Source organism: Neodiprion pinetum, chromosome 1 (assembly GCF_021155775.2).
Source record: "Neodiprion pinetum isolate iyNeoPine1 chromosome 1, iyNeoPine1.2, whole genome shotgun sequence".
Classification (NCBI taxonomy): domain Eukaryota; kingdom Metazoa; phylum Arthropoda; class Insecta; order Hymenoptera; family Diprionidae; genus Neodiprion; species Neodiprion pinetum.
The window spans coordinates 10,692,322-10,810,851 of record NC_060232.1 but is presented as its reverse complement, the minus strand read 5'-3'; the positions used below and the strand labels follow the sequence as shown (position 1 = coordinate 10,810,851).

Genomic DNA, 118,530 nt, shown 5'->3' with positions numbered 1-118,530 from the left:
TTGTTCCTGCGCTACAGGTCCACTACCTGGTGTAACTCGACTTCCAGGACACGCGCTCCGTGGTTCCTGCGCTCCTAGTCCGCTATCTGGTGCAACTCGACTTCAGGGACAAGCGCTCAGTAGTTTTCGCGCGCCGGGTCCACTACCTGGTGAAACTCGATTTCTAGAACAAGCGCTCCGTAGTTCTGACTGTCCAGGTCCTTGACCTGGTGACTACTGACCTTCAGGACTGATTTTCAAGTTTACAAGTTTGATTATTGCAAACGTCATGTTTTGTACCATCAAACCAATATGCATGCTTCGGATAACATTTTGAATCGGGATAATAACCGTACGACCACGATAAACAAATTGCAATTGCAATTTGGCATTCATCCTTACACAATATTTTTGATCTGTTTTAATACTGGAAATATTGATTAGTATTCGAGGATAACCCGAGGTGGGTAGCGGTGGTCGTTGGATGTGTTTGGAAATGGTCGGAGGTGGTGGGAGGGGGTTGGGGCTGGTTGCGGGTGATCGAGATAGATGAGGAGGAGACCGAGGAGCAGGACGGGGAAGATGAGAAGAACAAGGTGGACGAGGATGACGAGGATTTGTGCACTGTGAGTATAACATTTTTATAATATTTAACGGAGTGGGAGTAGGATCAGGAGTAGAAGTAGAAGTAGGAGTGGGATCAGGATCGAGAGTAAGAGTGGAAGTAGGATCACGAGTAGTACCAGGATTAGGACCAGGAGTAGGATCAGGAGTAGGATCAGAAGTGGGAGTGGGATCAAGAAGATAAGTAGGATCAGGATCTGAAGTGGAACCAGGAGTAGGACCAGGAGTAGGAGTAGGATCAGATGTAGGATCAGGAGAGGGATCAGAAGTGGGACCAGAAGTGGGGTCAGGAGTCAAATCAGGAGTAGGATCTGAAGTAGGATCAGAAGTAGTAAGTACCAGGAGTAGGACCAGGAGTAGGATCAAAGTGGAAGTGGGACCAGGAGTAGGAGTAGGATCAACTATTTTCATGTAAACCAGTAACAAAAAGCTATGTTTCTATTTCTGCACGGTGAGTATAACGTTTTTCTAATATTTAATACCAATTGTAACTATACTTTATCTGAAATTTTTTAAACTTGTCACGTTTACAATAAATTATTTCAATTTAGTTTTCGCGCAAGCGCATATTCAGTAGCTTCAAATGCGCTGATAAAATTTATTACATATTAATCAATTATATTGATCCTTACAGAATATTTTCGATGTGTTCTTATACTGAAAATATTTATTACTATTCAAGGTATAACTCGAGGTGGTTAGCGGTGGTCGTTGGAGGTGAATTGGTAGTGGTCGGACGTGGGCGAAGATTTGTGCTCGGTGAGTTTAACATTTTGATAATATTTAATGGCAAGTTTAATTATGTTGTATCTAAAATTTTTCAAACCTGTCATGTTTAAAATTTATTTTAATTCATTTTTCGCGCAAGCACATTAGTAGCTATAAATGCGCTGATAAAATTTATTATATGATTGAATAATCAATTAATTATATCAATCCTTACACAATATTTTTGATGTATTCTCATACTAAAACTTTCTGTAAGAGAGGTTGAAGATTTTTAATATAATTATGTTTCAGTTCTGTGCCCCACCTACTGATCCACTAGTACATATCCTCCGACGTGACATCGCTCTGCTACGTATAAAGAAGAAAAGATTTATTAAGATGCAAATTGCTCCTCTCTTCTCGCCATTGTGCTTTCAGCCATTGTTGTGCTGTGTGTTTAAAATTTAGGACAGTATATAATATAGAATAACAGGTACAGCTACGAATATAGCACTACAATAAATCTTATAGAAATGAGCTCTCATTGAGATTTCTCTGTATTTATAACTCGACGCGAGAAGGCAAAAATCAATGTAATGCCATCTGTAAGGTAATTTGACTCGCGCTTGCACAACGAGAACTCGTTGGGCATTTTGCGGTGAAATTTGAAAAATCGTTGTACAAGAAATTAAATAACTATAAAAATGGATAAAAAATATTATTTCTAATTGTGAATGTAGCTAATACAGCTTTAACCGTATATTGATTATGTGAATGATCTATTGTGACAAGATCGGAATTAGATAAGCTCTCTAAATACTATTTTCTAGTCTATTAATTTATATCATGTATGTGTAAATGTATATTTCTTTAGTTTATACAATCACTGCACTAGGATTACCCTTGCCACGTTTTATGGTGCGCTTGTGTAATTTGTATATTATTAACCTTACGTTTTACTCTATTTGCGACAAGTTGTGAGTGTTTCTAATTTCTTGGCAATTATTTATGTACATGTTGACATAAAAACAGCTATTTGATAGAAATTATAGTTTATAGTTTACACAGCCCATTGCATGATATTTCATTATAAATACGTATGTTTCAATGTATTTGGGAATAATTTATCAAATGTACACAGGTCATGTGCAAATAATAAATGAATTCGACCGCAGTTTGATGTATTCGTTAGAGCTTTAACAATAAATTTAAGCTTTGTTACTTCTTTTATTTTATTATGGATAATCAAAAACATTTCCGACTATTCGTGCTGTGGAAGCATGGGGATTAAACCAAATGTAGCAAAAGATTAGAAACAGTGTATGTAGAGTACGGGTATTTTTCTAATAATGCAAACACGTGCCGCTAGCTTAGTTTTGACATATCTAGAATACCACGCCTTGCGAACTAGCTTTCCAGACAAAGATAAATGATGAATTTTAAGGACTGCATTATCGTTGTTGAATACTCTATGCCTCAAGGGAAACTAAAATCTGTAACGATAAAATTGATGCACCGGATCATCGTCGACTTTAACTTTTGAAATGTCCTACCATTTCCGAACACCTCCAACCATCCTATTTACCTATATTACTAGATTAACTATGATATGAAAAGAGAAGAATTATTCATTTCGAAATGGGATTCTATTCGACACGCGCTCGATGTATCCCATAACATTAATATTCATAATTATTCCAACAACTTTTCATTTGCTCTCTCGATCTTGAATTTTCATAGGCATAGAATCGAAACGCTGTTTTAGCTGGTCGCAAGTGAAGTATCTGCGTTGGGTGGAGGAGCAGAATTGTTTTTCGTAAAGTATTCGGATGGAAAAAAATTCAGAGTAACTGTAATACATCACGGATGCGCTAATTTTGAACGAGACGAAATGGATGCTTCGTATATAAGACGGTATTTAACGCTGCGTAGTGATTTAAAGACCTAGAAAGGTGATAGGGAGAGAAAGAACGAAGCTTCTCAACACTTCGAGTGTATTTTAACACACATTTGAAAGATACGAGCAAAATTTTTCATCATCCAACAGTCGCAGAACGGCAGCGTTATTAGCTGACCCGTTAACTGAAGGATATATCTTCAGTCAACGGCTGACCATCGAAGGGCCTGGCCGCCTGAGTCTGGAATCGGCAGGAGAGATAAAGTGCGTATTGCTTGTATGAAATGTGAAAACTAAAATCATTATACATCGTATCATATCATCATACATCGTACATCATACATTATTCATCATACATCATACATCATACATCATCATACATAGTATCAAAGTTCGAAACCAGAGTTTGGATGTCGTATGTTCAGAAAGTGACGTCACCAATTTAAAATCAGCCAGCCGAATTCCTCAGTCGGGAAACAACCGCGCAGTAGAGCGGACGGATAAGAGTCGCGCTCCGCAAATTTCGAGTACCGGGTTCTCAACCTCTCGGATCCCGCGCTTCGGGTCCGCTACGTATTTCGAGTACCGGGTTCTCAACCTCCCGGATCTACAATAAATTATTTCAATTCGTTTTTCGCGCAAGCCGAAATTCAGTAGCTGTCAGTCCGCTAATAAAATTTCTCGACTTCCAGGATAAGCGCTCCGTGGTTCCTGGTTCACGTTTACAATAAATTATTTCAATTCGTTTTTCGCGCAAGCCGAAATTCAGTAGCTGTCAGTCCGCTAATGAAATTTCTCGACTTCCAGGATAAGCGCTCCGTGGTTCCTGGTTCACGTTTACAATAAATTATTTCAATTCGTTTTTCGCGCAAGCCGAAATTCAGTAGCTGTCAGTCCGCTAATGAAATTTCTCGACTTCCAGGATAAGCGCTCCGTGGTTCCTGGTTCACGTTTACAATAAATTATTTCAATTCGTTTTTCGCGCAAGCCGAAATTCAGTAGCTGTCAGTCCGCTAATGAAATTTCTCGACTTCCAGGATAAGCGCTCCGTGGTTCCTGGTTCACGTTTACAATAAATTATTTCAATTCGTTTTTCGCGCAAGCCGAAATTCAGTAGCTGTCAGTCCGCTAATAAAATTTCTCGACTTCCAGGATAAGCGCTCCGTGGTTCCTGGTTCACGTTTACAATAAATTATTTCAATTCGTTTTTCGCGCGAGCCGAAATTCAGTAGCTGTCAGTCCGCTAATAAAATTTCTCGACTTCCAGGATAAGCGCTCCGTGGTTCCTGGTTCACGTTTACAATAAATTATTTCAATTCGTTTTTCGCGCAAGCCGAAATTCAGTAGCTGTCAGTCCGCTAATGAAATTTCTCGACTTCCAGGATAAGCGCTCCGTGGTTCCTGGTTCACGTTTACAATAAATTATTTCAATTCGTTTTTCGCGCAAGCCGAAATTCAGTAGCTGTCAGTCCGCTAATAAAATTTCTCGACTTCCAGGATAAGCGCTCCGTGGTTCCTGGTTCACGTTTACAATAAATTATTTCAATTCGTTTTTCGCGCAAGCCGAAATTCAGTAGCTGTCAGTCCGCTAATGAAATTTCTCGACTTCCAGGATAAGCGCTCCGTGGTTCCTGGTTCACGTTTACAATAAATTATTTCAATTCGTTTTTCGCGCAAGCCGAAATTCAGTAGCTGTCAGTACGCTAATAAAATTTCTATAACTTTATAATCTTCTCATAATCTTTTTGGTAAAATATGTCGATAAAAAAATTATAATTAACCTTACACATTATCTTTGATTTGTTCTCATGCTGAAAATGTTTATTAGTATTCGAAGTATAACTCGAGGTGGTTGGCGGTGGTTGAAGGTGTTCGGAGTTGGACGAGGAGGAGGACGAGGAGGACGAGGATTTGTGCTCGGTGAGTAAAACACTTTTATAATATTTGATGGCAATTGTAATTATATTTTATCTGAAATATTTCAAACTAGTCATGGTTACATTAAATTATTTCAATTCATTTTTCGCGCAAGCACATATTCAGTAGCTATGAATAAGCTTATACAATTTATTATATAATTAATTAATTAATTAATATTCTTATAATATTTAACGGCAATTGTAATTATATTTCATCTGAAATATTACAAACTTGTCACGTTTACAATAAATTATTTCAATACATTTCTCGTGCAAGCACATATTCAGTAGCTATGATTAATCTTATACAATTTATTAAATTAATAATTAATTAATTGATTATATTAATCCTTATACAATATTTTTGATGTGTTCTCATACTGAAAATATTTATTACTATTCCAGGTATAACCCGAGGTGATTGGCGGTGGTTGGAGGTGGTCGGAGGTGGACGAGGAGGAGGACGAGGTGGACCAGGAAGAGGACGAGGTGGACGAGGAGGCGGCGGGGTGTGTCGTGGGAGAGGAGCGGAGGGAAGGGGGAGGGAAGGGGGAGGGGGAGGGAAGGGGAAGACGTGGGCGGGGAGGGGGGCGAAGAGGGGTGGGGAGGGGTGGGGAGGGGAAGGGAAGGGAAGGGAAGGGAAAGGGAGGGAGGGAGGGAGGGAGGGAGGGAGGGAGGGAGGGAGGGAGGGAGGGAGGGAAGAAGGGCGGAAGGGCGGGAGGGGAGTGGAGGCCGGATGTCAGTGCGAGCCCGTTAAAGTTAATAGAGCATGGCACGCGCCCCCCCCCCCATCCCTCCCTCCCTCCCTCCCTCCCACCCTTTCCCTTCCCATCCCTTCCCTTCCCTCCCCTCCCCTCCCCTCCCCTCCCCGCCCCTCTTCGCCCCCCTCCCCGCCCACCTCTTCCCCTTCCCACCCCCTCACCCTTCCCTCCCCCTCCCCTCCTCTCCTCTCCCACGACCCACCCCGCCGCCTCCTCGTCCACCTCGTCCTCTTCCTGGTCCACCTCGTCCTCCTCCTGGTCCACCTCGTCTTCCTCCTCGTCCACCTCCGACCACCTCCAACCACCGCCAATCACCTCGGGTTATACCTGGAATAGTAATAAATATTTTCAGTATGAGAACACATCAAAAATATTGTATAAGGATTAATATGATTAATTATTTAATTATTAATTTAATAAATTGTATAAGATTAATCATAGCTACTGAATATGTGCTTGCACGAGAAATGTATTGAAATAATTTATTGTAAACGTGACAAGTTTGTAATATTTCAGATGAAATATAATTACAATTGCCGTTAAATATTATAAGAATATTAATTAATTAATTAATTATATAATAAATTGTATAAGCTTATTCATAGCTACTGAATATGTGCTTGCGCGAAAAATGAATTGAAATAATTTAATGTAACCATGACTAGTTTGAAATATTTCAGATAAAATATAATTACAATTGCCATCAAATATTATAAAAGTGTTTTACTCACCGAGCACAAATCCTCGTCCTCCTCGTCCTCCTCCTCGTCCAACTCCGAACACCTTCAACCACCGCCAACCACCTCGAGTTATACTTCGAATACTAATAAACATTTTCAGCATGAGAACAAATCAAAGATAATGTGTAAGGTTAATTATAATTTTTTTATCGACATATTTTACCAAAAAGATTATGAGAAGATTATAAAGTTATAGAAATTTTATTAGCGTACTGACAGCTACTGAATTTCGGCTTGCGCGAAAAACGAATTGAAATAATTTATTGTAAACGTGAACCAGGAACCACGGAGCGCTTATCCTGGAAGTCGAGAAATTTTATTAGCGGACTGACAGCTACTGAATTTCGGCTTGCGCGAAAAACGAATTGAAATAATTTATTGTAAACGTGAACCAGGAACCACGGAGCGCTTATCCTGGAAGTCGAGAAATTTCATTAGCGGACTGACAGCTACTGAATTTCGGCTTGCGCGAAAAACGAATTGAAATAATTTATTGTAAACGTGAACCAGGAACCACGGAGCGCTTATCCTGGAAGTCGAGAAATTTCATTAGCGGACTGACAGCTACTGAATTTCGGCTTGCGCGAAAAACGAATTGAAATAATTTATTGTAAACGTGAACCAGGAACCACGGAGCGCTTATCCTGGAAGTCGAGAAATTTTATTAGCGGACTGACAGCTACTGAATTTCGGCTCGCGCGAAAAACGAATTGAAATAATTTATTGTAAACGTGAACCAGGAACCACGGAGCGCTTATCCTGGAAGTCGAGAAATTTTATTAGCGGACTGACAGCTACTGAATTTCGGCTTGCGCGAAAAACGAATTGAAATAATTTATTGTAAACGTGAACCAGGAACCACGGAGCGCTTATCCTGGAAGTCGAGAAATTTCATTAGCGGACTGACAGCTACTGAATTTCGGCTTGCGCGAAAAACGAATTGAAATAATTTATTGTAAACGTGAACCAGGAACCACGGAGCGCTTATCCTGGAAGTCGAGAAATTTCATTAGCGGACTGACAGCTACTGAATTTCGGCTTGCGCGAAAAACGAATTGAAATAATTTATTGTAAACGTGAACCAGGAACCACGGAGCGCTTATCCTGGAAGTCGAGAAATTTCATTAGCGGACTGACAGCTACTGAATTTCGGCTTGCGCGAAAAACGAATTGAAATAATTTATTGTAAACGTGAACCAGGAACCACGGAGCGCTTATCCTGGAAGTCGAGAAATTTTATTAGCGGACTGACAGCTACTGAATTTCGGCTTGCGCGAAAAACGAATTGAAATAATTTATTGTAGATCCGGGAGGTTGAGAACCCGGTACTCGAAATACGTAGCGGACCCGAAGCGCGGGATCCGAGAGGTTGAGAACCCGGTACTCGAAATTTGCGGAGCGCGACTCTTATCCGTCCGCTCTACTGCGCGGTTGTTTCCCGACTGAGGAATTCGGCTGGCTGATTTTAAATTGGTGACGTCACTTTCTGAACATACGACATCCAAACTCTGGTTTCGAACTTTGATACTATGTATGATGATGTATGATGTATGATGTATGATGAATAATGTATGATGTACGATGTATGATGATATGATACGATGTATAATGATTTTAGTTTTCACATTTCATACAAGCAATACGCACTTTATCTCTCCTGCCGATTCCAGACTCAGGCGGCCAGGCCCTTCGATGGTCAGCCGTTGACTGAAGATATATCCTTCAGTTAACGGGTCAGCTAATAACGCTGCCGTTCTGCGACTGTTGGATGATGAAAAATTTTGCTCGTATCTTTCAAATGTGTGTTAAAATACACTCGAAGTGTTGAGAAGCTTCGTTCTTTCTCTCCCTATCACCTTTCTAGGTCTTTAAATCACTACGCAGCGTTAAATACCGTCTTATATACGAAGCATCCATTTCGTCTCGTTCAAAATTAGCGCATCCGTGATGTATTACAGTTACTCTGAATTTTTTTCCATCCGAATACTTTACGAAAAACAATTCTGCTCCTCCACCCAACGCAGATACTTCACTTGCGACCAGCTAAAACAGCGTTTCGATTCTATGCCTATGAAAATTCAAGATCGAGAGAGCAAATGAAAAGTTGTTGGAATAATTATGAATATTAATGTTATGGGATACATCGAGCGCGTGTCGAATAGAATCCCATTTCGAAATGAATAATTCTTCTCTTTTCATATCATAGTTAATCTAGTAATATAGGTAAATAGGATGGTTGGAGGTGTTCGGAAATGGTAGGACATTTCAAAAGTTAAAGTCGACGATGATCCGGTGCATCAATTTTATCGTTACAGATTTTAGTTTCCCTTGAGGCATAGAGTATTCAACAACGATAATGCAGTCCTTAAAATTCATCATTTATCTTTGTCTGGAAAGCTAGTTCGCAAGGCGTGGTATTCTAGATATGTCAAAACTAAGCTAGCGGCACGTGTTTGCATTATTAGAAAAATACCCGTACTCTACATACACTGTTTCTAATCTTTTGCTACATTTGGTTTAATCCCCATGCTTCCACAGCACGAATAGTCGGAAATGTTTTTGATTATCCATAATAAAATAAAAGAAGTAACAAAGCTTAAATTTATTGTTAAAGCTCTAACGAATACATCAAACTGCGGTCGAATTCATTTATTATTTGCACATGACCTGTGTACATTTGATAAATTATTCCCAAATACATTGAAACATACGTATTTATAATGAAATATCATGCAATGGGCTGTGTAAACTATAAACTATAATTTCTATCAAATAGCTGTTTTTATGTCAACATGTACATAAATAATTGCCAAGAAATTAGAAACACTCACAACTTGTCGCAAATAGAGTAAAACGTAAGGTTAATAATATACAAATTACACAAGCGCACCATAAAACGTGGCAAGGGTAATCCTAGTGCAGTGATTGTATAAACTAAAGAAATATACATTTACACATACATGATATAAATTAATAGACTAGAAAATAGTATTTAGAGAGCTTATCTAATTCCGATCTTGTCACAATAGATCATTCACATAATCAATATACGGTTAAAGCTGTATTAGCTACATTCACAATTAGAAATAATATTTTTTATCCATTTTTATAGTTATTTAATTTCTTGTACAACGATTTTTCAAATTTCACCGCAAAATGCCCAACGAGTTCTCGTTGTGCAAGCGCGAGTCAAATTACCTTACAGATGGCATTACATTGATTTTTGCCTTCTCGCGTCGAGTTATAAATACAGAGAAATCTCAATGAGAGCTCATTTCTATAAGATTTATTGTAGTGCTATATTCGTAGCTGTACCTGTTATTCTATATTATATACTGTCCTAAATTTTAAACACACAGCACAACAATGGCTGAAAGCACAATGGCGAGAAGAGAGGAGCAATTTGCATCTTAATAAATCTTTTCTTCTTTATACGTAGCAGAGCGATGTCACGTCGGAGGATATGTACTAGTGGATCAGTAGGTGGGGCACAGAACTGAAACATAATTATATTAAAAATCTTCAACCTCTCTTACAGAAAGTTTTAGTATGAGAATACATCAAAAATATTGTGTAAGGATTGATATAATTAATTGATTATTCAATCATATAATAAATTTTATCAGCGCATTTATAGCTACTAATGTGCTTGCGCGAAAAATGAATTAAAATAAATTTTAAACATGACAGGTTTGAAAAATTTTAGATACAACATAATTAAACTTGCCATTAAATATTATCAAAATGTTAAACTCACCGAGCACAAATCTTCGCCCACGTCCGACCACTACCAATTCACCTCCAACGACCACCGCTAACCACCTCGAGTTATACCTTGAATAGTAATAAATATTTTCAGTATAAGAACACATCGAAAATATTCTGTAAGGATCAATATAATTGATTAATATGTAATAAATTTTATCAGCGCATTTGAAGCTACTGAATATGCGCTTGCGCGAAAACTAAATTGAAATAATTTATTGTAAACGTGACAAGTTTAAAAAATTTCAGATAAAGTATAGTTACAATTGGTATTAAATATTAGAAAAACGTTATACTCACCGTGCAGAAATAGAAACATAGCTTTTTGTTACTGGTTTACATGAAAATAGTTGATCCTACTCCTACTCCTGGTCCCACTTCCACTTTGATCCTACTCCTGGTCCTACTCCTGGTACTTACTACTTCTGATCCTACTTCAGATCCTACTCCTGATTTGACTCCTGACCCCACTTCTGGTCCCACTTCTGATCCCTCTCCTGATCCTACATCTGATCCTACTCCTACTCCTGGTCCTACTCCTGGTTCCACTTCAGATCCTGATCCTACTTATCTTCTTGATCCCACTCCCACTTCTGATCCTACTCCTGATCCTACTCCTGGTCCTAATCCTGGTACTACTCGTGATCCTACTTCCACTCTTACTCTCGATCCTGATCCCACTCCTACTTCTACTTCTACTCCTGATCCTACTCCCACTCCGTTAAATATTATAAAAATGTTATACTCACAGTGCACAAATCCTCGTCATCCTCGTCCACCTTGTTCTTCTCATCTTCCCCGTCCTGCTCCTCGGTCTCCTCCTCATCTATCTCGATCACCCGCAACCAGCCCCAACCCCCTCCCACCACCTCCGACCATTTCCAAACACATCCAACGACCACCGCTACCCACCTCGGGTTATCCTCGAATACTAATCAATATTTCCAGTATTAAAACAGATCAAAAATATTGTGTAAGGATGAATGCCAAATTGCAATTGCAATTTGTTTATCGTGGTCGTACGGTTATTATCCCGATTCAAAATGTTATCCGAAGCATGCATATTGGTTTGATGGTACAAAACATGACGTTTGCAATAATCAAACTTGTAAACTTGAAAATCAGTCCTGAAGGTCAGTAGTCACCAGGTCAAGGACCTGGACAGTCAGAACTACGGAGCGCTTGTTCTAGAAATCGAGTTTCACCAGGTAGTGGACCCGGCGCGCGAAAACTACTGAGCGCTTGTCCCTGAAGTCGAGTTGCACCAGATAGCGGACTAGGAGCGCAGGAACCACGGAGCGCGTGTCCTGGAAGTCGAGTTACACCAGGTAGTGGACCTGTAGCGCAGGAACAATGGAGAGCTACGAAAAACTGGAAAACTACGGAAAATGAGTTGTGAAGGTCAAAAGTCACCAGGTCAAGGACCTGGACAGCCAGAACTACGGAACGCTTGTTCTGGAAGTCGAGTTTCACCAGGTATTGTACCTGCTCCACAGGAACCACGAAGCGCTTGTCATGGAAGTCCAGTTTCACCAGGTAGTGGACTTTGAGCGCAGGAACTACGGAGCGCTTGTCCTGGAACTCGAGTTGCACCAGAAAGCGGACCCGGAGGGCAGGATCCAGCTGGTACAGAACCCAGTACTCGAAATTTGCGGAGCGCGATTCTCATCCGTCCGCTCTATTGCGCGATTGTTTCCGGACTGAAGAATTCGGCTAGCTGATTTTCGTCTATATAGATGGATGACGTAAAGACAAAAAAAATTTCAGGTGACGTCACTTTCTGAACATCGGAATATCCGAACATGCAACCTTGGATTACGAACTTCAATACTATGTATGATATGACGTATGATGGATGATGATGTATGATGTATGGTGTACGATGATATGATATGATGTATAATGATTTTAGTTTTTACATTTCATACGAGAAATAGGCACTTTATCTTTTCTGCCGATTCCAGACTCAAGCGGCCAGGCCCTTCGATGGTCAGCCGTTGACTGAAGATATATTCTTCAGTTAACGGGTCAGCTAGTAACGCTGCCGTTCTGCGACAGTTGGATGATAAAATTTTTTGCTCGTACCTTTCAAATGTGTATTAAAATACACTCGAAATTTCAAGAAGCTTAATTCTTTCTCTCCCCAACTAAAAAAAAAAAATCGCCGGCAATCACCTTTTTACGTCTTGAAGCCAGGACACTGCGTTAAATACTGTTTCATATACGAAGCATCCATTTCATCTCGATCAAAATTAGCGCATCCGTGATGTATTACAGTTACTCCGAATTTTTTTCTTACCAAACGTAGATAGTTCATTTACGACTGGTTAAAACAACGTTTCCATGCAATGCCTATGAAAATTCAAGATCGAGAGAGTAAATGGAATACATCGAGCGCGTGTCGAATAGAATCCCATTTCGAAATGAACAATTCTTTTGTTATCATATCATAGCCGTATTATTGTATGTAATCTAGTTTGTCTCCTGGAAAATTACAAAATTTATAGTATGCATCATGTATCAATCGCACATATTAATATCGTACATGGACCGTATATACGTATATGTATACTTTTAGGTCTCTGTATCATTATTACATCTGATCTATCATTATTCATGATCCATGTATACATCCTTCTCTCGGGTAGCTATACCTTATTTCAATCACCGTTTTGCTACAAATTTTGGACAAAATTTATTCTCATTACTAATTTCTGGCGTCGCCGACAAGTCGGTTAGTACACACAGGCCAAGTATTGGCTTGGGCTCACCATTGCGAAGACTGTGTTACTCGGAAGGTGAATGCAGCCAGCATCATGTCGAAATCGGTAATTCTCCATGTTCTGCAATATGTTCTCAACTCTACCATTGGAACATCTCAGGGGGCGCAAACGCACGACGACTTTCGGTTGTCACACCAAAGCCCATTGGGGCAACTGACTTTTTATGCTTCATTCAACGGTGCTGAAATAAATTATTTGATTCCAGCCATTTGTTTTACGCTGTTTTAGATTTATTCATTATATTTCTGAGGGTCCGATTGTTTCAGAAAACGTCGTAATGATGTATTAAAAATTTCCAACAGCGAAAATCGAAAAACGCAAGGCTATAACATGAATTATGAGGAAAACAAATGTTGAAAAATCGCAAAATATAGGCTTTCATCAGAAGACATGGCAAACGCTAGAACATGCCTTAAGCTGGGAAAGCCCGCGCGTAGTTCCGAGTCGATTATCTCCGTTAGCTTAATCGACACATCATTTCGTCTAGTGAAATTCTCTTTACTATCTGTTACCTAATAGTCAATTCTCACCCGCAAGTAACGACAATCAATGGCTCATCACACCTAACTCGGTGCCCGTAAACGCGTATGATTGTGATTAAAAAGTAGTAAATACTGTGCACGTAAACGTACTAATAATCACGATCATCCTTTGACAAATTCCGAATGAAAGAATGAGCATATTCGGTTTGGCAAGGTAGCATATCTTGGATGGATATACGAATGCAGAAAGGCAAATTAATTAGGTGATGAAATGAATTATTTCAATCGTTATGATCCAATACCCTTCAAAATCTCGAATAATAATTAGTTCCTATTTGATTAATGGGTCATTTTGATGTAATTGAGGAACATTGCGCTTTTCCCGATATGAAATTATTTTTCCGCTTTTTTTTTAGGGTTTGTTTGTCATCTATGTCGATTCTCTATCTGCCATGCAAATTTACTTTGGCACATGGTATTCACAAAACGAAAAACAATGTTTCATACATTGCCATGCCAATGTACACTATTATCATGCATTAGATTGGACGTTACTGTTCATTTAAATTTGCTCTTCTAACATTCGTTCTTATTGAAGCGTCCAACGCAGTGGAATAAGAACAGTCAGATCAAGGTTTGTAACTAATAGTTTGTAAATTAGTTGAGACAGAGGGAGTTTTATATTCACGTGTACATGCCTGTATATTAATTAATGTACGAAAACAAACACAATACAGATGCATGTACAAGCGAGTCTGGTATTCAGTTAAATATCACTGAATTAGCAATAATTTCCAGCATTACTGTAATCCAGATTTTCTATCGCACTAGTTCGAAGAATGTCATCCATGTTATTGACTTGTATAAGTATCGAGGTACGTACTGTCGGGAGCACTAAAACAAAACATTTAAAGTATACATTTTAGAATTTTATTTAATAAAAAAGAAAAAGTAAAAAATAATAAGTTTACATACAGTCTTGAATAGAAAAGATCTAGCGACCTTCAAGTGTCACTTCGTGAAGTTCACATCCACGTATACCCACAAGTGTAAATTACACCGATCCGTTAGCAGAATCGTCTTTTATTGTGAGCATCTTCTGAATGAAATCGTTGTACAAATGCTTTCGGCTTGGAATAAAGTCACCGCCGTCATGGGTCAATCTGGTTGCATCGGTGAATAGTGATGCCAAATCTTCAGCCATTTCTACGTGAAATAAAAAGTTTCAAATCATTAATTAGATTTTCCATCAGCCACATGGTACAATAAAAAAGATGACATACAAATCATGATATTTTTCATGATGATATCTCACCAGTAGGAATAATTTGGTCTGTAGTTCCATAAATATGAAGACTGGGTAGACTAAACTGTTGATTGTAAAATACGGAATGTGGCTCACAAAGTGACTTAAATCCCGATATGAGAATGGCGAAATTAAACCTAATCGGAGACACTGTGATATTATTAAAACATTTCTTATCAATTCACTCGATCAAGTGTATCTCAATATTACATTTTTGCTGTTGCATTGCGCACAAAATTGCAGAAAAAGCTGCACCCTGTGAAAAACCAAGTATTCCATCAAAAGGGCCCTTTTCTTCGAAACATTTCTCGACCAATCGTAAACTTTCTTCTAATCCGACACATTCAGGGCTGCTCACAGTTGCTTTGAATTCTGAATTTTTGTTGTTGAACCACCAGCCATATGCTGAAAAGGAAAACAGAACATGCACAGAAATTCTGTAATTCATTGAATAGTTTAAGCCTTGTCAACAATTTTCATACCTTCGGCACCTTCTTCTGCTTCTTTACCGCTCGGGTCTCGAGGCACCTTGTGCGGAGCTCTCAGGAATGTGAAGTTGATTTCTTTCTTGAATGCTTTTCGCAAAGAACCAATTTTTCCTCTGAAGACAACATCCGACTGGTAATATCCATGTAATGCAAGAACCTGTAAAATATCTGATGAAGATAATTCAACTCAGGGTAATTACATTGAAAGAGATTGGTTATTATTTATACAACGATATCAGAAATACACATTGAGAGACGATCGTACCTGCAGTTGTTTCTTCACCTCAGTCATTATGCAGGCACGTTTATGATTTTTTGATCGAGCAGATACAATCACACGAGTAGATATAAATATTTTATTATAGAGAAGTTCCAGGCATTCACGATTATTTATCACAGTATCAGCCTAGTTTTAGGGATTCAGTTGGGTCTACCTAGTTGTTGAAACCAGTAGCCAAGCAGTGCCATCCTTAGAAAACGATGTACTTTGTACTACACGGTAACTCTTTTCTGTAGATAAGGGTCATGTAGTACTCCTACCCTTACCGACCAAGCAAACGTGACGCGGGTCGAGTGATTTGAACAATCGAAATAAACATTTATTTATACAACTCTTTATCTTCGTAGATAAGAGAAGTAAAAAAATGTATTTGAATGGTTATAATTTCCGCCGATAAAGTCTGGATCCTTCTCACAAAAACTGCGAAAATCGAACGAGATGTTCGCTTGATAAATGTAAACATGATCTAGAATGGTAATCGATTGAAGCACGTAATGAGATTGAAAACACTCAAAACAGGCTCGTGCTTTAACGTTATTTTTAATAGTTTCAAGCTTTTGGATACTATAATTTCTTTTTGCATTACAACAGATTTCGCAGTTTGCACGTACTCGTACATTCGTATTTTTTAGTAATGTAGCGACAAGAATTTCATATTCTTTCTCTGCGTGATTTCTACAATATAAACATACAGATATTTTAATATTCTACGTGTACATCGCGCTGACATAGAGTTTACGCATTCACGTGTGAGTTCCCTCGTTATTTCATGACACGGTTAATTTGAAACTTTCACCTTAGCCCCGCGAACGGTTGCGATGAAAATGCTGTAGGTATACCAAGGTACAACTTCGGAGAACATTCGAAGGTTCTACTGTTAGATACCCCGACGGTTCTCGGGTCACCGACATCATACGCGTCCTCAGGGTTTTGACTTTCAAAATTTTGGCTCCGCCCCTTGGCCATGAGCGCCTAGCTATAGGATAACTTCTGGGAGTAATACAACATTTTAATGGTAGTAGGTATTGAAAGACGTCCCACCATAAATTATTCCCCCCAATCGCGAGATATTAGGATAATGCTCTTTGGTCATGATGACGTTTTGCGTTATCCATCACAAAATTGTGCATGAAAAAATGAACAAACGAATATGGTAATGTACCAGTAAATCTCTGAAAAATAGTGAATTTGGTTCTGTTACAAGTAGGAAAGTAGAACGAAACATGCGGAAATTAGGAATCGCTTTCTTCTGTATTTATTTTGTCTGATCGTGAAGGGTAAATACAGACTCTGAGCGTATTCTATAGAACATCACATCTTCAACCCGGTTCTCCGTATATACTTTGTGAATGCACGGGACATAACGTCATAAATTCCAGCCATAGCCTCTGGTGAGGCTTCCCGATACCAGCGTCTTCACATCTTTCTGCATTATGTGAGCAACTTAAAAATGTCTTTTTCCAGTTCTTGAAATAAAAAGTAAAGACTTTTCACCATACGTAATTGAGATAAAATATTTTTCTGTAATCAATTATTGTACTATGTATTCCCCTTACGTATTTTCAATGTAGAGATATGATTCTTTTTTTTGCAGTTATTCTAGTCACAGGTCAGGAATGATAGATTCTGTTGTATAAGATAAATTTCTGTCAATTCCAATCACCGCGCATAGAGTAAAACTTTAGTGATTCATTTGTCAACATTGAAAAATTGACGGGTTTCAAAACATGAACGAAAATTAATTTGAGAATAATAACGCGCCTGCTGATAGGCAACTAACCTGAGCAGGAAAGTAACTTGGGTTGCCGGTAAAAGGCGGAACTGGTTTTTTCGTGCACGTGTGAGCACGTACAAAGTGTATACGTGTGTACCCTAAGATTATCCGGAGGCACACGTTGCTGGATCGAGTTTTCGTCTCTTGGATGCTGTGCGCCTCGCACCTACTCGCTTCACGGCAGTAGGAACGAAACAAAAACCAGTTTGGTCCCTCCCGGTTTTTATACGTGACCACAATATCGTACACACGGCGTATACTATATAACGGTACTGAAAAACTACGCGCTGAGGTACGAGTAGATTAACAAAACTAAAAATCAACACTTGCGTAAGGTACGACTGATCGCTTATCTGTGATATTATGTCAATCGATACGTTCTATCATTTCGTTTTGGTAATTTTGTTTTTGTCGCGTTGTGACACTTTTTTTAGATTATTTTTCCAGACGACATGGAAAATTGCTGTCTCTTGTAAATTTTTGAGAATCCCTGATATTCTGAATATTTTTCTGACGACAATGTTCCTCTACTCTGTATTCATGAAGTTTATATCGTTTTTGTTTTCGTAATTTCTGCGCAATTTTTACGTCTTCCAGCAGTGTCTTTATTTCTCGGCGATTCTAAGGATTCGATTTATATGAACGGTTAATTACAATGCTTACTTATTGATATTGATGCTTTTGAAAAACAAAAGTATTCGCGAGAAATTTGGAATTTTTTCCCCAGCATTACGGGAAATACAGAACACTCAAATTAGTTCAAAGTAATCAGAAAACGCGAAAAACTTCTCGGTTTCCAAGAAATGAAAGGGAAAAAATGTCGTAATAAATCAGAAAAATTTTTCCTCAATAAATTGATATTCCTCGCGAAGATTACAAAATGGTTTGGAACATTTCTTGCAGAATTTAATGGGAGAATTTTTCCTTAGACTGCATCCTTCATTCGATCATTTAATTTCTGCGTGATTCAAAAGGAGATCTAACTGCGGAACGCAATGAATCGGTTGTGTTCAAAATGAAATACAAAAAATTATCATATAAAAAACTTGATACGAAAATAACTAAATTAACAACCGTGAAAGTAGGTGTACCGTTGAAAAGCGCGCATTATTCTTCTTATCGCAAAAAGACTTTTAAATGTTTAACGATACATTAATTTGCAAAACCACTCGCAATTAGCGTATCACATCTTAGATTGTAGGGTACGAATTTACTGTATGAAAAATGAGGAAACAAGAGAAGCGTGTAGAGCAACTATTGCGTCGAGGATCACGGATCGAATGATAAGTGAGTAATTAAAAGCATGACATCACGATAAATAATAAAATGCAAACACTCGTTTCCCCAGAAAATAGGTAAACTTGTTACAATTTATCTAAGTGATGACGATGTGTTTTCATTGTGATAATTCATTATGTTAAACAGCTGGATGTTGTTGATAAGACGCAATATATGTATAGGTAGGCACACAGCCGGTAAATCTCACAGATTTATCAAGATCATTTTTACATGCAAGGTACAGTCATGCACAAGACGATTTTATTAGCGTTCCGTGTTGCATGAATAATGAACAATGAATATAAAATTTAGATGCAACTGTTTCTAAAATTTTCAAACCCCTTTTCAATTACTCTCGGCGAAATAGACTACGACAAATTTTTTTTACCATCTATTCGGCAGACATCATTGAAAAAAACGTCCAATTTTTTACGCCATTTTTTAGCTCATTGTACTGTAACTAAGAAATTCAACTTCCGAATGAAATTACAGAATCCCGGTCATCTGGTTCAATCGGAACACTTGTTCTAACTTTATTCACGGATGATTTGCCACAAATTGAATCCTCTTTGAATATTCATTTATTAAAAATACCCAGAATGATCCTATGTTGGTTAATTTTTCGAAATATTGTGTGAGCTGTGTTTTAAAGTACCACCCGTAGCCTCTCTTTGTCAAGTTGACGAGGGGCGGTAAATCGTAAAGGGCAAGTGATACTTACCTATGCATCGCGTGATTCAAATGGAAGTGCGTCTCTTTTCTCAGTCCGTTGCTCTGGCTTGTTCGTGAACCTTTATTCCCTTTCTCTGGCAGTGTCTCTCTGAAAATTAGACAATTTTATTATGCATAGAATGCCCACGATAAGAAATGAAAATAACCAGCCACTGAATGTCAACCCCAGTTTGAGGGAAAGTTTACTTTTATTACAAGTCACGAATTTCACACCAGAAAAATGATTTATTCGTATGTTAATCCATTGTAACATTGTTTCACGATTAACAAATTTTTCTTTCATTGGAATTTTCGAAATAACGAAAAAAAACTTGCCAATAAGCAGCAATACGTTAATGCTGAAATTCGTAAGTGTGAGGCAGACGTATTTTTTCTTGATTTGTTTCACAAAAGTATTCCGATGGGTTCCCATTTCAATGAATTATTCGTATGGGTCTGGTTATACTTGTTGCTGCATTGTTCGGCAGGACTAAGATCAGGAACATGGGCTACTTGGGTCTGGCTAATGTTCCCCATAGTTCATAGCCAGAGACTTGACTAATAATCTACAGGAGCACTCAAGGCCAGATATTACGTCCACTGCAATGAAAATTCCATTTACGGTCAATGTTCAGCTCGGATAAGAAGCTTCTCATCCGTACTACATGAGCCGAAGCAGAATAAATGCAGTCGCAGCATTCGGATAATTGAGTGGATAATAAAACTGATTTACATTAACATCTCGGTTATAGTGCATGGCCACCTCTGCGTAACCCGCCATCTGCCAATATAATTGTCCGGCTAATAGCGCTTTTTTCTTTGACATATGCAAGTTGTAGTATTGGTATGCATCACTGAGAAAATAAATTCTGTTATCAAACTAATTCATTAGTTGTCTTCTGACCTATAAAATATTTTTTCTTAGTGACTATATGTTGAATTATTGTTAGCTGAGTACCAGTTAAAATCGATCTCAGATATCGTGACTTCGTTTTTTTTTTACGAATTTGGTATTTCGTAGATCACATAAAAAGAAATATAAAAGCGTTAAAGAAATTATATTCTGGAAAAAGTTAACTTTCGATAGGTAGAATTTTGAAAATGTATCATAGCTGCAATAATGAGAAGATACTGTGAAAATTTCACGAATTTTAGGAAATTTATTTGTGATAAAATCTGGTTTGATATCCATTTTCGTATAATTCAAAACTTCTCCATCCGATAAGTACCTACTACGACTCGATACACGTTGAGTTTCAAACTTTGCAGAACTTTGGAAAACCAACTTTCCGAAATTTCTATAAATAATATAATAGTATGACTTTACAACGGTGTTTCACGTCATGTCATATATTTTGGAAAATTTCTCCAATATTTTTCAACACATTGGTTGGGGAAATTTTCTGGTGTGATTGGATTTAAGTTTTTTATTCAAATCGACCGAAGCACGGTAATATGTAAATGTATTTTTCAAGTGTCGAATCTCGTTAAATGCCCGATGAAGCACAGGAGTAACGTCTCCAGAAGCCTAGGTGAAACTGAACTGAACGATCGTTTGTTGTGCTTTATCGCCGCTCCGTGCAGCCGCAGGTGTTGTCTGTAAAAATTTTATCCGAACAGAGAGTGTCTTGCTGTCAACATTTTCAACGGTGTATTTCAACCGGTAATCTAGGCAGGTTGGGTAAATTATCTTCAACGCGCAGAACCGTCGCCGAGTCGCACATTATCGTTTGTCATATTCAGCCTGTGTACATACCTTATACGAGTTAAAATATCTCAAATTTTGTCGTACAAAATTCAAGGTACGGTTTATTTTTACTCTGAGGTTATCACGCTGCTGTTGTACGTTTCAGCTAAAAAAAAGAAAAAAAGAAATTTAGAGATAAATTTCTGCGAATATCCAGTAAAAGACTCCTCTTCGCGTTGATAGAGATTAGATAAATTAGTTAAAAAGGCGTGTACCGTTATATCTCCAATGCTATTTGAGGGTGTCGATTGATATCGGTTCACTTTCGAGATTCTGTTCTAATCACTACAAGAATAATATTTCATCGCTACGGCTAGTCTAGCCGGAATTTCTTAAGTAACCGAGGCGAATGTTTATTTACAAAAGTGTAGCTATCTATAAATAACGATTCATGGTGGCACCACCGTTATTACATACGGATAGCATAGCTTTTGTGTACATATTTTTTTAATCATCCGGCAACGAGTCGAAGACGTTAATTCATTCAAAGATTTTTCAAAAGCCATTGGATCAAGTTTCACACGATTTGCGGTATCTTAGCAAAACTATAAACTCTGCACATAGAGTGGCATGGCGTTTCTGGTATAATTGTAGGATTGGATGGCCACGAAATGACTAAATATTACAAAATAGTTTACAGTGATGAACAGAATTAGCGCATTGAGGACAAGTGATCGTATTTAGAAATGCTTTATTTTTATCAATAGTAATTAAAAATTAGTATCAGTACATTTTGCCGAGAAATCGAAGTTTCTATCATCTGATCTGGATTGACACAGGAGTCAATAATCGATTTCATATCTCAGTGATGTTTTCCGACGGTCTTAACAAGTTCTAATTTTCCCATGCCCCTCATACAAGCTGTATGAGATTTGCAATTAATCCACTCAAAAGTTTTCCCTGGCTAATTTTTTATAACATTTTACATCGCCTTCGTTGTTCTTCCGAACGCGTTATCAAAGTACCTGTGTAATACGTAATCGATTGTCGAACCGTTTTCCCGTGTTCGCAAGTATCCGCAAGTGGTTTTTTACTAATCATGTTATACACATCAAGTATCATCGATGTTTCGTAAGAGCAGACGGTGTAAAAAAAAAAAAAAATTCTACTCCATCGTCGTCTTACGCGAGTAAGAAGAAAAGGAAGATGATACTTGCAGAGATAGAGATAGAGAGGATTTACATTCTCCTATTTTGTTCCCGTGATTCGAATCCCGCATACATGAAAGATTCTCCGCTTTGCATTGCCATGTAACCTTTTGCTCATTACACGCGTGTGTGTCCGCTTGTGTCAGGGTAGCGATGGAGAAACACGCGTAGAGAATAAGAATACACCTTGCGGAGAGACGAGCGTATAACGTACCTATCTACCTGGCTACATGTATAATGCAGAGTGTTTGTTGTTCCAGAGATTACGTACATACGTGATACACGCGTTACTCAGCCGGTCGTTTGAATATAACTGTATAAATTTAGCAGCTATAGTATGTTCTGCTATTCTTTGCGACCTGGAATTGGCGGCTAGCCACTTTTTGACCAACGTTTTTGCGAATTAGAAGCTTGCTTCTAGAATATCGGTCGCGGAATCGGCCAAGTTGGAAAATATATTGTATACACACACAGAAATTGTAACGCGCGATTGTTCTCTTGCGAAAGAAATCTTGATTTCGAAACGAGTTTACCCTTCGCCACCAGATTCACTTTCAAACTGAACCAGGTCATATATGGCCTTGGGTAAATTTTGATCAGCTGTCTTGGTCGCGTTCACAATAGAAGCAGCGTCATTTTTCTGCACGGCGTTTTTAAATTGCCTTGAAATTTATCTATAGTAAGAAATTGAGTAATCGATTCGCGGTATAGTTCTTGATGAAAGAAATGTATCCGTATGAGTACAAGTTATTTGCAAAAATGAACACCTGATAATATATCCCGAGATTTGAAACGGATTAAACAAAAGCTTCCGTTATTTTGGAATTGATCAATCCGTATTTTCTGAGCTTCGTGTGAATTTCATTTAATCCGTTTTTAGTGTTTAAATGACGTCGAAAATTCAAATATATACAGAATGAGAAATAAAATCTTATTTCTTGGCTCTATTTGTTACGTCTCACAACTACTCCGGCCATGGCCATCCAATAATTAAACCCCAAGAATGATTTATGTATGGATTTTCAACGAAAAATGTGAAATTTTGTCGTTTTTATTTTTCTTAAATGTATAGAAGGTCAAGTTTTGAAACTTTTTTTATTCAATTTTCAGCGAATGAAGAGTAGAATAACGTGAATTTATTTCATAATAGTAGAAAAATTGATACACCGTAAAACAATTTTTAACAAAAGATTCGCTGATTGAAAATTGAGCTTAGCATTGCAAAACTGGAAGAAATTCTCCCACGAATATTAAAATATTTTCGATTCTTCGGAATACTTTCACATATTTCGATCATCTTTTGGTATTTAAAAACTGAAAAAATTAAAAAACGGGTTTTTCCGGCACAAAGACCCCTCGAAATTGACGTGGAAAGTTATAATGTTACAAGAATTTTTTTTCTTCACGTTCGGAACTTTTGAAAAAATAGATACCACAAAATTCGGTGGGGACAAATTTACCATTCTTATCCAGGCAGAATCTTTTAAATTCTTCTTCACAGATTTCAATATCACAACTGCAACGGGACGTTCAACGCCTGGCACGTCACGAGTCCGCCTTGATTGTTTTTGGATAATGAACTTCACGCTCCGCACGCAGGCTGATCTCGTAGAAAAACTCTTACCGTCGTTAAATTGCTCGAATCACTACCGCAAAGAAATGGGCGCGACGGTCCCTGGCGAGAGAAAAGTGGGGCCGTAATATGCCCTTCAGGTATAAGTTCAGGTAAATTAAGGACTCATCCTGAAGGGCTTTTCAGCCGTTGGCCACTGCCGGCCGTTCCGAGGCAGCCCCTCGACTCACACACACCGACTTATATTTAGAACCTTGCGGCAAGTGCAAAATATCATGAAAGTACATAGGTATGTATACATATATATATATATATATATATATATGTATACTGGGTGTCGCAATTTAAAAGACGCATTGCGTTTTCAGCCGAACTAATGGTTCAATTAGAAAAAAATGTCCTACAAAAGTTATATGGTTCGGAGTGGGAAACATGAAGGATTTTTGTTTATTTCATTTTTTTTTTTTAATATAGTTAATAGTTCGTGAGATACGACAGAGAATCAAATTCTGCAAGACACGGGGAGGTCGATTCGAAAGGATTCCCCTTGGAATTGCTCTGCACGCATTAGTAATTCTATTCGTCATGTCTCAACCCCTCCCCGTGTCTTGCAGGATTTGATTTTTTGGTGTATCTCAGGAACTATTCGCTTTAGAGAAAAAACAAAATTCTTAGGAAAGTTGTACATTTTTCGAATGAAGAATATCTGAGTTGAAATAAAAATGTATGATTCCATTAAAAAAAAATGGTCCATCCTCCACAGCATCGCCCGGTTATGATGTTGAGACCGTATGAAAAAAAAATTCTTCACGTGTTCCACTCTGAACCATAAAACTTTTGTGGAACGCATTTTTCAATCGAACCGTTAGGTAGGCTAAACACGTGACGCGTCTTTTAAATTGGGACACCCTGTAGATACACGCGTAATACCGTGAATTATAAGATGGCTTGAAAAATCACGGTTTTTAAATGTTAACGCCTGGCCTTCCCGGCTTTGTGCAGGCATCGTGCTATTTTATAATGTGAAAAGGACGAATCTTTAACATTTTTTGACATTCGGATACCGCTATATTTTATTGAAGAAAAATATGCACAAACGCCTAGCCGTGATGCAAATAATTGACCAAACGAAGGTAAAATATTTTTAAAAACTATGTATACATGACATATTGTTAACAGAACGTGAAAAATCCAACTCTTTGAAGACTAGTGACCGCTAAATTGAGCATAAAACAACAACAAAAATTCAAAAGGGTAAACACAACATTCTACACATTATAGTTCTCCTTATACGCAGTGCTTGAAGAGAAGAAACTTCTTATTCACACATAAACCGGGCACAGGAAAACAAATTCGAACTCACTGGTGATGAGAGAAATTAACGACAACAGAGTCAGAGCGGCTAGGTGGTCTACTGGAGTAAGGCTCCGGTCAAGCATCTCTAGACGCCAGGTTCGATTCCTGGCTCCGTCGTTAATTTTTCGAAATCGCCAATTTTTCGAATTTACATTCTTTCATAAAACAACAACAATGAAACATTTACTTATCAATTTCACGTGCAGTTATTAATTACGCAGTTTGAGGTGGAAGTTTGGAATTCCGAAGATTTCAGGGCTGCCTGAATGTTATTTTCATCAACCTGAACTTCAATCATAAATCCAAGGGTTTCTAATACATTGAAAAATGTGAACGCAACATTACAGCAAAATAGTAAATCTATTTTTTGAATAAGAACCGGTTTATTTGTAGAATCGTTTTTTTACATACAGGCTAAAATATTTTATCCAGTTCTGGAATAAAATTATCATCCATAATGCAGTCTGGTGTTAGAAAGAGCACACAGAGCGGGAATGAATAAAATTATACACGTGTGATTCTTGCGTCTATGAAACAAATTAGCGCATGAAGATCAAAAAAATGATATTATCGTGGCGTGAAATTCAAAATCCTTGTATTGTCTTCAAAGAATGGTTATAACAATTTGAAACGCTATAGAGAAATTTCGTTAGCAATGATTTTAACATCGATATACCTGGTTATGAAACGCAACTATCATAAAACAACGAATGTGTAACGTATTCTCAAATTTTATACAACCCATCCGATAGAATATTAGTCAAAATTATTGATGAGATTATCTTCAGACCGTACTATAATTTCCATAAAACCCGTAATCCAGTTAGTGAACAAAGTATCGCAAAATAAATCTCCAGAAATTCCAATTGAAAACGGAGTAAAATGTAATTCAATCGATTTATTAAAATAATTGAAATCAAACCAGCCCTTAATTTTTAAAAAATTTCGAGAGATCAAATGGTTCTCAAATTTTTGTAATTCTGTCCGAACTTGCAACTTTTTTGTTCCTCAAATCTGTAGTTGAACAAAGTAAAAAAATATTTGTAAACGTACTTGTAGAAAATTTATCCACGCACAAAACAGAGTTTCTATTTATGAAAATAAAAGTGAAAGCGACACGCGTTCGGTGTTGAAAAAGGATGAAAAAAAATGTTACATCTCTGATATTATTGATAATCGAGAGTTTGCCAAGTGAAATTTGTACCTTGCAGTTTGCGGTGCAGGGGCTGTGGAGACTGAGTTCAAATCTGTCACGCAGCGAATGCTTATCGCGCACGGCGAGGCGCGATAAGGTTGAGAACCCACTCGACCCCGGACAACCAATTGCGCAGCTTGTTTCAGCAGCCATCTTGCTCGGCTCGGTGTTTGAGTAGCGTGGCGCCCATATGGACTTTAGTATCCGTAGACAGCCGGCTGACGAAGCATGGACGTTCCCCACTTCGGCGCGCAGTAGCTCTCTTACCGAAGTGACGTTTCGCGGCTTTGACAAGTTGGCCTTTGAGAAATTAGTTCGAGAAGCGGGCGCTTCCGACGTTCTCGACGATTTGAAAATAAAAAAGCGCGCGAAAAAAACCAATCAAACCATGCGAGCGAAGTGAGTGACAGTTGACGTTTCGTAGTCGTGTTGAAGTGAGGAAGCTACGGCTTCGGCCAAAGTCCAGAACTGCTGATCCGAAATTTTGGTCAGTTTTTAGTAAAAACTACGAGATGGGGCCGGAAAGAAACGGCGGAGAAAAAGGCGAGAATATTTTTGAATGCGCGCGTTTTTGCCTCACTTTAAATGAACGACTTTGAAACCTGGATCGTGCCGTTAGATCGGACCTGAGTTTACGACCACGGTCAAATCGAAGGACCGCACGTGCTTTAAGGACAGGAAAGTAAGGTGAGCCGGTAGTTTGAAACATCAGGCGATCATCTCGTGAGCGTGGGTCTTCTTCGACGCCGTTTCCGCGGGTCTTTTTCGTCTAAGGTAAGGAACCGGCGGACGTAAATAACTTCACTATGTTTACAACGATTATATAGAAGCAGTTCGCACTGTGAACTGGATTAATTAGGAAATTGTGACGTTCAAGCAATGAAAAATGTTTGGAGAAAACAGTCCGATCATAGTCGGTGTTGAATCGCTGAGTCCTCTTGCATTTCAGGCTCTGCAATTTTTAGACAAATTTTGCCGGCCTGTGAAGGTTTCCAAGGTATAATAATTTTGATTTTTTTTCCAAATGTTTACGAAAAATTAGTGATCAACCATTTTTTAAAGTTGATGAAACCTAAGGAGTAGAAATATCGTGGAATTTTACTAAATCGAGATCTTTGACAGTAGTACAACAAACGATGTTTTCAAAAAATAACTGAATTAGTAAAAATCGTGACTATTTAAAACCTTTTGTATATTTATGTTTTTTAAATATTCAGTCAAGTTTTCCGTACAAGCAGCACAAGAACAGATTTTCAATAGGGAATAGGAGTATGAATAAACTATCTAGGTTGAAGTGGATTTTGCTATTACTTCCGCTGTACCAACAAAAACTTCCTGCTTCCAGTCTCGGCATATATATGTATATGCAATAAATATGACGTGTGGCACAGAAAGAGATCATTCATTGCGGTTTGTTTTTCAACCTTTCATACGCGTATCATTCCGCCCTTCTTATTTTACATCGTTTCGTCTCGCCGAATGCCAACTTTTTTCACTTTCTGTACGTATTTGTTCTCCGCATTTTTCCTTGATAAATACTACGGCGGAAAGTAGAGAAAAAAGAAAGAAACTGGATGAGAGGAAAAAGCAATCAAGAAGTTCGCGGCAGTGACATTGAACGTGCAGTCTATACACTTACGCAATGTTTAATAGGATTCACGGTTAGAACAGAGTCACGGTCCACATTATTTTCTTAGTGATTAATTTTTTTTTTTTTATTTCAAAACCTTTCTTTCTTTTTCCCTCCCGTATCGTCGAACGAGAATCTCGAAACTCTCTAACCTGACTTTCTACGAAAGTATTACTTTTACACGCGTAGTATTATTGCACGCATACTTTAATATCTTATCATGTATGCGATTGATACTCCGGAGTTGTCATAAATTTGCATAAATTGAGCGTCAATTTTAACTGCAACCTCTTACAACGATCTACGAGTTCGGTTTATTGATTGCAAAATATGAGAAGGAAATTGTCTTTTTTAAAGAAAGCAAATAATTATATTTTTCCATGTAGAACAAATTTGCGGTAAATGAACGCATAACTCGCAGACACTCGATGCGTGCGTTAACACGAATCGCGCTCTTTCACTTGAATTGTATAATTGAAGGTTGTTACAATGCTCGGATGTTTCAACGTTCCCTGGTCAGTGACCGGAAGTATCTCGACACTCGTTCGTTTCGATAGAAAATATACGGCGATTTCCGCGCATTTGTGTTACGAGGAGTTTTATTGCTCATTTCACGCTTTATTTTACACACAAAGTGAGGAAATCAGTATCGCAGAATCGTAACTCTCTCCTTATATTTCCGTTCGGTTCTTCAAAGCTTACCGTGAAGTTTTTGTAATAAATGAAAAACGAATATGTTGCGTAAATTCTTGTGACTCGCGTCCAATGATTCAGTATCGATATCGCAGCTGTTCCTCGCTTGACGGGCGTGAAATTCAACGATAAACAAAACATGCCAACTGAACAGCGTGAACTGCCATATTTGCAATACCAGACCTCTGGTTCATTTATCCCATATCGTAGCTGCATTTTGCAATACATGTTCCACTCGCAAAAACACAAAAAAAAAAAAGAAAAGAAAACTATCCGTGACAGGAATCATAATTGATTTTACGCCAGAGTTTCCACTACTAGTAGTTGCAATAAAAAAAAAAGCTTAACAAGATTGATTTCCGTCAGTAAAGAAGTTGAACAGCAGTACTGCGTGTATATATATATACCTCATTCCTAGATATGCCGCATATTGCAAGTTCGTCATTGTCACGCTGCATTCGTTTCGTAAGCTGCAATTGTGCGATCAACGGATGAATCATTGTTGTTGGCTCAGCTGCGTACCGCAATCGATGTTTTAGAAGATTTTTTAAACGACCAGGTTGCGAGACGTTGCGACAGATCTTGGAATATTTATTACCCGGTATGGAGCAACGGATAATGTTAGGATACCGGCAGCTATCACGGTGATAAGAGAGAGTTGAATTTTCAGCTATATCGCTCTTTCGGCGAGTATTTCAGACTTTATCTCGAATGGAATTTTAAAAAGTGCTTTTCGACGGTTCGGTGTATAATAACGCGTCTTCACCTTACAGACGAAAAGTCTGATCACTGTACCCCGCTGGTTTTTAAAGCCTATTATAATTAGAAACCTTGAATACATTGCTTCAGGATTTACTATTTGAAATCGTCGCTTCGTTTGGATTAGCTGTATATTTAGACGCAGCTCGTCGTCGCGCCGCATCTGCACTTTCGAAAAGATCAAATCGTTATACCATATAAGCGATAAGGAGGTACCATTCTTGTTTGATACTTATAGGGGGACCGGTGGTTTTTAACTCTGAGGAATGGGGAAAATGCAGATTCAATGATGTTGTAATAACATTCGAAAATTGTACCTTATAAGCTTACAGATTGACAAAAACTGCTCGCAAGACTTATTTTTAAGATTCATGTTGGCGTATCGATGGTCAAAGTGTAATTGCTTACACGAAAATACATAAAAATAAACACGTCGCGATTTAGTGGGAAATTGAAAAAATTATCTTGTATTTCAATTCGTTTAATCTGCCAAAAAATCGACAAACTGTTCAATTCTGTGTCATTTTTATCAATCGCTAGTGATTAATGAACTCTGGAAGCGTTACGGAACGCCTTAAATGCTGGCACGGCAATTAAGATTCATGTTGGCAGCAATGAATCTAAGTAAAACGTTCATGTGAAATGAACATAAAGTGTACGATCAGGGTGTAATTATTCATAGCTCGTCACTTAACCAGGCATTAATCATTCTAAAAATTGCTACAAGACGTTACTTGCGTTGCTAGAAATGAATTAGAGTTACTAGAAACGTTCGAGTATCAGTCATTTGTAGCTAATTAGCTTTTCGATTATGAAGCCTGATTATTAAACAACGTAATTGACAGCGGCAAAGGTGTGCCCAAGTTGCAGTTGTCTTATCGCAACTATAACTGAGCGATAAGACTGCATTGCGGCTGCATCGAGTGACGCAGAATATAACGGAGAGCTAGGATAAGAAGCTCTGATATAACTTCAGTTATATTTACACTCCGCAATTACGCAGGATAGTTACGTTTACCTTGCGGAAAGGAAGGCGAAGATTTGCGAAATGGTTTCAGCGCAGGTATAATATCGAAGATATTTCTAAAGTTTTTAGTCGAGAATGCTGGAGCGGTGCCCGTAGGTTAGATTTAACTGTAAAGTTAATTAGCTTAGTTAACTGAAGGATTGACCGGAGAAATGGGGGGGGGGGGGGGGGAGGAATATAAATGATCGATTATGATGGACGCACGGCTACGGCATCTGCTGTCCGGAGCTTGACTAATTATTACTTAATTGAGAGAGTTAAAATTCAGTCAAGTTTTAATTTCCATCTTGTCAGCAAGATTTAAAAAGCAAAACGAAAAGTCGTTAAGATATATCAGGCGAACAGACTCTTGCATAAACATTAGAAGATCACGGCTGTTTTTTTGGCTAAAGCAATTCCAACGGTCAAGTTTATTTTCGCTGAAAACAAAGAAAAAAAAATAGAAAATCAAGACAGATAAAAAATAAACCACCGTTACAAACCTGACGAGTAAAACGAATTTCAGAAAAACCGCACACTCGTGATAATTGCAGTACATAATTAAGTCCTGGACGTTCGATCAGTGATTCCGATCAGCAGATCACGACATTTGATTGTGAATTGGGAAGGTTTTCGACGGCGGAAATTGAGCCGAACGAATGTCAATGTTTGTACGGATCTTTGACATTTGACAAAGGTAGTCCGTTTTGTACGTGTGTAAAATCGACACGTCGTAGATGAATCGTGTAAGCCCATTTGGACGGACGATAAGACCAACAACGACCACGGACTTGCTCCACTTTCGAAACAGGCTCCTGAGTCACGGAGTTGCCTGTGAGCTCGAGCTCAATTTCGTAGGCTCTTTATTCCCTGCTTCTACTCCCCCGCATTCGCTCCGGCATCTGTATAAGCTAATAGCTGGCGTACATGGCGTCCCAAAAACTTTATTGTGTATCGTATATTCAGAAGCCAGGGATCGCGTCATACATTGAAGTCGTTAACGAGCCGCCACACAGCCATCGTTGTGTGTGACTGGCCAATTTTAATCTCGGTCTGCCGTTCCCAGACTGCCTCGAAATGCGGTACGTGTAAAGTTTGGGAAAAGCTTCACTGCGAACTAGCTATTGTGACGGTCTTCTGTTACTCTAAAACATTTTCCATGATGAAGGATATATCGATGCTGTAATACGGGAAGTAATTATTATTACCGTCGACGATACGTTCGTGTCGCAAAACATTTGCCATAGAGTTTGGATAAAATTTGTTCAAACAGTTTGCTTTGCAATTATAACCAGACAAAAATGGTGTGTTTCCCATGAGAGATTCCTTGGTTGAAGAAGTTTTGTGGTTGCCAAAAAAGACCCGAAATTAAACGTTGAGCAGAAGCTTATGGGATTTGTTGAGAGACGAGGTGATGCATGTGTGTATTGTTTAATATTGTTGTCGTTTCTTCAGAGCAATGTAACGATTAAGCTTTTATTTAACGCCTCACACTTGGCTAAATATTATTTTTCGACTATACGTTAACCTTAACGGTCTGTTTGCTTTGAGCGCGTGAAAATAAAGGGGTTATATGTTTTACGACTAACAGGTTTGCGCTTCGTAGTTATAATTAATCGGATGAAAGTTATTTCTTTTATTTTGTTTATATGTATTTTATTTTATTCTTTGTATTTTTTGATTATTTTATGAACTGCGATTCCGGCTTCTTTTCATTGCAATTTTTCCGGATAGGTGAGTTAGTGTTACATCACTTTGTCCTATTAATTGTACACCGCATTTTATCACGTTTCCTGTTTCATGACCCAGATTTCATCACAATTGTATCAATCGCGTCATTGTTAATCATTAATTGGCCTGTAAAACTATAAAAGCAAATTAGTCAGCGATATTTTCGTTAAATATCTAACAAATGAACACTCAATGACTTATTTATCTTGATTTAAACTAACGAAAATTATTGCCGTAAAACTTGTCTCGCATAAATATGTAGTATAATTTACTTTCAAATTTCAGAAATCTTTATTTCAGTACCGAGGATTTCAAAAATCGTTACAGTGATTCTTATTGGTAATCACGTGATCGATGTCGTGTGTCAAAACCTGGTTTGTTCCAACTGAATGCGAAAAACTTATTTCTAGACCTAAGGTCAGAAACTCCGAAAGATCGCGAGCGAAGGAAGGCAACAATATTTCCTGGGTAAACCGTTAGTCGAAAGATTAAAGTTATTCTTCTGGAGAAACGGAGATTATGTATTTGAAGTTCTGTTACCGCTTTCAGCTGAAACAAGCTTGAAAAAAGCTTGCATCGTGATTAATAGTAACCCGGCAGGCAATACATATACAGGCATACACACACATCATTCGTTTGCGTTACGCCTTCGGTGTAAAAACGAGTTCCGTGACCGTACATACATATTAGCGAATTCATTTATTCGCCGTACTGTTCGTTATATTTGGCACGTGTTATACAAGGCTTTATAAAAAATTATGTATCGCGTTAAATGTGAATTATTATACTTTACAACGAGCTTCGCAGGCAGTAAGATCATTATAATTTCATAACTCTCCAGTTTTTGTTTACTCAGGAGTGAACGGCACTTTGCCAAAATTCGTATAGATAACACGGTGGATTGCAATGCGGAGCACAATTGATTGCAATTTATCTGTTTACAAACAGTCGATTTTTTTTTAAAAATTATGAATCTCCATGAATGAAATTTATTCCCATACCGATTAAACGTGTGTTATAAGTTCATGAACTTTGCGGACGCGTTTCATATTTCACGGTGTCTGCATGGTTGGTTGGTAAATATGAACGCGTAAAAAAAAAAAAATGTTGATTAAGAATGCTGATTCAGCCACAGAAAATTGTCATTCTACTTCTATGCGAGACACGTTAAATTTCAGTTGACTGTAATTTTAAATTTAATTATTTCAGCAGTTAATTAAAGGTCGTCCAAAATTATACGCCACCCTCAAGGAGCTTCAGAGAAACGTTAGGGTAGCAAAAAGCTGCTTCTTTGAAATTTTAACAACCAACGTGTTTTCGTTATCATGATTTGTAGTTTAATTTTGAATCCACCATTTATTACAAACAACATTTGGTCCGTCATTTATTCATTGTTTCGTAGAATACGATGTTATTTTAATCTCGTATTGTATAATGGCAATTCACGTCGTCGTATACGCAAAAAATTCGGGGAATGTTTAAATACAATTAGACTGTGTATATATAGTACATACATTATATGTTGTTCATTCGGAGATTAAATAGAAGAATCAATTTGCTCTTGTTGATATTACACATAGTTTCAAGTACAGTTCTTAAGATTTTGTAATCAAGTTTTTTCTTTGCCCGTCAATCAACTCACAGATTTCAATATTCTTTTGCGAATACGACAGAATAGAAAGAGTAACAAATCGTCGTGGAATTCCTTTGAACATTATCTTCCAAGGAAGCCGATTGCCATTATCAACTGCCGTTCCTTCTTCCATCCGTCTCGAAATTCGTCGGTTTTTTTTTTTTTTTTTTTCGAGGCAGCTGTGGTTTGCGACTGTAAACCCTTCGACCTCCGTGTTATCCACGATTGTTAGGATCACAGGATCTGAGTGGTAATCGTCGGTCCACGGCCGCCAAAAAACCCGCAAAGCGTTTCCTAAGAACGAGAAGTAATAATAAATATGAGTATAAAAAGGAAACCACCAAAGAATCAAGTGCGTTATTTCATCGGGCGAAAGTGTAAAGTAACGTGGGAGGCAGCGCGTGTTTTCTGGGAATGAAAACACACCGCTTTGAATACCTACTCGCAAAAGCGTACCTTAAACGCGGCTCGAAAATGCCTGGATACGAGGGCGTAGAGTATCGGGTTAACCGCCGCAGATAATTCGACGATCAAGTAGCTGGCGTCGAGTATAGTTTGCGAACAGCATAACGTTGGAGCCATAAAGCGGACCAAGGACACCATCCGATACGGAGCCATGCTGACATAGAAAACCGCAGCGAGGGCCACTGAAATGTGTTCACCACTAGAGTTATGAGTTACGGCGTTACGACGTTACAGGAAATTGCCATAATCCTAGGCCAACGCTCGCCCCGAGAAACTCGCCTGACGTAGGCAGGGTTCCGATATATTTCGGTAGGTGCGATGTTTGAATGATTAAACTCACCGAAAACCCTGGTAGCGTCGTTTTCGGCGGTGTTCTCGAAGCTGCCGGTATCGATCAGCACGAATGTACCCAGAGTGATGATCACGAGGGTGGGAAGAAAGAGGAACATAGCGGTCGAAGCGAGGAATATGAGGCCCTGAATGCTGGTAAGAAAATGGAACTTCAAGTTGAGTTCCATCGCAGCGAAGGTCGCGGCCATCGCCCAAATTACAAGGACCCCTTTGGCACCCTGCGAAAATCCGAAATCCGGACCGGGCTGCGATTTCGGATGACAATGTGCGACGTATCGTTCGAGCGCGAAGATGACCAAGGTCAGAACCGAAGCCTCCAGAGTCAAGTAGGCGACGTAGACGCCGTTAGTGTGGAAGCAGAATTTGATCCATTGCTTCAGGACGTCCAGGAGGATCTGGACGGTCACTATGAGGTTCGAGATCACTATGCTCATGACGTAGCAGTTGGAAGCAGTGCGCATAGATCGATTACTGCCAATTATCACTGCCACCACTACCAAGTTTAAGGGTAAACCGAGGGACACGATTGCCAACCTGAGTATCGTCAGGAGGTAACCGTCGCTGTTCTCCTCGCCTACGACAAAGCCCAAGCTTCTATTCGCGATCTCGTTGTTGTTGAGAAGCTCGAATTCGATGTAGGTTGGCATGGCGAATTAACACTCACTTCAATTAACCAGACAAACGTTTGCTCCTGCACTTCTCGCGCGGTTTCTCTCTCCCCGATCACTTCTGATCCCGATAAAACCTGGCCCGCTTCTGACAACACTGCCTGCTTCGCCCCAGCGCTGATGCGTTTTAATGAATTATATCGAACAGCCGACCTGCGCGTAATAATAGCAATTAACATAATAGAACCGGTGAAGTATAATCCCGAAGGTGGGTTCAAAATTCATTAAACTGAGTGCCTCCCTTCGGTGCCGCGGATCTTCCGGAAGTACGTACTTGCATGTGGAAATGCCTTTCGCAATTCACAGTGAATAACCAGTGACAGCTCTTCCGGTGGTTTCAAAGTCCGTTGAATAATCTTTGACCATAAAATTCATCCTCGTAATTCTCGCTCGTCGCAACAGGATCTGACATTTTTTTGGCAGTCTATGACATAATCCATTTCCCTGCAGACATATGGCTGTAACTTTTTTTCACCCCATTTCGGGAATTGGGGGCGAAATTGAGCCAGGTCAGATGATGCTAGTTGAAGATACCTGGGAACGTGCCAGGCGTATAAATATGTACTTGAAAAAGCCTCTTTTCTTCAGACAAGGGTTAGCTTCGAATTTATGGCAGTCGGATGCGGTAATTCGAACGGGCCAAGTTCGATCGGCGATTGCAGAGCAAAACTGTTTGAGTATTTATCGGCGAGTCCTTATCGTTAAAAAAAAATCGAATTTGCGAAGCATAACGCTTGCGTTAAAATAATTCTCCACTTCAATCCCTAGTAGCTTGTAAAGTAAGGAGATAACGCGGTTTAATAGCGGCTACAGTTACCTCACCCAGCTCTGAATAGACTACCAACCACATGTACGAAGGCGCGTGTAGAGGTGCATAAAATTGTTGCAAAGGTTTTCTCACTCCATTCATGAGAATTAACGCTATATATGATCAAGCAAGTCAGAGCGTGAGTGACTGAAGAGGTATTAAATGTGACGTGTCATAATTGTGCACTAACCTAATTAATAGTTAGACACAAGCCATCCTCTGCGCTTACTCGACCAAACAGCCGAAACCACGGGTGTCAAAATTTGCAAATCTTCGTTAAATATGCAATTTATTCGTGCATTAATTCATTCGAACAGTGTACAGATTTCCGGAGTAAATTACGTTACTGACACACATGCTACGTTAATTGTTAGGCGAACTATGTGCACGCGGCTCGTTATGGGTACATTATTTCCCAACCAAAGGAGAGTTGTGACAGAATTTCGATCGTGGGAAATAAGTATCGAGAGCACGAGTGTGATAGTTCGATGAAAATAAAAGACAGGACCGCGTGTCGGTAACGGGACTGCCGATTTATTCGCTGATTTGGCCATTCGGTTGTAAGCGTCTGAGACGAACCACCCGCTGTGTGTGCGATACGCTCGATGGCCATGCGCCATTGGCTATCGGATAGCCACGGGCTTAAACTATCGTTCGGATTATTTTTTACCGGTGAATTAATTGGATTCTACATCGGACAAGTATGCGAATTCATTGACGGTTCGGCAGGTGCTTTACGTACGTGTTCTACGCGTGTTGCCTACCAGCGTACGTAAGACATAAACACGTGCGAAAGTTGCTCTACTTCGTGTTACATGTACTTACTCGTAACGTGAGATTCCCTTCTTTGAAACGGGAAATAGCTGTGGTACCTAATTATTACCGTGGTCGAGATATCTGTGAGAGATAGGCGGGTATTATGAACCCGAGAGTCTCTCTAGTCACGGGTTTTTTCAATCGCATTCCATTCACCGCCCAGATAGCGCACCTGGGCAGGCTTACGAACGCATACCTTGTAATAAACCAGTGGCACTTGTAATTTAAGGAGGTTCAACCCTTTCCAGAAAATCATCCCAGGATTAGCTTTCGTCTTGGTTAGATTTGGTGGTAAGGTGTTACTGTTGAAATTTCGTGAATTTCCGAAAGTTTCGCTCCTTAATTCGCAAAATCTCATTCTCCGTGAAAACGCTTCATGCATGAGTTCGAATTGTTGTATAACGATCACTGCACGTGAGATAGTTTTTTGCGGAATCGTATCATGATTTTATACCGATTAATCGCACGCAGATAACCCATTGGTTGAATTGATTCGGTTGAATAAAAAATGATTGCTCATTGGCTTGAGATATTTTCTGGTACGATAAAATCGAAACTCTATTTCGAACTGACTGAATTCTACGATAAAGTACAATTCGTGGGGGTAAGTCGATTCGGAACGCGTTCTACGGAAGATCAGCGACACACCCTGCAGAGACACAGTGTCTTGAAGAAAACGCTGAAGCTCTTCTCCTCCTGTTCATTGTTTCAGCAAACCAGCGAGCGTCCGTCACTCGCTTTTTACAGTTTTTGCGAATCGTGACCATTTACGCGTGTACCCTGTGCAACCGAGCCTCACGTAGATGCCAGAATTGCCTCTCTGATCGTATAAAGAGTCGGTGGCCGTCGACCTCGCGTGGTTTCGCGTCTGCGGACTGTACGCCTCGCGACTCGTTTATACCGTATTTTTTTCGTCGCGTGAATTCGAGTATTCATTTTTGCTTGTTTCTCTTGTTGTCGTGTTTTTTGTTCACCTTTGCTGCCCGGCCGTGGCTCGAAGCCTCGAAAGACGAAGAGGCCTCCTCGACGCATAAACTACGAAGATTGGGCCCCCAGGCACCGGACTGGTCCATCGCCTCGGGCCCATCACGACCGACCGAGGAGAGCCAATCGGAGCGAAGCGGAGCAAAGCGGAGCAAAGAGAAGCCTGGCAAAGCCTGTGAAGAAGCGAGACGGAGATGAGGCATGGGCGCTATTATCATCGGTGGCTTAGCCATGAGCGACGAGCAAGAACCAACACCGGGGGCTGAGGCTAAGGCTCGGGCTGAGGTTGATTGCATTCCTTTCGGAGGAAAGGTGCCGAGAATTTGACACCACCTTCATCCAGTCCTACAATCCCTCGGCCTTTGGCTCAAGGAGACCAGAATCATTTACCTTTAACGGATGGTCAACTGCTGGGACTGTCGAGTGGAAATTGTTTTTCTATATTTTTTGTTAAAAAATATTTGCACGGTAGATTTATCTTCTCGGAGAGTAAGATCGAAACCTGGAAAAGACTTATCTTCTTGGAGAGTAAGATCGAAATCTGGTAAAGAGTCCACCATCCATTTCTTCGATTGGTCATGATGAAGGAAATAATTCTATTGCAAGTTTCTCTAGCGGTATATAGGTACTGATTTTTTTCTCCTACTCGAATACATTTCCTGCTTTTTAGTATTTCTCAATTTTTTCATGGATTAATCATCATGCTGAACTTTTTTGGACTGGGAGTTAAGAGGGGCCGGCCACACGTCTCGCCGTATACCATCACGTTAAAGACACACTTGGTAATTTGTTTCACGTCAAAAGCTTAGACGCCTTTTCTTCCTCACCTCTCTCTCTCTCTCTCTCTCTCTCCACTTGCAGCAGAGAACAAAGAATGTGAAGAGCCGAGCGTAACGCGTAGATGGTAGTTTGAAAACGGTGCACGTAGCCAACGTACCACTCTTTCAGTCAAGGATGGGAGAAAGTTATATAAGTTGAGTTAATTTGAGTAACCAATTGATGCTGATCTTGCAAGCTCTTCCATTCCCGCAATTCACCGACCCCTTAAGAGTCTTCAAAAAAATGAAACCTGTAGAATACGATGCAGTCAGTGATTTTGGTCAATTCTCAAAAATGACGTCCTGAGAGCCTTTGAGCGTGATTCCGATCGGCAACGAATCGACCGGCAAGAGAAGCGCAGCTCCTTGACGACAAAAGAGGCCCGTAAATCACGCGGAGAGGAGATGCTTGGGCAAAATAAGTATTACGAAGGAGTTGAAGGACTATTATATGGTTCTGGAATAGCTGACTAGTCGGTAAGTCACAGAATTATACGATTTTACCTTGCCAAGACTTTAAACGCGATTGTCTTGAAAAAATATCTTACAATGAGTTGAAAATTGGCGTACACGATTACTCAAAAACTGTTTAACCGATCAAGCTCATATTTGGCATACGTTTTTATCATACTCACGTCCAATTGATGAACCTAAGACCGATTAAAAATTATCAAAATAAACATGATTTTGGCTGCGTCGCCAATTTTTTTTTTTCTGAGGCGTCCCCTTTAACCAATCATCATTATTTATTCAATGTTATTGGCTTATTTAGTGATCACACGTGCGTGATAATCATACGTGGTGGTGGACTGTACCACCGCATTCAGCCTACCTTTCGGACAACTTCACGGCGACTGGTTATATCTTCGCCATGTTTCACTTCGTTTAAGCAACAAAAATTGTTTTCGAAACTAGAATTGTGCAATAAAAAGTATCTATAACCCCGAAAAGATGTATACATTGCTTACCCTCCAAAAAAAAAAAATGAAAATCGACTAAAATTTGGCGTTCGTGACGTTTATTTGTCACGAATTTACTCTGTTTTAATGTTACTCAGATTTTTGCACGAAATAAGAATGTCTCTTCGCGCGTTTGATTACAAGCCTCGAATGTTGGCTGCGATCGAAGACACTTCGGATTATTGTACGGTACAAGTAAAAGTACCGGGTATAGTATTTAAGAGATTGAAAATCAAACTAGCTTTAATTACTTATTGTTCGTAAGATCAGAGAAACTGAAGCGTATAATTGTTTTACAACGAGAATTACCAACTGCCTAGTCTCAGTTCATTCGAATCGTACTCACCGTGCTAAAGCTTATATATCTGAAAACGATTTCGCCGAACAAGAATAAGCCGCGAAGAAAAGCTGCTGTTTGTGAAACTCTGACGCGTTGGCGGCCGCCTTCGCTGTTGTTTCATAATACAGTTAACGGAAGGGTCGCCGGCCAACCGCCATAAAGTTGGCAATTTTTGTTCATCCTTGCACAGCTAATATACCGACACTGAAATTTTTGTACCTCTTCGTAATAGTATACCGGCAGTTAAGAGTAACTATACATTACGACGGTTGGAATGCAAGCTTGTAAGTAAAATAAGAACTTTCCAAGAACCGATTAGCCCGATACTTACGCTTGCGTTGCCCTCAATTGGAAAAACGAAAACTTTTCGAACATAAACTCGGTAGTAGACTTGGTGGTTATTGTATTAATTGCTAAAAAATTCTCTTCTTCACGAGCCGAGAATTTTTTCCTGGGTATTGAGTTCGCGACTCGCACAGGACGCTATCAGAGTTTATTAAAATTACAAAGAGATCTCGCCGAGGTGTGTTACTGTCCTCTTCCGTTGACTCAGGAACTGAAAGGCATATTTGCCTAACCGGAAAACACCTACTCAACCACCTGTTTCATTTGACTTTCCCCGTCGATCGAGTGAGGACTTTCTGATCAACCATGGCGATGATCAGGGTGCGGTAACCCGACAGACAAACATCGATTGTTACTGTAAATTTCCTCTGGAGCGAATCGTCAAGGATTCCGAATGCCTTTTAAACCTGCTGAATTCCAAACACGGTTCATAGAAGTTCACAGCATCCCGATCGGGCTTTCTCACTTTCTATTGACTGGTATAAGGAGTAAACTGATGAGTCGATAATGCTTCAAGTTGTGCGTTCTCTTTGTAAGAAGTCTGTTAAATTCACTCGACCTTGTAGCAAGTCTATGGAAATCATTTGACATTACGTCAAGTCGCTTCGATACATGTAAGATTGATAGAAGTAACATCAGAAACGACTCGAAGTCTTCTTGGGACCCAATTAGTAGCGATGTGTCGAAGAAACAGGAATTGAATTCGTGAAAAATTGACCTCAACCACCCGTACCGAGCTTTTTTTATTTCTCTATAAATATGAAGCCCTCCAGGCTTGCGACGTGGAGAAATTCAACGCCTGACGAGTCCTGCAAGATTATTTTGAAACCGCAAATGGCGCACGAGCCTCACCGAGGCCTGTGCAGGGATTTCTGCGCAGATCACCCGATATTTGATACTTTGTACTCACTTTCCCGCGCTGCGGTGGGCTGAATGCAGCCCTTGCAAAAGTCCGGCGAGCTGCTTCGACACCCCTGCTTACTGTCCTCTCGAGAAAAGATCGGCTCCCGCAATTGCAGTACCTTGACACTTGATCACGTCTCCGTGACGACGTAACAACAATAGACCACGGACCACAATGCCGATCTTGGCAGGGATCCGAAAGCTCGAAGCCTGATAGAAATCAAGTTCAAGTTCCGCTTGAGCTCGAGTGTCTCGAGAAAATTTTTCCTCGTCAAATTCTACGAAGGTAGTGCAAGATTTACTAGTTTTTTTTTTTTTTTTAATTTTAATTTAATCGTAACGCCGCAAGGATCCTCGTGACAATCGGATATAGTCGAGATAAGAGCGGTTCAACTTTTCGAATCAAATAATTGATCCACGGTACGAGCATCAAATTTTCGAATGTCTCAAGAGTGAAGCTCAGCTGCACGGATCATCGATTTGCCGATAGTCTAAAAGATTGTCGAAACTCCAAATTTTCAGTTGCACCTGTTCATCAGTTTCATCTCAATGTTCATATAACGATTTCGTAATATTTATAAAGCTTTTCATTCGAACATAACAATTTGTTACTTAACGTCCACCATAAAAGTTTATCACCAGAAAATCACCACCCTTATCTAGTCTCTCAAATTTTTGCTACTCATTTGTTAATTCCGTTGTCTAACAACAAATTCTCAATGAAATAGACTTATCTGAATACCGGGTCTCGTACACCCATCGTTGAAACTGCACATATTGCTTCCAGACGTTCCTCCCGTGATGCGGATGTATGTTTTATTCAACTGGAAATTTATGTGTACCTACGTGGCACAGGATATATCTATCATTCAATGATAGGTATTGGATGCTGTGAGTCACGTGAGTCGCATCGCGGGTTTCGAGAGAGCGATACGGAGTATCTTGGAATAAGGAATTTATTGGATATGGAACCGCATCCTAGGGAGCTATTAATCTTTCACCAGGCGACGCGTATGCGATGGCCTTAGGGCTGCTCTTGGTGGTCGCGATTCCCACCCAGCCAAGCCCCCACCCACCTCATACGTTTACAGTGTCAGAGGACCAGCCCTACCCTGACTTTAGTCTACAAAGGTCCTTTAATGCCAACGTTTCACGCATCGTTTCTGCCCTTTTGTCCTCTCCTACTATGAGACTGCATTAGAAATATTGTGAAACTTGATCCCAACTTATGTGACTCTTAATTCAATAGTAAATTCACTTTCGTAACATTTGACATCCTCTTTTTGTATGTCTATTTCCAATTTAGACCGAATCATTCACTGTAACGAAATTTCTATTCGGCTGCGGCAGTAGTTTCAGGGTAGCTAGGGACGATTAAATTTCCGTGACCGTCGGTTTATTTCATGGAAACTTAGACTTAGAGGTACGAGAAGCTTGTACACTGTAAACGAAAACTTGAAACTACAGCTCACGAGTACGTAGCTCAAGAAGTGTGCAGGAACGAGTAGATACGACAGAGAGCTGTTAGTTGTTATCAGCAAAGCTTTTACGGGCCTCTTGGGAATGCTCAAGTTGCGAAGTGAAAGATGGATATAAACTTGACTATGTGTTCATGGTGGGTGTGATATTAGCCTGGAATAAAATGGAATGACACGTGAAACTGGATCCTTGATTTTATAGATCGTCCGGCAAGTCCTCGGCCATTCGTGCAGCCTGGTAAACTCTGCTGCGAACAAAGAAATCACGTGGAACTACCGACATGGGAAACTCTGCATTCAAAACTATTCGAGTTTTATCTATCACTTAGAAACTCCGTGCGACGATCATAACTTGAGCAGGGAACCCATGAGGAAGAACTTTCGGAATCAATACGTAAACCTTATATCTGATGTATGAAGGATTTTATGGAAGTTGTATGTGTATACTTGAAAACTTGACAAAACGTTCTTCCCCGAACTTTTGAAAATATTGGCGAGGCTCTCGAAGCTCTTCGTCAAGGGGACTCTGATTTCTTCGGGCTGCAGAGCAGAGAGCGGATGATTTTCTTCCATGTGACCAATACAACGCCTAAGTATAGAATGTATGTTTGTAGAAATTCGCTCGCTGTTTATTTTGTTGAATTTCCCGTCTCTCGAAATACTGGGTTTAAGCCGATGTGATAATGATGATGAAAACGATGACAATAATAGCGGCACAAAGTTGGCAAAGCAAATTCACGAGTCGATCATACGTGTTATTAATAATCCTTGGCGCACACATGACTCAAAGCTTCGCCTATCTTCTGCACCTTTGAAAATATATTTTCGTCTATTTACGCAATATGTTCGTAAACATCCCTCCGGACTCCCTTTAAAAGTTTTCGAAGATCGAAATAGCGGCCCCCCGAGCCACGTTGATGGGTCATATTAATTTTTAGACATTAAAATTCCCAGATGATCATCGAACTCTTCAACACTTGTAACACATCGTGATATATCTGCAACTCCTGCAGTGGAATCGGCAGGCGGTTCACGAACAGACACGACCATTCAGTCAATCTCCGCTCGACTCACGCGCGTTACTTAAAGCCTTGGCAATTCTCGACACTCTGGCTTACTATTCGTGTAGTAGTAGGGAGAAACAAGAAGTCGTTTGTAAGACGCCGATCAGAGACGCGTAAAGCTGCTGATGTCGAATCCGTGCCCTGAAGAGTAAACGGCTCTTTCCCTATCACTGAACCGTGTGTGGAGTGTGTTAAACTATAGCAAATCTGGAACTGCCACCAACGAAACTTCAGGAATCAGCTATTCCGACATCCAAGAAATTGACCACTTATTCACTAAAAGTCAAGCAATCCCATCTCTACCAAAGCATACATAGATGGGACATTTGCTCGAAACGAAGCGTTACCAAAAATGGTCGTGTGCGTTGGACGAATGACGGTTTACAAAGTTGGAGACGAAAATAGATCCGGAATAATCGAGGGGCCGGAAGTTCGTCCATGCGGAACTTACCTAGCCTATTTTGCGGAGTTTTTCACTTGGGCTGTTTTTTTTATAGATTTTAGCCGTCAGTTTGACGGGGTGACGTGCGAACGTCGCGGCCGCGGTTTCTGGCTGTGGGCGTCGCGGCGCCTCGTTTCTTGCCAGATGGCCTCCAGTTTTGAGCGTCGCTCTACAAACGCCGTACAGAAATAACGTCATCAAAAAACCCCGTGCAAACGAACTCCTGCTTCCTAACGTCGTCTGCGTGCGGCAACAATGGCGTCCGCCAAACTACCAAAATAACTCAAGTGCAACATCGCGCTTGCATACAATATCCAATCTTATATCACACGCACACACCTTATTACACTGTGACTTTATCCTGTACCCACACTCGCGCATTCGTGTGTAGACTTTCGAAAAATTTCGAAGCTACAGTGCTTGTGTGACTTTAGTAACAGGAGAGGACTTAAAAAAACAAAGGGAATGATACCGAAGTTAACGGCGATGCGTACATCTGCTGATCTCGATACTCCCGCATTTAAATGACTCAACGATTCATGGCGTGGCACTAAGACCCCCGATTAGTATAATTGTTAATTCGTAATCTTTGGAGAAGCGAAAGAAGTGATTCGGATCATTGCCGCATGAATGAAAGTGACGGTTCACAATGACTTTAATGGATCTTCGTAAGATGAGTTTCGCTATTTCGTTACGTGATTATTTTGACGTAAGGCGAGGTCATTCGAGCGTAGATAGAAACCAGTAACTTCCATTATCTTATTTTCAACGAACAAGCAGTATAGGTACCTTGAAATTTTTCTGACTGATAAGATCCGACTGCTAGTATTTTATTTTTTATCTTGTATTTGACAGTAGTTTTCAAGACTCGTGCAAAGATATTTGTTTGAAGACCAAACAACGTACTAACCGAGACCTCCAAGAAAGTTTGCGGTTGGTATTTACCTCACTTTAAAGATTTTGTTTCACGAGGTACCACGAATAGCAGTTCTCAGAAAAAGTGAGGAAGAAACTCAACTACCTAGCATCGCAAAACGAGGACGAGAAAATGAGTCTTATGAAAATCGATACTTGGTCGACATAAAATCCTTTAGGTGCATGGAAAGTTTTCCAAGAGTGGAACTAACAAATTCGCTCTAGTCTAATGGGGAGTCTCAGGATCCGAACTAACAGGTTTGGATGCTCCGAACGGAGTGAAACGCGGTTCATTTTTCCCGAACACCCTGTATGCACACACGGTGAGAAGGAGTATGTGGCAGGACGGGGGCGTCGTTGTAATTCTGTGCGGTGAACAAGCGTCGTGACTCGTGACTCGCTATTCCGAACACGTATAGTGGTCGTCAACGATAGGGGGTTAAGGAGTCTCTGTCTTGGTCTTCGCAAGTTTCATGGTCCCGTATTTTTTCATTAGAAAACTTGTGGCTCATCCATGTATAGTATATGCCAATTCGAAAGCAATCAAGATGTACAATATCCGACTATTTATTGGACGCCAATGGAGGCCAAAAAGGAGCTGAAGATTTTTTCACTGGTTGCAATCAATGCGATTCTCTTCGCCTTCGAGATCTTTTCAACGGACCGTCAAACATCGTGCACAGTGTGCCATTAAAGAAAGTGTAACGGTCGATGCGATTCTCAAGACGTCAGTAATGACACAACGATCAGGAAATAACACCGATGCTTGTTTCAGCGCAGGAATTGTAACAAGATCGTAATCAACTGCGGGTAGATGAATCATTCAGAGCTCGGATCTTCGCTGCGCCGTTAGCGATTCGTCAGGTACTAAAAAAGGGAGTATCCGATTTTTATGGTGATTGTCTCGCGACTTTTTTGATCTCATCGCAACAGAGTTACCATTGACGTAATTGTATTTGATCCTGATTTGCGATGGTTGTCCGATAATAACAATCGGTGGAAATGAACCGATTAACGGTCCCCAGGAAACGAAGACGAGGACAGTGACTTTCTTTCAAGTTTACTTTGTACAAACGAACGCGATTCCAGAGTTCGAATATAAAGGAACACTCGCTTACATTTGGACGGTGCTTTTTAAAGAAGGCATAATTTTAAGCTTCTTTATTTTGAACCCAACTCCCACCTCGGTCTACTTTATTTATTTCACTGCCTGGACGCGAAGCGATATCAATTCTCGAGTTTATCAGTTCGTTTCTTGAACCAGTGAACCATGCACGCCGGCAGATATCAGGGAAAGAAAAACGGTCGTAGAAAAATAAGGAAATTGAATAAACTTCACGGTTGGCGGTCAATGAAAGTGCATCATAATTACGTTAACCGTGAATAATTGTCAATGCCGTAAACGTAAATCGCGTCTAACCGTTGGGGAAGAAGCGTCTTTCTCGGTTCTGGTATAGAGGAATAAAACAAGCGTATAATACCAAGACGATGAGATACGAGCCGAGCTGTGACGTGGTGGTAGAACCAGGATGAAGGGAGGGATAGATCTCCACGACTGGGTGCCCGGCTTGACCTGAAAAACAATTTTTCAGGGCGAGGCGTCTGGAATGCGTTATCTTTACTCTGTCTTTGACATGATCCCTGACCTTTCCAGAGATCCGGGCTTTGTTTACCCGCGCGCAAAACTTGTTCCGTTCCTAACGTCGCTGGGGCCTTGATTTTGAAAAATTATTGTAATCGGACTCTTGCAAAGGCAATGCGTGTCTTGTACGGTCTGAATAAGCGGTCTGACGAGCTCAAAGACTATGGCAAAGTATTTCCATTCGTTTGTTTCGTTGTACGACCGGCACAAATTTCAGATAAAATCGATCGATGGGTGACAATAATTGGACTCCGACTTCCAACGGTTGATAATACGCGGCATCTGGTGTCTCGCTACACGCATGTTACTCGGGTACAAACGTACTTATACATGCCTCCTCTATATGTCGGTTTTACACAGTCCTATGGCGCGTTTAGTCAAGCCTCGAATGAACGTGCCACGTGAATAAATCGCTGGAAGATGGTATTTTTAGGTGCGGCTGGTATACAACTATAGTATAATACGTGTGTGGCGAACCCGATTCATTGATGCTGCAGTGAATACACATGTATTATTACCACGCACGTGTACCGTTGTGCTTCGCGTACAACAACCGGGTCGTTAAATTGAAATGAAAAATTATTCGTTCCTCGATCGAATTCTGTTTTTTCATTCCATTTTTGATGCTTCGATCGATATTCGTTTTCGATGCTGGGCCACTCGTGATAGCCGTTTCGGTACGATTCTTAATATCAGTATTCCCAAATCGAGATCCGATCAACGATGAGTTTAGTTTCGAATAAAATTTTTCACTGCAAGAAGAGTTTTGAAATTGTGTGAAAATTGTTTTGTCCCAAGAAAAACTGAACACGTGAGGACATTCTAAAATCGATATGTAGTTCGTATAAGAACTTTACTAATCGTCAGAAATTAATGCTTTCTTGGTACTAATCAAATCGTAATTAGTGTTCCAAGTTGTCAAGTTTAATCAGTTCAAAGTCGTCTGATAAAAAATGACTGGTGGTACCGCCGGCAGGATAAATTAATGCGGTGAAATAAACACCGTCCTGTCATCGACCTTTACAACTTTTACCAGAAAAATAGCGTCCGAGGATGCGGAGTCTGGCTCTTCGGACAACCGTAAACTTACCCACTTCGAAGGTTTCGTTATTTTTATGAGCCATGTGCGCGGGTCCGACCTCCCCTCAGATACCCCATAAATGCCTACATTTTTATGGGGCAAGTGATCGCGTTACCCTTCATAGCTGCATTACGGATGTAACGAGGATCGAGCCGAATCCGACAACAAATGCAAACGCAAATTTCTCTATTTCGTATTGTTTCCAAAGTGGTTTTACCCCCTCGATTTTTTCGTATTTCATACACACGTGTTACGTGCAAAGTCGAGTCGAGTAAAGAGCATAAAAATAATAAACCGTTCTATCCGCTCGTGTCTTTGCTACGAACAGGATTCTACGTCTAGCTTTCACCGCGTGGAATTTTTAATGAGAGAAAACTTCCGATTTCGGACGAATCTGTTCACACGACTTTACCCATGCCCTATATACCTACACTAGGAGCGAAAAATGTGTTAATAATTTGCTATCGAAATTGAATTTAAAGAAAAAAAATTTGGCCTGATTGAAAAAAACAATAACTAAATAAAACAACAAAAAAAAAAAACGAGACTCGGGCTATGGAACAAAACTGTATTCAACGTTTTTCCGACTTGCAGATGAGAACCACGTAGAGGGAAGGGATGGCGTCGGCTATGGGGCTGCAGCAGCAAAATGTCCCTCACAATCAGCAGGACTCGGCGGTTTACAATGGGTACAGAACGGCGAATAAGAGCCAGCATAGCCTCGGCAAACAACCTGGCTCGGAGAGACAACAACTTCAAGGTGGTCAACAAACCGCCCCGGGAGATCACAACGCCAGTTTCACAAGCACGAAAGGCCTCCTCAACGGACCCGGGCAGAACAATTGCTTTCTCAACAGCGCCGTTCAGGTGAGATTTTAATTGTTGATTAAAAATTAGACGAATTATAAACTAGCCGCCTAATCGTAAATTATGTGTCAGAGTTCTGCTTCAAAGGAGATTGATAAAGAAGACTGAGATTCGAATTGGAAACAGAGATCTTTTCTACAGTTTCGATTCAACTTTTCGTCGAGATAAGATGACTAACATCTGTACCAGCTTTGAATTGTTTATAATTGATCGTTTTGTGTCACTAAATTGTGTCTGAGATACCGGGAATCTAAAAATCTAAAAAAGCCGAATAACGAGGAGGTGATACTCGTCTCCGAATGGAGACACAAAAATCGATCTATGCGATATTTGAAGTAAAAATTGCCGATAATAGACGCGGCAATAGACGCGAAGATCTTATCCGCACATCTCGCTGAAATACCTCAAGTCTATTCAAATATCGTATTATATAACTAAATGCTTTTCGAGGCTTTGATGATCGTTTACGGCAATACCTCACCGCATGAATATTCATACGGTAGAGTGACGAGGCATGTCAAGGACCTCCTTCTCCTTCTTCGCCTTCTCCTCGACATTCGCTGGCTCCTCGCGAGCGATCGAGAGGCTGCCATCTCGTATTTCTAGCCTTGATTAACCAGCGCGAATGTATGCAGAGAGGTGAACGTGTCTGCAGCAATATCCCCACAATACGTTTATTCGGGGATCGATAAGATCATCGCAGTAGCAACGTTCTCTCTCGAATCGTGTGTCGAAGTATCTCTATACGAAAATATTAAACAGTATAGTTTTACCGACTAATTAATTTCCTGACTGGCGGCTGAAATTTTGGATTAATAGTTTGTGCCGTGTTTGATTAGTACAAGCTATAGCTAAAATTTCGGATGCCAAATGGTGTTAATTACATATCCAGTAAACTAAGGTCAACATCTGTTCATCTATTTTTTCGTTATAATCAGATTCAATTTTATGACTAAAAATTGAGATCCCTGAGAGTTATGGATTTTTTAAAATAATTTCCCGACGTTGCAATTTAAAGTTTGAGGCTGCTTCTACACGTTTCGTCGTCAGAGCTGGATTAAAAATGTTAAAAGAATCATTTTATCTTGTTTTGTTTGCTTTCGAAACAACTTTCGTACACTTTGGATACGGTATGAAAATTGTTTAGTTCGTCCCAGCCACTTGGCAAACCTGCGAAACTTTAGCTTCGTCTTACTAAGCTCGAAACTCAATCTGAAACTCAGTATATCTCTTACCTCCAAGGCGATTCTACTCGCGCAGCATCTCAACTAATTTTCCGTAACTTGAAATTGATTTTGCGCCAGATGAGATTGATTAATTCATCTTTCGATACACAATTTTCAAAAGAAACTATCGGAGTGAAGGGAAAAACTTTCTTTCGCACGGTTGTAAAAGTTGCAGGTTTTTTTTTTTTTTTTCCGCTCTACAAGTGAAAATGTTGAGGGTGTCCTTCAGCTCGCAATCAGAATTAATAACACATCACTTCTAATTCAACATTCATGCGCCCCAATTCTGAGCCAGCGAACTCTGCGATTCACGGATGAAATCGAGTGGGAATAATAAATTCTTTTTCGTCTACTTCTAAAAATAAAAAATAATGAAAGCGTTTCGAAGCTGAGGAATACATTTTTTGTCAAACTGATGAGGCATTTAACGTTTTACAAATATGTTACAAGAAAAAAATAAGAGGAAAAAAATGCGAAAAAATCTGCAAGATAACGATGTTTGTGACGCGTATGAGATAACGCCTGGCAAAACGATTTGCAAAATGTATTCATCAAGGATGTTCGTATACTGGGAGATTGAATAAAATCCATCAAGGGTACAATAGAGGCGACGAATACTGTTCAGTGAATAATGGCGAGGATCGACGAACGTGTAAGACGTGCATTCCTTGAAGTGGCAGCTACTTTTCACTCGGTGTTACGTGATACGTGATACAAGCTTGAACGTGGGGTGCGGTAGCTTCACCTCGCGGTTTCGTCACAGGGAATACGAATAAAGAATAAACGGTTATATTCTCCACGCAGGGCAGGACGCGGGCGATCCGCTCGTGGATGGACAAGACCGCATTAAATCGTTTTAGTTGTATTTTAAATTATACCTCTGCACGTGAGACTTTTAACTTTGCCTGGAAACACCGATCTCTGATCAAGAAACATACCGAACTACGTGGAATCATGGCGAGATGATTCTCGTGGTAAAAATGAAAAGGAAAAAAACGAAACCTTGGACTTTTTCATTTTTGTCACGCATGTGCTGGTAAAATCGATATCTTTACAACGCAATGGTTTAAATATCGCTGGAGTGTGAAGAAAATGTCGTGTAAGTAACTATAATGTAATTAATAATTGCAGTGGGTGATACGGTATTTTTTGATTATTAAGATATTAAATTAGTTTCTCGAGTCTTTTATATATTTTCATTCAAATAAAACCTTATCATCAATTTATTCTTACATCTACATTGAATTATCGCAATAGTTACAAGAGGATGTTTGTATATTCTGGCATCTAATTATAACTATTTCGAAGAGGTTTAAGTTTGTAACGTTAAGACAACGAAACATTGGAATAAATTGCTATTTTGTACCTTTGAAAATGGGTTTAACGGTTTAATGTATTTCGTTCAATTCTAAAGTTGCGAACCAGCGATTCTTCCGACGAAATTCATCGTTGTATCAATTTTGCATAGTCCGAAGTGAAGCTTCGGTAAGCTCCCGAAAGTTTATGAATATTTGAAATGAAAATAAACGCTTTCGAAATATTTCTTGTGGCAGACCAGTAAACCAACAATATATATCTGTATTATTTAGCTGCCTGTAAATGTTATCAACTACAAGTCGCGTTGAAAATTTTGGAAAACGATGCAGCTCAAGATCGTATTTTTTTTTTTTTACCATTGATTGAAGACAGATAAGAAGTTCACCTTGAAGAAGAAAAAATTGTTGAAACGAGTTGAAGGTACAGATTGCGGCACTGATTCAATTTCTACATTGCCGAAAGCCAATGTTACACCCTCGGGGCAATCGCGCACCCTTCGAAACGACGTGGTAGACGTCGCGACGTCGCCCCGCTCCGCTTTATACACCATGAAATTTCACCCTTGAATGCTTTGCTCGGCTTTAACTACACCTACGGCGGCTTGTTTGTCTGCGCGTCCATACCCGTCAAAGATTCCGCAGACCCGCAGGGGTTAAAGTGGAAATTTCATTGGAATTAAAATGATTTCCTATCGTTTAGACGGAGGAAATGAATCAATATTCAAGGACGCGTCGTTCCAGGAAATTTATCGACTCTCTTTAGCTTCGTTTTTATATTATATGCGTGTGTGCGGCGGATGTGCCGTCGACGTTGTGCAGACGTAGACTCCCGTCGGATTTATCCCAATGAGTAATGCCGACCTTCGTCACTTTGATGTTTATTTAAAATGGTTTACGATTTTAGCTACTAATATTTTTTAATGAAAATCGATAAGATGACGGCTGCTTTTTTTTTTTTTTTTTTCAAGTAGTAATGTAAAATATACTCAAGACTGTACGAAGAAAAGAACGTCTTATTAAAATGAAAGAATCAATTTGAGTTAATACTGTAAAAGTTATTACTACGCTACAAGCAATAAATCAAATTAAATTTGTTTCGGTCTTTTACATGAAACAATTTCACAAAATACGAGGGTGTAGAGATGGAATGCTGTTATGTTGTTGAACCGCGTGGAAATTCATTGAGATTGCTGCAAAAATTAGTTTTCAAAATATCTCGGAGATTACGAAACTTTTGGGAAACCTGATACAATCAATTAATTTCTTAGGATAGATTCACTGTGCGCCGGACCAATGAAAGTAATGCTTATAAGGAACTAAGGGAATTAGGTCTATTTTCACAAATCGGGCGAACAGAGATTCGGTCACGTATAATTCGACCACTTTCTGAAATACACCATTTTCGGAGTGGTGAAAAAAGTTCGGCGATAATAATAATACATGATGTCAAAAGATGAAAATTGTTCGTCGCTATTTATTGTAACGATATTTTGGGTGCTAAATATATTTCGATTCGAGTTGAATTTCCGACATTTTTTAGAGAAATCACGTATTTTGTGACAAAATTCTGACCAAAGAATGATACAAAAATTTGCTGTCTCATTTCTTTTTGAAGTATCAGTGATCGTTTAACAAATTGGTTGTAACAAATCTGCGGTTTTTTCTCCATTTTTCAACATCCGTTCGCGTGCATCTTCCGAACAAAATTGTCCCGCTAAACGTTGATTCGGTTTCCGAAGCAACCAAACGAAAAGAAACAGTTCCAATTTTGACATTCGAAGTAAGTTGTGCCCCCGTTGAGAAAAAAATTGCAATACTTGTACGTGCGCCGTTACACCGAATAAACTCATGTTCCGATTGAAAAGAGGTCAAACAGTCTGAACGACGTAGGACAAAGGTACAAAAAGATCAAAAATAGAAGGGTCACAATATCGAATTTTTAATGATGGAAAAATTTCACTCACAGAATTTGCAAATGTAGAAAATCGAAGTATGGAGGGTGGAAAAAAAAAAACCAGAAAGATCAGACTACGCAACGTCAAAATGTCGAATCCTAAAAAATCGTCTTGATACCAAAGAATCGTATACAGATTTTAGATTTTGCCGTTCTATTTTTGGACCTTTCTATATTTTGCGTTTCTGTACTTTGAATTTCTATATTTTCAATTTTCCATACTCGGACAATCCGCATTTTAATAATTCCGCGATTTTGATTTTCGCCTCTTTGAAAATAAGATATTTCGGTCCTTCTAGTTTTTTACCCCCACCCGTCGAAACGGCACAATAAAAATAGGCAGCGATGAGTCACCGGGTTGATTTTTTTATCCAGTAGCATCGAGGCAGACGTTAGAAGTCAGGCTATTCCGACGTCCCTGCGACACCTGCCTGATTCTCCTCACACAGTTTTGGAAGTGCGTGTTGCGTTTCTCCCTCCGTCAACGAAGCCACTCTACGCATCCCACTACGCACTACTACTACAACAACCGCTAAACTTCCGGAAGTTATTCTTACTCGGTATACATTATACGGCACCAGCAAGCCTATCGCTAGAATCGATCAAGCCTCTCTCACAATTAGCGTTTCATTCTTGATTTCTGGATCCTCTTTGCAGGGTTATACAGAGTCAGCTGTAGCTTCTTATTCGGAAACAATACTTGCCGAGAGAGGATTTTTTCATATTCGTCATACAAGAATACATTCTCATTTGAAACAAAGAAACTCGTTCCATTTCTGAAGTCGAATTTCCGAAACAAGCACAAAAATTGCCGTACAGTAATTCTTAATAGCTAATTTTGATCAATCATAACGCTACCATTTTTCACAGAGTTTTGTAAACCTTTATGTTTTCAGAACAAGAAAAAGAAAAAACAAACAGCAGGGGTATTTTGTGGTTATGAAAAATTCTTAAAAGTAATTCGCAACAATTATGACCCACTCGAAATCCACGATGCATTATGGATATTCATACGACCACATCCCACCTGTCCTGGCGCTGTTTCTCTCTCTCTCTCTCTCACAGTCTTTCCCTCTCACCCTAAAAATCGCCCCTCCGTTTCTCTCTCGGCTCGTATCTCTTGCTCTCCTCACCTGTCCAAATCGAGAGGAAAGGTTAACCCGAGTGGATACAACCATGCAAGGATGCACGCTGCCCACGGCAGGTGGGCGGTTCGGCCAATAGCACAAGAAGCGAAAATAGACCGGCAGGTTTCATCCGCTGTTAGCACGTGAGGCCCAATGCAGTCTGGGTCTGGTTTAGTCGTACCTAGTTTGGTACCGGAATCACGGGCCAGCGAACGGTGACATCACTCACCTCTTTCGTCGTCCTTTACACTTTGTCACGGTAATTCACTTCGCTTTTCTTGATTCTTGTAACCTTCCTCCTTAAATCCAGCCAGTCCTCAAGAACAACGCATCGTGTGTTGCGTTCCTATTGTTTCCGCGATTCGGTTCCCTTTACAAATAACCTGCAACTGTGCCAAACGAAGGAACACCAATTATACCGCGATAGGTTCGACTAATAGTCATGGTGGTGATGGCTATATGCATACACGGTTGTAGAAATGGAAAGTACAAACGCCTCGAACGAATCTTTCGGCAATAAATTAGCTTTGAAATTTATTTCGAGCCTGAAAAACAAAGGCGAAATAAAATCGGCCGGGATATTAACCTCTGTTTCACAACACAGAGAGTGCGGATGCTTATTGCCAGGAGAATCATAATTGTGGGATATTTTCACGGAACCGGAAGTATACAGGAGAGGGCACGAGAGTGGGAGGAAACGGACGTGATGGGTGAACGATGGTTGAAACGATGCTTTTGAGCGGAGAGATTTTCCGCTCGCAACGTGTAGAAATGGCTTTGAAAATCTTTAAACTTGACATTTCGTCTCACTTCGGACATTTAGTGACAAGTTGAACATCACGACTGCCAGATGTTGAAGTTGTTGACGATTCGTGCCAACCGCAAACTGCAGGGACAAGGACGGCCCGAGAGAAAAAAAAAGTTAGTAGGCAGCACGCGTCCGAGATCTGACTTCCGGTTGACGAGAGAAAAAACGTATCGAATAAAAGCATCATGGTGAAAACAAAAAAAGGTCCTCTCATCCTCGTCGTGGTCGAAGATTGCCTCGAAAAATTCTCGTCTTCGGTCGGCAGCTGGCCGTCAGGAGATGAGGATGATCCGCAGGCACGTGCCTTCAGGCATTTTCCATTGTTCCTGGCAGTTTTTGGCCGATACTGCAGGGCTTTCTCATCTACGGGGTAGGGGTCAGATGCTCGTGCCAGGTGGAGGAGAGGCTTGCCTTTCCGCTGAAAATATCTGAATACATCAACGCTAACTTGTAAGTAACGCGGGGCTGTTGTTCGTCCACTCGAGTTCATCTTGACGGCTGATGGCTGGTCAAGTTGCAAATGGTCGAAGAATGATGTAACTATAAAAATAAGACAAAGTTTTTTCCAAGTCCTTCACACCAGGCGCCATCTGATCGTTCAGGCTTCGCACGCGCTAATTCGGTCGGCCAATTCATCGCTGAGAGTCAAGACTGTAGGATTTTACGTGGAAAAGTTTCGCAAAGTTTGAAGATTTTACCATCCAAAGTTGCTTCCTCCTTCGTGTGTTTCCAAATTTTAAACTCTTGTTATACTCTCTCATCACGATTACTTGTCGACATAATTTCAAAGGGTGGCCTTTTGTTTTTCAATTAGGATACAGAATTGTGACGCAGAGCTTCGGGTAGTTCTCGTCTTTGCCGAGAAGAGTCCATGCATCGGTAGCACATAGCGGATCAACGTAAACGATTTGAGTTTGATCATTTATAGATCACGTCATTTTTCACGCTTAATGCTTTCGTTTCCGACGATCACCTATCACGCTGTAACCTTACGCACACACTCACCCAAGTTCATGTGTACTTTCAACTATCAATGTCGTGACTTTTGACAGAAAGGATAATGATCATCGGTAAACGAAGTTTGAAAAGAAAATATGACCGTGTAATGGCTACTAACCGTATACGCGTTCAAATGATTCGGTCCGCCCTTTTTCACATTCAATTAGCACGGCTCGCAGGTGGTTAAATAAAGATATATTTACGGGTAAAAAAAGAAGTGTGCACCCACAACGAATGTTTGCCGGTACAATTACGACTCGAAGGAAGCGGGTAACAGCACGACCCGCGGTAGCGCCGCCGGTCTCGGATTCGTTGTTTCGCCTCTTTTATGGGAGAGCTCGCTTTAATTGAGATAACAAAAAAGGAGGGGAAAAACGAGATAAAAAGCGACCGGGATCGGCTAGCCTACTAATTATGGTTAGTTGGGTTTGTAGGTAGCACGGAGGAGTTCGACGCTGGTGGAATTGGTTTAATTCGTATCCCATGATGCCGTGCCACTCCGTGCACATACCATCTACTCTTGGAACACACACGAGACCTCGGTACCCAGTCGTCGACGTATTAATGGTAATGGTAATCGCCGCTGCCGGAGTAGGTAGTCGGAAAGAGTCGAGACTGGTAAACTCCCACCATTGTATAATTTCCTCAAAGATTTCCCACGTGCGAGGACCAGACGGACACGGACTTGGGTATCGCACACCGTCGTTACACACGAAGACATACGCCTCGTAAACGCGACTTTACATCAAAGCGTTAAATACGCCCTGACTCGGTTCAACTCTCGTGACTCTCCGTCGGGTGAACCTTGAACCCAACCGCAGGGAACGGAATCACAATCTCCGGTGAGGTCTTGGAAAACCTTACTTCGTCATTGCGAACCTGTCATCCTGGGCTTGGACTCAAGGGAGTCATCTGTTAATGGGACTATTTCCAATTCCGTTGAAACGTGATTAGTCAATTTGATCGGTGGTAATAGTTTCGACGTCGTTTAATGCTGGTTGACAAAGAATATTATATTTATTTACCAAGTACTCTACCTTGTCAATTATCGACGATGAAATTCAAACTAAACGTTCCACGGTGTGAATGAGAACTTTAGCTACAGTGTTAAATTGAAATCGCAAGCCACTTTGGAAAGCAGTCGCTTTTGAATAGCATGAAATCATTTGAAATCACTTTGATTCCTTGAAATCGCGTGAAACTGCACGTGTATTCACTTGTTGAAATCGCAAACCACTTTGCAAAGCAGTCGCTTTTAAATCGCTTGAAATCACTTAAAATCACTCGAAATCATGTTTAATCGCGTGAAATTGCTTGAAATTACTTAAAGTCACTTGAAATAACACAAAATCGAATGAAATCCCTTGAAATTGTTTGAAATCGCATGTTACTCGATCTATGTAATGAGTGAATACCACCGCGTATATTTAACTTTTTCACCGTGTTCATTTCACCAAATTCGTTGCCACTTTCACTATTAACACGAAGTTACCGTGTGATCTCTGTAAAACCGAGCTGATTCAGCCGCTGTTCCTCGTGAAATTGACGGTATATAGTCAGTAGACGACGGACAAAATGTTATTGTTTGAATCAGCAAAAAAATGCGACAAATTTATTGGTTAAATTCACTAAACGTTCAATCCCCGTAAATACATTTTTTACGTTACAGCCAATCTTTTCACAAGTTTTCGATTAAGGTACCATCATTTTGACAGGACATTGCTCAAAGGAGTGTTTATCCTGAAAATTGCGACACTGAGTGTGAGCGATAAAACTAGACGATACACATTTTACACGTCACGGATTTTAGGTGGGATGAGGATTCGGGACGAGAGAGGTCGAGAACCGCGTTAATACATTCGCACACTTATCCAATTTGCGTAATTATTTTTAGTATTCAATTTAAGAGTGCACCGAGTCCGAGGTCAGATTGAATGAGTCTTATTCATCAGGTTTTTTTTTTCTACCACACGTCTCTGATGTTCGCCATGATTCGAAGAGAAAGATACTGCATTATACCGACTTGCCGGTTAAAATCGCAAAAAACAACGTTTCATGCGTTTGCTACGCTAATTGGCAATTTAAATGATTACTCGACAGGGGCACTAGGTTAATAATAATTATTATTATTTCATCGCCAACTTGTACCGATTCAAACGTCAAGGGGATCGGTCTCGGTAAAATTAAACTTTTGAAGTAACATTTTCTCATGCCGTAGAGGACAATATTTCATACCGATTAAATAAATTAATAACATAATAGAAGGTTCAGACTTTTTTGAATTTTTTTGAGTTTTTACTTTTGAAAGTTGACTACAATATCCATTTGGCTAGATAAAGTTATTCAAAACTCGACCATGTTCGTTAGAGTTTGCAGTTTTCAATTTTCATTCACATCAAGGATGGTTTTCAGTAAAGTTCTCATCGATCGGTAAATTTCGTCACTTTTTCGTGTCGCTGATAATTCCGCTGTTTCGGCTATTCAGATGTGTACCTAACCACAGTGAAATACTATCGTAATTAAGAAGTTGAAATAAATTTCAGGAATCTATCGAGTCTTCCCTGACATTCAAATTTGTTCCTTCGTCCAAAAAAATCAAGATCTTTTGGGGGTTTCTCGTGATCGGAAGCACTTTCAAGTCGATCTGACGATGAGCAAGACTGAAGTTGCAGCCAGCTGTGTAAGTCGATAGTGAAACTGGGAAAGATGAAAAGATGAAAATATGCAAACGAAGGGCTCGAGTTTGCGGGTTGTACTAGGTTTGTGGCTGGTGTGGGAAAGCGCTGCGATGCGAGACCCTCTTATGCATAATACAAGTTGGCGTCTAGCCTCGTGAATGGTATCAACCTGCATCCACCCCGGTGGTTCCCTTCGCCCTGAAAGAGGCATAACTAGCGCAGGTGGAAAAAGAAATTACAGTAATTTACCAAACGCGAGATCCTCGTCCTGGAAAAAGATCATCTTCCTGAGCCTCGGAGCGACAAAGTATCGCAACAGGCATTATCGGAACCACTTTCAATGTCTCTTTTCTCCGTATCAGACTTCGGCAGAGGTCGAATTGACGTCTTCTAACAATACCTCGTACACCCATCCGCCTTACGCCTCTCTTACTTTTTGTCACGATCGCTTCGGCCGCGATCATTTGCATCCCAATTATTCCCGCGCCAAACAATAATCAGAACTTTTCCCCCTCGCTTCTCACACCATTCGTTATTCCTCGATCCGTCTGCGTGACGTAATTATCGGTATTTCAAGCCGAATATTTTTCCTAGCTGTCTCGCAAATTCGGGACAACATCAAGCTCTGATATTCGAAAACGGAGGCTCGAAAGTTTGGAATTTTTGAGGGATTGTTTTTCGCGATATTGATTATCGATTTTTTAAAAAGGACGTTTCATTTCTCGAGAGAAAAGACGATGGTGAAGTTTTTACAAAACTAATAATTACAACGATTTGCATACCGGATGATTTTCAACGATTCTGCGAATAGAAAAGCAAAGAGAAGTCGAAAGGAGATATGAAATTATTAAATGCGCATCGATATTTCGCAGGCGTTCTTCCCTCGACTCGCGTGATGCGTTTGCACCATCCAGCTGCAACAGGAGATGAGTTCGAACCCCTTTGAAATCTAACTCTGAACGCACCGATGATTCCCTGCGAAGCTGAGTTCATCTTTCTCAATACTGCCCCATCATTCGGTTGTATCGGACCATAACCGTCCCTTTTTCTTTCTCTCGGCAAATCCCACTGATCTCACGTTATGCAGGCGAGTTGGGTTATGTGGGTATCGCGATTTCCAAGACCAGTCTGCGACCAGTCGGTTGAAACCGATCCGAACGAAGATGAGCGAGCCTAATATCTTAGTCTACGTGAATTTACGGTCTCGTTTATTGGATCGAGTATATTACAGACGAGCCGCGCAAATCGTTAACAAGTTGTATAAATTATAAAAATTAATATGAGATGATGAAAAAAATGTTGTTTCGTCTGCAGAAACAATTTTTACGCAAAGTTGGTACAAAACGCTGTAATTTTCTTGCGATTCAATAACGAAGATGGGTAGTTACTGTAAATTATAGTGGGTATTATTAAATTATTCCACAACGATTATACAAGTACACTAAAATTCGTCAGGTTTTTGTGTATTATTTAATTAAAACCTTACGATCGGTTATTTAACTGTCGTCGTTAGGCGTTTGTTGTTAATTCGCGTGTCTTGCAGGATTATGGTCAGCGGCATTTAACGAGGAAATAAAAGACACCGAATCTTTGGTCCATGCTCGTGTATACGCAGTAGTATCAAGAAATTGTGAGGATGGAGAAAGTATTAGCGGAAAGTAATAAGGAAATAATTAAAGAGCGAGTTTTTCGATGCATAAAGCAATTATTTTTCTTTTGTGATAAGCCGTATGTGTGGAATTACTTTGAGAATTGCAGAGGTGAATTATTATGTAATTTATTTATAGATACAGATATTTAACAGACTGAAGTTTGTATCGTTATTGTAAGAAGTCGTTATTTTGCAACTTTAGGATTACTTTGAAATTAGTAAACTGTTAATACAGTATCAACAAACTCAGATTTTGTAAATTCAACTTTTTTTTAGGTAATCTAAAGCTGCTAAACAGTGATTTCTGTTTCACCGTTTCGATTTATAATCAAGAACGTTACTAACTAATAAATATTATGCATTGCTGATTAATACATAAAAATGTTGAGGTAAATATTTCACCAGGAAAAAGAGGGCCGCGTTAATTCTTGTTGAAGGTGATCGGGTTTCCACTCGGAGCGCGAAAACTGCGAGAATGAAAGTTTTTATCGATTAATTCGAGAAGGAAACGCACGGGCAAAAATTCGACACGTTCAACAAACGCCTAGCCTTTACAAATAGCCGTAGCAAACGAAAGGGAAAGTAATTAACGGCTGAATAATCTACAATCATTTATTTTAAAATAACAAAATGTCTTTTACGCTCGCTTATAAAACTTAAAATAAACAAGATTTGAAAAATAATTCCCGGCGTATTGCCACCAAAGGGTAAAAATGCATGCCTCGGTGAGGATAATACAACTCGATGTAAAATTTAATCAACGTACGAGGCGTTCGAGACGAGATAGTAAAATAGAGAAAAAGTTTTCGTAGTAGGTAAGCCGCGTTCCGAGCTATCAGCCTTTCACCGAATAAAACTTTGTACTAGCTCTCGGAGCTGACGTTTTCTGTGCTACCGACGGTCAGTCAAAGACAACTTTTTCTAATTTATCGCGCAAAGTGTTAGCTCGCGTCGAGCATCACTGAACAAAGATTAACTCGTTGAACAGCGCTCGGCACAATTATCTGCAATTTTGCGATTCGCGGAGCGAGTCTTCACAGCTTTCAAATTATTACTCGCGAACTCGAAATACTTTAAAAGAAGAAAAAACTTTTCAAGATGGTATTTCAAATTTTTTTTCAATCGACTCAGTCATCCGCTATCTGAAAGTCAATTTCTTTTTTCTACCAATAACAGCGATTTTTATTAACATTAATGTGTTCTTATTTTTATTAAATTGAATACGATGTTCGATCGTATTAATTTTTACCCACGCACGGTTCAATTCATTCGCAATCAATATAAAATTCTCTGAAATCAGATCAAAATTTGATGTTTGTTTTTTTTTTCTTTCTTTCTTTCTTTCTTTCTTCGTATCAACTTTTAATTAGCTGAGAAATTAGGAACCAAGCAAGTCTTGAGCAACGTCGACCTCTTGGCTTTATCTTGCCCGCTTACATGCGGACACGCTCAGTGAACGACGTGGGAGCTGGATGGCGCCTCCCAGGGTGTTCCATCCATCCCGCAGGAGTCAGCAGAAGCTGATACGCCATTCACACCTTCACGTTTACTATCATCGACGATACGATCTAGCCGTAAACGCGTGTGTGTTACGCACACATAGCAATCGAGTGTATATTTTTACATACATGCATGCACTAGGCATGCAGGGCATGAATGTGCATTCGAATTTGTAAGTTTCACGTCCATCCAAGTCTAGCTAATACGAAGTAATTACACACTTGAATCTCGTTACGTGCCGGGCTTGAGAATATTTTTGACAGAGGAGTTGAAGCGGAACCAAACGGGGTCTCTTTCAATGTGAAATTATTTCTACTAGTTTCCATACAACTTTTAGTTTCAAAAAAAAAAATTAATCAATTTACTTTTTTGAAGATGAGAAAACATTTATTGTTCGATTGGCTACTCAGGAGACCATTGATTTTTCTCTCGAGTATCTTATTTTGTGTTTAAAAAAAAAAAAAAAAAACAAAGACAAATTAATATGAGAATTCAATCCAAGTCTTCAGTTTTATTCTGTTATCCAATATTAGGACAGGCATTGTTATAATCCGTAATTATTCGTGAGAAGAATTGTTGTTGAACAGACACTCTCTCTTTGAATACTGAAAAAAAGTTTCACAGTCTCCGGTCTTGATTAATGACCCATTAAAAAGTAACTCCTGCATATTATTGTTCGAGCCGTGAATAATACAAACATTTGAAAAAATCTCAATACTTTTCTGTAGCACAAAAAACTAAAAAAAAACCGACCTAGTCGAAATGGGTCAACTGCTTTGTTCCCACGCGTGTTTCGTAACTGATTCGATCAATGACTCAAGACTCGATTCGTCATCCAGCCGGATGACTCTACGTAATTGCAAAAACACAGATCACCCTCGCGATCGGGGCAACATTGAAACTCGGCTGAAATGAAAATTAAATCCTGTAACGAGTTGAAAACTCCACAAAAATTTGCACGAAAAATTGGGATCGTCACCGAGTTTGACGGAGGAAATGAAAGCGATGGGATCCTCATCCCAGCCGTTTGCGTCTCGACTTAGTCTGATGATATTCTAGGGTGAACCACGACGCGGAGGTCTACTCGCCAAATCGTTCTCACGTGGTGTACCTACCGTGACCATCGGGTAGGTACCTAGCACAGGTGCGCTAGTACACGGTAGTAGTAAACTGGGGGGGGGGGGGGGGTTATAACCGGAAGTCTACGCCGGAACCGCGTCTTTCCAATGCCAATGGCCAAGGGTCTGGATATACGTAATTGTTTCGAGCCAGGAAACGGTAGAGCGGTCTGCGATAAAGAAACCTCAAGATTTTGGAAAGATTGATGATATTTTGTTTGTTTGTTAGTGAGGGAATTTAACGTGTATGGAGAATTAATCTCGGGTAATGAAATGTGTTGCAATATTGACATGGATTCGAAATTTCACTCTTCGTTTTAGAGTTTCAGTTGTTTGTAACTTTCTTTAAAATTTATTAACAGTTGATTCGATCGTCGTAGATTATATACGTTGCAGATGTATACCTGCTCGTATAACTTCGAAAAGCGTGCATCCTGACAATGTCAATTATTCATACATAAAATTCAAACTCACACTCATTAAGAAGACAATTTACTTACTAATAAGCTTCGAACTCGGAAGCTCTTCGAGTTCAAACCATTTAGCGGACAGATCTTCTGCGTGGAGGTAAACAGGCGGGACACTTAAGGGGGTATTCTAGTGTAGAGGCATGAATTTGAGGTGTTTTTTGAAGTGCTATAAACAAAAAACAAAAAATATTTTTACCATCCATTTTTTTATCAGGCGTTTATTATTATTTCACGATTACGAAAAAAAAAAACAAGTCAAAAAATACAAAATTGAAAGTGCTATGAGTTGTTGAAGTGGGGGGTACAAAAAAAATGGCGCGCCAATGTTGTCACGATTGCAAGCATTTTCAAAATCAGAAAAAAAAAAAAAAGATTATTAATCTACATAAATGCAGCTATCGTACTAACTAAAAAAAAGTCGAAAAAAAATTTTTTTTTGCCAAATTACGGCTGTCCGAAAAAATAATACGTTTTTTTTGACTTTTTTGGACGTTTCTGAATTTTTTAAAAATAGTAAAAATTATTATTTCGTTATAATAATAGTTCGTGCGATAGAGACATGTATTGAGAAGATTCTCACCAAATTTCAAGTAAATCGGTTCAATAGAACTTGAGAAATCATGTCAACCGTTTTGAAAAATGTAGTTTTGAGAAAAACGAGTTTCGAGTAAAATTCGTTCCAGCCGAGCCAGTATTGAAGACGTGTCACTAAAATAGCTATATCTCTGAAAATAATTGAAATTTTGACTTGTCCTTTTAAGGACACATTCTTGAAAGGTTAAGCTTTGAAAATATAAAAAAAAAAAAAAATCGATTTTTTCAAATTTCTACACTAGAATACCCCCTTAAATATCCGTGAGAATCCACATCCTGCACCCCCGATGCACAAAAGAGAATAAGGACTCGTGCGCGATGGTGCGTAGAAAAAGTCTATGGTGCGTGTAAACGTTCCGACCAACCCGCACAACAATCAAAATCTAATCGTAGCTGATATCTGATATTTTTGTTGGCTGCAATTCAACGTAATCGTCGGTGTCGAAAGTATGGGCAGGGGTGTAAAAATAATCGTCAAGCTTCACCGGGCGAGAAATCATCGAACTATCTTTCAGTTTCATAGTTTATCTGAACTATCTGAAAAACCGCGAGTTAAAAATGAGAAATTTGAAATCAGCATAACAGCTTCTGATTTTCCAGACACGTATATGTTGCTGAAATTAACAAACGGGGATTTTTCGCAATATTCCTTTTATAAAACGATACTATACATATATACGCGTGTGAATTTACACATGCACGATGAAATGGGATTAATTAGCGAGAGGATGTTACGATGATGAAAATTGGTGAGCTCACACAAGCGAATTGAAATCCACGTCTGCTTTATACCGCAAGAAATTGACTTGTCAGTTAAAACATATTCCGAATAATGGATAACATGAATTACGATAAATATAGCAAATTACCCTAACCGCGTGCCGAAACGCTCATTGATTATTAGGCACGAGCTATGTGGTAGCAGCCATAGCACGCAAATAGATATCGGAGTCGTAAAATATGTATCCATGAATAAATATTCAATTAAGAGTTACGCAATATCTTGAAAATAGCGTTATAAGTTAACGAGCGGAATATAATATGCCTGTATTCTTGAATATTGATACGAACATCCGCTGGACCCGTAAGAAAGGTCAACAACGCGTAGTTGTAAATCAGCGATCGGGTTCTGGGTATAATTATTATTAATTTCTCGTAAACTTCGTCGGCCATTTTCGATCTGAAATGAAATTTGAATACAAGTACGAAAAGTTTCGTAACGATTTTCAGACCAAACGAAGTCAATTCGATTCACAGTTTTTCTCTTTCAGTGAATTGGAATGAAAAAATCACTTCTCGATTCGTCGAGATAACATTTTCTATGAGGAGAAAAGCATACAAACGCGAAATAGTGTGGCGCAAAAAAATTTACGCGCCATTTAGACTTGAACAATACATCCATCAAGAATAACGCGTGACGAATTATTCGCCGAAAATGTTTAGAAAAAATTCATCAAGCGATATTCAACACCGCTTGTAAAAATGACGAAGCAAGGTAGGAGCGGTGAATAATAACTCCGTTCGAAAAGCTAGTAAGAAATGATAATAATAAACGAAATATAATTTGCTACCGACAATGAAAAAGATCTCTGCTGCTTCACGTTTGGTGCCCGAGGGCTTTGAACGCTCCAGATCGACTAAGTTCGCGCGAAAATCGACCGTACGATCAATTTGCGGGGTAAATTAAGCAGAGAACCAAAGTGGACCGGTCCGTACTTCGATCGTACGAGAGTACGAGAACCAGTTCAAAGCTCCGTGTGTACAAACCGATTGTCGGTTTGTCCTGCGCCCCCCTCTTCTGTTCCGCAGCAAGGACCAGGAACTCAAGGCCCGAGCCAAGATGGTGGCGGGTCAAGATCCTCCGCCGATTGGTCTTTCAAATCCAACCGTTTCCTTCGCCGAACTCTCCTGCCAACCACTCGACCAATAGGAAACCAAGCTGCCGACGCCGACGCCGGAAAAGATCCCGCGCGTTTTGTGTGTAGTACCTCGATTTTCACCAACGGGATTTGGAAAACCGAGTAAGGAGGTTAAGGTTTGCCAAAAATTGATACTTATCGATGTTATTCGAGATTGTCATACGTTGGAGTCATTGCCAGATTATTTTATCTGTAAGTCATGACGATCTCCTCAGAAGTATGAAAATCATTGATCCAGGAATTGTAAACAAAAGATGTTCAATTTTCAATCACTTCGAAATTGCGAAAAATATAGTAGATTTGTTCGATTTCCACAAATTTACTGTAAGACTTTGTTTTATCTCGTTGGTATCGTTAGATGTTTAATTTTACAATATTGCACCAATTTCGATCGTGATCAACAAATGGCGATATTGAATTTCCTACCGAATAAAAAATGTGTTTCAATGGCTTTGTGCAAAATAGTCTTTTGAATAAAATAATATATCGTAGAGTAAAATTAGACAAATTTACTAGATTTGTAATTATATTCAGAAGATTCGAAATAAAGCATTTTTACCCAAGCTCTTGTTTATAACTGCGGTACTTTGCATACATTTTAGCATTATCGAAGAGACTTTCTTAGTTTACGGATTCGATAAAGTATTCAATGTCCGATTATTTCGTAATAAACTTAACAAGGAGTATAAATTTTTGGTCAATCCCACCGAGTTCTTTGTCTCTTTGCAAAACCAGCAGCTTCTGCTTACCGATCTCCGATCTGACGAATGTTTTTCTCATTACTTGCTTGTGTCGATTGTCACCGGTTGTTTTTCGTTTTTGGAATGGGAGGAAAGGGCCGTCAGTCTATCGTCCATTGTCGTGTGCGGGATAGGAAAGTTTTTTCTCCGATCTTCGGGGCGCGAGTGTATTGCGATAAACTTTTACTCCAGTTCGAATCTCGGAACCGGTTTCCTCGTAACAGGGCTAGCGTGCCCCGGGTGCTGCTGGATGGCTGCCCCCTGCCGGTTGTCGACTAGAGTCACTCGGAGAGTAAACCGGTCCTCCTCCGTCCTCCTTCTCTCGTTCACTTTCCTCCTTCACGTCGTACTACGATAGCCTCGCGTCAGGGACTCGGCTCGACGTTGAATATACGTTATATTATTCACCATTATTCACCTCGGATCACCGCGTGTGATTAACGATCCATCCTCCGTCGATATTTACGCCTAGGCCAGAAGCCTCTAGCCTCGTAACGGGTCACTGGAATTATTTACGTTGAATAAGAATCGGCTGAAGGGAGCTGAAGATTCACTTGCGAAATTTTCATTCTTGATCAAACTCAATTTGTACGCCGTATTTTAAAATGGGTGAAGATTTTTTCCGAATTAGGATTAAATGAATCGTTCGTAAGCAACAAGCTTGCATAGTCAAGTAGAATTTCATAACGATGTGAAGACAAAAAATGGACCGTGGTTGTCTTTTCCACTCATCACGTAGGGCGTGAAGAAAAATTTATTGCACTTTTTCGTTAACGCGAATAACTCGAAAATCTGGAACGAGTGTCATTTTGATTAGTCAAGCAGGAGTGTAGGACTAGCTAAAGAAATTTTTATTTTTTTTTTTTAAATACAAAAATATATCTACATCCTTCTCATCAACTCCGGCAAAAAATTACGGGGAGAAAAACTTCACTCAGGCATAAGAGTGCATGCGATTTATGCTTGTGTAAATGATTTCGCGTGTAAAAGATCGGCAAGATTGTTCCTAGGCTCACGATGACTACTAGACCAAAGCCTTGTGTACGTCTATAACTATGCCGATGTATAGAAGCGTTGGTACAAGGGTTATACCATAAGATGAAGTTTCTAGACGGTGAGAAGAGGAGAACCAGTTTTGCGTCGTTCTTTTTGTACTCCTTTTCCTCTTCCTCTTCTTCTTATTCCTTTTCTTTTTCTTCCTTTTTGATCGTCGCACGTGCGCGCGGCACTTGGTGAGCGAGGACGCATCTACTCAACGTGAACTCATCGGGGAGATGGGATGCTGCTACAGAGTAGTCGTGCAGGACCAGAAAAGAAAGGTTACATCGAGGCTCCGTCCTCGGAGGAGCCACTTTTCAGACCCATCTTCAATTATCTGCTCCTTGATTTTCACCCGGCAGCAGGCGCCGTATATTTTTAACAAATTTTTGTTCATGTATGTATGTATATACGTGTAATATTGCCATCTCACGCGTGGTGTTAGAATTTCGTTCATCAGAAACCCAAGGATTCAGGGCTCTTTATGCATTTTGTCATGTTTGATAGATTGATCGGGAAAATATTCAAAATGTCTAATTTTGGAAATTTTCACAAAATATCATCAGCTAAATTTATTACATGCTTATCGCATTTTTTGAATCACTGAATTTTTACGCTCCCAGCAAGTGGAAACAGACTCAGTCTTGAAGTAGGAAAGTCGTTTCAGATTAAGTAATTAGTGCATGTAAAACGCCGGGGAATATAATTTGTTCAGATCGTTCGGATAGGAGTAGATGGGTGGGGCGATAAGTTTGAATGACTAGTAAAGGAAGAAAAAATTAAGTAAACTGGCACCCCAATCACAAGTTGATTAACAACGTGCAGAATCGGTTTTTGGATACGTATTTAGGCATGCGTATTTCGGTACCGTTCTGCGGAAGGTGTTGAAATCTTTAATCTTCAGTGCTCCTCAACGGTTTGTATCTACATGCAAATTTCGGCAAATTTTATCTTTGTTTAGGATCTTTTACCGAAGTAGAAAGATGAATAGTGATACATTTGAGGATTCATTGTTTAAGCGAACAAGCGGAAGTTCCGATCATTTTAAGAGGAAATTGAAATGAAACAAGGGATGCGAACAGCATACTTTTTTGGTTTTAGTAATAAAAATAGTTCGTTAAATATTTCGATTAATACCAATTCAATATTGAGAAAATTTGGTATCCTTCTTTATCCTATATCGTCAGTGAAATGATAGGAAATTTGGAAAAATCAACTCGAGTGGTATTTTTTTTTTCATACCTTTTCTGAAATCCTTGAATTTATGGATTGTATACTATTGAAGAGTTCAAGAAATATATAAGGTGAATTTCTTGAGTAGGTGCTAATTCTATATATTTTATTACGAAGTAGATCAAACGTAAATCGAATTCATGGTATAAAAATGAATACCCTATAAACCAATCAAAATTGAACTAAAAATGGAATCGTCATTGGGAACTGGTTATTTTTGTCAGCGACAAAAAATTTCTAGTTTTGGCTATTATACAGTCGTCAACAGTTTATCGAAAATGTTTTTCATCACAATTTAAAAAATACGGTTCCTAGAGTACAAAATGAAGATGAGTTTTGTAGCTGTAATCAGAGAAAATAGTACGTGTTGCTGTTTCTCATAATTACGGTTATTCGTACACTATTTTTTCGTAACTATAGTCACAATTTGATCTTGGTGGAACATTAAACTGATATTGATGAACTTTAACAGTGCCGAAATAGTTCCACATACCACATTTTCTTACGATTCCATTCCAACGGTATTGAAACGTAATATCGTAACGATAGGTTTGAGCATTCGACTGGAATGTTCCAGCAACTATATACATATAGCAAATTAAATTTTCCTCAGTGCAGTCATTGGTGCTGTCAGCTACGCTTGTGCCATTGAACAACTGTAAAGAAGGGTGAACAGGTACACTACACCGTACAGTACAAGGATGGCCATGGGCCCTCCTGCTCTCCCGAGTGCCAACACCTATAATCCGTGCACCGAATGTCGAGACAGGTCAACCTGTCGTTAGGTTCGAGCTCACGGAGCCGAAAACAGGTAAGGGGCGTTTAGGTTTGGGCGCATAAATCTACCTGCCCTTGGCTGTCTGGATAGGGGCGAACGATGCACCTTGCTACTTTTGTTAGCGCAGCCCAAAGTAAACCTCCACCCTCGACCAGCGCCTAAGCAAATGGCCGAGCATCATAAGTCGGATGGATCATGCGTACGCAGGTCTCTCGGGAATTCCAGCCCAAAGACCCTCTGGGCTCATTTTTCATTCTTCTTTCTTCTGTTTTTTACCTGACTGATTGTTGTTGCCTGTTTCCAAGGTACAGTAATATTCATTAACGACTCAACCCTCCGGCTAACTTCTTTTCGGTCCGAAACGAAATACGAGCTAGATTCTGTGCGAGTTATGTGACAATAAATCTATTTTCACACGTCGGCTAAATTGCCGGTCATTTTCACATGATACGTGTAGAATCGAACTCGCAATTTGGTTCGGACCGAAAACAAGTTAGTCGGAAGGTTAAGACATTAAATCTTTGAGTCGCACATTGTTGTACTCAGTCAACTTTTATAACGAGATAGTCTTCCATGGTTTTTTGGATCGCTGACTACGAATCTGAAATCAGCTTTTGGAAATTCAAGATGGTGGGTCTAACATGGTGGACAAAAATTTAAGAATTGCTCGAATACGGTTAAAAAACGTTACGCAACAGCTTTTGGGTTTGCTGAACGGATTCGCCGTGTTGAAGTTTTGAAAATTTCAGTTGTTCTTATAGTATAGTCTCTTCGTTTACTGAGATTACTTGTTATTGGGATGATTTGTGTCACGGAAAAGAAATCCTGCCAAATATTTTCCAAATCGCTTCGCACAATACCGGTAAACTCAGTCATCTTAACAAGACGGTGCAAAATAAGTACGTAACGGTTTTAGGAAGTGCAGGAGTTACACGGTTAACATTTCGTCGTTGCGTAACAAACCGAGAACGTACGACGGTACGATAAATCGTTATAACCCGACTAAAAGTTCTGTTGCCAAATGATATATATCTATATGGTTTGAATTACAGCCAGGAGTAAGCTATGTTATGTGTATAAGGAAACTGCGACTGCCGCAGGTTTCTCGGGGACGATATTTCGCAATCTTACAGAACGAAGATGAGCCAGCTGGCTACGCGCAGTGCTGCAGCAAAACTTATCCATGCAAAACGTTCTTTGAAGCCTTTCGCTTCGCGCTGACGTATCTGCCGTGTATCTCTTCCTCTATAATCGATCAAGAAGGCTGTAGAAATTCGATTTCAAATGAGCTACGCAAAAGAGATTTCGCAAGGATGTACCTGTTTGCATAATAGAAGCTTCCTTTTTCAAAGCGGTGCAGATTCTAACAATTGAGATCGGACAAACTTCTCGATCAAAAAGGCTCTGTTTTCGTATCGCAGATTTTTATCACGAGGCTAAAGAGTCGTAACTTTGGACGAATTTAAGCGTGTTATTGAATCTGTTTTCCTTCTATTTCGTTTGTCATAGTCAACTGATGCTGCAAAAGTCCACGTTTTACGGGGATTTAAAAAGTCCTGTACAGTCCCCGAAAACGATGTATATATTCAATGTTTTCACACAATAACGACAGTTAAAAATTACTACAAGATTCAATGAATATTTACATTTGAGCAAATATGTAAAACCTGATCTCCGTGTGGAATAATTTAACGTAAAAGCGCGAGCTTTGAGTAAAAACAGCGATCGTCAAGCGTTTGGTAAGTCTTGAATCGGTGTATTGACATTTGTTAATGACGCACCCACGCGAAACGAGGTGAATTTGGCGACGAATAAATTCACAGCAGTCTCACCGGGGCAATTATTACAGCATCAGTGGTGCCTGGGAAAAAGATGATATCCGGTGACGCGTTAACTCGATTTTGAGAAAAATCTGTAAGTCGTACAACTCCCACCCACGCATCTACGCAAGAGCGTCGGAGTGTAATCTTCGGTGTTCTCACGCCTCTTCGCAAAGGGGGGGAACCCGATACGGAATTTTGAGTAGGTCTGTCTCTCGTCTCATGATACGTATCAAGGTACCTCCCCGTAAGGAGGAATACTTGAAACAAACGGAGATATCTCAAGACAGCGCCGAAAATGGGCCTCGGCTTGACCGAGGCAACGGCTCCTAGGAAGAAAAATAAACGAGAAAAGAAAAGAGATGTATACCGAAAGAGAAGGAATCACTGCAATTATCCGAGACCCCTAGACACGGTCACGCTGTTCCCGAGATCTTTACACTATCCAGACTGCCGAGGGTCCTGCAGGCTGGGCCTGCGAACCAGAAATGATCTGCCTAACCATTGTACGCTTTGAGACTCGACAGATTCAACCGATTCTGAGAACCGTCTGTGACCTTTTAACTCGCCTCTCGGCTATCCGAGTCTCAGTTTTATGTTACTCGAAATCTTTTCAAGTACGACCGGACGCCGCTGTGTTTTATATATATATATATAAATTACGCTGCTAAGAAAGGAGTTTGCTGAAAGAGCAGTGCAATTTTGAGCGGTTTTCCAGGCTTTTTGATAAAAATGATCGCGCCAAGTTTCTTCCATCCTCAAAATTGTTTGTGACATTACGAAATCTCCAAACTGAGGTATTATGCAATAAAATCAATCTTCTTGATATTTCAGAGTGCAATGAACTCCTCTAATGTTACATGCATCCAGCTTGCTTCCTCTGTTCTTATCATGAATTATAACATAACAAGGCAAATAGTATCTACATGGAGGTAAATTTCGTCCGTTTGTATTAAGATACCGTAATGCGGTTACCGGGTTTGCTGAAGCGCGTCAGAAGGCTGTTTTCAAGGTATATTCTGTACTGTATTCAAATACGATCTGGGATTTATGATCGACAGATCTTATACCGTGTAATATGTATTCTTATATCCGGGTTGTGAATTTTTCCCTACTAATCATTGTCGTGGTCAAAGCCCTTGACGTAAAATATGTTGAGTCGGTGGATGTTTGGTATGGAACAGTTTTGCTGTTTTATGTAAATACGAGTATTATATGATCTCGCATGAGTTTCCGGAATCGCATCCCATGTCCAAGTCGACATGATTACATGCATCCAATGTTAATCGAATACGCTGTATCGTCTCTATCTTGACTTTTACCGAAAATATAACATTTTTGCCATTCGGATAAAGTGTGATCACTTTTGTTAACTACCAGAAATTCTTGGGCAGTGCTCATAGAGCATGAAAAATTGAATTTTCATGTATTCAGACTTCATCTGATGCGTCGAATCTTTTTTCTGCAGTTACTAAAATGCTTGTAATGAAATGTAATAGACACTTGATCATGGCGCGAATTACACAGCAGTCATTGCTATGATATTCCATTATTACGTAGCGAAACGCATCAAACTTCAATATTGGGATACGAGAATTTTGGTTCTTTCAATAAAAAAAGAAGACGAAATACCAAGTCGGTACAAGTATTATTTCGGATACACTGTTCGACGAAAAATTTTAATGTTCTGTTGATAGTATACAGTTTGGGTTTTGGACTTATCGAAAAACAGACGCCACAAACAGATTACGTAAAAAGTTTTTAAAATTCCGCTGGCAAGCGTGCATTAAGATCATCAATTTCCATTATAAACGGCAAAAAAATTAAACCATCGAACGGTGTTAAAATTAATCGTAAACTGGCTTGAAAACCAGTTTTCCATTCATCGGAACGATTTTACGAAATTCGAGTTGTACCCACTTGTATCAACAGCGCAAAACGCCCCCCCCCCCCCCCCCCCAAAGTTGTAACATGACAAAATAATGAATTGAAACAAGCATCCCTGATTCCTGGTACCAGCGTACAAACCTACAACCTTTGAACCGAACCATGTCTCAGGGGGACAACAAAATTGTCCGCGATAATTGCGCAACCATACATTATAGTAACCCGGAAGGTTAGAGAAGGGGGGATATTCGGTGAGAGCGTATCGTAGCGTAAAATTCTCCCCCTCCGGCCCCCTTTGCCGGTGAACCCTGGGTCCCCCACCCACGCGAGATGAGGCCCCGTAGTAAAAATGGCCGCAACGAACCGGCCCGAGGCCCGAACGCGCCCAGGCCGCGTAGTAGCGTGTAGTACAACCGAGGACCGAGGCGTCGCGGGGCCCGGAAATCGGCGGCTTGCTACAGGGCGAGCATTGCTTCGAGTATAGAGCTTTGAGTTTAGTTGCCAACCTGTCCGCCGGCGGGGAATCGGGCGCTGGCGTCGTTCGATTCGCGGCCGAAGGCCCAACCCCGGCATTGTTGGAGTGACGCCCGCGCCAGAGAACCCGAGTATAGATAGACAGAGAGAGAGAGAGGAGGAGGAACGACGCGTTTTCATTGTTGCTTGTTGTTGTTGTTGTTGTTGGTTTATCGCTTTTGCGTCGTATCCGACGCGATGCCGAACCGCGGGCCCAACATTTGACGGAACAATATTCCTTCGAATCTCGCAGGGACTTCAGACACCTGTACGCGCAAGGATGAAGCAGGAAAAACCTGTCAGGAGACAGGCGCTCTTCCAGATCGCCAAGGTTCGTTTTATATTGTCATCTGTACAGCTGCATGTGGGATTTTGGTTTCTTTTTGAAATCTTTCTACTACCTCTTGTTCCGGATTTTTGTCCCGATGATTTTGTACTAGAGTTTGAAGAGTCAGGGTCTGGGGAAATTGTTGGTTGGAGATCCGTCATTCTCACGATTCGGTCTTCTTCCCGTTAACCACATCGGACTACGTGCCGAGTCAAGGATCTCGGCGCTTTGTTTATTTAAAGTCTTATCTTGTGGCGATGGGAGAAATCGCGTGTGTCAACGTCTTCTGGTCCTTCCAAATGATTGATTCTCGTTTTGACTTCGATTCGCTCATTGCTCTGTTCAACGGCAGAGAACGGGATCTAAGCGAGAGAAAGAGAGAGAATGGAATCGGACGCTTATAATAAGAGAAAAAACAAAATATATAGCCATTGTTGCGTGGATGTGAGAATGTGGGACCAGCAGTGTAAGGCGTGTAAGAAATTTTGGTAAATACAATATTTATCACGAGTGTACGAAAAGTGGGCCCTTGAAGTTTGCTTAGCAGTTTAGCGAGACGAAAGTAGCCGATTTTTCCATTCCAATCAAGTGAACCAAATTTGTAAGGTTGATTGCTATTCTTATAATGAAGAAAACTTCGTAAATGATTTATAAAGTTTTCATGATAAATGAACCCTCAAACAAGGTGAAAAAAGTCAAAAATATGTGAGGGAAGTAATCAGCGTCAGTTTTCGATATTTTTTCTTAACGTTGCATATATTCTAATTCTGCTTGAGCCGCGCGATTCTCAGAATGCCAAAATGTCGTATATTTAGAGCATGTAATGCAATTAATAATTATCATCCAATAATAATAATGAAAAATTATTGATACAAAAATTGTGATGGGTAAATTTTTTTAGTCATATTCCAAGCTTTCAATTTCATAAAATTTTCCATTGAATTTGCATAATTTTGAAGCCAATCAATTGAAGAAGCATTCGTTGTCATATTTTGCCACAAACAGATATCTCTGCAGTAGCATCAAAGCTTTGAGATTCGTCGAAGACTGTTGAAATACCAATGTTGCTACACGATACCCTATCAGCAATAACACTCATTCATAAACGATGAATTTCCTCCGCGGTGTAAACATAATATCAGGCAAAATATATGCGAGAATTTCCCAAGCAGTTGTCCTTCGATCGAAAACAATCTCGCGGCATTTCAACAGAATACTCTCGTACATATGCACATGGATATAGTTGCGAGTACGCTGCTGCAATTATTACCGACTACCAGGTATCATATTGTACCCATATGCCATGCAGCCTGAGCAGTTACACCTTAGAATGTTGAGACACAGGCATAACTGGTGGTGTACGAAGGTGTTGGACTCCACGCACACGTCTCAACGAGCGTTAACGTGTGTTTATAACGCATAAGTGTGCGGGGACTCGTCGGATGCCAAATAGAACGTGTACTATACTTACGCACCAAAGGCTTACCTAGCCAGCTAGCATTGGTCAGCGTGGACGTCTAACTATCTAACTAACGGTTCTTCTAGTACACAGCGTAGTCCAACCACGCGACTTTCAAATTGTCGAATCGGACTGGCCCAAAGAATTACATACCTAATCGTTCGGAGTCGAACATCAACTTTTGGTTTCAATCAAGCTGGGACAATTCATTGGCACGTATAAAAACTCGACACGCGGTGCGGTTTTGCAACGATTTCACGTTTCACGAGTTTAAAATATTGCGTTATTATTTACAATCGCAAACGTATGAAAAATAGTCCAAACGTCAAGAAAGAATTTTACTTGTCACGGGTTCTATAAATGTCCGCGGTTTTACGTAGGTACGTTATATTTGTTTTACAAGTATTGAAAAGTAGTTGAAAGACTTGGATCACATTGATATTTGTACTATCTTAGCGTTTTTTAAAAAATTACGGACACACTGAGAAAAATTTCATTTGTTACAGTAACTAGAAAAATTCAGTAAAACAGCTATCGTTAAAAGAACTGTTTGAATATTGTTGAAATTACGAAAAACAAGGTACGCCTAACCATTTTGCGCTATTGTCGATTCTTTTTTGGTAATTGCAACGCAAAATCAGTTTGTTCGGTTTACTCTACTTTTTTAATTAAACAAGGCTTTAACATCAATTTATTGTTGCACAAGCATAAATTTTCGCAACAGTTACAAGAAAATGTAGTAACAGTGATCGTAATGAGAAAGAATAGTAACGGATACTAGACTTTCCGGTGACAGCTACAAAACTAATTTTCATTTTCTACGTATAACTACATTTTTCGATTGTGGTAAAAAACTAAAATAGTTAAGAACTGAGCGGTAACCGGAACTAAAAATTTCTTTCAGTGCACTGTCTTCTATCTTGAAAAGGCTTCAGTTTTTTGCAAATGGTTTACCTTCCACGAAAATAAGTTCATTTTCTTCTCATTCATTGCAGTCCCTCGATCATCTGACGGAGTTAAAAATTGAAAGCAAACATATTTTTACGACTCTATTCGAACCGGGCGAAACAGTCCGATTCGGTTGTTGCCTCTAAGGCAGCCCATCGGAAGCGACAGTTTACTTTATTCGTAATCAGCAATTATTAGTATTAGCCTCGCAGGTAGGAGAACCACTTACGGTTCTATTTTTGGTTCGCCGGTTCGCGGTGAGCGCCTTACTCGGTCGTCGAAATCACTTACAGTCATCGTGTACTTGGTCTCCGTTCCTCGATCGCTCGGTTCCGTCACGTTTCTGCCTTCGGGACGCCCTGCGGATGCGCCTTATTCAATCATCCGGCTGACAATGATTCTCCTTATTTTACTATGTAATAGCGGTCTGCTTGCATTCGGTATTTAAGTTCTTACAAATGTCCGCAAAGCTAGTCAGTGATATAATTAAATCCTCCAGGCAAGGAACGGAAATTGACGTTTGGATCTGTTCATCCTGATTACAGGTTTTAAACGAGCACATTATTTTTTTGTCGCGACTATCGGTCGCGCGAATAATTAAAACGTGAGTTTTATCGTAGCGAGAAAGACATTATTTCACGGTCATTGATTTTGCCACTGATTCGTCGCTTTATGTATACGAACGAAAATAAATAAATAATATGAACTCACGACAAACGTGAAAAATGAGTTATTTCATATAATATTCTGCATAATCGAAGAAACGTGTTGCCAGTGGAAATTTTATCCTGGCTACTTTGCCAGCAAGCTGCAATTTTCATCCCCGCAGTTGGAAAGTTATTTGGTCTTTATCGTATTGAAATTTGTTCCAATTGCACTTGTTATAAGATTTTGTAGGATTCTTCAAATTGAACTGGATTCAAAGGTATAATTTTTGATCGAATGATTGTGCGTCAAAGCCTGTAATCGTAACGAGAGAATCTTATCTGTAAATTTTGTCATTCGTCTTTCAAAGGGCTAAAATGGTACGTTTAATTTTATTTCAGGTCTTGTGGCACCTCGACATCTTTCGACGCAGTTTTCGCGAACTTTCTGGACATGCCTGCATGCGAGAGTCTTGCATCTTTTGCGCTTTGAAGGTAAGGACAGAGAACTTATACTAATCAATCGTATTGAATTCCTGCGGGGAAAAAAAAAATTAGAACGTAACGTACTTCTACAGTTTTTGCGGAGTTCAAAATTGTGTAGATTCATATTTCCGTTGTTACATAAGAATATGGAAATGCGCGTGTGATAAAATAATCATATGGTTTTATCTTATCGTACAGAACTTCCTGCGAGGTTAATTTATTTTATACACGCAATGACCGTGAGCTTGATACCTTTCGGTCGAAACTTGTGACATTAAAATGTCAGCAATGATAAAAACCTTCTCAACGTATATGTAACGAAGAAACATTAGGCCTCAGATATTTGTCACACTCTCGTGGCCCTCGACTTGAAAAAATAATAATATCTCAAGTGCACGAGCGTTTCAAGGGTGGCTGGGTTTAAAGAACTCCGTTTAAAATTTCCTCCACTTAAAAGGCTCGCCTTTCACGGAGTGATTTTTAAATTATAAAAAAAGCTTTTCAATTTATACAGTCGTCAAATATCGTTACGGTCGGTTTTCATCTGTCGAAGAAAAACTGCAGGTGCGTAACAAACTGGGGACTTTTTGGATAAAAATAATTGTGTAAAACTGTGTTTCATTTGAATGCAAAAAATATTTAATGAAAAGAATGTATAAACTCATGCCGGCATAGGTCGTACATAGGAATATCTAGGGACCAAGCATAGACTGCGTATACGTAGTATAATAGAGTACTCGAGATTATTATACCGATAGGAAGTTGTAACGGGGCCTCGAGCCAGAATCGACTCCTTTCTCCGGTGCAAGATTCTCGAGGTTGGTGGAGCTTACGCTATTGGTCGTCGGCCTACCGCCGCTGGCTGAGAGTCGAAGGTTTTACGGAGCTCTGGCGTCACGTTGGGCCCCGACCGATGGACCCAAGCGAGCCAAGCTGCTAGCTAGGGAGTCTGCGTCGTTCCGGGCTGTCGGTCCCTCCGCGTCGAGTAGCACGAGCTTTTTGCCTGATCCGCCTGGACGCCTATTTCTTCGGACGCCCGGCGAACCCCAGGTTTCACCGCGATCAGACGCCCTTTGTTCCCCCGGTTCCGCAGGATCCGTTTCTTCTTGTCCTTCTTCTTCTTCTTCAAAAAAAAAAAAAACCACGAGTGCGGCCATTTTTCCGCGATTACCACCGAGCTGGAGATAGAAAGGGACAGGTGAATACTATTCTCAAGAGGAACAAAGACGAGAACAGAGGCCGCATCGTGTGCCATGTGAGAATCGCCGGGGTGAAACTCGGAGCGCACCTGCCTCACACCCTCAAACACCGTGTCGAATGCGGGCTCGAAAACTACCTGCGTTGATCGAGGGCCGACGGTGAATAAGGAAAGTGAAATTCGAAAAATCCCGGGCACCGTTGGAGGACTTAAACCTACGATTCACAACGGTTCACGAAGCGAGTGAAACGTGTGCGACCCGCGTTGGTAATCGCGGAAATCTAGGTTTTCAAATCTACGGGGTACCGTTTTAGGAAAGGCCAAAAACGGAAATGAGAATCGTACTGAGTTTCGCTATCAGCCCGACTTTGGGGCCGTTCAAATGTTCCTCGAATATTGTCAGGAGGCGGTGATCGGTGGTGAAATTTTTCGGGAACTTGCGATAACGATTGCATTCATACGTGACCGCGCAGCCTGCCCGCTACGGACCTCGAGAAAAAGGCGGCTCTCGGCTTTCCTTCCTTCCATTCGGGTTTCTTCAGAGCGTATTACTACTACGATTCACCTCCCACCTCCTCTCTCGCGAGTCGTAAAAAGGTGAGCAAGGCGACGCGAGGCTAAGTCGGTCTCGGTCCTAGTCTTGAGTGATCGCTCTTTCTCTCGACGACGGCGAGCGTGTGTCTTCATGTAGGTGTACGCTCTTCGGTTGCACGGGGGCGTCTGTCTTGGTGCTTAGTGACGTCACGCCCCGCGGTTCTTCGAGATCTATTGCGGAGGTGTGCAGGGGGCGGACAGGGGAGTAGATCTCGAGTCAGTGGCACCGAGGGTGGGGACACTTACTCGGCACTCCGCAAGCTGCTGCCACCAGGTACGCAAGCCGGAGTAGAACGTGGAGTGCTTGCATCGGCGCCGTTTTACTCCCTGCAGGTTACTCAACCTGAAGCACACCGCGCTACCTGCGGCCCTTTTTCGTAATTTGAGAAAACGTGTCCGAATCACGATCACGTGGTTTGTGCGAGTACAATAAAACGCTAGGGTGTGGATCGGGACAACAGCCTTTCGTCAATTGTCGAGAAGTTTCTTTTCCGCACTTGTTGGAACTGAGCTTTCCATATGGTTCTTAGACAGCTGTTACGAGTGTCTTGTTTTCACTGGAGATTTTTTCACCGTGTGGTTCAGAGTCCGTACTAGGCCTTTGGAAGGGAGCGTATAGCGAGGATCGTGCTGACTGCAGAGGAGAGTGTCTCTTGTGTTGTGTTTGTGATAAGGGATACGTCGCAGGTGTATTTTTTTTCTTATGCAAGTGGATATTGTGTGCAGGTTGAGTGGGGGCTTGAAAGTTTGCCCTGCGGTTCCTTTTCCGCTTCTTTTTTTACCCTCTCCTCGTTCGTCATAGCCAGCCGCGTGGCGAGGAACGTCTTATCAAAACTAACCGCGGCGAGTAAATATACGTACGTGATGTTAAGCGCAGATAAAGACGCGAGTTTTTTCCTTCACGCTGATATGACAGACTTGACGTGCAACCAACGAGACGTGGAGGACCAATCCAAGTGACGTTATCTGCAGGTACCTGCTGACGAACTAGCGGAACAAATACTCGCGAAGGCTCTTCAAAAAAGATGGTGCGACGTTCCTTTGAAGTTGGAATTTCAGACGCGTAATTGTAATCCGCGTCGGTAATAATAAGAGACGTTTCGTTTTAAACAATCATCGGAATGTCTCTCCGGGGATTTCTGCCTCGCCATCGTGTCTGTTGTACGAGGAAGCTGGTCACGAGTGTGAGAGATCGAAGACGTCGCGTAACGAGTATCCGCGGGGATTTTAGATAAGAGAAGAAAAGAGACGGAAAATTGTACGAGAGGTGAAAAATTTGTCGAGTGTCTTTGAGAAAAGTTTTATATCGACGATGTTGAAGTGGATAAAGGTTCGTCAGGACCCTTTAACGTCTCGGTCGACCGCGACGTCGACGACGACGACGACATCAGGTTTCGCTTCCAGAGATCAGGGGGATAGCAAAGAATTTCGAGACGATGATAACAGAATTTTTGGTACTTCATGCGAAATGGAGGAGGAGGAGGAGGAGGAGGACAGCGGTATGGAAAGAGAAGATTCCCCGGCGGGAATCGATTTGAAGGATTTAAAGAAAGTAAGTCAACGACTGTTCGACACCGATTTTTGGGTCAGACGTCACCAGACCCATTACTGAACATGTGGATATCCCGAGGCTCGAGGAGCGGGGATGGCATGCGAAATATGATACAAATTCTTCAAAATCCATGTAATTATTGTAACGGACCCATATTGAGATCACGTAGTACGCGCCACGCAGATGTTATAGGTAATTTTCTACTCGCGTACCGCAACACTCGCCTTGTCTCTGTCGTAATCGTTTACAGATGAGTTGACTGAACGCTCGGCATTTTCATTGTCATCTTTTGTCAGAAAACTTTCTCTTATATAATCTATTAATACTCTTTTTCAATATTCAAAAGTGGTATTTTATTTTATTTTTTTTTATTTTCATCGTCATCTCGCATCACGAGATGGAGCAAAAAAAATTCATATTGAAACTCTGAGTTACCATTCATTACAAAACAAAAACATTGAAAAGTAAAGAAAAAAGTTATAAGAATCGAAATTTATCATCTGCAGAAGTATCTCCGTTTTTTTGCCTCTCTATTGAAATATCTGAAATCAGATATTGGTGATTCATTTCTGTAAAATCGTTAGAAGTAGAAGAAAATGAGACTAAGTCACTATCTCCATTATGGATATAAGAAAATTAATTTCTGTCAGAAGAGTTGGTTTGAAAAAAAAAGTTACAAATACTCAATGATTCGGTTACTTTTCATTATACTACGTATACTTATCATTATACTTTTCATTATTAGTTCAAGGAATCGTTCACAGATTTAAATTGATTCGACCTTTTCGACGTCCCGCAGCTGTATCACCGGCGGTTGTAGCGACACAAAATAATACTCGACCACCGTTGCAGTGTAATCTACGTGCTTGTATTATACTTTCTACACGTTCCATACAGCATTGCGAAAGATTTGTGCAAGGAGCTATAGCCATTCATATAATGCCGATAAATTACCACACATTAAACACGGCGGGTCAACAAATGCCACCACCACATTCACGATCAGAGAATGTCGCAGCGGCACCGCGAGTTGCGTTACATAAACGCTGCAGCAGTCGCCGCGAATTTGTTAGCCAAATGAGAAAATCCTGGTTAAATATATATCCCGTCAATCAGGAGCCACGGAATGACCACAAAAGGCGACGTCGGCCGATCAGCGGAAGTGTTGAGAATGTCGACGCTTCAGTTGCAATTGAGACTCCTGCGAGTGGTAATTGAGTTCTGGCCACTGATCACCGATCTCGTCAGCTGCGGTGGAAGCTAATCAATCGCAAATACCCACCCCGAGCAGCCGATCATTGAACGTGCAGAGTTTCTTACGCATGTTACTCACACATCCCCTCGGGAATGCGAGTGCAACGCGTGTCCCTTGCGTAACCGGGATTAATAATCAACGTTTGTGCTTGTTTGCTTATTTGCAGGACCTTTTCTCCCAGCTGCAATTCTCCCAGGAAAGCGCACTGCCACCCGATGCCCTGCGACGAGCACTCGCCGAAAGCTTTCTTGACCAGCAACGGTTTCAACTTGGCTTTATGGACGACGCCGCAGAATGTTTCGTAAGTATTTCATCCCTTACATCCATTATTCAAACTCTCAGGTTCAAGACCCTCTTGTGAATATCGTGCCAAACTTGTTGTAAAGTTTTCGTGGAAGACTCGAGCTGATGGTACCATTGAAATGTTTAGAGGTTATGAGTTTGTTGCGCTATATTGAAGAAATTTCGGACTTTCTCATATATATCTCAGTTAGCGGTAGCGTAACGAGTAAGTGATTTTATAATTGGAAAGACAAGGCAAAAGGAAATAACATCAATTATTGGATTTGGTTCGGCAGCTTGATCACATGAGATTATACTTTTTTATGGCAGGGTTATTCGTTCTGGAAATGGTGAATTCCCAGAGCAAAACATAATTGGTAATAAATCTTGACTTTTGACGTTGAATTTTACCCGGGAGTTTCGATCATTTTACTTTCAAGGTTCGGTTTCCCCTCCCTCGGAAACGAACAAAGGAACGAAATGAAAGATATCCGAAAGTGCTTTTTACTGCGCGAAGGTTTCGAGCGGACAACTTGTGAGAAGTGTATTCAGAGGGTGTAAAATTAGTCTCGCGATGCATCTATAAATTACCATTAGAATAGCTTAAAGCATCCCGTTATAATAATTTTGAGTCGCATACGCGTCTGAGATTGGATTATATTATTCTCTTGCCCGAGTTTGATCCTCTGCTACGTGAATAAGCGAGATAAATATTTCACCGACTTCACACTTGATCCTAGATTTTTTCTCAATTTGTTGCGGATATTTCTTCTTAGACCGCAAGCAACACGGTTGGAAAAATCTGGGCTGAAGTTTGTTCGATACTTCGTATCGGGGGAATCGGGGTCTGGAAAACGAACCACCAAGAACCGAGTCTTCCTAATGGCATGGCCAATCAGTAAGATTTTATCATCGAAATAACGGTTTTCAACTAATTCCCCGATCTTTTGTTGAATCTAAGAAACGGCCAGCCTTGAAATCTTGATTACTTCGGGTCAGTTCACTCGTACTGACTACCATTGTCTCGGCTTGTCGGGTGTTCCCACCCTGAGACCGACTCGAATTTGGCGTAAAAAAATTTTTCTGTAATACCATTATGTAACTCCACGAGACGTACGCACCTCGCGTATCTGACGGTGTTTCATTCACGGTTTCGTGAATCGCATTAGGTGGCGACGCGGACCTTGGAAGTCGGAAGGAAAGGAAACAAATCTGTTTTCGAGGAGAAAATCAATCTCCATATTCAAATCTGATACGGAGGTATAATTGTGCGGGTATTCTTTTGTTCTAGGAAAATATACTGCTGCGAATTCACCTCCACATTGCCAGTGGCGAGGCGGAGGACATGTGCAGTGCCCGACATTGCGTGCCTCATCAAAAGTTTGCGATGACTTTGGTCGAGCAGAGCGTTTGTGGCGCCTGTGGAGCGACTTCGGAACCGCTACCTTTCACCCAGGTTGGTTAACACTTCCGTACAAATTATCGCGTCCATGATAAATCTGCCACTTGAGTGGTCGCTGAACTCATTGTCAGGGTTTTGATTGCGAGTGTTTGAATGGAAAAACCGTCCTATTATTAGAACAAACTTCATCAGGTACCAAAGCAGTGAATGAAACTTTCCGAGTTGAAGAACGGAATATGGGTAAAGATTGATTTGAATTACTTGTATAAAAAGAACCAAATACAAAGAATTTTTTTTTTTTTTTCTAGAAAATCTTGACCCGGTCGCAAATTTTGTACTTTGAAATAGTCATACGTTCGTTTCATGGGTTTCATATTAAGGATGGGTTTGAAAAAGCGTATCCGCGTCTTTTTGAGAAGCATTCGACCAAAAGGGATCAGCAGCTTGCCTTTTTTCCCACGATCGTCCGCAGGTATAAGACGCGCAGACATAATACTGCAAACTCAGCATTGTCGAGTTTCGCCCACGCAGGCTGACAACTCGAAGAGAGTAAATTGTGCGCTCGCCCAGTGACGTTCTACTGTCGGCGAATTCGGAGGTAACTTTTTTCATGTGCCGAGGAGCTTTGTGCTGATCTCTGGGAAAGATCGGGCCTTATCGATTCATCGAAGGAGTCAGGCAAGATCGTTTATTGGATGTATCGGTTAATGCGAAGACTGAAAATAAACGAAGATCGGGTATTCCTGTTGCTGATGAGACCGGAAATCGCTCGAGTGACTTAAGCTGAAGCCATACCTGCCAAACCCTTAAATATCCAGGTGACCCAGACCCTTTGATGGACGCGATGCCCTCCGGATTATACGGGATTAGAGAGACGGGATTTTCCGGTAATCCAAGTATTGAGAAAGCTTAGTTTATGAAGGCGATGGGAAGGATTCGGCATAGAGATAGAGTTTTCGAACGAGCTGATAAAATCGTAGACAAGATTTTTTTACAGCGATTTTATTTAAAAGATTATTTATTTGAAAGATTACGAAGGACCCTTTCTCCGATGTTTTTCTCAACCGTTACGGATGAACGCAAAGTTTTCGTCTGAGAATTTATTGTCGAATCCATTTTTGGGTCAGTATGCGCTGCGGAACGTGTAAATAAAAATGAATCAGCCGTTATTTGTACTTCCTAATCGAAGATACATGACGACGCCGTATCGTATGCATGTGAACACACAAAATGCAAACATTTTTTCTATCCTGGCAGTCAGGCGTAGGTGTCGTCGAATGCTGCTGGCTAGAATATCAGGTTCTGCAACTAAGCAGATACATATGTATAATGAGCGTGAACAACTTACCCGACGCAATTTGCATCGGTCATGGACGTTACTTTTATAGGTAATCAATGAAACGTTTTACCTGCCTCGTTATTACGAAGTTCGAGTTGGTAACGTTAACGTCATGAAATATTGTAAAAAATCTCACTGTTTTACAAATTTGGAACGCCTTTTGACGAATTGTAATTGCAAAATGTGAGTGTGGTTTTTTCTAAAAATTCATCGTTACACTAATGCAATTAATTTCAATCTCGTTATTTATCTTATTATTATCTGCATACGTAGAGTTTTATTTTCTTGCAGTATGGATTGTATTCTTGCCTGAAAGCTTGTCCTCACCTGTCTGACCTCTGTGAAATTACATGCCTGTATATTTCATTCACCGTTACAGATGGTCCATTATGTGTCAGCCTCAGCTCTGACGTCACAGGCTCGTCAGACGCCACAGTCATCGAGATCAAGTCCGGATCTCTTCGGGCAACTTCTTCGACGTGCAGGGGGAATGGGAGACATCCGCGACTGTCCGGTAAGACGTCGTCTATTTCATTCAGTTTTCATTTCCATTTTCGAGGTCAAATTATATTAAGAAATATACTTCGAATAGGGGAATAACAGCACCAAAGGTTTTAACGGTGACTCATTAAGAAAGTAAGAAACCTCAAACAGCTCGATTGCGGTTTACGCGGAATTATGACCATAGAGAGTGTCTGTTCGTAGTAAAGAGCTTCAGATCCTGTTTGTACACTCATTCATGGAAAAGTGTTTAAATATCATTAGTGAGGCAGTGATTGGCCATGGTAAAGTAAAAAGCGAAAAACTGATACCAGGAATCGACTCTTAGTATAAACCCAATGTTTAATACTATCATTATTAATTCAACGACATCTTCACATGCTAAAACCTCAACGCTTTTGATCCTCTGCAGAGTTCCTGTGGTGCTAAAATCCAAATTTGCCGAACGCTGATGAACCGACCCGAGATAGTGTCGGTTGGTGTCGTCTGGGACAGCGAAAGGCCGTCATTGGAGCACATCATGGACGTGTTCGCGACAGTGGGAACATGCCTTAGACTAAGCGACGTCTTCCATAGCGTGGTTGACTCGCGATGGGGTGCTTCGACCATCCACAACCTTGTAGGTGTCGTTACGTATTACGGAAAACACTACTCCACCTTCTTCTTTCACACGAAACTGAAGGTAAGCTGTAATAGGATTGTGCGAATCAACGTGAAAAAATTTTCGGCATGCTAATTTCGTGGTCTCAATACCTCTTGTTTTTCTTCAAGGTCTGGATATACTTCGACGATGCAACGGTGAAGGAGATCGGTCCACGGTGGGAGCAGGTGGTCGAAAAATGCCGAAGAGGGAGATACCAGCCGTTATTACTGCTGTATGCGACGCCCGGTGGAACACCGGTGAACACCGAGAACGCCCCGAAAACTGTGACCCCCTTCCCGAACGGGAACGGACTGAAAACACCGCCGAAGAACAACCTGCGAAGGTCGATAACGCCGAGTCCTGAGAAGGCCTCGATAAACGGCACCGCGAGGCGGGCCATAACCCCGAACCCCGACAGTCCTCCTCATATGTACACGCAAAGAAGGACGTACAGCGACTATCAGAACCTGACCGACATCCAGAATAACATTTTTGGCAACCAGGTAAGTTGGAAAATGGCTTCTCATGACGCGGAACAACTCTGACCGATGTGCATTTTGTTTTCCAGGGAGTAGACGCCGTTGATGGCGAGGTGGAGTCCAAGTACATAAGTCGACGCGCGGTGGAGAATGTGATGCAGCAGCAGAAGAAGCAGCAAATGCAGCTGACGAGGAGCCTGAGCGCCGGATCAACGCCGCAGGACGGAATAAGCATTCCAGATCATTTGAACGTGCCCCGAAGGCGGGATTCGGGCAATTGGTCCGGTGATCGTAACAGCGCTTCCTCAAGCTCCTCGACAACGATGGACAACCCTTATCTTTACATCGTTAACAAGATGCAGAGAAACTCCGGGGTTCCTAAAAGTCCGACAAGCAAATCTGGTGAACTGTCTAGCAGCAGTAGCGGACACTACGATGCTGGATACGATTCCTACTCCCTTTCCTCCACCGATAGTCTTCCGCTTCAGCAGGGGTTGAAGCACAATTTGCAGGTAGAGTTTAAGAATCTGGAAACACGGGAGAATGTCGATTACCAGCTTCAGTTGACTGTATTACGATATTCAATTTCGTGCTTCTTCCAGCTTGCGCAAATACCCGAAGGTTATCAGCCATCGTCCGGAGACGACTGCGAGCGTCTCTGCAAGGAGACCGATGCTCTTCTCGACAAATCACGAGCGGCTGAAGATGCTGGGGATCTTGGAACGGCCGTTGCGCTTTGCAATGCTGCCAGCAGTAAAGCGAGAGCAGCAATGGATGCGCCATACAATAATCCACACACTATGACCATAGCCATGATGAAGCACAACACGTGCGTGATGAGGGCTCGCAGTCTGCATAGAAGGATACTCCAAGAACAAGCCATTGCTAACGGAGAGAAAGAAGGTGAGATAGTTGCATCGATCTATTCGTAGATAGGAAGAAACGTGGCGCGAGGCACTTTGTTGAATCTCCTAATACGTCCATCTTTCTCTTTCATGTTTGCTCCGTTGAATTTATTTAGATTTTCTTTGGTTACTTACTAAATTTCTGTTCCACAGAGGGTGCGACGGAGGGCAGACACTCCCGTGAGAACAGTAAATCCAGTCAACATTCGAGGCAAAGCTCGCGTGACAAGGGTAATCACTCGCGTCAGAACAGTCGAGAGTTACTGGTAAACGCTGCAGCAGTTGTCGACAAGCCGTCGTCTGTGAAGAGTATCCAGATATACGCAACACTGCCAAAGAAGAAAACCTTGCGAAGTAAGGCTACGGCGGTGAATGTGGTGGAGGACGAAGAGTACATGCTATACGATCGACCGACTCAGCGAACTGGGCTGTTTGGTAGGGTAAAGCGGTGTGACGAGGATAAGAAGGACAAGAAACGGGCGCGCAGTGAAGAAAGGAACAAGAACTCCACGAAAGACTTCTCCATAGCACCGATAAAAGCTTCGCCAACAGTGAAAAATGGAAAGATGGCGGAGAAACCGAAGGAGAATGACGCTAATCCAACGAAGATATCGCAGACGAACGGTACTCTACCTGCGGAACAAAAGCAAGGAAAGAAGCAGCACAAGATACGACGAAAGCTTCTGATGGGTGGACTAATAAAGAGGAAAAATCGAAGCATGCCCGATCTGAGGGAGGGACAAGATGGACAACCACCAGTGAGCGTTGAGCCCTCTTGCAATACTCTGCCTAAGCAGTCCGTAGATGATTCTAGCCTCGGTCTTAAAGGTAACGAAGTCAGTCAATCACTGAGTGGGTATCTCTCCGAAGGTCACTTGGAATTTGCGGGTAACAACAATAATAACAATACCAGTAATAACAATAATACCGGGAACCCTAATCTCGAGAGGAGCCGCCTGATGAGAAAAAGCTTCCACGGTAGCGCCGGGAAGGTGTTGCACGCGGCAAAGGTACCCCCGCCGCCACCACTGAGAACAACTTCCCAACTTAGCAAGTCTAAGTGTCAAGGTGAAGTCGGTGGTGGACTTCAGTCTGAGAACTCGATGTATCCGTTGTCAGACGACAACGTCGCTAACTCTTCGCAGAGTCAGAATAATAACGCGTTTTGGAATCACGCCAACCAGGCGAACCTCGTCTCACAGTCTGGGCGCGTTACCAACTATGCCGATTATTCCATGGAGCCCCACTCTCTGCAATTTCTTCCGTCCTACAACCAGGAACAACCGATCGTTTCCAACTTCAACGGCAAGCCAAGGATCCAGGACGACGTTGTCCAGTATGCAAACGGCATTCTGTACGAGCCAACGTTCGTCGTCACTCGAGCAGATGTTCACAGCGAACAGAGTCCCGTCAAGCATCAGTCCCAGCCCGACTCCTTACCACCTTATCCGGAAAACTCCAACGTTTCTCACTCCAGACAACCCAGTGAAGAGTTTCCTCCACCTCCCTATCCCTGCATACAATCCGTCTCTCACTCCCGACAACCCAGTGAGGATTTCCCTCCTCCCCCACCTCCTATTGACGCCAATCCACCCGCGCAAATGGGATCCGTAGGTTCTCAGCAGCAGCAGCAAACATCACAGCAGCTCGAGGCTCAACAGATTAGCAGTCTGCTTGCTCAGCTGCAGTTAAAGAGGGAGCAGATGCTGTTCACGGGCGATGTTGACGGCAAGGAACAGGACGAAGACGATAAAACGTCCGGAGAAACGTGGCTGCGTGAATTACAAGCGAAGCAGGCCGAAAGAAGGATGAAGAAGCAGAGCCCTGTTGACCAAATGGCATCGCACAATCAGGATATGCCCAAGACCAGGGCGCCCTCGGTGCCCCAAACACAGGGATCGACAATTGCTAGGAGAACGAGCGACCTGATGATGAACACTCTTGGACAGACTCACGAACAAAGCAGAGATGTGACGGACAGTGCGAGGCTGGTCACAGTTTCGTCGTCAGTTAAAGACATGGCAGCTAGGTTTGAGCAGATCAAACAACAGCCGCCTGCCAAACCTGAAGTTGACCAAAAACCGAGCAAAACAACATCAACGTTATCCGGGACCGACGTGACTCAGGACGTTCCACCTTCTGAGCCACTAAAATTGTCGACGGAAAATCTTGCCGCGTTTACAAAATCCGATAACCAGTCGAGCCAGTCGGTCCTGAACTCCAGCTTCGAATCGAGCTCCAGCCAGAGCACGTTTATCTCTACGGCACCGGCGCCGGTTAGCGCTCCCACAAGTCAGTCGGAGAGCGGTTTGAACGCGGCAATATTGTCCATGTCGTTATTCCTACCCCACGAAAACGGACTTCCAGTTGATTATCCAGAGGATGACATAAGTGAGGTTGCGATGCAGAACACAATTCAGAACACAACGATACTCCCGATAGAGGAAGATATTATGCCGAGGAAGACAAAACGCAGGATCGGTAAGAAGAAGAGTGTCTCTTTCTGCGATCAGGTCGTTCTGGTCGCGACTGCCGAGGACGACGAAAAGGACTCTTACATCCCGAATCCAATCTTGGAACGGGTCCTCAGATCGGCCCTCAACAAGCCCGAGACAGCTCTGGTTCTCCGGGAAATTCGAAACCTCCAGGAGGCTGAATTGAACAGAGAAAATACGGCTCCTAAATTTCAGCAGCATACTCTACCGCTGAAGAGCGAAGCGGACAGCATTCCAGCCACGCCGTACCAGGACCAGTTAAGGAGCATTAATCCAATGGCCGACACGATAAGACCGACGTTTGGACGACAGAATTCGAACGAAATGCCGAATGGCCCTCCGCAGGACGGAAAGAAGGCTTACAATTCTTACAACGAGGGGCAGGATGTCGTACGGGAAGCGTACCCTGTCGGGAATCAGAACCTGTCGAAAACTCTGACTTCGTATACCCAGCAGTATCCCCAGCAAATTCGTTATCCTCAGAACGGACACTCTGCGCATATCCAGGGCTACACGCAAACGCAGACGGCTCATCCCAGGAATCAGGGAATCCCAGTTTCGCAAATGCAGAAGCCGGCGAGTCCGTTTCCGACGCAAGTCCACAACCAATACCCCCAGAATGGTACGGTGGGTCAGAAGATAATGAACGCTGCGAACCAGCAGAAGAACGGCTTCCAAGGAAACTATTATCAGCTGGAACAGCAGCACAACCAAGTGAACAAACAGTATTCGGCTCAGCAGCAGCAATCGGGTAATATGAATCAAAGGATTCAACAGCACAATGTCAGTCCAGTGACTGTTCCCCACGGTCAACAGATGGTCTGCTACCCGTCGAACCAGTCAACGAATCCTTATCAGCAGTACAACAATTCTTCGTCACCGCAAAGTCAGTACCCAGTCAGTTCCTATCAGGGTTATCCTCAGCAGAACAGAGCTAATCAGCTGCTACCCCAGTACCAGCCGCCCCCGAATCCGACCGCTCCTTTTCAACAACAACAGCAGCAACAGCAGTCTAACGGGCAAAATTATCAAGGAAGAATAGAAAACACCTACCAACGACAACCGCAGAAAAATGAGCAGCAGAATATTCTTGCTCCGAATCAAACCTATCCGAATCCCATACAAAATGGTCAGATACAGTCGAACATGAAGTATCCGACGTATCAGCATCCGCCGGCACCCAAGCAAACGAAACAAGTGCACTTCCAAGCCGGCACTAAGGGAGGTGCGGTCAACCAAAATTCGTCTTCCGTACAGAAAACTTCACCAGTGACAGCTGTGCCTCGAACAACACATTGCCACTTATGTCGAAAGAAGCACGTCGTTGAACCTGCAATTTATTGCACGGACTGCGATTTTTACATGTCGAGATTCCGGCCAAAGTCTTAGAATTTTCGTAAGATGATGGTCCGGATAAATTTAAAAATTTGTAAGGTATTTTCGCGTCTATGGTCCGCAGTTTTAAGCTCTCTGTATTTAGGTGAATCCTCTGTTGTTACAGCGAACAGTTATCGTTATATTTTAATTTAAACTTATATATTATATAGTGTTTAAGTACGATGGGTGTGAAAGAAAAAAAAATCACACCTATGGTTGATCATCGATATACTAAACGCAGTATTGGCTATAGTGATTACCATCGGTTTTGCAAATATCAAATGGTAATAATTGCTTTTCTTCATTTCTGTACTTACGTATAGGTATAGTATGTACATTTTTACTCATATAGAGATGTTAATTGTTATATTATGATTCGTTTACGACCGTTAGTTGTAAAAGCCCATTGACTTGAATCTTGACGGTAACTAATTCTTTTTTTAATAACCTAGTGCTTCGATGTCCTTTTTTCTCTTAATTCTGTACAAAATTATAGATCATTTTTGTCTGTGTCGAATTGTTTTCAATTACTTACAAATTAGTTGTTATCGTTATAACCTTTGAGTTGAAGGTATATTATACTTAAGTTAAGCATAGTTGTCGTGCGTTTATATTTTATACGAATATTTTCATATGTATATTATATATATATATATATATATATATATATATATATATATATATATTAAATATACCCAGGAGCTATAGGAATGTCAGAATTGTGATACTAGCCAAGCTATGTAGTACACTGTGTTAAGTTAAGGTTATTATTATTGGAGATTATATCAAAAGCATATATGATTATGTATGTAATGTAGGTGAATGCAAAGTAGCTGCAGGAATATGATCTCTGAAGAAGTATGTCAAGTTAAGCATACACATATATATATATATATACACATAGACATTATTACGTGTTACAAGTTACATATGTATTATCCACGTGCTACATAAATGTACAAATTTCTTATTTTACATATACCATTATTATTATTATTATTATCATTATTATGATTATTCTTTTTTTTTGTACGTCAGTATTTTGTTTTAAAAATACTTTTATATTTCCATTCAGTTTTACGTTAATAAATTACTACTTGAAATAAAAGTTTCGGATCTTTCTTTTATTACTGCCAATTCTATTTGTATTTTTGAAGTAATCGTGCCAAATGTAGTTGACGATGATAAATTTTATGCACGATGAAACAATTGAATTAATTGCTGGGACACATTTCAGTGTTTTTGTTTTGTTCATAGCTCTAAGAATTTGATTATCTATGGTCGTAAGAAGCCTCTTTCAAACAATCCTCTTCGGTAGAACATACAAAGATTTTTATTACAAGATATCGCAATTCTCATAAATTTTCATACGTTTAGTACTTGCTTGCTTTATCTCTGTTGTGGAGATAAGTTTTTCAGGCGTAAAAAATTATACACTCCAAGCATTTTTTTTTAAAACTCTTCAATTATTGCCGTGCGTTTTGAGCTGATAGTTTTCTCATTTATATTTTTAAACTGTGTAAAAATAATTCCTTCAAACTGTCGCACGATATATGTAATCATATTTTACTCAAAAATGATATCCTACAGATTAAAATGCAAGTGCAGCTCTTACAGGTATGTCAGCTTAGCCACTTTTTTCCGGCACCTCTCAGATATTGCTCATGGCTACACTTCGGTACTTGGTGAAGGTAGATTCTGTGAAATTAGTTAGATTTTTTTATCATTTTCCTCTCAGGAGCAGAATGGTTTGTTCAAACTTCATATAACTTGGATTGCGTGGATCTGGAAAAAAATTTTTTGATCTCTGCTGATCTTTGTAATGCAGTAAATTTTATATTTTTATTATGATTGAAACGGATGTTTTGAGCACGAAGAGAAAACAACTTTTTTTACTCACGATCAACGGGAGATGTTTGATATGATTCTGAACTACTTCCAAGTGTAGTACTATTTGCAAAATGCGTCAAATTAAGATTAATATGTCATAGAGTTCAGTAAAAAATGACTGAACTGACGGTGAATGTTTCATGTATTTGCAACTGCGCAAAAAATAAATTGTTTTGACAATAACAAATCATACGTCGATATAATCACCGGTTGACATAACAATTGCCATATTGCATAAGACGTTGGGTAATATACGCGTCGTGCACTTATTGATAAGGTACACCGAGGTAAAATCGCAACGTTTACTACTTTGCGAAGAAACAATCTTTACGACCTAGCTTAATGGCATTTTCGACTTCGAAATCGTAATATTTTCGCAGTTATTCCGATAATTTCGATAACGGTGACGTTCTCGTAATATAGCACCATGCTTTGATTGTAAACACGACCACAGCTCGCTCAGGTCGTTGTATCTGGCGATCGAGCTGGGTAGCATCAGTCACGTTTGTGAAAACAAACTGAACGGACGTCTAGACTGTGAGTTGGTGCAGGTAACTGTTATAATCAGGCTATAAACTCGTGATAAGGGCTTGTTAATCGTTAGCTGAATGTTAATTCCTTCGCTGTGACTCGTGTACAAAGCTATCGCATTTATCGTTGTTGATTGATTTTTAATTCCTTAATTATTATTAGTTGATAGGTGTTTCGAATCAATGTTGCTTGCTTTAATTTCAATCGATACATTTCAGGAATCGATTACCGACTCATTGAGATATCTGTCTAATTTAAAATATTTATCATTAATTGTCAAACGATGCCAAGCTCTATCTAGTTGAAAACTGATGCTAGATTTTATGGTTCAAAACAAAGTTTTGGGAGTATTTAAATTTGTAAATAAAATTTCATATATCACATGCCAAATTGAAATAGATGAAGGATCCAAACTTCGATGAATTGAACATTAGCAGAACAACACTAGCAGCTTAATCATGCGAAGAATTTCTGAATTTGTAATACGTAATAGTTGAAAAATTACTGCCAGAGATGCCATAAATATTTAACGGTTGCATTTACAGAAAGGTTTGAAAAAAGCGAGTTCTCTGTTCACACTTTTCGCGTCACTTTGTTGCTGAGTGAAAAATTAATGCTTTTAAAATCTCTAAAAAACTTCGACCTTTGTTAAGTAGAAGAGAAAATACAAATTAAGCTCTAGTGTTGTGCAATTGAAATCTTTTAATTAAAAATATCTCAATAGTTGAGCATTTTACAATAGAATTGTATTTTTTTTTTCATGTAAACGCGACATCTTCTTGCTTAATTTTAAAAGTAGTCAATATCTGTTGCACTTTATAACGTTCATTATTTCATAATAGTTTTCTTTTGCAACGTTTCTAACTTGACTCTACTCACGATATGACCTTAATCCGCTGACATACCACGACTAACATCGTCACCAAACTTTCCGGAGCAAAACGAAATTATCACACATACGACAGATATTTCCACACCGAAGAAAAGCAAAAGAAAAAGAGATCCCTCAACCTGGAATAGTATATCGGAATTCAAAAAAGCCAAACAAAAATTATTGATACGAAGTAAGCAGCCAGTTAGAGTCGGATGAGTCTTCCATTGGTTGATGCAAAGCAATAAAGCCCACGAATGGAATTGGTTAATTGCTTAATACAAAGCAACAAAGCGATAAAAATCACATTTTGTAATCAGTAGGAAAAATTTCATCCCGTTGAATAGGTAGAAGTTGCAACGTTCTGCAAGCGCCAACTTACCATTCGAGGATACAGGTTGCCGGCTCGTGCAGCGGTGTCATCTGAGAGCGCGCGAGAAGATCCGCCCTTCCGATTCCCGCGCTGGTTGTTGACACTCCGTAAATTGCGCGCCAGAGGACCTCCGGGATCGATCGAGGGGTGGCAGCACATGCACGCGCGGATCCCAGAACGTAGCGCGAAAGAAAGTTCAGGAGATTTCCGCGGGCGTCGCGCGAGGACGAAAAGTCTTGGATTTTGACGGACAGGTGGTGCTCGAGTGTGCCGTAATGGCGTGTGACGGATAGAGTTGACAACACACGGGGTGGTGTTTTGTCGCCGGAGGTGAAATCGCGAGTGGTGCGTTGAGTGAGGTTCGATATCGGGGCACGAGGTTTGCGCGATGACGGTCTCCGGGTCGCTGCCCACCTACCAGCGGTTCGTTAACGGCGTGCCGGTTCTCTCCTTCACCCGGCGCTCCTTCAGACCGCGGGAAAAGTACCTGATACTGCTCGTGTTTTTGACGTTTGGGGTCGTGTGCTTTGGCGCATTCTTCTTCCTCCCGGACTTCCGGAACGGGACCGGCGGCGCCGCCGTCAACAGCGTCTACAAGGTGTACCAGCACATGCAGAAGGCCGGACCGGAGCTCCTCATTCCGGCTCCACCGCACGCCGACGAATCCTCGCATCCAAACGCTATTCCCATCGTCAAACACGCTGAACCCGGACGTCTCGACGTCCACGTTATCGAGGATAAGGAAAAGCTCCAGGTGAAGACCGACGACTCGACGCTGAAACGCGGAAACCGTGGCTCAAGCCGTCCCCCCCCCCGCCCCCTTCCCTTTCAGATTTCAAAGTTCGAGAATCGAACGGGTTCAAGACCCTCGTTTGTTTGTTAGGCTGAAGTTGGCAACGTTATAGCGATGATTCACGTTTCGTAAATTTATATCGTTACTCCGCAATATCAGGAATATTTGAAATGCAGTAGAGCACAATCAGGGTAAAACATGTTTATATTTTGTTAAACTTGACTGTGTACTTCAAAATCATTGCGTCATTTCTGAGCAGTGAACTTTAGCCCGAATGTTTTATTCCGTTAACGTTATTAACTTCAGTCTCATGTTTTTTTTTCAACTAGTTATTCGACGATCCGACGCGATACCTAAAACTCCGAGAATCTTCTATAGAACGGCGAAAGAAAAAGAGATTCTTTCGAGCTATTCAAACTCGTTCACTGACATCACACCGCGAGTCGGACGAACGTGCCGATATGAATATACGGTTATTCGACGTGGACAAGTCACGCAAGCGGACGTGGGAATGTGTCGTAACCTTAGAGCATTACGTTATATATGCTCTAAGGTCGTAACGCCGAATTGACAAATCGTCCGTGTCTGACTTTAGGCGGTTGCGTCGAACGACGAGTCGTCTTGTCAAGCACCGCAAGTATTTTAGGGTTAACTCGTTCTCGCGGTACAAGCGCGACGTGTATCGATTTCACCATGGATTCGCATCCTACCGAGATACGTCATCGACCATCTCTTACAGATAATCGTAAACAAGAAGCATGATAACATCAATAACATTGAAAGCCAGCGATCGAGCCTCGCAGTGAAGTTGGTAGCGGGACGCGCACGCCTTTTTGTTTACTCGGGTGGGTAAACACGTGCTACAGTTTTGTCCCGTGGACTGCGAGCTGGCTGCAATCGTGCGGTGGAGCAAGCAACACGTACATACGTATCTGGCATCGACGAAAGTCTCTATGCAGGTCCTACATATATGTGTGTATCATAGATACGTATGACGCAGCAGGACGAGGTTTACGTGTTGCGTCCCGTTCGTTGGACGAAGTTATTCCTGCTTGTCGGTCGTCGGTTCGGGGCCGAAACTTTCGCGTCTAAAAGCCGGGACATTCGGTAAAAATTGTTATTTCGCGTATCTAGAAATGTCGGAAATGAAGCAAACCGTAATGAAATAAGACACACTGTTATTTTGAAATCTAAGTTTCGTTAAACGCATTGGAAACTTGAAAGTAACGAACTTCTTTTCAACGTTTCGAGAAGATAACGTTGACAACTTCAATCTCGTGGCTGTTATCATAGTCGGTAATTAAGGATCGAATGTACTGGTTATTTACGGGTCTGATCCGTGACCCTCACGTGACTCGCCGTGGTGTTCTGTATTTCGCAGATGTTTGTGTTGAATTTGCGACTTCGATATCGATCTTCAGCAGTCGAAAGTGATCTCGAGGTTTGGACTATGTGTACAATATTTACTAAACCTGTTTCATTCACCATCGGTTAGTATTCGTCCCCTGTTGTTATCTGTCGTGCGGGTTACCTGAACCATGAATATTTTCAATTTGTACCTCGTGATTTACGAGGAATCTTGATTGGTTTCATCTATTGCATTTCAATTTTTACCAATTTATTCCTTCAGTGGTTTCCATTCACGGTTTGATACTTTTTACTGGTTTTCATATGACACAACGCGTTTATTTTCGTACGAATGAAAGTCGATGATATTTAGAGAGTCAAAAATGTGATTCAGTCTTACAAGTACCTATGCGTTCACTTGTCGAGATGAAAAAGAGTCACGCACTGTGTAATCAAAGCAGATCATGTCGATTCAAGCACAATTATCGTATGTCGGCTTAAAATACTTTTGGCAAATTGAGCGAACATAGCGACGAGGCCGGATTTAAGCTGTGCGATTATTTTACGTATATTTGTAATAAGTGCCGATACGTTTGAACAGCTACACTTGTTATTATACGTATACAACCGGTTATGAAGTTGAATTCAAAATTTGACTGTAGGATTATCGTCATATGCAACGATTAATCATAAATATATATTTTTTTTTATCGGGAACAAATAATTTAGGAGATTTTAAATAGTTTTTCTTGCCTAAAATCCGTTACATGTAAGAAATTAAACGGCTTGAGTCACGGTTTTTTCGCGTTTTTCCTATTTTCTTTCTTTTTTGTTACTTAAATCTTCCCCGATACTGACGAATGTTGTGTAGGCAAAAATAAACGAGGAGTATCAGCACCAAAAAACTCTGGAAAAACCTGATATCGGCGGTGAATCTCGTGCGTATGTGACTAGTAGTGCTTCGCCGTTAATACCGGGGACAAATCGTCGAGTGGAAGATCCTCTCCTGGAAACTGTGCCTCCTGGACCAGCCGATAAGCTACCAGTCGTCGTCGGTGGCGAAGACAAGGATCCTGCAACCCGGCAGCGACGCGAGAAAGTTAAAGAGGTAAGATCATCGAGTCTTTCTGCACGATCATTTCTTCCCCCATCATATATCATATCTTGTAGGGATGTATTTAAACGCTTTTTTCTCTCTCTTTTACTTGCGAAAAACGATGATATTTTTTATGGTAAATACAACTTTGCGCAAAGCCAATTTTTCAGGTCAACTTTGAGTGATACTTGAGGAATTTGTTTTTGTTTTTTAGAAAAATATTTTATTTTATTTTATTTAATAAAATCTTGAAAAACGAGTGGCTATTCAGTAATCAGAGAAATTTCTGATCCTTTTTTGGTGTAGTATCAGCTCTCGACACAATCGAGTTTTAAGTTTTTATAAATTTTTAGTTCATCCGTTCGGGTTCTCGAGATGTTTCAAAATTTTTTTTTCATTGACAAAAATTGAAAACTCGAATGTTTCGTAAACTAGATGATCGACAAACGAAAGGTTTTGTCAAGATATCTGGGATCACAAATTTCTCCGAGTCGGATGGTCCAATTAGGTACTTATGCAGATTCGAAAACCGAAAGAATTCAAAACTACGCAGATTGATATCAAACGCATTAAACGGGAAATTTAGTGAATCTAATAAGTGTGGGGGTCAAAATCCCGAAAGATCAAAAGTCAACCGGTCGAAAAACTGAAATTTTCAAGATAAAAATTCCAAAGCATCGAATGATCAGCGCACCGAAGTTGGGATTTTCGACAAATCACCCAATAGAATAACCGTTTTCCCGAAAGTTTATTTAACCGGACGCTCTCTTATCTGAAAAAGTATTTTCTGAACAATCGGCATTCCGAATGACCAGAGCACAGAATGTGAAGATACAGAAAAATGAAAGTACCGAAATTAAAAATTGAGAGCTGCTGATACTTCGAACAGCCGCAAAACCGGAGAAATTAGTTGTCGACGATCAAAGTTCGGAAAGGAACAAAATTACCATCCGCAAAATGCAGAAGGGCTTGTAGGACTTGTACAGACCAAAATTAATTGAATTAGAAGAAATATCGCGTAGAAGAAACGTATTGAATATGAGTTTAGTAATAAATTTGATGAGAGTGAAGTTGGTAACGTTACTGTAACAATGAATGTTTAGGAAAAATAGCTACTTCGCAACTTTAATACCGTCTGAAATTCGATAAATCACGACAGACAAAACATACTCATATTTTTGAAAGCCAACGCCTTGAAAGTCATTCGGATATTGCACAGTAACGATTTTTTCTCTGATATTTCTTTACGTTAACGTTACCAACATCAGCCTCGTTAAATATTTAAAATTACACGTGAACTTGTTTCATCGCATTGTCGAGTATTATGTAATTCCGTCCGATGGTAATTGCGACGTAAGGAACCTGAAAGCAATTAAAAAAAGGAACATTACAAGGCAAGGACGCAGGAAGAGACGCGATGATGTAGGCATATTTGTTGTCGCCTGAAAGTATCAAATATTTGTTTTCCAAGGCGGAGTCTCTTGAGTGAAACGCTTATACCGTCTATTAGACGACGTTGTTTTAACTTGGACATCGCGTGGCTGTTAGACATCGACGTTCATTCCTTCTTATCTTTCCGTTCGTTGGTTCGAAAGTCTCTCGATAAATATTCGGTGATATAATATCCCAGTACGTGTTCCGACCTCGTGGATACACGTGCGTACACATATTATACACGTATTATACAATGCGCGGAACTTTTGGTGTGGTCCATCACGGGTCGTTGAACTTGACAGAATTTCTCATTACGAAAACCGGCAGGTACTTTGCGGTGGCTACCCAGCGACGTGGCGCATCTTCTTACCGAATTCAATGATCATCTGCGAAGTTTTACATCTCTGATAAGCAGATTTATATGTAATACAGAATATTAGATTTCAATCGGGTGTATTACAACGGACAAAAATCATCATTTTCTACCAATGAGAGAGATGAGGTTGAAGTTGGTATCGGTTCCTAAACGATCCATGCTTGTGAGAATCGTTACTCAGCAACCCTAGGATGGTCTGAAATTCACCTAGTCAATTATGAAAAAGAAAACATGTTCGTAGTTTGAAAATCCAACTCGTCGGAAGTCGTTCTAAAACGGTATAACGATTTATTCCATTATGTTTTATTACGTTTTCGTAAACTTAACTAACTTAAACGTGGTTGAGTTAGAATATTCCGTAGTTTGTTTTCATTCAACTGTTATGCGAGCATTTTACCGATCGTATCATTTTGACTTTTGTAACAATATTGACAACATTGCAATGGAACGATAATATCTGCAAAGGCACGCTGATTTGGAAGTGAAGACAGAGAAGAAGATCCGCGAGATACGGGACGCAAATCTGCGTATCGTTATATACCTATACTGCAACATTTCGTGAGCCAGACGAGCAGTATGAAAAGGGAGGTTAAATTGAAAGAAAATACATTTCCCCAGTGTCGATTTTGCGATTGAAACCTACGTACCACCCGGCTTGCATGCCGATCCAGCAGCCTTGGTACACCTTCGCAAAGGCGGAATAATGGATCAATTTGTCGTTATTCCTCTTGCGTTTGTCTTCCTTCTTTCTTTCTTCTCCTCTTATCGCTTTGCCCGTTCCCCGCACGTTTTCCTCTCTTTCAAGCGTCTCCTTTATCTCTTCTCTCGTACTTTCTCGCTGCTGAAAATGAAATTCCGTGGTATGTGGCGTGTAACGGCATAATATATTATGGCTACGAGCAGAGACGAGATATTTTATTGTAAGTATTAAATTTTCGGATTAACCGTTACAATGTCATGGTAAGACTTTGCCCTACCGCCGCTGTGCACAGCTGCATATGTTGGTTGGTTGCTCCACGGGGTTGTTGGCAAAAGTCACAAATGTCGTCTGAACGCGACATGTGCCAAATATATCATGTAGCTTATTGCTGCTGCTGCTGCTGTGCTTCGCTGCAGGTTTCGACCCTCTGCTGCTCTCGGCAGAGCAGCCAAATCCTCGAATTTTCTTTTTTCAAATCCTTAAAAACAATTGTACTTCTCGAATTTTATCAATTGCTAGGTTCGGGTTGTTTTTCCTAGTAATGATTTTCACGTTATTTTCACGTGAATATTTCTGTAAACAGCAACAAGACGAAAAAAACTCCTTTTAATGTAAATCAACTTTTTATTATGTGATCTTCTCATCTCTTCGCGGTCACAGTTGGTCGCATTTGACCCCAGCAACCATGCATTTCTTATGGGACGACAAATAAGTGGAACCGCGAAAGGTTAAATTGTGACATTCTGCTGTCACGGATGTTTTCGGTCCAGTCTAATTGATTCCAAATTCTGTAGGAAATGGAATAAGAAGTACAAAAGAATAGGAATAAAATTTTCAGGTGAATAATAGTTGATTATAAAATCAAAATCGACTTTTAAAATTTTCCAATATCATTCATTGCCGAATCCGTTTCTGTATAATGTTATAATATGCTAACGTAATATTTACTTTGGATCGTATATCCCACAGGATAACGGAACTATATTTTAATGCTCATTATATACGCAGACTTCTTCCATTCGTATTTCATGTTTTATCATCTATTATTTGATATTAAATTTCGCAAGACAAAGTTCAGAGGTTACGTTCTTCATTATTATTCCAGCGTGGTTGCATGATATTATTTTGTCCGTGTGTGCGTGAAGTTATACATATTCACAGCGTACAGATTCGTGGTAGATTTTATACGCGTATAAAATTTACCGTGATGAGGCGAACGTATAGTACAACCATAAACCAATTTACCTGATACAAGTATATGTAGATATACAACAAATACATGTGTCTATATTGTATATTTGCGTGTGTATATAACCTTTATGCACACAAAAGTGTGTGTATAAATCTAGCGTGTATATATCGACGGGCCCGCTTCGGCACACTTGGCGTTAATATCATATTTTCAAACGGTCGATTACGTTTTTACATTGCGATTAAGTAATTGAATCGCCTCGACGGATCGTTAACCTTTTGTCGATTTGACGGGAAACACGACGGATGTCAAACGACGTTTTTTTCTTCTTCACTTTTTATTCTGAATATTGTTGTTCAAATTCATTCATTTTCTTTTGTACTTTAACACTACACATTTATGCATAGAAGCTTCTAGATTACGGGGAGAATTATATATAACACATATTGTAACGGACTGGGCGTTACAGAATAAATAGAACAGGTTCGTGAGCTCATGAAGCGAACAAACAGGCAGGAAAATTATAAGATGAGGAGAAATGCTTTAATGGCAATGCGTGTTTACAGTTTAAAGTCTGGAACGGACTGTTTTTACAATACACTGAGAAAAATTTCATTTGTTATAGTAACTGAAAAAATTCAGTAAAACAGGTATCGTTAAAAAACTGTTTAAAATATTGTTGAAATTACGAAAAACGAGGTACCCGTAACCATTTTGCGCCATTGTCGATCCTTTTTTGTTAATTGCAACGCAAAATCAGTTTGTGAGGTTTACTCTACTTTTTTAGTTGAATAAGGCTTCAACGTCAATTTATCGTTGCACAAGCATTAAATTTTCGCAACAGTTACAAGAAAATATATTAACAGTGATCGTAATGAGAAAGAATAGTAACGGATACTAGACTTTCCGGTAACAGCTAGAAAACTAATTTTCATTTTGTACCTAGAACTATATTTTTCGATTGTGATAAATAATGAAAACAGTCAAGGACTGAGCGGTAACTGAAACTAAAAATTTCTCTCAGTGTAATGATGGTCGGTGCGGCAACATTACTTTTATTTTAACACATGTATGCTTTATGCATCTTTTATCTACGATGATTACCAGATCATTAGAAGGAAAGGAAAACGGGTGATTTCACCCTTTGTAACAATATGCGTATGATAGAGGTGATTTTTATCATGCTTATAAAAAGGTCGTATGACCGTAATTTTTTTTTTTGTGTATCCATAATCATCTATAACCCCAAATGTTATAATTTTTAAACGAACAAATCGAAAAAAAATCATATGAAAATTCAGACCTCTGTCGCGTACGTGTTTAAAATTTTCTCACCGTGAAAACGTGATCGAATCATGTGTATGAGACGAAATTTATCGGAAGTAACGTCGACGTTTCCAATTCACCTCTGTTCCGCGGCATTGCACGTAATTCCACAAATATATGTAAAATGAATGGCGGATTACGACGAGGGGTGATTTAAAAAACGGCAACGTTATCTTTTCTCTCCTACAGCGCGAGTTTCGCGAATCTGCGTTATTAATACCGCGTCGGTAAAATAATAAGCTTACCTTCCGAAGAACCGGGGGAGACGACGAGGATGCATCGCAGGGGGAGATGAAGATCATCTCGTTCGCCAGCCGAGTCCGCGATCTTATGGCGGTTGCCATTGCGTGCGTGTACGCGGCGAATCGCTTCAGGGTCCCTCGCAGCATCAGCGGAATCCGAGGACGACAAGGGGCGAGGTGCGCTTTTACTCATTTGGCCAATTCGTTTCGGTGGAGAACACACGTATGTAACCTACGTACGTATCGTAACCCTGCCTTTCTTCATCGTCGACGCCGGGTCGATGATCCTTTGAAGTGTGTGTATGCCCGGCTTTCGATCTTTATTATACCTGTGCGATTTCAACGCTGATTTCACTCTCCATCGTCACGCAGCCCGATGCCGACGAGCAGCCTGGAGGTAGGATCATTCTTGGTGCCCGGATCGAGTAACGAGGAAATGGAGAAGGGATTGCGCGAGTTTCGTTGAAACACCGTTGCAGGCTTTGTACGCGTTAATAGATGTACAAGGAGATTCGAGTCCTGAATTCAGATCCTATAACGACACAGTTACCGACACTTTGGCACAGTTTTTCAGAAGAAGTAAACCTGTAGACAAAAGTATTCGGAACTAGAATAGAATATGGGAAAGAAGTCGCGGATAAGTTTTCCGGTAAATCGATCATATTTTTTTGGCGACAAAAATCGCCATTTCGTTGCATGAGAATTGCATAGTTCTAACTGCGAAATCTATGCTATATTATTGTTTAAAAAATAAAGAAACAAATAAATAAGACAATAGATTTTTGAATCTTTAAGGCCTGAAATAACTTGACCGATATATGTATTTATATCCGGTAGGTGAATTCTGCGTAAACACACTGCGTTGCAGTCTTGAATTGAATTTTTCATACCATTGAGCAATCATCAACCGAGTCATTAGCGTCGTTTCGAACGTCCCAAGTGTCGTGTCTGTGTGATTGACACTCACTCGCCGCAGCGTGTGCTTCTGGGTTTCAATTCTCGTTTTATTTGGATAACTTTTAACCCTGTTTATGGTGCCCGCATTAAATCGTCGTCGACGAATTTCACTCGCTGCTTCGCTTTTTTACCCTCATCTCCGGTACTTATTCACTTTGGTTTTCGCTATCCTAGAAACCTGAAGAAGACTTGTTCCAACGGAAGTGTTATATACGCATTAAATATTTATCACGGTAGCATGAAATATAGTCGAGAGAAAAATTGTAAAGCAGAAAATTCTCACATCAGTTCGATTTGATTAAAAATTGTATCGACCGATGGCATTTCCGAAAACAATGCATTGTAATTTCAATTTAAAACAAAGGGCACTCTTCGAAAAAATGATTGAGAATTATCCAACGTGGATAGATTACGTCGCAATACATTAACAAATGTAACGTATATAACTTTCCTTCCCGTCTGCGGAACATTTTGAAATTCAGGTCATTCACGCGGAGCTGGTTTCACAATCAGACAAAGTTCTAATCAACAGGGAAGCCGGAGAGGGGGTGAATCCCGGGTTATGATATCGCATCGGTAGGCAGGCAGGCAGACAGACGGACGTCTTTGCAGATAGCGTTTAAATGTGTGGGTATAACGCGCGCCGCCCACGAGATGAGAGGAGAGCAGCAGCCGCCGCTCTCCTCCTCATTCAGGGACGATAATATGTCACTGATTTACTCTTATCAGTAAAACCGGCACAATTCTATGGATGGTTGGACTGGATATATCTACTCCCCGCCCATAGTATTATAATAGTCTTTACAGACAATGAATTCACCGCCCAACTCTGTGCAGGTTATAATATAGACTTGTGTGTGTGTGTGTGTGTGCATAATCCTCACACGGAGTGGAACCATTATTTGAAGTTGCTTCAGACTCTGATACAGATTATATAACCCATGCTTTCGAAAACTTTTCAAGCTGTAATGGTATTAAAAAAGTTTCCGGGACGCGAAATTGATGGTTTGAAAGGTGCTATTCGTGGATAATGGCTTGGCTTTTATTTTTATAACTAAGAGCGCTTCGGTGGTACCAAGATGAATTTTTCTAGTTGTAAAAACAACGTTGGTGTGTAAATTTCAACATCTTGTATTAAAAAATTTCAGTACCCTATACTACGATGGATATAGTGTGTGTTGCAGATATGCCAGTTGCTCACTGAACGTGGATCCAAGTAATTTTCAGAATGCAATTTCTTTTCCGTTGATTTTCGATTATTCCAAACTAGCGCGAAGACGAAATTTCATGATTTGCAATCGGGTCAAATTTGTTACCCATTCTTCTTTCACGTTGATCAAGTTCAAATTATTTCAAATTCATTTTCTCCAATGCCATCGTTTGAAAATCATTTCTTATGCCATGTACGATGTTTCCTGCAATTGATTCCAAACTATTTTCGAACGAAAGAATAATAACAAAGTCAAATTATAATTAAGATACGACATTACAGAAAGGGGACACATTATTCCCATTGAAAAAGGTCTTGAGATCTTTGTAATTCTACCACTTGAAAGAATCCCCCGTTTAAACCATCAATTTGACGCGAAATTTTACGCAAGGTATCAACTGAATTCTCAAACGCGTTAAATGCCTCATTCCCACTATGTATACATATTTGTATAACATTGCAATGAAGTTGTGTTCATGCTCCTTTATACATTTCATGTATTCACAGTGGTGATTTTCAGCTGCCTAGCAAACAAGTTGTTAATCGGTAAATGCGCCTGACAATGCGCGTAGTTGTAGTTTTGGTTTTCAGTACGAGTGGAGCGAAACGAACCTCCGATTGTCCCGCGGCGATGACGCGGAATTTGCACAATAGTTGGCAAACGAATCGCAATGAGTTTGGCAAGCACAAATCGCACGATTCTGTTGTGCGAAAATCCCTGCGGGACCTTAACGTAATTATTAATACTATTATTACAGTATTATTACCGAGTAGAAGGATTCACAGTTTCGTCTGTTGTCTCCTGAAAATTTGCGGCTGGAATATGTGAATTTGCGTGAATTATACTTAACGATGGAGAAAATCTATTGATTCGGAAATTATCGTCTCTTTCGGTAGTTTTGCATTTTCGCGTTTTCACAAAGTTTGGCTTGCTGATTGAAAACAGCAAGCGAAGGTTGTTGTATCAGGGTGTTTCAAGAAAAAGATTATTTCCGTTATTCCACCGTTAGTACCCTTTAAAAGCCTGATTTACAATCTACATGAATTTGTTTTTAGACTATTTATATATTTATAACTATCTCTTCAATACTCATTGAAATATTCCTGCCAAAAAACTACGAGTAATGCGGCGCAAAGTTCCAAACCGACAAAAATTTAGATCGATGATTATATGTAGAATTCCATGCATCACTCGCATAGCCGAAATCGTAACGGAGATTGACCGTGAAATTTGACAGCAGGTAGAATAGGAAATGAAAGTAAATCTGGGTTCTGCTGATTGTGAAAATTTCTACCTTGACTTTGAACAACGTTCAACTGCTCGAGGTATGAAATTCCGAAACTTCGATCGGTTTTCAACGTAATCAGGAAACGTTTGACTAGCACGTTTCCCCGTCTTTTGATCCTTGACGGCGATTGCCAAACTCAGTTCTCGGCGCAAGGGTCGCGCTTTTTGCGGTGAAATGTTCAGACAGTGTCCCGTAGGTGTTACAGTATCGGCAGCACGTCACTTTGGCGTCTTGCCACGTATCAAATCTCCATCTCGATCCTTCTCTCTCTCTCCCTCTCTCTCTCCCTTTCTCTCATGATTTATGCGTGCCGCGGTGTGACACTGACGCACAATTTCCACCCCACCGAAGGGCGGCGAGCCCTTCTTACTGAACGGGGATCAACCGCCGGGTGTAACTTTCCCACGGCACCCTTCTTCCTACACCACCCCGATCATCGCTTCTACCTTGGGTACACAACATCCCGTGCACAACACTTGCACTGTATCTCGGTGTGGGTGCAGGACAGAGGATGTGAGGACTCGATATGAGTCACGAGATGGTGGACTGTAAGGTTGGTTCGTATTGCATACTTAGATGTTTTATTTACAAGAGAAAACTTCCCTTTTGCCGTTACCAAGGATGAGGATGAGAGAGTCGAGGTTCGGCTCTAGTAGTTACACTTTTCAACTTCGAATGTCGAAGGTGAAAAGGCGCTTTAGATGAGCTTTCACTTTGATCACTTGCTGTGGTCTTTGATTATCCAATTCTGATCTCGGGTTATGCGACCGGTTATGGAGATGCAGTTGAAGACAATTCTGTGAAATCGTGTACTTGAAGATGCGATCGATGAACCTTTGTGAACAACTTGATGAAGCTATTACTAACAAGTTTTAGTAACGAACCCCCGAGGAGAGAATGAAATATCAGGCTGAAGTTAGTAATGTTAAGGTAACGAAACCTCAGGTTAAAAAGTCGATATTGTTGAGCAATTTAAAAATAACTTTTACGGAGTTTACTTTTAAAAATTAAAGTATATTTTGTTTATAGTCGTTGATTAAATCTCGGACATCCCTAAAGATGTAAAATAGCGATTTTTCTTCTTCATCCTCGTAATGAAATGTGGTTAGCTACCTGAGAGTGCAAAGTGGTGGAATTATTGCTGAAGCATTGATGTATACCTTGGTTATTGGAACTCCTTCCGATCAGTCTTGATCGATTGAAATTTCAGGCAGGTGAGAAGTTGGTTCAACGAAGGTCGATGGTTGATGTTTTATAAACTTAACTACCGAAGCATTTAAAGGAATCGATCGCGTTCCGACGAGTGCTTCAGAGTTACACATCGTGATGTGAGCCGCAGCCTTAATAGAATATTTGATAGAACTTTGTACATGGTTATGATTTGGAAATTCGGCGTGTGTTAAGGAATTCAGTTCTTGTGAATTCGAAGCGCTTCTCCGTACAGTGAATAAATGTTTTTTTATTCCGCAATGCTGATCGTTATTTGTTGCGTTACTAATGGTTCCAACTGGCGTGGACACGCACTTATTCACACGTATATGTATACGTTTCGTATTCACGAGGCGAGGAAATTAGCCACGTCCATAAACAGTAGCTGTAACCACTTCCTACTATACCGCCTACGCTCAGCAAAATCATTACATAGGCATGCATGGGGCGTTTCCTGCCAACTCGGCCACTCTTCCAATTTTCTTCATATTTGGCCGGTTTGTTGTACTACACAAAATTCTTATTACACGAAGTTATAAAATGATCACATTCACGTGAAAATGCATTAGGTCGTTGTTGATTGACGTCTTCGAAAACTGCGATAGGTAAAAATATAGATTATATATCATTATTTTCTTACAAAACTTATCATGCTGCAATGCAGGATATGCCGTGCTGTTAATTACTTACGTGAATCTTGCCTCCGACATTGAAATAAAATTTTTTTGTCGACTGCACTCGTTTGTACACCGTTTGTACCTATTTGTGCCATTTTTAGTTTAACACGCTTAGCTGCTGAGGCGGGCCTAGCTTTAGCTTCATGTTTGGGTTAGGCGTTGATAAGTCATTCAGGACATCTTTCTTTATACCTATATGTTGATGACAATTTATTATGACGCATGGCAAAAGTGTCGAGGTGATGGGAACCGAGGGATAAATGAACTTGTTCTTTTGCATGAGGACCAAACAATGTTGCACAACAATTTATTATTCATTCGTTACTTCAATCTTCACGTTTTACATTCAACAAAGGTGATAATAATATTTACCCTTAGCCTGAATTGCACTGAAGTGATCAACATCCCATAAGGATTACAATAAAATGCAAAAAAATTGCCAATGTGAAGTAAATTACTGGATGTGCATTCCAGAATTTTTATGATCAAGTGCGCGACCGAAGAAATGCAACGCACTGATTATAACGGCACCTTAGCTTTCAGCTCATCCCAAAACTGTAGACGTTCTTTGAAATAGGGATATTCAACGGTGAGTCCGAGATTGGATTTATTTCCGATGTGAAGATTGTTGGCCTTCGTGATTGAAAATGGTTCCCATTTCGTGTTGTTACCAAAAGCCGGACTCGTGGGTGTTCTGGAAACATGTTATTGACTTGAAGTTTTAAAATGAATGCTAGTAAAAAGTCCACTCTCATGTTTAATACCCAAACCAGCTCACCCATGGATAGCGAAAGACGTCCACAATTCCAACATAACGTTCACCATTTCATAATCTTTCTTGCTTCGAGTTTCGTTGTTATTTGGGAATAGGTATAGTAGTTCCTCACCATGTGGCACGCCGCAATAAGACTTAGTACCGCCATACGCGTACGACAAGCTTAATGCACCACGGTAATCGAATGTGTAAAAATATTGTGGATTCACAGCCGTTGCAAACTGCTGTCGCAGTGCGTCGTAAGCCGGGTAGTTGAAATAAACGTCACTCACAAGGACTGTTAGGTTTGCCAGTATCTGCCACATAACAGAATTATAATTTGTTGCCATTCAAAACTTTGTTGCAATTGAAATATCCATACTACCCACCACGTTTTTGTCGGCTTCAAAATTTTTGAAGTAGTACGACTTGATGTCTTCAACCCAAGCGGTTCCTGAACCCGGTAAATACTTCCAGTTTAAAAAAATAGGTAAGATGCTGTCGAAGTTTTCCAGAAAGTAATCAACCAGTGTCTCATTTTCATAAAAAGCTGAAAACAATGTAAAAAGAAGTTTGATAGTAGGTTGAAAAACGAAACAGACCCTACGATCACTCCTAATTGGATATAAAAGTTGCAAAAGCATGCCACGATAGTTGCTGCAATATTTCGAGTTATTGCCAAATGAAAAACATTAAAAAAAAAAAAAAAACACCCAAGCCTTTCTATACGTGTTACGAGAAATCACGTCGAGTTCTCGGATGGAAGTTGCATGAGACTTGAAAATCGACACATGATTTAAAAAGTACGTAATGAGTAATTCATGAATACTCACATAAAGATTTTTTTGAATTAAATCAACTCACTTGGATAAAGTCAATCAAGTACCAATAATTTATGCGTTACGAATTGAGGTATTCAAATTTTCGAAAACAGTTAAGAATTCAAAACGATTACTTGGTAGCTAGTTGTACTTACGTATAGACATAGCTAATCCGTCATCTCGACAAACACCTGAAACCCAAGGCAAATCTCGAACCCGACCATTGCGAATCAAATTTTGGGGACTGTCAGTGAGAATGGCACCATCGATATTTGGTTCATCAGTTGGGCCCCACACGATTAACGGAAATGATTGCCAATCATAGAATTTCGGGTAAGAACCTAAAATATTGGAAACATCGACTGTCCGCAAGCATTCAATCAGGGGATCCGTTGATGTATTGAAACAGCCAACATATTTACCAAGGTCAAATGCTTGGCTAGCATATGGGCCGCTTGGTCTATAAGCCCATGCCGCAAGTGCGGATCCACTTTCCGTTATGTATCTGTGAAAGAGCCCTGCAGAAGTAGAAAATGGGAGGTTCGATATCCTTATGAGGAGCGTAAATGTATTACGTTTGAAAATGTATGAGCCAGACTTTATCACGAAGGATATGGACCTTGACTCGTTATAATTTGACTCAAGACTCGTCGCAAGGAAACGAAACCTCACCGGAAGCACCTTTTGTATTTGAGTTTCGATTCAACTTGTTATTTACCAATCGTGATATCCATCATTGTCAGAAGATGAACCGAACCCGCGCCTGTACTTTGCCCGAACAGCGTGACCTGATCAGGATCGCCTCCGAAGTACTTGACATTACTTTGAACCCATTTCAGGGCTAGGATCTGGTCCTTCAAGCCCCAATTTCCGGAAGCTACCTTGTCGCCGGTGCTCAAATATCCTAATGGTCCTAGACGATAGTTCAAGGTTACGAGAATCACATCTTTGTCGAGGAGGAATTCTGGGCCATAAACCGATGAAGTATCGCTTCCAATGATGAATTCTCCACCGTGAAAGAACACCATCACCGGAAGTAGTCGCGAGATTGAATTTTTGGGAAGCTGAAAGCACAATCACCCCATTAAACTGACTCACCTCATTTATAGAGTTGATTTAAATGATATTTTCATCGTCCGAAGCAGTGAGCAACATTATTGCAAATCCATAATTACCTGTGGCGTGTATACATTCAGATACAAGCAATCCTCGTCCCCGTTTATTTTCTTGCTGAACAATGAGATCTGAGGGCATTCATTCGAATCTACAGTAGCGTTTCGAGTTCCTTTCCAACCATCAGCTGCCACTGGATTTGCGAATCTACGATGTAAAATGGACCAATCAATGTTACAAGGGCTATTGCGAAAACGGTGGAGTAGAGAAAGAATTCACTAATGCCAGATAGGACGCCGCCGGTGGATATACTAAAAATGGCTATGGAGATAGTTTAGTAGATTTGCTACTTTAATTTAGTCACGTTGAAGGTAATTAATTCGGACAACACGCAACATAAATTAAATACAATGTTAAGCTTGGGAATCTATTATCAGTTTATCTCTAAGTTACTTCGTTTTCGTGCTATCCAGGTGTATCCACTTTTTTTCAACGCCCTGTATTTATTATTAAACTTCACATATTCTACCAACCGGAGATTTCCAATCGGTGGTTGCGCGTAAGGAATTCCCAAGAAAGCTGACACACTTCGATTACTGTACGTCGTCAGTATTTTTCCTCGCAGGATTCCTTGACAAATTGTCACTTCAGGTTGATTATTTTTCACCGCTGAAGCACAGCTTAAAGAAAAGAAAATTGCCACGAATAGCGGTAGGACAAGGTCTTCTTTCAGGCAGCACGACAACATCGTCTTCTCGCGTTCTACTTCAACGCCGGTATACTCGAATCTAATGCAGAGAAAAATAGCTTGTCAATTTACGTCATGAACCAGATGCCGTCGGATTGACGCATCGAATTCAGATATTTCATCAATGTTAGGCTTCGAGCGCAATAATTGTCGGTATTGATTTCAAAAGGAGTAACGTTGTGTGCAAAGAAATCGAAACACACGCATTTTCTTCTTCTTCTTCCAAATGGCTATCGCCAAAAATGGTATTTGCCAAAGTACTCACGTTTTATTTTTGATTTATTGTGTTTGAAATTCAAGTAACTGTTTGATATTATTCGGTTTTACTCAACTCTATTAGCTTGAGCTTTATCTATGATTTATAAGCTTTGAACCGATTCGTTTCCGAAAGTACCACGTGGAAGGATTCAACCATGGATTACAAACAAGAAAATTGGATACTCACAATTATTTTAACTTCTGTCAGATTTTTCAGACGAATTATTATATTTGCGATAAAATTTGGAAGCTTTGGTTAATCTATTACGGTAAGCCACCGATGCTTCGGGGCTTTATTCCGTGTAGTCTGAAAATCGGACAGATACTGCAAAGATGGTTCCGACTCACCGGGATGTCTATTTAGCATTTTTCAAAATACACGTGTCAATATCAGATTCGCGCATATAAAATATGGTATGTAAATTATTGTTTAACGTAAATTTGCATTACATCCTGGCTTGAAGATATGGATATTTGCATTCTAATGATATTTATTCCTCTGAGCAAGAATTGGGCAACTGATGGAGCCTCAAAAGGTAGATTTTCTAATTGCCGGGTCAAAATACTCTGCATTTGTTTGTTTGTACGTCGTTGTTGAAAGATGGTAATGAATTAATATACCGACTATGAGAGAGCGCGGAATGAGTTTGGGTAAGTAGCAGTCCATCAGGGCGATATCTCGTCAAGTTTGAATACTCAGAATTTGTCTGCCAAGTAACTCGGGTTCTTTGCATCCAATTAATGCCATATGCGAGATAGTACTGAAGGGTTTATAATTTAATTATATATATATATTTGTCGAAATGAATTAATTTTCGGTGTGAATAATACCACGCGATAAGACAACAATTAGCCCAATTTCCAGCCCGATCGGATAACTTTTTTTTTGAGGCTGGTACATTTGAGGAATTTTGATTCATAGATAACCTGTGTTGAAGTTTTACTATAAAATTAAATAAATGTGCTCTGTATGTTCAATTTAGAAAAAACATTTTGGCCATCTTAACGCCGTCATTTTTTATTTTAAACCAAAATAAATTTTTTTTCGAAACGTCCCCCTTCGAACCCTAAAAGTTTTATTATACTCAATAATCGACCGGAGTCGTATTTTCCGAGATGAGTCAGGTGTAAGATTAAAATGGGACACCCGGTAGAATGTAGAAACAAAGAGAATGCTATGGCATGTATATGAATACAAAACTCCTATTATACAGAAGTTCGTTTATCCGCCACGATCATCAGGGTAATGAATATTTGAAAACATCTGTAGTCACATTTATAATGTGATCATTGAATTCTGGAATAACCAGTTGGTAAAATAAAATAGCGTAAACCGGTTCTCTGGGGAAAACCAACGACCAATGTATCGTTAGAACTGGAAACGATGCGTCTTGTTCGTCAAAACATGTTGTTCTTCATTGAAACGTGAAACATTGAAAATAGTAGAAAATTTGGGCATTCGGAAACCAGGCAAAAAAATGGTTGTATCGGGAAATGTATGAAAGGGAACTGAACGATAATGACAATAAAAATGATGCGTCAGATACACTGTTGAATTTAATATAGATATATTAAATTCCACATCAGTGCACGCAAATTAAAGTTCAATTAATTATCGACTTAGGGAAAACAGGGAAAACCTGGAAAACCGGGAAATGTCAGGGAATTTCGAAAACAAGACTGAAATTTTTAGTCTTTCTAAGTAACAAACTTGTTTTTATATAAAGTATGTACTGTCAATGTCAAGTACAACAAAATTTCACTTGAAATTTTGTTTCGTCAAACCACGTCATACATTCTATGTATATTATTTAATACCAAAACTTGTTTTGTTTTTTTCTTACGGAAAATCGCAGGCTGTTGTTTGTAAATTAATAGCCAGACAGTAAGTCAGTTACCAGATAATATTAAAGGTATTGATACTAATGTATAAAAAAATTGTCAATAATCAGCGGCACATTCCTTGAAAGCTTACTGGGATCCGTAAAACTCGGGGAATTTCAGATTTGAAAAAGCGAGCGAACCCCGAGTCCTATAATTTAGTTCGTCAATTTCACAAGACATTCTACAGTGAATGTGTTGTAATTTTTATACGATTTTTTTACACTGGTAGGGGCGCCCTTCCGATTTTACTTCTTCCAACTCGTATAAAGTTGGTGTATGAAATGAGAAGACGAGTCAAGTCTGTGAAATTATCAGAGCCCGCAACGGTGCGACCACTTCCGCCAATTATGACCCAAGTTTTTAGTTTTTAGTTTTTAGTGTTCAGAGGCCGCGTGCATTGTGTGTGGAGTGAGGTGCAGCATGCCGTTCTGCCGCTATTGTAATTTTATACCGTTCGCTTTATTTTTTCGTTTTTACTTTTTTACCCTGCATAGTTCCTTCCTGCGGTTCGCCATATTTCCGGTCACGTCCTGGCGCCGCCATCCAGCATCGCTCTGCTCCTGCAGGGCGTGTAATAAAAACAATTGAAAAACAAAACCGATTATTCAAAATTTAAATGATTTTTCTCCATAGCCAGTAGTATTATTTCCTCTTCTCTCTTTTTCGTTCGTCCGTTCAGCGCGTCGCTGGCAAATCTATTTAACATTCTGTCACTTCCGGAATCAAGTCGTGCGAAAAGCGTACATTTCTTCTTTTTCATCGTTTTCACCCGTTTTGTTCTTTCAATATCGACTTTTTATTTTCAAACCGCCCCCCACCCCACCCTTTATTTCCTGCCAGCGATAAAATTTGCGCTCCGTCTACCTATATTGTAGCCTGTATATACATATTCCGGTGCGTAAAATGATAAATTTGCAGGGAAAAAAAAGGGATTGAAAGAATGCAGGGCGATTCGGAAATATCTGTAAATTTATGTAGTCGAATTCGTTCTGACTTACATTCACATATGTATATATATACGACGATATTAAGACGCTTGTCCAGCTGCTGGAAGAATAAAAGCTACTGGTAATTTATCAATTTTCATCGATTAAGCGCTTATCGGGTGCTGAAATTGAACGAAAAATGGTTGAAATGAAAGAAATGACGAAACAAAGACTCGAAATGTACAATAAAATTCGATCCACGCGAGTTTGATTTCAAACAAAACATCTCCTTAATCGAAAAAAAAAATATCTTTACGAATTTATCAAAAGACGGACGTCATTCTTGATCTGTATAATTTACTGTTTCACTTTGTTTCCCTCGATGATGTTATACGTATGTGTTATCTTGCTAGATTTATATCTATACTTCATAGACTTAATGTATACGAGAAGTAGTTTCAATATTCTGGCAACGGTCGCATTTTGTTCATTTTTAAGTGTCACTACACGCCAGTCAGTCAATAATATTCCAAATGATTCAAATCACTTATTTTGTCATGATTTGTTAATCACATTCGAGTTTGCCTTTTAAAGTCGTAACATTTGAGTAAAAATTAACGTTCGAAACGACGAATTAGTCATAAATAATATTAAAATAACGCCAACGACAAAAATCAATTCATTCCTAGGACGATGATTTTTTTTTTTATTTTCATTGCGTGTTTAGTGTAAAGCCATGGAAGGAATGATGCGTAATGTTATAGGCGCCTCGAGTTTGCATGGACCGTTATGAGAATCCCTTCAAAAGGTTTTCTTCAAAGCTGTATTTCCATTCCATTTTTTTTTTTTTTCATTTTGTCGCCCTTTCTTTTCTCACTCATTTTACGAGTATCACGCGGAAAGAGAAAATCTACGCCATATAGTTGAACCTATTCAATATTTCTGCTTCGTCGGTATGAGTTTCTCCGCATTTGCACACTGCACGACCGCCGTTTTCATGTATATGTATTATGAAACACTCCATGAGAAATGTATTCTCACAGAAAAGCTACTTTTTACGCGATATAAATACTTGTGCTATGTGTAAAATCAGTATTTAAAAGAGGTCATGGAAAACCTATAATAGTCATGGGATTTTTAATTTGGTCATAGGAAAAACTGAGAGTATCAGTTTTCTATCATTGGAATTAGAAATAATTTTTTTAGGCAACAAGTTTACTTTTTTTCGTCGAGAAAATAAGTTGGCTTAAATAGACTTTTTTCAACATTATATTTTTCTTCAATTCGAATCGACTTTGAACCCAATATAAAGTTAATAAGCTGATCGATTTAGGTTTTAGTAAATCACTAGAACTGGGAAAAATTCCTGAAAATGCGATGTAATTTTTTCGCCAAAAATTTGTGGTCACCCTGAAAATTGTGTTTGGTAAACTAACAACTCTTTGACTGATTATTTCTTTTTTCTTTCATTTGTTTAATCACGCTCAAATACTCGTTGATACTTAATGTAAACAAATATTCATACCGTGAAAATATTCAGGTGTGATTTTGTTTTTTCTTTCTCTTTAAACTGCAATAGATTTAATGAATATTAGAATCTAACTACCGATAAAATAATGCTATATGATGGATTTTAGTCGAGAATTGATAATCATTCGGACCACGCATCCGATTCAATTAGTACATATAATATGTTAGGAACACATTTGAGTGAAACTTGTCGAAAATTCGTTGACGGTATATAAAACTAAAATTGCTAACAAAAATCTTTTCATTATGCAGTAACAAAGATTACAAAGAAATTGAACTAAACAAGATGTGAAATGAATGAATATTAAAACGAAAAAAAAAACGTTAACTATTTACAAAAATAACTTTTGAACACTGTAGTCTTTTCTTTCCGTCTATCCGGCTGAAAATAATATGGATTCATTGTTTCGGATGGTTTATACAGGCCGACGTTTTACGTGAAGCACAAAGTTGTATCGAAGCTTAGTTTCAACCATGCGAATATCTCTGTGTGACCGTCCGATCCCATCATTGTCGATATTTTTCGGTATCTACACGTCTTTGTCCTCATACAGGTTCATCGTCAATTCCACGTGCAAAATGTTACGCGCGCTTATATAACTCGTGTACATGTACGATCGAAGTGGGAAAATTGTGGAATTTTCTTTCGTCCGTCGATCTAAAATATCCTCCGTCATTGTCACTCTCGCGAACGTCGTTACCTGTCGTCGTTTATACAAACCAGCCACGCTTTTACCGTCTCACAGAGGCTTCGTGAAAACGTTTCAGTCGAGTATCGAGTGGAAAATATGTCGGTGGAGGAGGAAAAATAAAAT

The 118,530-nt window shown here is 40.3% G+C and overlaps 6 protein-coding genes and 1 long non-coding RNA gene across 16 annotated transcripts in view; 2 read left to right on the top strand and 5 right to left on the bottom strand.

The window, feature by feature from the left end:
* Nucleotides 1-8,968: 8,968 nt before the first annotated feature.
* Nucleotides 8,969-13,321, bottom strand: LOC124218121 (uncharacterized). The gene is made up of 5 exons (XM_046624551.2): nt 13,291-13,321; nt 11,599-12,057; nt 11,143-11,324; nt 10,386-10,462; nt 8,969-10,124 (listed from the first exon to the last, which is right to left on the bottom strand). The coding sequence occupies exons 1-4, from the start codon at nt 13,319-13,321 to the stop codon at nt 10,457-10,459; spliced, it is 678 nt and encodes a 225-aa protein (XP_046480507.1). The 3' UTR covers nt 8,969-10,124; nt 10,386-10,456.
* A 994-nt stretch (nt 13,322-14,315) lies between these two features.
* On the bottom strand, nt 14,316-15,936 carry LOC124224961 (esterase OVCA2). 3 transcript variants are annotated; one of them, XM_046637285.2, is made up of 6 exons: nt 15,718-15,935; nt 15,447-15,609; nt 15,175-15,369; nt 14,974-15,114; nt 14,661-14,864; nt 14,316-14,552 (listed from the first exon to the last, which is right to left on the bottom strand). In XM_046637285.2, exons 1-5 carry the CDS (start codon nt 15,742-15,744, stop codon nt 14,713-14,715), a joined length of 678 nt encoding a protein of 225 aa, XP_046493241.1. In that variant the 5' UTR covers nt 15,745-15,935; the 3' UTR covers nt 14,316-14,552; nt 14,661-14,712. The 3 variants fall into 3 exon arrangements, with proteins under 3 accessions (XP_046493241.1, XP_046493240.1, XP_046493243.1); XM_046637284.2 differs by having other exon boundaries at nt 14,634-14,864; nt 15,718-15,931; XM_046637287.2 differs by lacking the exon at nt 14,316-14,552 and having other exon boundaries at nt 14,653-14,864; nt 14,974-15,101; nt 15,718-15,936.
* Nucleotides 15,937-16,964: 1,028 nt separating this feature from the next.
* On the bottom strand, nt 16,965-26,777 carry LOC124224964 (uncharacterized). The gene is made up of 3 exons (XR_006884958.2): nt 26,524-26,777; nt 19,506-19,604; nt 16,965-17,198 (listed from the first exon to the last, which is right to left on the bottom strand). It is a non-coding gene; the product is annotated as an uncharacterized lncRNA (long non-coding RNA).
* Nucleotides 26,778-26,904: 127 nt separating this feature from the next.
* ec (echinus) lies at nt 26,905-93,143 on the top strand. 4 transcript variants are annotated; one of them, XM_046637253.2, is made up of 11 exons: nt 26,905-27,288; nt 48,640-48,912; nt 78,063-78,155; nt 82,912-83,046; nt 84,319-84,483; nt 86,148-86,282; nt 86,682-86,951; nt 87,041-87,415; nt 87,481-87,903; nt 87,994-88,294; nt 88,450-93,143. In XM_046637253.2, exons 2-11 carry the CDS (start codon nt 48,664-48,666, stop codon nt 92,178-92,180), a joined length of 5,877 nt encoding a protein of 1,958 aa, XP_046493209.1. In that variant the 5' UTR covers nt 26,905-27,288; nt 48,640-48,663; the 3' UTR covers nt 92,181-93,143. The 4 variants fall into 4 exon arrangements, with proteins under 4 accessions (XP_046493209.1, XP_046493211.1, XP_046493212.1 ...); XM_046637255.1 differs by lacking the exons at nt 26,905-27,288; nt 48,640-48,912 and adding an exon at nt 70,026-70,094; XM_046637256.2 differs by lacking the exons at nt 26,905-27,288; nt 48,640-48,912 and adding an exon at nt 74,207-74,612.
* LOC124224959 (thyrotropin-releasing hormone receptor) lies at nt 34,074-35,526 on the bottom strand. Its single transcript, XM_046637282.2, has 3 exons — nt 34,772-35,526; nt 34,423-34,613; nt 34,074-34,260 (listed from the first exon to the last, which is right to left on the bottom strand). Exons 1-3 carry the CDS (start codon nt 35,427-35,429, stop codon nt 34,201-34,203), a joined length of 909 nt encoding a protein of 302 aa, XP_046493238.1. The 5' UTR covers nt 35,430-35,526; the 3' UTR covers nt 34,074-34,200.
* Nucleotides 93,144-94,530: 1,387 nt separating the features above from the next.
* Nucleotides 94,531-118,530, top strand: part of alpha-Man-Ia (alpha-Mannosidase class I a) — a 276,024-nt gene continuing 252,024 nt past the window's right edge. The window contains exons 1-3 of one of the 2 annotated variants that reach the window (XM_046637262.2): nt 94,531-94,609; nt 95,808-96,587; nt 98,845-99,081. In XM_046637262.2, the coding sequence (XP_046493218.1) occupies nt 96,222-96,587; nt 98,845-99,081 (603 nt within the window). In that variant the 5' untranslated portion in view covers nt 94,531-94,609; nt 95,808-96,221. Of the gene's footprint in view, nt 94,610-95,807; nt 96,588-97,837; nt 98,068-98,844; nt 99,082-118,530 lie in introns of those variants that run through there. The other variant, XM_046637264.2, reaches the window with a different exon arrangement.
* Nucleotides 109,988-113,695, bottom strand: LOC124224956 (esterase E4-like). Of its 4 annotated transcripts, none has more exons than XM_069138084.1 (9): nt 113,563-113,695; nt 112,903-113,157; nt 112,432-112,576; nt 111,975-112,320; nt 111,679-111,774; nt 111,412-111,618; nt 110,825-110,985; nt 110,460-110,752; nt 109,988-110,375 (listed from the first exon to the last, which is right to left on the bottom strand). In XM_069138084.1, exons 2-9 carry the CDS (start codon nt 113,115-113,117, stop codon nt 110,201-110,203), a joined length of 1,638 nt encoding a protein of 545 aa, XP_068994185.1. In that variant the 5' UTR covers nt 113,118-113,157; nt 113,563-113,695; the 3' UTR covers nt 109,988-110,200. The 4 variants fall into 4 exon arrangements, with proteins under 4 accessions (XP_068994185.1, XP_068994186.1, XP_046493231.1 ...); XM_069138085.1 differs by having other exon boundaries at nt 111,412-111,597; XM_046637275.2 differs by having other exon boundaries at nt 111,412-111,774.

Excerpts from the sequence above, each read along its gene's own strand:
- LOC124218121 (XM_046624551.2), bottom strand. The coding sequence starts at position 13,321 with ATGGGCTTTGGTGTGACAACCGAAAGTCGTC. Across the intron at positions 12,058-13,290 it reads TGTGACAACCGAAAGTCGTC|AATCGCGCTCCGCAAATTTC; the intron begins GTGCGTTTGCGC and ends CGGACGGATGAG. Across the intron at positions 11,325-11,598 it reads CGCGCCGGGTCCACTACCTG|TATTCGAGGATAACCCGAGG; the intron begins GTGAAACTCGAT and ends AATATTGATTAG.
- LOC124224961 (XM_046637285.2), bottom strand. The coding sequence starts at position 15,744 with ATGACTGAGGTGAAGAAACAACTGCAG. Across the intron at positions 15,610-15,717 it reads AGGTGAAGAAACAACTGCAG|GTTCTTGCATTACATGGATA; the intron begins GTACGATCGTCT and ends GATATTTTACAG. Across the intron at positions 15,115-15,174 it reads CGCAATGCAACAGCAAAAAT|TGTCTCCGATTAGGTTTAAT; the intron begins GTAATATTGAGA and ends ATAATATCACAG.
- LOC124224959 (XM_046637282.2), bottom strand. The coding sequence starts at position 35,429 with ATGCCAACCTACATCGAATTCGAGCTTCTCAACAACAACGAGATCGCG. Across the intron at positions 34,614-34,771 it reads CGACGCTACCAGGGTTTTCG|TGGCCCTCGCTGCGGTTTTC; the intron begins GTGAGTTTAATC and ends AACACATTTCAG. Across the intron at positions 34,261-34,422 it reads ATTTTCGAGCCGCGTTTAAG|GAAACGCTTTGCGGGTTTTT; the intron begins GTACGCTTTTGC and ends TCTCGTTCTTAG.
- ec (XM_046637253.2), top strand. The coding sequence starts at position 48,664 with ATGGCGTCGGCTATGGGGCTGCAGCAGCAAAATGTCCCTCACAATCAG. Across the intron at positions 83,047-84,318 it reads ACGACGCCGCAGAATGTTTC|GAAAATATACTGCTGCGAAT; the intron begins GTAAGTATTTCA and ends CTTTTGTTCTAG. Across the intron at positions 87,416-87,480 it reads ATAACATTTTTGGCAACCAG|GGAGTAGACGCCGTTGATGG; the intron begins GTAAGTTGGAAA and ends TTTGTTTTCCAG.
- LOC124224956 (XM_046637275.2), bottom strand. The coding sequence starts at position 113,117 with ATGTTGTCGTGCTGCCTGAAAGAAGACCTTGTCCTACCGCTATTCGTG. Across the intron at positions 112,577-112,902 it reads CCACCGATTGGAAATCTCCG|ATTCGCAAATCCAGTGGCAG; the intron begins GTTGGTAGAATA and ends TTTACATCGTAG. Across the intron at positions 110,376-110,459 it reads ACGTCTTTCGCTATCCATGG|AACACCCACGAGTCCGGCTT; the intron begins GTGAGCTGGTTT and ends ACATGTTTCCAG.